General features: G+C 32.0%; 14 protein-coding genes, 1 long non-coding RNA gene, 1 other non-coding gene and 2 pseudogenes across 24 annotated transcripts; 10 read left to right on the top strand and 8 right to left on the bottom strand.

The window, feature by feature from the left end:
* Positions 1 to 5400: 5400 nt before the first annotated feature.
* LOC114377121 (4-hydroxy-3-methylbut-2-enyl diphosphate reductase, chloroplastic-like) lies at positions 5401 to 8756 on the top strand. The gene is made up of 10 exons (XM_028335521.1): positions 5401 to 5781; positions 6336 to 6532; positions 6713 to 6892; positions 7008 to 7139; positions 7234 to 7308; positions 7398 to 7503; positions 7613 to 7707; positions 7887 to 8072; positions 8167 to 8253; positions 8372 to 8756. The coding sequence occupies exons 1-10, from the start codon at positions 5517 to 5519 to the stop codon at positions 8435 to 8437; spliced, it is 1389 nt and encodes a 462-aa protein (XP_028191322.1). The 5' UTR covers positions 5401 to 5516; the 3' UTR covers positions 8438 to 8756.
* LOC114377119 (cytochrome c biogenesis protein CCS1, chloroplastic) lies at positions 8722 to 13676 on the bottom strand. 4 transcript variants are annotated; one of them, XM_028335519.1, is made up of 9 exons: positions 13163 to 13676; positions 11823 to 12042; positions 11616 to 11727; positions 10737 to 11009; positions 10336 to 10601; positions 10088 to 10244; positions 9928 to 10011; positions 9363 to 9545; positions 8722 to 9023 (listed from the first exon to the last, which is right to left on the bottom strand). In XM_028335519.1, exons 1-8 carry the CDS (start codon positions 13584 to 13586, stop codon positions 9390 to 9392), a joined length of 1692 nt encoding a protein of 563 aa, XP_028191320.1. In that variant the 5' UTR covers positions 13587 to 13676; the 3' UTR covers positions 8722 to 9023; positions 9363 to 9389. The 4 variants fall into 4 exon arrangements, with proteins under 4 accessions (XP_028191320.1, XP_028191319.1, XP_028191321.1 ...); XM_028335518.1 differs by having other exon boundaries at positions 8722 to 9013; XM_028335520.1 differs by having other exon boundaries at positions 8722 to 8990.
* A 1649-nt stretch (positions 13677 to 15325) lies between these two features.
* LOC114376401 (phospholipase A-2-activating protein-like) lies at positions 15326 to 26986 on the bottom strand. The gene is made up of 22 exons (XM_028334500.1): positions 26795 to 26986; positions 26377 to 26702; positions 25778 to 25881; positions 25510 to 25578; positions 24856 to 24916; positions 24612 to 24751; positions 23230 to 23419; positions 22857 to 22918; positions 22353 to 22441; positions 22115 to 22184; positions 21968 to 22027; positions 21017 to 21163; positions 20868 to 20906; positions 20717 to 20754; positions 19885 to 19971; positions 19233 to 19398; positions 18999 to 19076; positions 18521 to 18657; positions 18068 to 18144; positions 17295 to 17364; positions 16507 to 16572; positions 15326 to 15937 (listed from the first exon to the last, which is right to left on the bottom strand). Exons 1-22 carry the CDS (start codon positions 26852 to 26854, stop codon positions 15803 to 15805), a joined length of 2271 nt encoding a protein of 756 aa, XP_028190301.1. The 5' UTR covers positions 26855 to 26986; the 3' UTR covers positions 15326 to 15802.
* A 508-nt stretch (positions 26987 to 27494) lies between these two features.
* LOC114375340 lies at positions 27495 to 30890 on the bottom strand. Its single transcript, XR_003658752.1, has 2 exons — positions 29066 to 30890; positions 27495 to 28821 (listed from the first exon to the last, which is right to left on the bottom strand). It is a non-coding gene; the product is annotated as an uncharacterized LOC114375340 (long non-coding RNA).
* A 1136-nt stretch (positions 30891 to 32026) lies between these two features.
* Positions 32027 to 36160, top strand: LOC114375184 (probable 1-acyl-sn-glycerol-3-phosphate acyltransferase 5). Of its 3 annotated transcripts, none has more exons than XM_028332952.1 (5): positions 32027 to 32344; positions 33498 to 33642; positions 33769 to 34321; positions 35037 to 35167; positions 35566 to 36160. In XM_028332952.1, the coding sequence occupies exons 3-5, from the start codon at positions 33867 to 33869 to the stop codon at positions 35988 to 35990; spliced, it is 1011 nt and encodes a 336-aa protein (XP_028188753.1). In that variant the 5' UTR covers positions 32027 to 32344; positions 33498 to 33642; positions 33769 to 33866; the 3' UTR covers positions 35991 to 36160. The 3 variants fall into 3 exon arrangements, with proteins under 3 accessions (XP_028188753.1, XP_028188752.1, XP_028188751.1); XM_028332951.1 differs by having other exon boundaries at positions 33724 to 34321; XM_028332950.1 differs by having other exon boundaries at positions 33498 to 34321.
* Positions 36161 to 38543: 2383 nt separating this feature from the next.
* On the bottom strand, positions 38544 to 40539 carry LOC114375455 (UPF0496 protein At4g34320-like). The gene is made up of 2 exons (XM_028333236.1): positions 40183 to 40539; positions 38544 to 39918 (listed from the first exon to the last, which is right to left on the bottom strand). Exon 2 carries the CDS (start codon positions 39896 to 39898, stop codon positions 38774 to 38776), a length of 1125 nt encoding a protein of 374 aa, XP_028189037.1. The 5' UTR covers positions 39899 to 39918; positions 40183 to 40539; the 3' UTR covers positions 38544 to 38773.
* Positions 40540 to 49162: 8623 nt separating this feature from the next.
* LOC114374403 (putative lipid-transfer protein DIR1) lies at positions 49163 to 49881 on the top strand. Its single transcript, XM_028332047.1, has one exon. It carries the CDS (start codon positions 49210 to 49212, stop codon positions 49522 to 49524), a length of 315 nt encoding a protein of 104 aa, XP_028187848.1. The 5' UTR covers positions 49163 to 49209; the 3' UTR covers positions 49525 to 49881.
* Positions 49882 to 51339: 1458 nt separating this feature from the next.
* Positions 51340 to 51480, top strand: LOC114377744. The gene has a single exon (XR_003659181.1). It is a non-coding gene; the product is annotated as a small nucleolar RNA snoR83 (small nucleolar RNA).
* A 2310-nt stretch (positions 51481 to 53790) lies between these two features.
* LOC114377292 (dolichyl-diphosphooligosaccharide--protein glycosyltransferase 48 kDa subunit-like) lies at positions 53791 to 58095 on the bottom strand. Its single transcript, XM_028335738.1, has 13 exons — positions 57781 to 58095; positions 57451 to 57587; positions 57026 to 57151; positions 56736 to 56789; positions 56518 to 56631; positions 56061 to 56116; positions 55929 to 55970; positions 55668 to 55743; positions 55473 to 55544; positions 55249 to 55374; positions 55056 to 55160; positions 54503 to 54586; positions 53791 to 53978 (listed from the first exon to the last, which is right to left on the bottom strand). The coding sequence occupies exons 1-13, from the start codon at positions 58040 to 58042 to the stop codon at positions 53931 to 53933; spliced, it is 1302 nt and encodes a 433-aa protein (XP_028191539.1). The 5' UTR covers positions 58043 to 58095; the 3' UTR covers positions 53791 to 53930.
* A 2197-nt stretch (positions 58096 to 60292) lies between these two features.
* On the bottom strand, positions 60293 to 62523 carry LOC114374056 (probable NAD(P)H dehydrogenase (quinone) FQR1-like 2). The gene is made up of 2 exons (XM_028331650.1): positions 61685 to 62523; positions 60293 to 60763 (listed from the first exon to the last, which is right to left on the bottom strand). The coding sequence occupies exons 1-2, from the start codon at positions 62221 to 62223 to the stop codon at positions 60532 to 60534; spliced, it is 771 nt and encodes a 256-aa protein (XP_028187451.1). The 5' UTR covers positions 62224 to 62523; the 3' UTR covers positions 60293 to 60531.
* Positions 62524 to 70845: 8322 nt separating this feature from the next.
* LOC114377025 (G-box-binding factor 1-like) lies at positions 70846 to 76497 on the top strand. The gene is made up of 12 exons (XM_028335396.1): positions 70846 to 70919; positions 71006 to 71059; positions 71143 to 71226; positions 71317 to 71388; positions 71610 to 71719; positions 71792 to 71873; positions 72656 to 72736; positions 73555 to 73609; positions 73697 to 73842; positions 74807 to 74884; positions 75970 to 76095; positions 76396 to 76497. Exons 1-12 carry the CDS (start codon positions 70866 to 70868, stop codon positions 76495 to 76497), a joined length of 1044 nt encoding a protein of 347 aa, XP_028191197.1. The 5' UTR covers positions 70846 to 70865.
* Positions 76498 to 81266: 4769 nt separating this feature from the next.
* Positions 81267 to 82379, top strand: LOC114374360 (annotated as a pseudogene).
* Positions 82380 to 83828: 1449 nt separating this feature from the next.
* Positions 83829 to 87263, top strand: LOC114374904 (ice nucleation protein InaA-like). 3 transcript variants are annotated; one of them, XM_028332629.1, is made up of 3 exons: positions 83832 to 83922; positions 85481 to 85840; positions 86081 to 87263. In XM_028332629.1, exons 1-3 carry the CDS (start codon positions 83869 to 83871, stop codon positions 87038 to 87040), a joined length of 1374 nt encoding a protein of 457 aa, XP_028188430.1. In that variant the 5' UTR covers positions 83832 to 83868; the 3' UTR covers positions 87041 to 87263. The 3 variants fall into 3 exon arrangements, with proteins under 3 accessions (XP_028188428.1, XP_028188430.1, XP_028188429.1); XM_028332628.1 differs by having other exon boundaries at positions 85481 to 86080; positions 86129 to 87263; XM_028332627.1 differs by having other exon boundaries at positions 83829 to 83922; positions 85481 to 87263.
* A 7493-nt stretch (positions 87264 to 94756) lies between these two features.
* On the bottom strand, positions 94757 to 97816 carry LOC114376062 (arabinosyltransferase RRA2-like). The gene is made up of 2 exons (XM_028333978.1): positions 97381 to 97816; positions 94757 to 96214 (listed from the first exon to the last, which is right to left on the bottom strand). Exons 1-2 carry the CDS (start codon positions 97579 to 97581, stop codon positions 95102 to 95104), a joined length of 1314 nt encoding a protein of 437 aa, XP_028189779.1. The 5' UTR covers positions 97582 to 97816; the 3' UTR covers positions 94757 to 95101.
* A 940-nt stretch (positions 97817 to 98756) lies between these two features.
* LOC114375065 (HVA22-like protein k) lies at positions 98757 to 101784 on the bottom strand. 2 transcript variants are annotated; one of them, XM_028332816.1, is made up of 8 exons: positions 101704 to 101784; positions 101558 to 101616; positions 101353 to 101450; positions 100843 to 100894; positions 100509 to 100572; positions 100183 to 100278; positions 99749 to 99821; positions 98757 to 99315 (listed from the first exon to the last, which is right to left on the bottom strand). In XM_028332816.1, exons 1-8 carry the CDS (start codon positions 101716 to 101718, stop codon positions 99212 to 99214), a joined length of 561 nt encoding a protein of 186 aa, XP_028188617.1. In that variant the 5' UTR covers positions 101719 to 101784; the 3' UTR covers positions 98757 to 99211. The 2 variants fall into 2 exon arrangements, with proteins under 2 accessions (XP_028188617.1, XP_028188616.1); XM_028332815.1 differs by having other exon boundaries at positions 101701 to 101781.
* Positions 101785 to 106537: 4753 nt separating this feature from the next.
* Positions 106538 to 109197, top strand: LOC114375066 (annotated as a pseudogene).
* A 5676-nt stretch (positions 109198 to 114873) lies between these two features.
* LOC114375791 (serine/threonine-protein phosphatase 7 long form homolog) lies at positions 114874 to 117295 on the top strand. The gene is made up of 4 exons (XM_028333655.1): positions 114874 to 115719; positions 115797 to 115881; positions 115967 to 116371; positions 116453 to 117295. Exons 1-4 carry the CDS (start codon positions 114878 to 114880, stop codon positions 117131 to 117133), a joined length of 2013 nt encoding a protein of 670 aa, XP_028189456.1. The 5' UTR covers positions 114874 to 114877; the 3' UTR covers positions 117134 to 117295.
* A 1269-nt stretch (positions 117296 to 118564) lies between these two features.
* LOC114377016 lies at positions 118565 to 119269 on the top strand. Its single transcript, XM_028335380.1, has one exon. It carries the CDS (start codon positions 118565 to 118567, stop codon positions 119267 to 119269), a length of 705 nt encoding a protein of 234 aa, XP_028191181.1.
* Positions 119270 to 121893: the final 2624 nt, after the last annotated feature.

Below are 121893 nucleotides of genomic sequence, written 5' to 3'. Positions count from 1 at the left end.
TAAAATAAAATATATTTAGAGAAAAATACTTATTTTATATACATTCACAATCTCTAACAAAAAATTATTATTGTCTTTTGATAATAACAACTTCATATCATTATCTTATATCTACGGATTGAAATATCATCTACTTCTAAAAATTTATGTACAATAACAAAAAAAAAATCCTGCCCTAATTACAAACTTAAGATTGTCACAATCTTCGAATGTAGGGTTATTTACACTGAGAGCTTGAATTTGAGTTTTAATTATGTAACTTTTAATAGTACGATCTTAATTAAAACATAAACATAAGTTCAATTACTTGATTGAAAAGAAAATGTTTAAAGAGTTAATTAAAATTACTAAATAATTTAAGGACGTAGAAATTAACTTAACCTTTTTATTAAGATCAATTGTAGATATTTTTAAATTATAAAGTGCGTACTCAGATTTGAAGAAGCAATGTTTAGAAAATCCTGTGTATACAGATAATCAATAGTCAAAGCCGCCACCAATGGAAAAAAAACAAAAGTCAAAGCTACCGGTGCTTTTTTTTAAAATTTTAAATAAAGCCATCCGATCTTGAAAACTGCAAAATTTATAAAATAATTTTATAGAGTTGGTCAACAAAAAGTAAAAAAAAAAAAAAAAAACCAGCTAAATTTGACTCTATTTCTCGCTCTGAGAAATTTTCAGTAAATTTAACGATCTCAAAGTTTTATGGATGAAAATTATTAAATAAGGAATAAATAAATTAAGATTCTGATAAAATTTTAGTTCTGATAAATTAAATATATTGTCTTATCACTTGTCAGAATACTGGTGTCCCATTTACGTGGAGGCACATGCCTAACTATTTTTTTCCACTAATTGAACTCAATTTGGAGTTAATTTTGATACATTTGCCGTTTTAACTTGAAGAAATTAGATGCGATGTAGTTTAAGAATCTGTATGAATTATATTTTGAGTCATTTCAATTTGGAGTTAATTTCAATTTCATTATTATTAGTAGGGATGGTACAACGGGACGAGCTGGCCTAACTTGGCGGACAAGATGGAATTTTCGACACACAAGTTCATTATGATCCGTAATACCTAACACATCAGTCCACCAGACTAGAGCTAATAGACCCGTTAGTGGATTTTTTTTTCTTTCTAAATACACATTTTCTCTTATATGCTTTTTTTCAGTTTATATTATTTTGTAATTTAATTTTTAATATATATTACTTGAGATTATTTTTCATTTTTTTACTTTTCTTTAATTTAAAATATTATAAAATATAAATATTATATTATATAATTTTTTTAATTAATTTTAAAATTACTTATTTATTAAATTAAATTTATAATTTTATTTTTTATTTTCTTTTAAAAGAAAATAATATTATTAAATATAATTATTTTTGTTTTATTATTTAATTTATTTAACATATTTTTTAGGTGAATATTTTTATTTGAAATCTGAATTTTTTAATATAATTATTTTTAATATAATTATATTACTAAATATAATTAGTTTGATTATGTCATTAGATTTAATTAAAAATGAGAAGACTTTTTGTTTAACAACTTATCTATAGAAGAACATTATATTACATTATCAATAAAATACTTAAACAATTACACTTCGTTAAGGAAAACTTAAAGATGAAGATATGTTAGGACAATTGTTTCTATGTTGCCGGGAAATTCCACAATTTTTTCCACTTTCCCATTCATTTTCTTTTTCGTCAATCTCAATATGAAATGCGAGTTAAAACGGGACGATTATTTGTCATCCTCTTTCTCCTTGGATCACACTAATCTCATTCATAATCTTACTCGTTCATATTCTTGCTACATTAATTCGGGTGACAGCAAAAAATAACTAACTGCTAATTAAAAATCTTTAAAGATATTTTTAATATATTTTTATTATAAAAAATAACTCATGTTTAGTAGTTATTAGTATCTTTTGGATATTTTAATATTTTTTTTTCATATCTGCACGCCATAAATGATAAAAATACCAATTCTTATCACTTAAACAAAAAATAACTGCTAAATAAATATTTTTAAAAATATTTTCAATATAGCAGTTACTACTCTTTTTGAAATTTTATGTCTATTGTACAAGATAGATGTATCAATTATTTTTTTACTATATTTTTTAGTTTATTTTAATACTACTAACTAATTTTTTTATTTTTCTAATTAACGAACATAACAAAAAAATATCAACATCACATAAATTTAACTACAAAAGTACATACAAAGTAACTAAAAAATTGTACTATAATTTTATCCAATTTTTTTTATTTTTCTTTATCTGTATATTTTTTATTTAAAAAAATAAAAAAACAAAATTATAAAATTTAATTTAATAAATAAGTAATTGTTTTGTGTTTTTTAGTATCGTAAAATTAGTTATGACTTTGTGTTAACTCATTGGCAAGTACATCATTGTCTCAAGAGTAAAATACTTGGAAGTTGGAGTGTCAAATCCACCTGAACTTTGTTTGTACATTCAAACTCAGTTTATAAGTAAGAGATAAGGAATTTAAAATAGAAGATAAGAAGAGGTAGAAGATAAGATAAAGATTTTTAAAAAAAGATGATAGATTTAAAGATAAAAAAATAGAAGATAAAATAGATAAAAAAAATTTAAATATAAGAAAAGTAAAAGATAAAGATAATGATAAAAAGATAATTCAGAATGCAAATAAGTTGGGACATAGTATACCAAAACTACTCAAATAAACAAATTTATATTCTATACCTTCCTGGAGTAAATTCTAAATCCAATTTTGAATTGAGATTTGAATGAAATATTGATTGATGTTTTGTTTGAAAATTACGACAATTCAATTTGGGTTTTTATATTGTAAGAAAAAAGATAATAGGTAACAAAGAATCATTTTTTTTATTCAGCGTGGTTGTTTATTTTGATAGAGTTTTTGTAACGATAATTGGTATCTTTATTACACTAGCTAAAACTTATTTATTCTTATTCCTTTCTATCGCAACAAGATGGACTTTGCCTAGGCTAAGAATAGATCAATTATTAAATCTTGGGTGAAAATTTCTTTTACCCATTTCTCTCGCCAATCTATTATTAACAACTTTGTCTCAACTGTTTTCACTGTAAAAAAAAAAAGTGGACCTTATATAGCAATGAATTGTTTTTGAAATGTCCTTTCCCAGTTCTTTAGAAATTACCATTTTCCAGTGTATAACCCCTAGAAACAAATGCATGGATGGTTAAACCACACAATAAAGATGAAGAGCAAAAAAAATATAATAGAAATTGAAATTGCATTTAATAGATAAGAAGAGCACGTGACAACGTTCTTTTGCTGATATTATTACCTGATACTGGATTATTCATAGCATTACTATACCTTCCCTATTCATTGCAGGTTGGTTATTTGTCAGCATGGGTCTAGCTTACGATGTATTTGGAAGCCCCCACCCAAACGAATATTTTACGATGTATTTGGAAGCCCCCACCCAAACGAATATTTTATAGAGAGCCAACAAGGAATTCCATTAATAACGGGCGACTACTAGACTCCCAATAGAGAGGGTTAACTTATCATTATCATAAGAGGTTTTACACTTTAGGGACTAATGTGGGACAGAAGAAGAGGGATGGATAGAGAAAGAAAATGAGATAACGGACATAGAAAGAGGATTTCCCCTATTAGAGATACTCAGGCTTAGGATGTATTCATTAGAGAGCTCTAAGTATTTGGGGTCGTGTCTTTTCCTTCAACTTCTTACTCCTTTTATATGCCTAAGGTAGATTACTTTTCACGCTGACTTGGTATTGAGCGCGAGCTTTCGCGTTAAGCGCGCCTTTAGGCTTCCTCGTCAGCCTTCTTCGCGCAAAGCGTGAGCTGGCCCACTTAGCGAGAGTGCATGCTAAGCCTGAATTGTGCACTAAGCGAGCTGTCCAATTCTTCTAATTTTTCTTCAAGGTTTTTTCTTTCAATTTTTGCATCAAATTTCCTCCAAAGCACTTGAAAATTTTCTTCTTTTAATTTATGCTAATAAAAAACTGTAAAAATATTAATTTTTTTTATTTTATTAAAAACAATAGTAAAGTAAAGAAATTGCAATCATTCTTAATCAAAATTGACTATCAAATTAACTCAAATTTCACATTTATCACTTTGTATTGTGATTTGATTACTTGATAGACTTATTATTAAAGATTATTAGTATTTTTTGTGGTCTAAATATTTTTGTGTTGCCTTTTTCTTGTTGCAAAAAGGAAAATGAAACTTAGTTATTCACACTGAAAATTCCACATGTACACATGTTATTTTTTTCTTTTTTTAAACTTGGCTAGCCAACCCACTAGCCCACCTTCAGACAGGATGGGCCAGGATGTTCAATCCACCAAGCACAAGTGGGCCATCTCGCCTCGTCTTGTTTTTGGTGGGTCAATGGTAGAGCGGCCTAAACGGGTTGGTCAAACCGTTTTGTCATTCCTAATTATTAAGTTTAAATTAAAAACATGATTAATCCAAAAGAGTTGACATAGTAGTGTAACACATGAATAAGAGCGATTTATTTAACAAGAAAATTCCTATTTGATTCTCATCTTATGCAAATTTCCTTGAGTTAACGATAAACACACACTGTAAAGGAGATTAACCTCTAACTTAGAAAAAAAATTAAAAACAATTAAAAACATGACCTGATACTTTTTATGAGGTTAAATATAACTATATAAGATATCATTATATTATTTTTTTTTTACAAAAATGTCATCCTATTTAGTTAGGGTTGATAAGGTTATAAGGATATATCATTCTCGAGTTCAACTATTAGGTATGTAGTTGTACTAAATCTTTGGAGAAATTTTTTTATTTTTTATAATGATTATATCTGGTTGGAATAAAATTATCTTCAATAAAAAATATGTGTGGTGCAGGCCATAAAAAGAAAATTAAATTTACCTTTATTTTTATCTTAATGAAAAATTAATAATTGAAAATCTTGTCATTAAAAGGAAATCTTTATCTTTGGAAACAAAAAATAGAAAAAAAATAATTTTAATTGAAGAAAACGTTTGTCACGGGTACACAACATTCACGAACCGTGTTAGTATGTGGGCACCATCCTCATAAGCGCCAAAAAAACTGCAAGCACTCAACTCACTCACCTAACCAGAAAAACTAAATATTGTAAAAAACAATTTTTCAATAACTTGTGTAATAAAATTGCTTATATGCTATACCACACTGTGACAGTATGTAACTCTGACACCGTAAAAAATCAAATTTTCAATAACATGTGCCAGAAAATTTCCACGGATAAAAAATATTATTAGTCAAAACAAAAAAAAATGCTTATTTCATTGTAATTACATAATACTCGATAATAATAAAGAACGGCGGCGTTGAAGTGTTGAACAATAAATAAAAAAAATAAAAAAAATCTGAAAACAACAACAGAGAACACGAGTTTGCAGCCATAAAATAACCCACACATTCAGACTTTGTTGTGTTGTGTTGTGTTGTGTTTGACGCACTGTGTAATGCTATCTACGATGGCTCTCTCTGCGCATATTTGCCGTTTCCCCGCCACGCGCGCTGACACTGCTTTGCCGGAGACTCTCACCAGAATCCGGTGCCAGAAGCCTCTCTCTGTCCGATGCTCTGGCGATTCCCCTTCCGGCTCTGTGGGTTCGGAGTTCGATCCGAAGGTGTTTCGTAAGAACCTTACTCGGAGTAAGAATTATAACCGCAAAGGATTTGGGTACAAGGAAGAGACCCTCCAACTCATGAATCGCGAGTACACCAGTATGTTTCCTCTGAATTGGTGTTTGACTTCTTTTGCTGTGTTTTTTAATTGAATTGCATATAAAAGCTTGCTTCTTTCTTTCTGGGCATGTGATTATTTCGGCTTAGAGAGAAAGATAGAGATAGATAAATTGGATAAGTAAGGCCTTGTTTGTTTACTATTTTTTTTTATATATAAAAAAAACATCTCTAAGCTGTTTGTGTTTATTTGTTTTTTTAAGACACTTGTTTTGAAAACAATTTTTAAAGTTTAATAAATTTTGGATAAGAATTTTGATTGTTGAATCGTGTGCAATGCTTCATAAAACCGTTTTTAAACAAGAAAAACGAGATGAGAATCAACCATGCCCTTTTTGTGGTTCATTGTTCTGTTTAATTATTTGTTGAGATGATTTGCTTCCGTTCCATGGAAATTGAGCTCTAGGTTAGTTTTAAACTGTGTGCTTTTATTGTTGGGAGTTTACTTAAGATTTGTTGCTGTGTTAAATTGTATGTTATGTTTTGTTCAGTGTGTGTGTAATGATTTTGTGTGTACCATGTTTTTGTAATTTCAGGTGATATCATTAAGACTTTGAAGGACAACGGGTATGAGTATACATGGGGTACTGTCACAGTGAAGCTTGCTGAAGCCTATGGATTCTGTTGGGGAGTCGAGAGGGCTGTTCAAATTGCTTATGAGGCCAGAAAACAGTTTCCTACTGAGACAATTTGGATTACCAATGAAATCATCCACAACCCCACTGTTAATAAGGTTTCTTCATGTTTCCTATTACCATCAATGATCTTGTATTTCTTGAATTGGTACTTTGAAGTTATACCGTTCAGTTCAGGAAGTTGGTAAAAGTTTATTCATGTCCTGAACTCAATGGTTGATTGCTGCCCTTTTTCCTGTGCATGCCATTTTTTTAACATTGATAAATTATTAATGCAGCGGCTAGAGGAGATGAATGTTCAAAATATTCCTCTGGAAGAAAGTGGAAAACAATTTGATGTTGTCAACAAGGGTGATGTAGTCATATTGCCAGCTTTTGGAGCAGCAGTGGAAGAGATGTTGACTTTGAGCGAGAAAAATGTTCAGATTGTTGATACAACTTGCCCATGGGTTGCAAAGGTACTCTTTTGTATAGATGGCTTGATATTGTGCTGATTTGCATAACTTCAATTCATATATATTTTGCCATGCATCACCAAATACTGAGATTTTTTCTTCAATAAATTGTCTTAAGGTATGGAATTCTGTTGAAAAACACAAGCAAGGAGATTATACCTCTGTAATTCATGGTAAATATGCCCATGAGGAAACTGTAGCAACTGCTTCTTTTGCTGGCAAGTATATAATTGTGAAGAATATGAAGGAGGTCAGTCCTAAGTTGCTGTTATTCTCATTTTTCGTGTAATGAATGCCTTGAAGAAATTTGTTTTAATTTTTTGCATATTGTTAACCTTATCCAGGCTGAATATGTTTGCGACTACATTCTTGGTGGTGAATTGAATGGATCCAGTTCAACCAAGGAAGCCTTTTTAGAGGTATGGTTTTTTCATCATGTAATTAGTCTTGCTTTCTAAACCCTGTGGTCTTCACTGTCATGATTATGTATTTATTTATTTTTGTGCAGAAATTTAAATTTGCAGTTTCTGAGGGCTTTGATCCAGACAGAGACCTGATAAAAGCTGGCATTGCAAATCAGACAACAATGCTCAAGGGAGAGACAGAAGACATTGGTTTGTATTTTTTTTTTGGAGTTGAGTTGGGGGGTGGGGGGGGGGGGTTGACTCACTCGTCTCTAAAGTATGAGTACTTGTGGTATTTATTTTATTGATAATTTCTTAGGGAAACTATTGGAGAGGACTATGATGCACAAATATGGTGTGGAGAACATCAATGAGCACTTCATGAGCTTCAATACAATTTGTGATGCTACTCAGGTAGTTTCACTTCCGTTGCCTTTGATGTTCTTGCTTATTTTAGATTAGTTAAAATGTGATTGCTACACTTTTTAAGCCAAGCTGGTTATAAGTTAGCAGCATACATAATATATTTATAGTTACTGGTCAGTTTTGTATGCTTTCAGTCTAATCAACAGCTAGATTGAATTTTCTTTTAGGAGAGACAAGATGCTATGTATAAATTGGTGGAGGAAGATTTGGATCTAATGTTAGTAGTTGGTGGATGGAACTCCAGCAATACTTCACACCTGCAAGAGATAGCGGAGGAACGTGGAATCCCTTCTTATTGGATTGACAGTGAGCAAAGAATTGGTCCAGGAAACAAAATAGCATACAAGTTGAACGTAAGCATGGATAAAGAGATTTATACCTTGTCAAAGTTATTAGCTCTTTCTAGCCTTCACTATTAATAATAATGTTAATTTTTTGGTCTATCAGCATGGAGAGCTGGTGGAGAAAGAAAACTGGCTGCCAGAGGGTCCAATAACAATTGGTGTAACATCTGGTGCATCCACACCAGACAAGGTAAATTTCTCTTGACTGTCATTTTTTTAAATTTCTAATGGTGTGCTGTACTTTCACTTTTTGCTAATATTCAATTCAATTCGTTTAATACTATTTTGCATCATTGGATTTCAAACAGGTTGTTGAAGATGCACTCATCAGGGTTTTTGACTTGAAACGGGAAGAAGCGATGCAACTTGCGTAGAGTCAGTCATACATACATTGTCAATGTCTAAATGAAACGAGGGACTTAATCATAGAATCTATTACAGCCCTATGTATTGTAAAATATATCAATAACAAAAGTTCAAGAGCTCTTATTATAAATTTTAGCCTGTTGCGGTACCATAAACCAACCTTCTAGCACTTATTGACCGTCCACATTACCTTTATAAATTTTGGCTACAAAAGAGTATAATACATCTCTGATGATGCCCTTTGTCTCTCAAATGGACACGGAATAGCTTAATAAATTGTAAAGGCAAGTGGTTCATCTTAATGCAGTTGCAATAGCAACCTGTACATTATGGACGCATCAAATTCATATTCGACCTGATACACTTTCCAATTATTTAAACGAGGGGCCAAAATAACACAAGGCATACGAGTTTTGATTAATTTGGCCCCATTACTAAAAAAATACAGGAAATATACATGTATGTTGAACTCAGTGTATCTAGATAATGTCAAATAATATGAGCTGCAAAAGTTTTCTTGATATACTTCTTGTAGGCATCCTTCGAGCATTTGTAAATTCCCTGATGATCAACCAGCAAGACAACTGCTGGACACTTCAATGATGAAGTTCAATTTGTATTTGTATGCCAAAGTACTTTATCACATAAGTTGAATAAACTTTTCAATAAGCACTTATAAAGAAGAAATAAGGAGATAAAAATTCAAATTTATCCTTTAAGTTAAAACCAAGTTATACATCTCAGCTTTTGCAAAAGTTAAATGAAAAAACTTCCAAAGAATTTGAGATGCATAAGGTGATTTTAATTTATTTGAGAAGTTTGATTCATTTAATTTTTTTTTTATCTCTTCTATAGGTGCTAATGGATAAGTGTATCCAAATTGAATCATAATCCATATAAGTTGCTATCATCCAATTGAAGTGTCTTCTTTACCTATCTTGATTTGTCAAAAGCCATAAGCTAACCACTAATGCTATCAGCATGCTTAGGTAGATTTGATTCAACTATTTCAGGGACCTTATCAAGTAAGCGGCTCATCTCCTCTGGAAATTCCATCTTTGCCCTGTTAGTCTTCCCTCCAACGAAGACTGTTGTCCCATCTTGTAAAGCCCATATCTGTCAGTTGACCAAGAAATAAATTACTAACAGGTCAAAAATATACAATTGAATATGAATAATAGAACTTTCAAGCTACAAGAAAGCAACATTATATGCCAATTTTCATTCCTAGTCCAGTCAAGCATTAAATGTCATGGATTTGTTTTCTTTTAGTAATATAAATCATGCTATTCGTTCAAAATGAATGTGCCACAGTAAACATTTCTTTGAAAGGGAGTTTTCAGATGATATATCAATATTATTTAGCCAAACAAAGTCATTATCACTTGTTTTCTTGGTCAAACAAAGAAGTAACTATCACTTGTGAAAAAGAGGAACATATAAGCAACAGCAACATGGAAAAAAAATGGTCAAAGTCAAACAATGACAGAAAATTCACCTGTGAATGAGACAAATAGCTGATGCAAGTAGTGATCATTAGAGCACCAAATCCAGCATATACAACTGGCACACCTGGATCAGTCTGTATAAATAAAAGAACCAGTTAATGACAAAGTTAAAATAACTAACCGCAAAATGTATTAAGTTTAAGGTGGTACCTTCAATTCCAAGCCACTACTTCCTATTGCATCAACAATGACAATTTCTGAGCCATCAATATTGATTGGGAGCTTTGAATTAGGCCGTCTAACTCCTGCAAATTTTCCTTCCTTGTCATAAAGGACAATTGACTGCAGATCACGAGCAAGCATAGATCTAAAATTCAACACAAGAAAGTTAAAAAGGATGAGATAAGCTGAAAATTGTGCTTTGGTATCAGTATCACACCAAAATTTCAAAAACTTACATTCCCTTAACGTCAGGAGAGTTAATATCTCCAACCGGTAGAAAAGTACCAAAAAGTTTCTTATCTCCATTTATCTGTAGAGGTGCCATAGCTAAGTTATAAGGTCCTTCATTATCCTTAAGAATTTGCAGAGCGGAAATACTCCAATCTGTCTGATATATGGTGATACCACCGTATCTTAAAGGATCATTTACACTGATTGTCTTCCTCATTACTTCTTTCCCATCCATGTTACGAAGGGAAAGATCGGTGTGGAACTGTGAAACCTGTTAACGTAAACCAAGAATCAAAATTTTTAATGACCTTTTCAGGCTGAAATTTTGTGAATACATGGCGGAATTCAATTACAATTTGCAAGGACTATTATTACAATTTCATAGAAAACAAAAATCAACATTTACCTCTCCACTCTCATAATAATCCATGGAGAATTTGTTGACATGAATCTCTGTATTAAAAGCATCGGTTGGAGAGGACAGAAAGCCAAAAGGAGCCAGAACATCACCTACAACAAAATTCAGCCCCTGGGGCACAGTGACTGAACCTCTGAAGCTCCCAGTAGCACTAAGAGTTCCTCCAGCCATTATCAGTAGCAATGCTATATGGACTCCAACAGGGGCCAGCCGACCCGCAAGCCCTTGAAAAGCATATAAAGATGGTCCTTTCAAGAATACCTATCATAAAAAGTTACACTTTGTCACTACAAAATATTCAAGTTCATTGTTGGCCATTAACTATAAGAATGCAACTAAACTCTCTGATAGTGAATGTTAGGGTTTAAAGGGACAATAACAAAAAAAAGGGAATAGTAAAAATGAGAACATTAAGATAGATGTGTAATCAATCATAAAAGAAAAGACAAGATAAAAAATAACTGTGTACAAAGAGATATTTGTGCACCGATGGAGGAAAAAATGACAAAAAATCAGTTAAGTGGTTTGGATATATGCAAAGTAGGTCACTAGAAGCATAAGTAAATAGAGTAGATTGCATGGTATTTAAGCCTATGAAACGAGAGAGAGGGAGACCTAGAGGGACATTGGAAAAAAAATATTAAGAGAGATCTCATGGAAACTAATATCCCTAAGAAGTTGGTCTTAAATTGAGGCCTATGATGTCGTGTAATCCACGTAGCAGACCTCACTTGATATAAAACTTCCTTCTTTTTGGTGTTGGTTAATAGCAAATCATTTCTCATGTGTCCCATGGAATCATAGATTCTAAACATATAAAGAAAAATAAATAAATAAATAGTTGAGGATGAGCCGGGGCACTACAACCTCGTATCCAGCTCCCATCAATATAGTACCAACATCTTGGATTGATGCTCTTGGCAATGATTCTGAAAATTCTTGCTTACGTATGGCCTCAGCAGAGTGCAAAAATGACCATCTATGAAACAACTTAGGCCTTCAGTGATAAAAAATAAAAAGAAAAAAAAACTTTCCAAGTGAGGCATTATGAATACAGAAAAGTGACAAACAAACCTTCTTGAAACCTTGATGAGGGGGAGTTGAGTTGTGTAAGTGCAGGCCATGAGGGATGCACCAAGGAGAGCCAACACTCCAAGAAATATAGGGGATGTAAACATGTGATCAAAACCAAGGGTGAGAACCCATCTCCAAGTAAAAAATCCAAACACGGGATGATCTTCAGGGTATTTCTGGAAATAAAAGTCAGGGGCTTCACCTTGATCAATAAATGTGCCTGGCATAGAAGTCCAAGTTTAAGTCACTGTGATCATACTAAATCACATTTGCAGCACAGAAATTTCAATGTTAGTGTAGGAAATAAAAAAATAGCATCCCTTTTGCCATACTATGATCAACAACAAACTTCAGGAGCTTTCGCAACAAAATCATTCCTCTAAATAATAGTAACTAGGATGCAAAGCATGATCAACGTGAGAAATATTTACGTAGTGCAGGTTTTGATTTCCCCAGGATTTCACAACTAATAAAATAGTTAGGCATGAGGCAATATCCATTAACAAATTTCATTTACTGAATTGATGTCACCCATTACCAAGAAAAAGTTAATGAATTGATATTATCAGAAGCGCAAAGTTTTGTCATGTAATAATAGAACAAAAATATTTTGCGTCTAAAGGGACTCTATTGTCAATTGTGGTTGAGAAATGCTAATAGCATACTCTTTTGAATGAACTCTTTAATATTGGCTGAAATTTATTAAAAATAAAAAAAATTGTGGCCCTTAATATTCAATGAGCTCCCTTTCAAAAAAAAATATTCAATGAGCTTCATTCATGATTTCATAGTTTTAAAAAAAAAAAATTAACCAATGGTAGAGAGTGTATTAGAAAGAATGCCTTACTAGCAGTTTTCATTACAAAGTACTTGCAATTTAATTATCTAAACACAGTCAATTGAATCAAAGAAAAGCATATAGGAACTAGGAAGGATTAAAGAGAGAATTGAGAAAACCAATAATCAAATGGATGAAGATGAAAATCAATAGTAACTTCTATGAATTAGTTTCGCCAAAATTAAGCATCGAGAAATCCATATAGACTATATCCCTTACCAAACGGTATTGTTTGACACAAAAAACTTTCATTTCTGTTTTCACTTTTAATTACAAAATGTTATCTTATTTTCACAGGTTTGCATAAGAATTGATCAAAAAAAAAAAACTTTCCCTATATCTTATGCTAAAATAAAATAGGTTTCTAAATAGTTGAGAAATTAAAAATGCCAACCCACCACCATCCTCCTTAGACCATAATTTTTTTTTAAAACTACAAAGAGATAGAACATGTGGCTAGTCCATATTAATAGGGAGAAAAGAAGAAAACTTGAGCATATACCTAAAGCCATTAAAGAAGCAACAGCAAACATTTCCCCAATAGCCAATGGCAAATTAGAGAGAATCTGCAAAGTCTTCCTTCTCAACATATTGGCCACCCCAGAAAGCCCTCCCTTCTTCTTTGAGCTCTCTGGAACATCCTTGCTATCACCATTGTTCTTATCATCCTCTGTGAGTGGTGGAGGGGAAGCCTCTGATAACACAATCTTCTGTGACACACTCTTCCCTTTGTTTTTCATTTCTTGAGAGTTTTTCAGCTTGCAGCTGATGGTGAGTGGAAGAGTGTGAGCTCTCTTTGCACCATGGCTTGAATTTGAGAATGGCTTGAATCTGAAGAAGGGGTGAAAGATAGGGACTTTGAGGAAATGGGTTTGGGGAAGACATGGATTTGAGGTGTTTATGGCACTCAAACTCAAAGCCTTCATCGATCAACACTTTTGGAAACAAGCACTGTTTCAGGGTCTGTCAGCTCTTGGCTTATCAGCCATAACGACCACAGCGGTCACTTTATCCAAATACTAGATATTTTAATACGGAGGAGGATCAATTTATTTAGAGGAAGTCATTTTTAACTTATTTCACATAATTGCCTAAAAAAAACTTACTTCACATAATAATCTTTTTAGACTTAAATACTTTTTTATCTTTAATAAATACTCATTTTTATATTTTTTTCATAAATAAATTTTTGTTTTATGTCCGGTCTCTTATAAAATAATAATTTTATTTTTAGTTATTGATTGTTTTATTCTTAGATAAATGAGTGAATTTTTTGATAAATTAGTGAATTTTGATTTAGTTTCGACTAATAATAATTTTTTTTTATAAAAGATCAAATATAAAATTCGTTAATTTATCAGAACTATAAAAGTATCAAAGATTAAATATAAAATTATTATTTTATTAGAAACTCATACAAAATAAAAATTTATTTGATAGCAAACTCAAAAATCAAATATTTATTAGGAATAAAAAATCATATTTAATTTTTTTATAGATATTAAATTTTGTTAATCTAATTCTTGAGTTGAAAGCTTACATTGGAGTATATTCAATTTATATAATTTAAAAGTTATTTATATTTTACTAATCAACTTTATTTTGAGGAACAATTCTTCCTCTAATATAATTTTTTTGTAAAAAATAAATTTTCAAATATAAGTACATATTAATTATAAGATTATATAACTACAGATATTGAAATTATCTAAAATTTTGCATTCATGATTATCAAGATAATATCATGATTCAATGGTTAAATTCGTAAAATTCGCATTTTTTAAAAAACAATAGAGTGAGTGTTGGAATAATAAGCTAATCCCTCCCATTTAATATATTTATATGATGTATACATGTATTTATTATAAGTAAAAGTTTGATTTATATGAATTATGAATATTTTTTTTATGAGAATTCACTTTATTATCACATCATCTAATGAATAGAATGATGCAATAAAACAAATAAATTCTATTGACTATATGTATAAAACTATTTTACAATAATAGTGCATATAAATTAAATTTTAAAAAATAAAAGGAAAACTTTCATTATTAGAATTGTAAGTATCAATCACTTTAATTGCCAATTTTTTAAAATTCTTATTTAATCTTTGATTTTAGAAACACATTTTCACTTTAATCCTTAAAGTAAAAAAAAAAAAAATCATAAGCAACTAAAATAGATAACTTCTTGTAAAGTCAGTAAATGATCAACACAACAACAGTCCTAAAGACTAATATGAAAAATAAAAAATAAAAAAAATTAATACAACCTTACATAATAAAACGAAGTCAAGATTACTCCAATAGAATAACTTCACTTCTTGGTTTTAAAGGGCTAAATTCAGAAGGAAATGTGTGTTTATAAACATGTTATAAATATATCATGTGAAAACATTAGATACTTTAAATTATTTAACAAAAAGCACATTTTATTTATTTTCTATATGTAATAAAACCTTGCCTTTCTATCAAAATCTTTGAATTTTTTTTACTTATATATGATTTTGTTTACAATATACGTTAAAAAACCCTTGCTATATCACTTTAGATTACCATTACAAACATACCTTGGATTAAGCATCTATCGTAAACTTGATTCTCGCCCCCAAATAAAGCATTAAATGAAACGATTTGAATAAAACTTAAATATTAAAAAAAATGAGAGAGGAAGACTACTACAGTTGCTGTAATTTGCTCAATTGGCTTAAACAATCTAATCTTTTAACATCTCATGGGTTTCCAACTATAATTGTCTCAAAGTAAAGGAAGCACGGTACCTTCACATTTTCCTACCTACTTCCATGTTCTAGTACTTCTATGATGGATGTTGTAAAAGACAGGAGGGCAGACACATAGAGAATGAAAATTATTCATAAAACTGAAAATTCAATATATATGCGACATAATTTGGAAAAAGATCTGAAAATGCTGTACACTGCATAATTTCCATTTCCAAAGAACCCTGCACAAGATGCTTCGAGCCTTCGACCCTTACCCCCAAAGACAGCCAAAAACAGTATAGAAAGGAACCCTGCGTGCATGTGTCTGATTAAGGGTCACTAACATGAACGTGATCATTCCTCTTTACCTTCATTTTTTTTTGGAGGAACGGGATAGATTAATCACCCAAAAGGTATTCAGCCCCGCTTTGTTAACAGCTCAATGTCAGATCCGATTTCAGCAATCTTGCCTTCCTTAGAACCCTTGGCTGCTTTTGCAATGTTCACAACATCAAAATCCAGTGCTGTTTTTCTGACAAGACCTTCAAGCATCTGTTTGAAGAGGATTAGACAAATGAAAATTTAAGTGAAGCAACTTAGAGATAGATAATAGATAAGCTTCAAATTTCAAAGCACATGAATTTAGAATGAAAAGAGAAATTTTGTCTAATGTCACATTTTTTCAAACAATTAATTTTCATTATTAGTTCTCCTACAGTATGAATAGTTTGCGTATATTAATATTTCCACAGAAAGAAAAGGATGTAATTTGATTTAATTGTTTTTTTATGCTTTCCAAATAAACAAAGAAACTAAATAACAGAATGGATTCCACAGTCATACATTAACAACAACAAAAGCCTTATCCCACTACCCAAACTTCCATAGTCCATACAAAAATAAAATAAATTTAAATAAAATAGAATTATGTTTATCAAATACAAGATGAGTACAGTAGACAAGGGAGATAAAGGATTGGATAATCATCAAGCTTCACAAAAGCAGATTGTAACAATGATGTAAAACTGTGTAGTTAAATGAAGATGAGATGAAACATGCAGAACACCTTGACTTATATAGACACAAAAAACACGAGACTAGAGATAGAAACTTAAAAATACCAGTGATCCAACAGCAACTAAAGCACGAAATTTGGGGTCGACTTCAACATTTTCATCCTCACCAATCTGCACAAAAACAAAATACATATCAGTATAGTCTAGAAATAATAATATCTAAAAGTAGGAAATTTGATTTTAAATAATCTAGACACGTACAAATGTAAAGCAAATGCAGCTTTAGTATGACAAAAGCTAGCATTATTTAGGAGTGAAAATTTGCACTGTTTAGATAACATATTGACAGGGATGTCACACATAGGATTCAAGCTCAGTGGATGACATGAACAAATGTTTTAGGTGTAATTGTAGTTGTAAAGTGTCTCTCTAATATCAGTGGAAAAGTCTACTAGACAATGATAAGACCAACAATGTTCTTATGCTAATTATAGTTCAGCAAGAGAGGAAAAAAGTGTATAAAGATGAAAACATTGAGGTAGATGAATATTGAATAGACATACAAGATTCAAAAAGAATGTTTAGGATAAAGTTAGAGTAGCACTAGCATCTACTGAGGAGACAGATTCTCCTAAGGTGGTTTGATCATGTGGGAGGAACAATAGAGGCAACAGTGAGAGGAGGGAGGGGATCAAATATCTAATTACAAGGGGTAGAAGGAACACTAAAGAAAAAAGAGGAACAATTTAAAAGACCTTGTCCTAAATGATTTATTGAAATTTTGCTTCTGATAGATACTAATGGAATTGATCAAGTCAACCTCACCTAGTAAAATAAGGTTTGGGTGTGCCATGGTGGTTGTCATAGCTAGGTGAAAACAGCATAAGACATACCTCAAGAGCTGCCGATAGAACTTGAGATTGACCTTCTTGATCCTTTGTTTCAATCAATAGCACAGCATAGCTAAACAGATCACACAAGTAAAGATTATTGCATACTTACATTATGGGCCGTAAATATTGCACTTCTAAAGCTAAACCACTGCAATGATGAACATAATGAACTATAAACTGAGATCTAAATAAGTAAAAGCCACCACCACTGTTTTAGTGTCTATATAATTTTGCTTTTACAGCAGGGTGGTGAAGTTAAGTAGAGTGACACACCAAGCACGGAAGAAAAATCCGGATGCTCTTAGAACTGCCCACCCTTCTTCAACTTTTTCATCCAAGAAAAAAAAAAGGAATTCATTTAGTAGAGGGGGGAAGGAGAGAAATAGAGAAGAAATGGGATGGATCCCACACCTTCTACACTCTACTTTAATTCAAATATCTCTCTATTTCCATCATCTCAATCAAACACACTCTTAGTCTTCCTTTTACTTTCTAGGGTGGGGGAGAGGGGGGCGGGGGTAATAAAAAACCAGAAAGCACTGGAGCACTAATGCACCTAAACAAGGAGACTGTATCTTCTATTTGGAATTTGGAATTAACACAACCAAGAGAGAGAGAGAGAGAGAGATGTTAGCCAAATATAAACACAAGAACTACAAGTGAGATTATGTTAGCCAAATACCAATAATTAATCAAGTATTTTTTTTCCCCAAAACAATGTGCACTTACAGTCATGAAAATACTAGAATATTTGTACCAGAAAAAGGACTTACTTTAGTAACAAGGTAGAGTATGACAACTGCAAATTCTTGTTTGGAGATGAACTACAACTTGAGAAAGCATCAAGAATCTGCCCAAATAAAAGGACAGTCATTTAATCATTCAAAATTGAATTTTTTTAACAAAAAAGATAATATAAAATGGCCCAAGTCAGTGAATTAATGAATTGATAACTGTTAGTGATGTAAAGATAGTCAAATTGTGAAAAATTATTAAAAGGCATAGTGAAAAGTCAATGTATATCTTGAAATTAATGAATATCACTAATACTTGAAAGCAGAGGGTCAATAAAAAGCACTATATTAATCACGGAATGCATTTATGCACCTTTTTTCTTAACAACAATGTTACACTAGACAATTTCTACATTAATGTTAGTCTTCCAAGAAATTCTTCAAGTCCTTCAAAAATTCTAAGTTAAAAAATTGCAATAAAGAGATGCTAACCTCACTTCGATGTTTTTGCAACCAGTTGTAGTAGCACAAATTCCTGAAGAGATTAGTTACAGCACGAATGCTGGTCAACAAATTTGCAGGAATTGTTGGATTTACAGTGACTTTCTTAATCACTTCCATTAGTATGTCTGATATAACACAGGAGAAAACCAATGAAAGATTATACATCAACAGAAAGGTATAGGAAGAAAAATAAGTTCCAAAATTCAAGGAATATCATTAATTGTACATATTTCATATAGAAGTCCAAAGATAACTAAAGTGCATGTGACAAGGGGTGGAAAGGGGCACAATGTAGAGAGACATAACTAAGGGAGAGAAAACACAACTAACTACTGCGGTGGTGGGTGGGAAATGTGAGAGAATGGTGTACATGATCTGTTAGTGGAGTGATGTGAGGGTAGGCTAGATTAAATTGATTATTCTCATAATTTAATGTCAGAAAACAAAAAGATGGCAATGTTGATACCATTTTCTGCTTCAAAATGCTTCTGAAGTAAAATAGCCCCATCAGGATGAAGAACTAGCATCCTTACAATATCAATGACTGCATAGAGAAAGCACAATATGAAGTAAGGAAAATCAGAATAGAAAAGTTCACTGATTAAAATGAAAAAAATTTCTTCCCATGGTTTTTCCAAATTAACAATGAAATTTTCTTTAAGTATAATAAAAAGGAGGAATGCAAGAGACAATAACTAACCAGGAAATATCATTGCCATAGGCCATGATCGAAGCAGATTCAGTAACAAGGCTATATCAGAGTCTGCAAATTTACTAGAATGATAATGTGAAGTATCTTTCAGAATTTTAACAATGGCACCCAGTCTGGAAACATTGAGCTCAGTCAAAGACAAGTTCTGCTTTTCCTACACGAGATTGACAGTAGAACCAAATTACTCAGAAAATTCATTATATGAATTGATGTAGCATCACAACAGTGAGTAACAACACCGAACATTGAAGCATGCTTGCCAAAAACATGCAAATTTATTTTATTAATTCTTATGCATAGCAAATCTTGGCAACATGGTTTGCTGATGCAGGGTTTTTCTTTAGGAGGGTAGTAAGTCAAGGGCATCATAACATGTAGATCCCAAGTCAAATCAAAAGGCAATTAAAAGTCTTCATAGTCAACCTTAGCCAATGTGAAGTTAGAATCATCAACAAGTATATTGGTGTTTGAAATGATCATAGATGAAGTAGATATAAAAGATTATAAAATTTCTAGAATCCTGACCATTGCAAGTGAGTTCATGACCATAAATTAAAGTTATTTTTACCAAATGAGTATGATTTTAACATATTACAAAATAATAACTAAGGAAGAAAAAAATCCCAACCACGTAGTTTACCTGGTCAGACTGTAAAGCACAATTGAACTCAGAAATCTTTTTAAGGATCCCGTCAAACTGAGCTGCATCGAAAACAAGCATCCCTTTCTGACAACAGATGTAAGAACTGGGCATGAGCTATCAAATTACATGATTAACTTGAAGAGGGAAAGTATGAAGTCACACAGAGGAGGTTTGACATTGGACTTAGTCTATTACACTAGCTTTATCACTAGCCACTTCCAAGTGGGATCAAATTACTTGTACATTGAGCAACATTCTATAAAGATGAAATACTGGCCTGTCTGACTGTTTGTCTTGTTATAGTAATAATAACAACAAAAACAACAACATTAAGGTCAGATTACAAAGAAAAAGTTGATGCAGTTACTCGTCAAGCAATTTCCTGAAGAGAAAACCCATTTGCAACTCAAATAAACAAGGGCATCACCAAGAAACATTTATCAGTCATTTCTTCCTATTGAGCTCCATCTAGAACCATATTGGCCAAGTACTGAATCAAGGAATCCTTATCTTTAATACATGGATACATAGACCACAATTAGATACAGCAAAATAAAAAATTTACAAATTCCTTTTCTGAATGTCAATATACATAGCAGATGCTAATATTATAAATTTACACTCAGGACACAAAATATAGCATGCTACATAGCCTGGGTTTAACTACCCAGATGCAACCCAAGTTACCAAATAACAATGCTTTTAATTTTAATAAAAAAAAAATAACTACAAGTAAAAGGAATAACAGATTATCTACATTGTCCAGACTTGAGAACTCCCAAGACAAAAGATGTTAGCAACATCCAAAACAAAGTGTATGGAAGAATACCTTAGGAATATGCTTGAAAGTAGGTTTCGCAGAAATATCTGTCATTAAAAAATTCGGCAAATTTAATCGGGACTGAGTCGCACAAGTACACGATACAAGATGAACATGATACAACTCATGCAGGACAAGATACGGTGAGTTTTTTTATTACCAGACATACGTGAAGGTTGTCCTGGTACATAAGCATGGGCTAAAACAGAAAATAAGCGAAAAACAATCAAGTAAACAACGAGGACTACAAAATAATGAATGTCATTGATCACCATCATTTTTTATTTATTTAACAGACATTATACTTACAGCCAGTGAAGGGATCGCGAAATGAAGCATCAAAAGTAGTATTGTTTTGTCCAGTATTTTGAAGAATAAACTGTACAATTTGCTCACGAAAAGAAAGAGGAAGATTCTCCTTGAGTAGCCATTTATCAGCAACATCATATGGATTATCTGGAGACATCATATTAGTTAGCAGATTATCATTCACATGCATAAAGTAGGACAAGGTTTGATTCTTAGCATCTAACGTAGGTCATACAAGGCAAACAACACTTAAAGCAGAAAAGGGACAATAAAGTAGCTGATAAAACTTAATGGATAAGTCGTACATCAAGAAGTCTTAGAAACCTCATGCATCTTCATAAGCCCTAACAATTAAACCACTCATAAGAGAGGGTGGTATATTCACAACACAAACAAATAAGGGATTTGAGAAGATTGACACAATCTTCTTCACAAATCTCTCTCTACTATCTTAAAAGTACTGTCACTTCAGACTTCAGAGCATAAGCAAAAATCAAATGCAAGGAAAACAAAAACATTTGAGTGGTACTTTACCACTCCATACCTCCTCCTTTTATACAGGATAGGGCAAAACAACAACTCTTTCTTAGTACATTGACCAAGCATGCACACGCACACATGAAACGTGCCTTCTGGAAACTGATGCAATCTACCATACTAGTTTTCATTGACTTTTCATGCTGCAAAATCCTTTTTATCTAATGGAATATGAACAAATCCATCTACTACTCTAAGTTTTCATAATTAAATTATACAATACATTTAAGAAACTAATGAAATAATAATTAATAATATGTTTCCAATGACTCTAATAGGCCAGACAAATTCTTCTATACCAAAATATTCATCGAACACACAGATAATAACATCTCTTGATGTTGGTACAAGAGAATGAATCTGTTCATTATTAAGTTAGGATTAAACATGCAGCCTGATGGTAAAAATTTGTACCTGATCGATTGTATGGCAACTTACGGGTAGGCATACCATCTCCAATATCCACATCAAACACTGAGCAGCCACAGGTAAAAATTATAAGAAATGAATGTTAAGAAGGCAAACCTAATCAAGTGTTCGAGGGAAACAAAGGAAACTGACCATAATCATACTGAATACCATCAAAAAATTGGCGATTTGATTCCTCTGGTCCATCAACAACTTCACCAATCTTTAAGTAAACATAAATTGTTAATAAAGAATAATCTTGTAATATCTTCTAAATTTGGCACTGAAAGTGCCCACTTGAATTTTGTCTTAGGCAAAAGAAATAGACAGGTTAATGGAAACAGAAAAAATAGAAACCAAAAGTTCATATAGTGCAAAGTAAGGGAATTACTTTATCCCACTTTTGTTCTTTCATGTTCCACCCATATGCCACCCCATTATCCCCCTCTCTGACTACTTTTGTCTGGCCATCAGTAGTTCCTGCTCAGAACCAGAAGATGGTTAAAACAGAAACCAAGGCAAACACTGGGATGCTAGATTATGCAAAAAATTAATAACACGACAAGGGGGTGGGGGGGTGATAATTGCAACCACATTGTATTATGCACAAATATAAATTACAGAAGTCATCAATCATCTGCAGAACTGTTGAATATTTATAACTATTTAATGCTACAGTTTCATGCAATCAAGCTTGTTTATCCTATCGGAAAAGACATTCAATATAGCATTTGAATTACAAAAGTGGGCAATCTCCGGCCCAACATGATGCCCATCACTAGCAAATTCCACTTGCCTCCAACCCCAACACTCCAAAAGAAGAAAAAAAATTATGGGTATATTGGGAAAAGCTTATGCCAAATGACTTTTGAAAAGGAAAACCTTAAAATCAGACCTGGGATCTTCAGTGCCTCCAAGTCTGGTAACTCTTCCAGTTTCAATCCTCCAACCCTCTTTCTAGCAAAAATTAACAGATCAACCTTAGGTCATGAATAATAGCAAGACATAGTTAATCCTAACACAACATGATCTATAAATTAAAATTTTAAAAATAAAAACAAAAACCAGGAATATATTTGAATTTACAGGGTGTAAAATGTTCCCAAGAAAAAGAAATCATTTATTCTCAACGAACAAATGAACCATATATTTTCAGAGTGGAAATCTTAGTTAAGAATTCACAATGTAGAGACAGACAAGAAAAGGAGAAACTGATGTGATGAGGGAGTAGCAGAGCACATTATGACAGCTAAATAAACAAAACATACCTACTAGCTTTGTATTGAGAAAGTTGCGAAGTGTATAAATCAAGCTCTAACTGGTCAGCAACATTATCCTGATCTACGGTCCAAATGCGTACTACTCCATCTGAGCATGCTGTCACAATATCACCATTTTCCATAAATTTTGCATCCCAAACACAACCAGGATGTTCTATGCTCTGAACACAAACTCCATCTGAAAAAGTTTTAGGAGAAAAAAGTCTGTAATTTGAAACCAAAGTTGCATAAGTTGAGGCAAAAAACCAAAACTAAAGCCAAGTGATGCACAAATACGATATATGTGTATCAGATGCAATACGTATTAGATAATTGATACAGCTACTATAGGATACAATAAATTTAAAGAGAAAATCGTATATGTACTGACAGTGTTAATTACGCTGTCATTCAATCACAAATTATCATATATGGTAAGTTTGTTGACTTTGATAATAGCTACCTTAAAAGTCATACAAAAAATTATTTATAATTGGCTGACAGTATAAAAATTTACAGCGACAGTGCATATCTATTAAATTCTATGTTTAGATACATATCTAAATATGTATAAAAATTAATAAAACATTCCTAGTTAGTGTTGTCAGCATCAATACTTCTTGGACTTTATTAAAAAAAATTATAAATCATTGTCAGCATAAATTACTTCCTATTGTCTACAAATAGGAATAATACTATTAATCTCATTCCTTTCTTGAAACCGTCCATAAAGAGGACAATTTACATTTTTAGTTCATCAAGGGACAATGCTTCTATGTTTCTATATCTCATATATCTCTATTGGATTTTCAAAACTTTTTTAAAAGCATGGATACCTCATCTATGCGCATCGGTTAAGTATCCAAGAGTATTAGTATTGAATATGGATACGTGAAGGAAATTAATGTATTGGTGTTTCATAGAGAAAAACTGATGCCTTTGAGCAGCTTACAACCTTGGAAGCTTCATGTACATAATGGAAGAGAAAATTCTCTTTAAATGACAGTCAAAAATAAAACTTGTACTCCTTATATATATAATTTAAAAAACAAACGTTGCAAAAATGATGGATAAGACATAAATCAAAACATTAACGCTGAACCTATGAATTGTAAAAGTTGTGGCTAACCAAAGATAACAGAATATCAAGCAGTTTCCTAAAAAGGAACAGGATGAGACCCCCTTCCCCAAAAAAAGAACCCTCCCCTATAAACTTACGTAAGACCAACCACCATCATTAATTCTGTAGCTCACTTATCACACTCAAAAACAAACAAGGGCCATTAAACTCATAAATTTTGTTTATTGTCACTGGAGTAATATTTGATGATAATGATAATGTTCCAATGTCACACGATCTCCATCACAAGAAGCTAGAAAGAGGTAATCACCTTTCCAAACTTTGGCAAAATGGTCTTCGCTACCACTGACAATAAGTCCTGATGCATGTGAATCAACTGAATAAACAATAGCAGTATGACCAACCATCTCCATTAGCACTTCACCACTTACTGCCCATAATCTGAGAGAACTGTAGCAAGCAACAGAAACAAGTCAAGCAGGGCATATATATTTTCTGAACTACCAGGGATTCATTAATTAGATCTAGAGGAGTGTGTGCAGAAATGAACCCACCCATCATGGGATGCAGATAGGATTCCAAGACCAGACATAACAGACAAGCATCGAACTGTATCTGTACAATCCTCAAAGGTCATCAGCATTAGCACAGTGACATTAATAACAACGGGGTGAGGGGGGGAATGTAGCCCATAACAGCATAAAAGGATATAATATGACTGCTAAGAGAAATGCTAACAACACACTCCACACTATATTATTAACTGAAATTTATTGAAAATTACAATTTTTGTGGGTCCCACCACTTATTTGATGAGTCTATCTCTTGATTTTGTAGTTCTCAATAAATTTTAACCAATAGTAGAGTGTGTGTTAAAAAGGATGCATTAGAGAGTGTGTTGCTAGCACTCCTCTAACTGCTAAAACATGTTTCCAAGGCAACACAATTGCTACAAGCAGACAACCTCTCTGGCCTTCTTTAAATTGGAAAAAACAAATCAAGTTGGCAAAAACAATCAAAATGATATGTTGAAAAATAAAATGAATTCACGAATCACAAATATGCGAAGCAATATATTGAACCTCGACAAAATTACACAATTCTGTACCACCCAAGGAAATGTATGAGGAAAATTCACAAATTACAACACATGCATACCAAAACAAATATAAAACACATCATGCAAGTCTAAAGACAGTAAAGCAAACCTGAATGTCCTTGAAAGGTATGCAAGCAAGTTTTTCCTCTCCAAAGCTTTAAAGTAGAGTCACTTGAACCTAAAACCGTCAGAAGATAAGTTAACAAACTTATTTCAATCCAATATCATTCCCAAGCATAAAAGCATTATAGGTAACAAGATCTCACGCACATAGCCAGCATCCCAACTATAAATCCTTACTTAGAAACATGACTATAAACTAGTAAGACATAATAAAAAGTTTTTACAAAAATGCATCAACAAGTAACAATACCTACCAGTAACAAGCTCCCCTGAAGGCAGCTTTATAACTGCTTGAACTGGTGCCTTATGAGCCTCCCACCACTCTACAGATTGCCCATTCCTCCACCGTTTTAAGGTACTACACAACAGTAAAGAGTGCAAGAATCACATCAAAATTGAAACAAAATCAGTATCAAGAGACTTTAAACAAGGGAGATGTAAGGTTGGATAAGTGATCGGGGAAGGGTGAAAGAAGAAGAGAGGGGGGAGGTCGTGGATTCGAATTCCCCAACTGACATTTCTAACAAAACTAAAACTAACATTTGCTGATAAAAAAAAGACTTTAAACAAGGAATCCAAGCAAACTGAAGCATACTTTTATTTTTTATTTTGAAACCATGTTATTGGTACGGAGTACCCACCGACTTTACCAATGACTAATCTCCGTCGGGGAACATAGCTGGCCACCTTTAGTGGGGTTCTCCACTCTTAATCATGTTTTTTTCCATCTACAAGACTCAAATCCGAGACCTTGCTTAACAGAAACGGTTCAATACCACTCGGAACAACAACTAAAGCATAATTAAAATCAAAAGAATGGTTGATGCTAAAATAAAAAATTGAAAAACCCTACCAATCAACAGAAGAGGACACAACATCCCCATCATCAAAGGCAATGCCAGTGACCTGCAGCTGATGGCCCTTGAGAGTGTGAACCTTCTCACCGGTCTTCAAGTCCCAGACACACACGAGTGTGTCCATGCCGCCAGACACGACCCCACCATGCGGGAACTCCGAATTCGGAGGAATCCATGCCAAGGGTCCCACGAAGCTGGTGTGGCCCAACAGAATCTTGGAACTCACGAACTTGCGGCTGTCGTCCAGAGACCACAACCTGACGGTTCGGTCCCTCGACGACGTCGCTATGCCCTCGCTGCCGCACACGCATATTCCGCGAACCTGAGTGACCGACCAAACAATCAAATGCAAATTGAAAATTAAGATAAAAATGACGATGTTTGAGGTTGGAAAGAATTTAAAGGGAATTTTACGTCGTCTTCGTGTCCGCGAAGCTCGCAGCGCAATTGGTATTCTTTGAAATCAATGTCCATTTGATTGAGTGAGTGAGAGAGAGAAAGGTTTAAGGATCGCAGCTCACAGCAGAAACAAACCAAGCTAGCAGGCTTCCTTGCTTGCTTCTTTAAAGGTGTTTTCTTTTTAGTTTTTCCTCTTTCGCAAGACACCACTTCTAGTCCATCTCACCTTACTGTAATTATTGGAGAGGTAAAAATAGGTTTACGGGAAGTTGTTTTAAAATTAAGAATAAATTGTAACTTTTTCCTTTAAATTTTAATTTGTGATTTTCATTTTTAGAATTTTTGTAAATTAAATTTTAAATTTTTTTAAAAATCTCAATTTTGATTTAATCTTTAAAATTCATAATTTTGATCTAAACTTTAAGAAAACTATAAGTAGTTTTAACAAAATAATAATTTTACTATTTGAATATAATTTATATTATATCTTATTATATTTAATTTGTTGTCTACTTATTTATTATGTACTAAATATTGGATAAAATTAAAGGTTATCCCGCTCTTATCTATATTATGTTCTTCTCATACTCTTGTGTTTGATTATATCTAGCCCACTAAAACTAGTTCTAAAATACTAGTTTACAAGTAATATAAAAAAGATAGATTAAGAGAGATAAATGATTGTTGTAAAAAAAAAAGAAAGGAGAGAGATAAATGATTTAAAAAGGAGAGACTTATATTAACAAACTGAATTGCTAAGGAATGACTATGATCAAAAGCATGTTGACAAACATAGAATCTAGATGTTCTTGCTAAGGAATGAATAACTTGATTGGTTTGCCTACTAACAAACTAAATTGAACAGTTTTCAAAACTTGAACATTTAGAAACACAGAGCTTTAGGATATCTCCAACTTCATTTTTTTGGAAATAGCTCGTGTTGATGGTGTCCACTAGCTGCTGACAGTCAATTTCCAGGATGACTTTGGTGAAGTTGTTGTTCAGTAACCAAGTTATAACTTGAGATAGAGCTCGATCTTCAGCTTCCATGGGTGGAAGAAGGCCCTTGAACCAGCAAGATAAATCAGCAACAAAAGTTCCCTGTGAGTTTCTGTTGCATGCCCCAAGTCCATGAAGAAGATAATTGCGAAAGAGTGAGGCATCCAGATTACATTTGATGAACTCTAGCGATGGTCTGGACCATTTTGGCGTTGAACTATTAGCAGCAGAGGGTAGTGAAGGTCTGCGGTAACAGAGTTACTTCCAATCATGAGTATACTGGAAGGAGAGTTCAATGATATGTTGAGGGGCTTCTGTATATTTTCCTAAAGTTTCTCGTTACGTCGCTTCCAAAGAAACCAAAGGTATCTGTTTGAACAGTGGTGAATGCTTTTAATGATGTGAATATAAGTGATTTCATGTCATCCCCAGTTACAGCAACTTCCTGTATTTTGTTCCAGAGCGATACCTCCTCCCAAGCCTTCTTCGCATGCTCACAACCAACAAAAATGTGCCAATCGTTTTCAATATAATGTGAGCACAAAGAGCAAGTGGGTGGGCAATCAACACCCTTTGTTAGAAGCCTGTCATGCGTAGGGAGACAGTTTCGTGCTATTCTCCATAATTATCAACACCCTTTGTGGAATCTTCAGTTGCCATATATCCATCTACCGTCCTTCTTCACGCAGACTTGAGTTGTCTACCATACTCTGTGTAGCATGAAAGTATGCGGATTTGACTGTGTAAAATCCATCTCTACTAAACATCCATGTAAGCTTGTCTAGTTCATCCCTGAAATAGGTTGGCATTGAAAGAATTCTAGTGACATCCTCTGCTGTGAAAAGGTCATTTAGAATAATTTTGTTCCAGGACTTTGTTGAAAAGGGTCTACCAAAGCCTCAACTGATAAGTCCTCCAGACCATCAATAATGGGGTTGGTGACGAATGAACCATCAGTAGATCGTGGCGATGGGTCCTTCCAAACTTTGGCAGTTTTCCCATCTCCCAATGTCCATCAGAAGCTAGCTTCAATCCTTGCTTACCTAGCATAGACAAATTAAAAGCATATAAATGTCTAAATCTCATACATTCATCCTTCTTCCTGATTGTTAGACGCTCCCAACTTAGCCAATTTATGCCTTTCCCATAGTTTCTATTACTACCCCACCAGAATGAGTTCATCATCTTTTGGATCTCATCTTGAAGGGTAGAAGGGAGGAGAAAAACACTCATGCAGTAAGCAAGAATAGCTTGAGATACTGATTTGATGAGCACTTCTCTACCAACCTTTGAAAGGTGTTAACCACTGTTGGATCTTCCTCCAAATTTTATCCCTCAGATAGGAGAAGATGGATTTTTTCTTCCTACCATTCATAGAGGGCATCCCAAGGTATTTCCCTGTTCCCAGACAATCTGTAACTTGCAGTTGTCCAGAGATTTGTTGCTTGATGCTGGGTGGTGTGTTTCTGCTAAAAAAATTCAGATTTCTGGAAGATGATGGAAAGACCTGAGGCTTTCTCAAAAGCACCGAGAATACTGTGAAGGATATCAACTTAATTAACATTAGCCCTGCAAAATAGGAAGAGATGGTCAGCAAAAAAGTGTGTGAGAAGAGGGGCTCCTCTACACACTTTGAGGCCGTGAAGATCTCCCTTTCTCTCATGAACCCTCATTAACTAAGTAAGTTCCTCCATACATATAATAAAAAGATAAGGGGACACTGGGTTCCCCTGTCCTCTCCCTGGTGAAATGGGTCCCACTGCCTCTCCATTGACCAACACATTAAAGTTCACAGATTCAACACACATCCTCATCCAAGTTACCCACTTTGGATCAAAGCCCATTTTTAGAAGCATGACATTCAAATATCTCTAATCCACCTTATCAAAAGCTTTACGGATGCCCATCTTTAGAGCAAATTCCCCTTCCTTACCTCTCACCTTACATTTCAAGTGATGGATGGTCTCAATGGCAACCAAGACATTATCAAGGATGGATTTGCCCTCCACAAATGTAGATTACTCCTTAGAGATACACAGAGGTAGCACAACTCATAATCTGTTAGCAAGCACTTTTGAGACAATCTTATAAAGGACATTGCATAAAGAAATAGGTCACAAATCTTTCATAGAGGCAGGTGTGTCAATTTTTGGGATCAATACAATATCAGTGCTACTTAGTTTAGGAGGGAAAAAACATTGTCCATCTAGGCAACACCATTGTTAAAGATATAATCACCAAGTAGGTCCCAAAATCATTTGTAGAAAGTAGGATTAAAGCCATCTGGTCCAGGGGATTTATTAGAGTGCATCTGAAAAGCAGCTTCCTTGAATTCCCATTTTTCAAAAGGAGTTACGAGGGAGACATTATCAAACATAGTCAATTTTGGCTCAACATGATCAACAGTGACTGCAACATCAACATCATTGTAGCTATATAGGGATTCAAAATAGTTTCGAGCAAGGTTACAAAGATCACTATGATTAGAAATAATATCCTCGCCGTCATTAGAAAGCTTTGAAATGAAACTCTTCTTCTTTCTAGCATTTGCAATAGCATGAATTTTTTTTGTATTAGCATCCCCATCCCTTATCAGTGAACTTTGGGTCTCTGTCTCCAAAATAATTCTTCTTAGGAAAGAAGCAGATTTAAATCCTCCCTGGTATTTTTAAAATCACGCATACAGCTAAGGGCATCAGAGTACCTTAAAATCTCCAATCTGTCCTTACATTTCTTGATATCATTTTTGAAGCGAGTGTGGATGCGGTGGCCCCAAGCTAAAAGCTCATAAAAACATGTATAGACTTTTGAGAGAAAATTAAGGGACACATTTGAGGACCAACCATTCCTTCCAACTGTGTCAAGGTCATCTTCTTCAACGTTTCTTGACGAAAAAGGGCCATAATAATAGGGGAATGATCAGAGACTCCTGCAATAGTATTCATGAGCTTGCAGTCAGGGAATGTGTCTAACCAAGATTGTCTGGCCATGGCTTTGTCCAAACGCTCTTCAAGGTATAAAGGGCATCCATGTAATGGAATGTCCTACAAGGTTTGCCTCTATAACAACATCTCCAAAGCCTCAACAACCTGGAAGGATGGTCCACACGCCCTTTTTTAGCATCTGAGGATAGAAGATTGTTGAAATCCCCCATAATATATGTTAGATTGTTAGTCACACATTTTTTTAGTATATTTCATCCTACATTGAGATTCTTATTTCTACATAAATATTAGTATATTCCAGTAAAAAAAAATCAAATGTTTTTTTATTGCAAAAAAAAATCAAATGTTGAGTACTACTATATGATATTAAAATAAGATATGTGGTTCAATGAGACTGATAATAACTCTTTAAAACACTCTTATTTAAAAAATAATTCTTAAAAATATATATATTTCAAAATATTTCCTAAAAGAATTTTCATTTCATAACTTATCCTGACTATATACATTTTAATAACTTTCAATTAAGTAATTTTATATCAAAAGTCACACTTGAATTGAAAATTTATTTTTTGTAGATCATATAAACTAAATTTTACATTAATAAACAAAATTGATGCTTCATTCATAGGAATCAAGATCCATGTAATACATATTTTTTAAAATATACAAAAACATCAATAATTTTAATTACTTTTTTTATTGATGTTCAATTTTCATAAATTTTGAGATAAATAATCAAAATATTATATAATTATAATTCAATAATTAGATCTATGAGACAGTCATTCAATTTTACATGGTATATAAAATTATTAAATGATATAATTATTGACTTAAGTTACATGATATCATTTTCCTTAACAACTAAATATCTTATCAAATGATTTTTTTATATTCTTTCTTTCTTTTCTTTTTTCATTTTAGTTTTTTTTTCTAAAGCAAATTAAATAGCTTAAATTATCATCGATAACAATTTTCTATTAATATTATGGTTAAAAAAACATTAATGTTTACATTTCATTGGAGGACCTATTTACAATATTCACAACTACAAACATCATGGCTTCTATCAGTCACTAATCCATCTATACCATTGATTAAAAAACGAATATCCCCAAAATAAAGAAACGTATATCCCACTTTTTATGCTAAAGCGATTCATCACATCATTCAGGGGCCACTTTTGCTCTTTTCCACGTTAAATGCATTGCCAGTTTAATTAACCAAAAAAAAAAGAACTCTTTTGTATTATTAAAAGTTTAAAACCGTACCGAGTTTAATTAAAAGCGTCTTGGAAAAAAGGAAACTTCTTTGAAATTCAAAAAACCGTACGGTAAAAGCAGGTGGCAACCTTCGTAGTTTCACACATTTTGAAGCTTTTTTCATTCACAAACATGTGCTTTATTTTTGTTCAGCTTGAAACATCACCAGTTGAGAGTAGAAGAGGGTACTATTATTGCAGAACACTGCCCACAATCTATTCTAGACCTTACGTATAACTCCTACCTATCTAATCTAACTGTTCAACCAAACAAGGTACAACCACCGACTCCATTGTGTTTTTCTACATCTCAATGTCTCTCTGGGGCTGACAAAAATGCCACAAGCTTGAACAAAGGTGAGGATGCTCAACCTCATTGCATCACTCTCGCATGGCTAAACGTGCTTTTGTTGTTTTCCAACGTTGCAACAGATTAGTGCTCTTTTCTAAAACTATATAAACCTTTTCGTGCTAAAGATCCGAGCTTGCATAACTATGGGTTGCCCCTTTATCTGGGGCTTCACCCTTTTGTCCCTTGTTTTCTAAATGGCAAAAAAGAAGAAGAAAAGACCCTTTTTTTGCATAATGTGGTTTTGTTTTGTGCACAAAGGTTGTCAACAGTGTTCCAAGTGATCATGTTTTTTTTTTTTTGTGATCACACTTGGTATCACAATGTTATGTGTTGCTAGGATGTTGAATGCATAACTTTTTATCTGTTTTAAGCATGTTTATGATTTTGTTCCCTATCTGATGTTACCTTTATGTTGAGATTGAGAGTAGATTGTGTCTTTATTTGGTTGGAATTTGACTTGACTTACATAGGGACTTTCACGATCCCTTGTGGTAAGGATCAAAAGAAATAAATGACAAGGAAAGATACCGTCTAGTCATAAATTTTGGATAGGAGTTTTGTGTCTTAGTTGGTGGTGATATCCCGATTTTAGTGCATCATGTCTTCAGGATATTAGAACAAATGTTCCTCTCATGCTCTCACACTCCCCCTCCTTTGACCTATCTAAACAGTGGTGTTATTATTGTGATAGAAAAGCTGTTTGGTTCTTCTCCACACAGCAAATCCCCTTTTGCATCATAAGGAACTTATCTCGTTGCTACTCTTCAACATCACACATGCTGGATGCTTTGATTTTCTTTCCTATAGTATTGTCAAACAATTGAATTATTTTAACCCAGCTGGAAAAGTTTACTTTGGCGTCCTTCCTATTCATTGCATAGCCTTCCCTCATACGTTGTATTAGTGGAAAGGTTGATTTTTCTTAAGATTACTATTTATTTACTCGTTGATCCTTTCGTTGTCAAGTTATCGAGGTGTAGCCTTATAAGCAATGATACCCTGTCATTTATAATGTACTGATAAATCCTCCTATTATACATGCCTAGTCTTTTTATTTTTCTTTTTTCTTTAAACTTCTTTTATTCTCCACGTTTATGTTTCATGATACTTGATATCCTTCGAGGTAAAGATATGATATCCTCCTCAACTTTCTCCCAGGTACGTTCATTTTGTGCCAAAACTGTCAAAAATCATTCTCTTATTGGGTCATCAACTACAAGGACAAAACAGCTGGCAGAGTCCTGCTGTTTTTTGTCTGCATCACTACAAGAAACCTGGTGGCCAGAGTAATTCTTTTATGAAGGTATCCAGTTTTGCTAATCCAGGCTTATTGAGGAGGCAATTCATTGAAGAGGCAGTGCACTTATTCTTTTTTCTTTTGTAGCCTGCGATTGTTTTTGATAGTTGCTTATGGCTGTTCTTAAACCAGTAAGTTCTTGCTTTGGAGCAAAGTATCAAGCTCTAGCACCATGGAGAATTTTAAGGGGTCTGGTGTGTCTACTAGTGCTTCTTTCAACAGCATTTATAATGTTAGTGTTCTTTGGTTTTATCAGTGCTGTTATAATGCGACTTTTTAGCGTCATTTACAGCAGGAGAGCAACTTCCTTTTTCTTTGGTGCTTGGCTAGCCTTGTGGCCTTTTCTATTTGAAAAGATCAACAAGACTAAAGTTGTGTTTTCTGGAGATATTGTTCCTTCTAGAGAACGGATCTTATTGATCGCAAATCATAGAACTGAGGTTGATTGGATGTATTTATGGGACCTTGCCTTGCGGAAGGGATGCCTTGGATACATAAAATATATACTTAAGAGTAGCTTGATGAGACTTCCAGTTTTTGGTTGGGCATTTCACATACTAGAGTTCATCCCAGTGGAAAGAAAGTGGGAGGCTGATGAGTCAATCATGCGCTATATGCTTTCAACATTCAAGGATCCACAAGATCCTCTCTGGCTTGCACTTTTCCCAGAAGGCACTGATTTCACGTAAGCCACTTGATACCTTTTCTGTTTACTACCATTAAGGTATTCATCAAATAAAACTTCAATGCATTATTACATATTTTTGCTTATGATCATCATGATGCTGGAAGAAAAACTTAGGTTCTTCTATTTGTGAATCATGCGATTTTCTCTTGAAACATCCATAAAAAAATTATTGGCTTTAATATGTTTTTAGTTCTTGTAATATACTGCTTTTTTGGTTTTGGTCCTTATAAAATATTTTTTTCAAAATGGTCCTTGTAAAATTATTTTTTGTTTTGATCTTTGTTACTTTGTTTTAGTCCTTGTAATATATCAATTTGTTCGTTTTTGTCCTTGTAATATATAATTTGTTTTTGGTCCTATCAAATATTTTCTAAGGAACTAATTCAAAGTGAACAAAATATTATAGGGACTAAACTTAAAAATTAGATATATTACAAGGACTAACAAGGACCAAAACTAAAAAAGAATTTTACAAGGACCATTTTGAAAAAAAATAATTTCATAAGAACAAAAAAGTGTTATATTATGAAGAACAAAAACATATTTAAGCCAAAATTATTAGTAGGAAAAATATGTTGTCACCAACCTTCAAATGGTGACTTTGAAACTGAATGGTCTTCATCCCATGTTTGAGTTGATGTAGCATATGTAATTCTGTTTGTATGTGTATTCTGTTAAAAATTTATTGCCACCTATCTTTTTCTTCTTGCAGTGAGCAAAAGTGCCTTCGGAGTAAAAAATATGCCGCCGAACATGGGTTACCAGTTCTGAAAAATGTTTTACTTCCAAAGACAAAGGGCTTCTGTGCCTGCTTGCAAGAATTGAGGAGCTCTCTCGCTGCAGGTTGTCCTATTTGTCTGTATTTTATCTGCTTGTATTATATAATCATTGGTAAAGTATGTGACATTAGAGTTATTCATAGTTAGTCCTTATACTCATCCAATAATTGTGAATCATCCACTTAGTCCTTTTCTTTTGATATGATTGATGGGAAAATCTGCAGCATTTTCATCTATCTAATATCATTTAGCATTTGTCAAGGAAAAATACTTGTGTACAGGCTACCTGAAGATCTTGAATTGCCTTGTAGGGAGTTTTTTTTTTTTTTTTTCCTTTTGGATAAGATGACATATAGTTTGTTATTTGCAATGATATCAAATTAATCGAAGGTTGGAAGTTTAACGATCATAAATAAATCATATTATTCTGCCACTAAGATTCATTCAACTTTTCATTGTCAGTTTATGATGTGACCATTGGCTACAAATACCGCTGCCCATCTTTTTTAGATAATGTCTTTGGGGTGGATCCTTCTGAAGTTCATATTCATATCTGCCGCTTTCCCCTTGATAGTATCCCGGTATCTGAAGAGGAAATGTCCATGTGGTTGATAAATAGATTCCAGACGAAGGATCAGTTACTTTCCAATTTTCAAACTCAAGGTCAGTTTCCGGATCAAGCAGCAGAAAGGGACCTCTCTGCTGTTAAGAGCATTTTAAATTGTATGACAATTGTTACAGTGACAGGTACAACGATGTACTACTGTTTTTCCTCATTCTGGTTTAAACTTTATGTGTCTCTAGTCTGTGCTTATTTGGTTCCGGCCACATATTTCAATACTCGGCCGCAGCCCATTCTTAGCTTTTTGAAGGTGATAGCAAGGTAGAAGGCACTGTCAGTTGTCTGACTGTTAAAGTATATAAGTATTGGACTTGATAAAAGGGTTGTCCCGACTGTTGTAGTATACATGCAATTATATCTCGTTTAAAGGGTGTCCCGATTTATTTGATAAAATGGTGGACAACCACATTTTGGCTCATTGCTTTTTTGCTCATTGCTGCAATATTATTTGCAACTTTGCAGTTCTATTTATGTTTTCGGATACTAACTCTTTTTTTTTTTATCTGATTCCTAATATATTAGTAAACTCGTCACAATTTTGGCACCATTCGGTGAGCTCTTTTGCGTACCAAAGCAATAATAATATAAATATAGCTGGTTGTGTGATTGAAAATATGCGAAGTAGTAACTAAATAGTAAGCAATCAATGGTGCATCTACGAGCATGCTAAATTTTGTAGATGGTATAATAGATTTATGTTTCTTCTCATTCTGTGGGTACACGTGTGTGCTCCTTGCAAAGGAATGACCTGAGTGAAAAGATCATGATCCCAAAGAAGGGTCATCAAACTCTCGGCCTAGTAATTCAATTTGAAAACTCCTTCCCTGAGCCTGGTGTTGGAGAGTGCTTTATCGGATGTTATGATTTGTGAATCATGCCAATCCTGAGTTTGAGGTTAAGATTACACATATAGTCTCCCCCCTGCAAAGGCGGTTAATTATCATATCATATTCCAAATGAAATTAAGCAGAACAGTCAGCACTCTCTCTACATCTGCTCAACACAAACTATTTTTTTTTATCATGTTATAAATGTAAAGTATTCACCAATTCCATTGATAATTAATCTTCACTTGAAAATATGATTGGTTACCTTTAATGGATATTTCTTAATCATGTGTTTTTCATCTATTAGATTTTAACTTGAAACCTTATTGGAGGGATAAGAATAAAGTTATATTCAGACTGATGTAATATCGGTGACATGAACTAATTTAAACACATGATAGATCGTCAGTTTATTTTCTGAAAAAAAAATTGTTTAGGTCGGTGGGTAATGTAGTACATCACTACACTGTGACTACGTTGCATGGTATAAGTTTTCTAATCCCATCCAATAGCCCATTCTTATAACTAATAGTCCTATGGATGGATTCAGCACGCATTGACTTGATCATCGATATCATAGTCCTCACGAGTATCCACACCCCATTCAAAGCACAAAGAGCTAGGAGGATCATGCTGCGATCAACTTAGTTATACAAAGGATCCATCTCTTAAGCTGATATTGAACATTTCTAACGTTGTCGGCGTAACATTGACAGTTTTTGATTGAACAATTGTAATATCTTCGTAAATGCACGCTCAAATTTATTTTCTGTGGACGAATATATGTATGTATGTATTGAAGGGAATTCTGGATAGTGAATGGAAATGATCATTAATAATAATAATAAAGGACCAGAGTGAAACGTGACATTATCTTTTTCGTGATTAAAACGATGCACACCAAATTTGTCTTCCATTTTCAATTTTTATAATCCTAATGCTCCACCGACTTACGTGTTACTTCCAACTTGTTATGTTTTTCGCACGGGAAGGGAAGGAAGTCATAACTTATAAGATACCGCCTCTAATTCTAGATTTGTTGGCCCTTTCACGTTTCAAGAGTTCCTTAGGGTCAAAGTTTACCCACTTTGCCAATAATCAATTCATTTTAGGAAAAATTAATAAATGATTCCGAAAATGTGGTTCCAAACAATTTTTTCATGCTATGTTTTTTTTAGATAGATATGTTATTAACTATTCTTTTTAAATTACCACCAATGGTTATCATAAGTAAATGATAATGATAACGATTTATGTTTCTTAATCAAATAATTAAAGATTTAAATACTGATTTGGATATGAATTGTTACTTATAAAGAAAATGTGATTATATATCACGACAAGATTGATCACTTAGCCTTGAATCATATAATAATCTCAACTATTTAAAAAGATAATTTGTATATTCTTTTGTATATCTCTCAATAAATATTTTTGGATTTAACTTTGAGAGAATTCATTTTTTAAATGTAAAAAAAAGAATTTAAAGTAAAAGAAAGTTAAAGAATAAATTTATAAAAAAAATTGATATTGCACACACACATATATATATATATATATATATATATATATATATATATATATATCAATTTTTTTTAAAAAAAAAAGATTAAATGAATAATGGGCCATAATTTTCTTTTCACTCTAAAGTGAAAGCAAATTTTAAAAGAATTAAATTCAGATATTTTATATTAACTTAACTATATATTGCATGTACCGAGTATATCATGCAGATAATTAATGAAGTGATAACCTCGGTGAACAAGCTCTTTGAGAAAAAAAAATTGATTCGATAAAGTACAGGTTTGGTGCAGCTCACATCAATGATCAAACTTTAGGATGCAAGTACTTTGTTCGTTTACAACTCAACGTTGGTTGGAGTACTATCAACCTCTAAAGTAACGTAGATATTATCTCGGTTTTCTAATTGATTTCTCACTGTATTTCAAGATATATAAATTAAAGACTCACAAATTAGTCTCACCTCAACGAACTAAAAACCAAATGAGATCATAAAAAGAAGAAAAAAGAAACATATACATTAATACACTATTGTATGAAAAGAATAAAAAAATTTGCTGCCAGTGTCAAGACATATCAAATATGCCCGGTTATTATCTTCAACACATGTACCTATGAATCAAGAAATTCCATTAGATACACAAGGAAAATATGTATTCTCCTTCAAACAGTTACTGGCAGATTAGACATGAGATTGCTTTCAATTGTGGGGATGCTTTATGATTCTCTGCAGGACCACAGTCCTTGCCCTCCTAATGTCACGGCTACACATATCAGCTTGAACTGCCAAATCTTCAACATTCTTCATAAACACTCCAAGCTTCTTCTTGATCTCCTCTATTGCAACTTTCACAGCTTCTTCCTCAATGGCAAAATCCACATTATGCAATAGAGACTCAATCTCAATTTCAAGCCTATCAATGAGAACCCTAATGTTGTCTAAGTCCTTTATGGCAACATATGTTCCAGCCTGCATTGAGCTAATCACTTCCTTTTGCCCCTTCAATGCATTTTCATAGTTCCTCCAGAGGGAGTCAATCCATTTTCCCATGGATCCAATTGGGATCGACGTAGCAGCAGCTATCGCAGCAGCAACAGGTGGGGCTGCGATAGCAGCTGCTACAACTGAGCAGATTAAGACTGCAGCAAAAGTCGCCACAAAGATCATACTCGAAACCTTCCTCCAGGAATGGATGTATTTGAGCTTCTTATCAAGCTTGTTCTTCCTAAGCTGCAACTTTTCAAGCATGAATATCTGGTGCTTGTAAACAGACTGAAATATCTGGAAGAATTCCTCAGTGAAAGGATCACCAGCGGCCTTGAAGTTCTTAAATTCTTGCAATGTCCTCGGGTAGCGGTTGTCTCCTCCTGATCCTGATGATTCTTCCTCAAACTGTTGAAGAGCCACATGAATAAGCAACTGACTGTCGCGAGCGCGTTTTAGGCACTTCTCCAATGCAGTGCAGAAGTCCAAAGTTTTCAGACTATTCTCAAAGTATTCCTCAACCAGTTCAAACAGTTCCTGGCTCTTCCATATGTCTTTCTTGCAGTCCAAGATTACCTTGACAACTTCCTGGTTCATCTCCAAAAGGCATTCTGTGATTTGCTTCAGAGAATCAAATGAAAGGGCTCGAACTTCAACACCAACAGCAAGAGTGTTGATAACCTGATTTGTTCTAGCTTGAAGCGTGGTGTCAAAGGACTGCAAATCAGAATCAAGCTTGCAAGCAGCCTCATAGGAACTCAACTCAGTTTTGTAGTGCAATTCGGTGCTGAGGCCAATAGAAGAAGTTTCAGGGATCTTCTTGCTCATATGACTCCCCATTTTGCTTCAATTCAAATGATCTAATAATAATAACCAAAAACAGTCAGAACTCTGATTTATTCCTTACCCATGAAATCAAGTGAATGATATTATGATAACCCAATTGACTATTTTCGGTGCAATTTTAACATAATAAGAGAACTATGATTTTAAAGAACTGCTATCTCTAAAGAATTGCACACAACAGAAACATAAATATCATTCCAGTCACCCCAAAAAGACTATAAGACGAGTATAAGCGAAATGAAACAGACCCAGATGGAGATTTTTGGAAAAGTTCAAACCTTTGAAAGCGATTGAAGACAAGAAAGCCGGGATAAGGACAACGAAAAGCGATGGAGCTAAAGGATGGTTTTTGATTTAGTGTTTAGCTTTGGGAGAGAAGGAAAGGGAGATAGATAGATAGATGATGATGATGAAGACAAATAAGTTGAGGTGGGAGAGGGAATGCAGAATCTTAAAGGCAATTAAAGCGGTTAAGAACCAAGAAATGTGGGTGGGTTTTGAGATTTGAGAATGGCTTGCACGCATGAGAAAAATGAGGTGTGTTAAAAGATGGAAAACGCCACAAGCAATGAAAATGAAATGATGCAATTCTCTCTTTCTCTCTCTTGAAACTACTCTCTTATGTATTTTGTGTCTCCCTCTTCCCGTTTACACTACACAGTAATTTTAACGCGCAAAGCAACAAGGATTGGCCACGAGAGAAGGAGCTAGAAGCAACCTAACTAAGCTCGAGAATAAGAAGCACAAGCTTCAGCTTAATGGGAGTCGTTAACGACACACTACACATATACATGTTTACTGAACAACAAACTAAGGTGGGAATGTGGGTTATTTGTTGAACAAGTTTCCAAAGGGCACCTGAAAACACGGTGTGCTGCCATAATTGTTGGCCAAAATCACCGAAAGTGAACCCTTTTCGCTTCATATTTCGCTTGAAATAGAGAAGTGACACGTCAAGATCCTTCATTTCAAACATTTTATTAACATATATTATCATTACTTCTTTTTTTTCTATATATTTTGTTATATTATTTATTATAGTTATATTTAATTTTTTTCCCACTTTATTTATTATAGTTATATTTTTTCCCACTTTAACCTTTACTTAATAAAGAGAGGAGAATAACTTAGATAAGAAAATGATTCTAAGACATTTTTTTAGATCTTGAGAGAGAAAAAATAAAAGAAATATAAATAATTGATGTGGTTGATAATGTGACATAACAAGAAAAGAGCAATAAAAAAAATATTAAAGAAGTGTTTGAAGTTTGTAATAAGAGAAGAGAGAGAATAAAAAGTGTTGGATGTTAATGAAACATTTATTGATCTTTAACTGTTGATTAGAATAAAAATGTTATCAAATTTTATAGTACAAAATAAATTGTTCTTGTCATACTACTTTATTTATAATGATTTTTTATTTATTTTATTTTTATCTTTAATTTTTCTTAGCTTAGGAGAAATTTAGGTGAAAACATGGTTGCTTTTCATTTATTATGTCCGAATAGGAAAAAAATGACAAAATTAGATGCAATATTTTAAATTTTAATTGAGAATCAGTATTGAAAATATTTAATTTTTATACTCGCTTAGCTCAAATTTCAATCAACATGCACCCTCCTAGGTCGGATTTCGATCTCTAGGTCAAATGATAAATTAAAGTCTTTAGTTTCTTCTTTAAGTGTTAACTTAAGACTGAGGGGTGTGACACCCTAGAGACTTCGACATACATATTTATATAATATTTTATATGAAAATATGAAATTAATTAAAATGACTTTATTCGATAAATATAAAGGAGCTCACATGGGTAAAAGGTTCACATTCGCGTTGACCACCAAATTAAAAACCTATTAAATAAGGGTATGAAAACATTTTTGACCTAAAACAAGGCAATCCAATTTTTTTATAAAAGGAAACAAGTTAAGCAATGGAATAACATAAAATAACATGTTCATAATATTAAACAAATAATACAAAAACCCATGTTCAAATGTCATATCCTATCAGAGCATTATATTCCAGCATTTTCTAATATGAGGTTTTCCATAGTCATCCACCTAATCATCTACTCGCATGAACACAAAGTTTGATATCATCATAGGATCTAAATACAAACAACACACAAAGAATGAGTTATTACATTCCTAACTAATAGAGAGAAACATGACAACATAGATATACATATCATATAAATGAAATACAACTTACTTTAACATAGCTCATGTCAATCCACCACTTATGCATAACATCACATCTCAACACTACACGTCTCACACATTTTCACATCACTCATGCTCTCAAGGATCAAAACACAATATCACTCAACCAATCAATATCGATAAATACACAAGCGTTATGTAACAAATATACTAAGACTCAATTCTATATGCAATATGGTACCATGTTAGTGAAAAACCTCGTCAGGCACCTAAGAGTACACGACAAGACAAACCACACAATGGTAAGTCAAGTCACTCTCACTAGGTAAAATCATAGGGAGACCAACCAGGGTCACTCTGTTTTGCGAGAACGCTCCAACCATATGGGATCAGCATAGACTTCAAGGAACATTCAAACCGAGTGTATTTACCCCTTAGGTCTACACTCTGAAGAGTCCGTTAGAGCCTCTCCCTCTTGATTCAGTCCAACTTATAAAACATTTTAGCACGCAGATTCTATCTATGAATTGTACAAAATACACGGACCCTTCAATTGTTCTCAAAATAATTTTAACTCGTCGCGTCTCAAAGTGATTAAACTCGTTGGATTCTCACAATGGTTCCCATCACAATATTTGTCGCGTATTAACTTGTCGTCCTTAAAGGGTCTTATAGTCGTGTGATTGTACTGTTCATAACTCACAACTCAATGCACACAACATCTCAATATAAACATATGATCTCACAATTTAACACATACTCAACTTGTCACTTACACATAGTTCATCACACTTCCATTATATACATGTCATACATTATATACATGTCACATAATAATAATATTAATATGTTATGTTCATATAATTAAATCCCTAAAACAATTTCACATAATTATGTCAAAATCAAAGGAATCAAGATCATAGGTTAAAAACATAAAAATACCAAAAGCATTCAATTTTATCAGCCAATTTGCATTAGGGCATCAATTGGCCTGTCAAACACAACAATCTCGTAATTTTAATCATAAAGTAAGAATCACAATATAGTAAACGTTCCAAAATAAATTACAATTTGATCTTTTATGGATTCCTACACATGTTCATTCTAATCCCAATTATAAAAAAATCATCATTTACCTTTAAGTGGGCTCACGTGTGTAGTTCGACAATGATAGCTGGATCTATGGCAGTTCTATAAGATTCCTTAAGCTTTTCCTCTTGTTGTTTTGTTAGGATTTCCAAGCATTAAAGAGAAGGAGAAGAGATTGAAACATTCATTTCACTCTCTTTGTGCTAGGGATATTTCTCTTGCCACAGATATTATTTCACAAATCTCAACGACGGCTATGTGCAAAGATGAGTTTCAAAATATGTTTTCAAATTTCACGATGATGCAAGGATTAACAAGTCCAAGATCATATTTTTTATTGGGACAAGTTTCGGTATATGCGAGAAAAATAGAGCTCCGTGTGAGGGACATTTATATTAATGCGGACATTATTTCGCAAATCTCAATGATAAAGATGTGCAAAAATGAGTTCCGAACTGGGTGTTCAAATGTCACGATGATCCAACAGTTAACGAGTCTGAGATTATAATTTTACTGGACATGTTTGAATGTATGCAAGAGAGGATTTTGGAAAATGAAAAAGAGAAAACAAATTTGAGAGAAGGCAGAGCGCAAAGACTTATAGTAAATGTAAGAACTGATTTAATATGTCTCTATTTTTAATTGGGGTACTCTCAGCTTATTATTTATTCTATTTTTCTTTATTTTATTATTTTATAAAAAAGAATTTTATTTTACTTTCTATCAAATGAATAAATAAAATATTATTTTCATTTTCTAAGAACATATATTTATTTTATTTATCTTAAAATCATTATTTTAATTAATAAATTATTTCTCCTTATTTATTTAATTACAAAAATTTTATTATTTTTCTAAAACTTTATTTATTTATAAATAAAATTATTTTTAATTTATTTTACGAAAAATAAGATGTTGTAAGGGACTTGTGCACTCTCCTAATTCGATGAATCGATTTAGTTCAACCAAGCTTTCTAGACAAATCGATCAAGTTATGTATTTTGAGATCGATGATTGAATTGATTGCTTGAAAATAATACAAATTATCTCCCTTAACAACCTTATCTATCAGCCTAAGGATAACGAAGAATACATATCGGCCAAGAATTGAGACAGTTAAATTTTACTAAAATAGTTTCATTAGCACCCGAGAGATTATAAAATGAAACTGTGCTATAGATACATTATTTTTTTGTGAAATAGATTAACTAATCTATTTTATCTAACATATATCCCTTTTGTAGTAATTATTAAAATACCATTCCGTGACGATTTGCATAAAACTCTAGGGTTAGACAGGACATATACACTTGAATGTTCTGACAGGCAACCTCTAACCTTGTGGAAGAAGTTGATGCTTGGAACAATTTTATTTTTTTGTTAGAATTGAGTTGACTTATACTTGTAAGTCTCCCGTAAGAATATTCTCATTTCAAAATTTCATTGCGAAGTTTCTAAACAAGCTTTCCTAGGGCTTGCGGGAGAAACCTGAATAATTTTGAATTAACTAGAAACAAAATTATTATAATTAAGAAGAACATAGCTTTAAAGTTCTGCATGTAGAAGAGTATACACATATATAAACCTACCTGTTTGTTGCTCCCGAAACGTTATAACTTGAAGCAGCGCCGCCTGTTACATATGTGTTGCCACCATTTTGGCATACGTGTTTATATAAATAAACTTCTAATTCTAATAATGTGTTTGGTTTTTTTTTTTTTTTTGCAGGAATTTCTTGCCAATTAAACGCAAAAGTAATAATGAGTTGTTTTCCGATAACCGTACCTTAGATTCTTCCTAATGAAAAACCAAATACAAATTAAGTTGTAACTTACAATACGATACATAAATAATCATTAAAGTAATTTCTAAAATTAGAAAACTGCATCAGCTTTAGGGTCCCTTTGGTTGCGAGAACAAAACTAAATAGATAAGAAAAATGATCATATATTTAATGTTTAGTTAATTCATAATGCTACTAGATAAGCTTATCCTTCACAAAGTTACTCAAAGAAAGAGTAAATTTATAAAACTACTAGTTAACTCAAAGAAAGAGTAAATTTAAGAACGATTGAGATAAGATGGAGAATTTTTTTCCCTTTCATCCTTACCTTACATTGTAGATCTTCTTTATTTCACTATTATCATTGCCACAAAGTTGTTGTCTGATCTGGTTACCACTACTATTGTTACAACTATTTTTGCTACTATTATTATCACTATTATAATTAGGAGTGGTTTAATTTAATTTTTGGACAAAAATTAAGTCATTCCAATCAAATAAAAATAATATGCGGTTTGATTTTATTCATTCTAAATGCAATAAGAGTAATTGAATTATGCTTAAGAAGGGTAGGAGATTAAGATTAGTGTGCTCGTGTATGGGTCGTGGAAAAATAAGAGATCGAAGTTTTATCAAAACAAAATGGGCAAGCCATGTTTGTATGTAAACAGGTCATCATGTCCGCATGCACCCACCTACTTGTGCATTTTATTTTAATAAAAAAAATCTGTGATCTCTCTTCCTGCTGACACGTAACCACTGAGTGACACATGTTGGCAACTTAGTGGTTTCCACTTATTTTTTTAAAAGCAAGGTATTCTCTAATAAAAAGTCATGAAATCAGGGAAGTGTGTTTTATCTCTCCTAAAAAAATCTTTTTCATATCTATAATTAGCAAATTGAATTTCTGTGTAACTGTACTTAAGAAATTCAATTATTTATTAAATGTGATATATCTTATTTGTTGGTGTGGTTTTCACTTTTACCACCCACGATTTGAACTTTGAAAATATAAAATAGATTCCATGCACGCTACTGAACTGGCTCTTCTTTCACGTGATTTATTGCTCCCGCCACATCACATACATAGTGATTGGATTGGATGGTTTTCTTGGTCACCTTGGCTAATTCTGTTGGCTTATGACCTAAAGTTTTGAAATATGTCAACCAAGCAAGGTGCTTTGTATCTAAGCTTAGAAGATAGAAAAATATGTGTAATAAGGCTAAAGACTTTGAAGCCATGCATAATATTATTCCCCCGTTCACAACTTGTGATTCTTCTCTTTATATCGATCTCCCATGACACGCTCTCATATATAATTAACTTCACTTTCCTAACCTTATTTTGATCATATCCGATGAAGTAGATGAAGATGCCATCGACAAATTGACCCAATTTATCTAATCGAATACTCTTGATTCTTTTCGTTTTGGACTTCTTCCCTTTTTGTTTTAACTAATTTCTGCTCCATTTTTAATTGTCACGTAAGTGAAATCTATATATGTCTATTATTATACCAAGCTGTCAATTCTTGGACATCATATCTATCAAGCCTTTCCATTTTGCCTGTTCCACATTTAAATCGTTGGTGATTGCACTTGCATAGGAGTGACGGATTTGTATAGTTTATAGATATTATAAATTTTAATTTTATTGCCACTATTCTTTTAATCAATCAAAGAAGTTATGAAGCTTATCTGATACGTAGTATATTTTAGAGATAAAATTAAAATATATCCTTATTTTATTTTTTTTAAATTATGTTCGAAGATTTGAAATCAGTGTCACTAATATCATAAACTCATAAATAGGCTTGATCTTGTCAATATGGATGTTGATGGTTGAGAATTGAGATTGAATTGTATGTGGCCACGTCAACATAAGCTCGTGACGTTTTACTTTGGTAGTGTAACGTAACGTGGGTGGTCCATTCATAATACAAAAACAATTATCATTCTAACTACGGCTACGAAAGCAGAATAAATTCATTGGCTTAGTTTGCTTACCTATATGTAAGTTAGGCTCCCATTCATAACATGAATAAACAATTGTAAGGTTGGTGGGTCAATTTAAATTACATGACGTCTGTTCTTTTTTCTTTTTTTCTCAGCAAAAGGTATTTATATTAAGCACAAGAAGTGCAGAGAAATAACAAATAAGACCGCAACTAGGATTTTAATATATACACATGTCAGTACATGTCATCTGTTCTTTTTTATTTTATTAATGCAATTTTGATATTGTCTGATTACTTGATATTGTTGATTTCTCGATAATTTTAAATCATGGTTAATTATATATTCTTTTCATTATTTTTGATGTTTAGAGGAAAATTCATTAAAAACCTTATAAGTAAGAGTGGATAACATAATGTGAAAGGTAGAGTTCATTACGGAAATTAAATTAAATTTATACGCTCACAATTTATGTTCTGTATATAACATTACCAATTAAGTCTGACTATTTCTATATTATTTGTACAAGTTGAGTATGTACTTTATTATTTGACTACTTTGATGAATGATAATTGGTATTGAGTTTTAACGCTTTTTAAATGTATAGGACTCTTATGCAGTAAAAAAATGAATAGGACACTAGGTAAAACAAACTTGTGACTTCTCGCAAGCAGCCTTTAAACAGTACAGCCTAAACCCTGCTAGAGATTTTTTTTTTGAGTTAAATGTATATATATGGACAGTACGGTTATATGGGAGCATATAAAGTGAAAGGACTTTTATTATGAGAGTGAGATAATCATGATTAAGTATTAGATAAATAATGAAATATTAAGATTAAAAAATAAAGCCACGTTATAATTTTTTTAAGTGGTTATGTAATTATTTTTTCATCATCATGTAATCATTAAATAAATTTAAGTCATAATTATTCATGATTATATAATCTAAATTATTAAAAAAATCTAATTCAGTTGATTGAACAAAATATATATAAGTATTATAATTCTCTTAATATTGTGTTTAATTTCTTCATATAATATATATATATATATATATATATATATATATATATATATATATATATATTAAATTTATTTCTCTTTCCTCTAATACAAATGCTCTTCAATTCTCACTTTACACATCCGCTTGTGTGTAAAATATTTTTACACAAATATATAAGAAATTCATTATCTCACTATATCATATTTATAAATGAATAGATTTGTTGTGAGAAAATGATACAACCTTACTATTAGATCATTTAGATGTATGCGGAAAAATATTTTACACCAACTATGTATATTTTATACAGTAGAATATTTTTAAAAATATTATAAACATGTTTTAATAATACATAACACAACATACACTGAAATAACAAAACATAAGCTGGAATAATACATAACACAAATAATATCCCATTCACTAAAGAATTAATAACTTTCAGTGTTTTTTTAATGACAAGCATGCTCATAATGGGTTCTGCTATACAGTATATTAAAATTATTGATCAGGGTCTAGAGATGAAGGTTGAGTCTCCATCCTTTCCCAGTCTTGTAGCTAGCTAGCTTCTTATGGTACAGAATAAATAGTATTGTAAAAAAAGTAATATCAAAGTTTAATTTATGTGCAACGTTATCTTACTCTTTCTTTTCTTGTTTCGTCTCGAGCATAGGCGTCTTCCAAATTTTCAGTAACCTCACTCTTTCATTACTGTTCCCCCTCTAGTGATAATATAGTTTGTAGTATTACATGTACAGTTTCACTCACCATGTCCTCTCGTTTCCACTTGAAGCTTCCCTCCGTGGGAATCTAATTCCATCCACACTTCACATGCAACCATTGCACATATTATTATACATTAAAACAAGCAAAACCTCCTAGAGACCAGAGCACTACAAACATCCAATTATTCCCCTTAAATCACCAAACACTTGCCCGTGATATATTGGTCCCATTGTATTGCCAACCAGCCAGCACACACAATGTCACGGGATCTCTATAACCCACCTTTCTTTGTTTGAATCAACGTTAATTGGTTAAAATTGATTTTGAAATAATATAATTTATGTTTGAATAATTTTGATTATAATTGATTTTAAAGTGATAAAAAATTACTTAAAATTATTTTAGCTCAAAAATAATAATTATGATATTTTCTTCAATATAAAATTCAAAACGTGTGAAAAATTATCTAAAATTAATTATGAAGTGCGACCTAAAACCAAAGACTAACTAAGTCTATATATAAGCCTATAGTCCCACTCTCATTGCAATCTAGTGGAAGAGTGAATAAGAGATATCAATATATTATGATAATGGAGGGATACAATAAGAAGGTTATGATTGTGGGGATGGTGTTGGGCATGGCCATGATTGGGATGGCCAATGGCCAATACTCGTTTTGTCGCATGCCCAGCGATGGGTTGGCGGCATGCAAGCCGAGTGTGAGTGGGGACTATCCTGCTGATCCCTCCACTGCTTGTTGCTCAGCCATTGCCAAGGCTGATCTTAAATGCTTCTGCCGCTTCAAGGATTCGGGCCTTCTCTCTATGTATGGTGTTGATCCCAACAAGTGCATGGAACTCCCTGTTAAGTGCAAGGTTGTCGACTCTTTCCACTGCTAGATTCATTAGAGGGGGCACTAATCAATATAAACTACACAAGGGCACTTAATTAACTATGTACTCTCGTTGATTGCCATTGTTAATTTTCTAGCTTGTGCCCCTGCTGTTTATGTTTCTTATTTTCCAACGTGCTTGTTGCTAATGTAATGGATCGTGGCGTGCTTGTTTTTGTTTGTTGTTGTTGTTGTAACTTGTAATAGTGTGATTTGTTTGTTTCTCTACTTTAGTTTTGGCTAATATTCCTGTTACGTACGTACATCTTTAATTTTGGTTTGTTGTGAATCAATGTTCTTGTCAATTTCTTTTCTTGGAAAGCTCCTTTCATTTTAATGGAAAGCAACTTTAACCAGATCCTTATATCAGCTTGTGAGTGTCTAAGTTCTTATGCATTATTAATTGCTATTTTTTAAAATATAATGGATCAAAATTCAAAACATGGGTTGAAGCTTGAAGTAAGATGCTTTGGAATCTGAGGCAAAAATAAAAAATAAAAAATTCTACTAGCCATATTATGGGTGTTATAACTCCAAACAAAAAAAATAAAAGAATATATTTAGTGGATTTGTCCAAAGTGACCAATAAAGGAAAAGACATAAATAGTGTCAAGTTTAATTAATTATTGGACAACCTAACAATGTTAACACTTCATTTATCAATATCTTTTAAAAAAATTATCTTTTACTTATGTCACTTTGTATCATCAATCATTTATTTTCTTTTCTTTTTCTCTTTGGATGCTTACACTCGAGCGTCTAAGGATAATTTTCAGACGAGAAAAAAACATAAAAAAGTAAATTCATACTTATATTTATTTTAACTAAAGAGGCAGGAGTTGTGAACTAAAATATTAAGATAATTTTTAGATAAATAAAGTTATTCAATAGAAAAGTTTATTTTCTCATACTTTTATCTAAGAAAATAAATGAAGTGTACAAATTGATTTAATGAATGAAAGCAAGATCTCTGATGAAGTACTTTTCTCGGCTTAATGACTCGTCTAATTTTAAAAACTTTGTTTTGAAACCTAAACTTAATTAAAGCGTAATTTCAAGTAAAATACTGAAGATAAATCATAATTGGACTTGAGAAGAAATGTTGGAGAATAAATTTCACATTAATTTTCAAACTAATTATAATAAGTATATTTTGTACAAAAATACTATACATATATAAAAACAATATTCAATTGAAAATAATTCTAAAAATTATGTAATTAATAAATAAATAAAAAATAGTCTTTTTATTTGAAGCCGTTAGGTGACAAACATCAATATTTTAACTAACATCACCAGCCTTGGAGTTCCAATTAAAAATGTAATAAGTTGGGTGAAAACGTGAGAATACTAGAAAGTTCAAGGACCAAATAATAGTCAAATACAATAGTAAGTATTGAAATGAATAAAAAATGAAGCAAAACAGAAAAAAAAAATAAAGAAAAAGAATAAAATATTTTAAATTTTATTTTTAAAAATTAATTTTCTCTCTCTTTGTCTTTATATTTTAAATAAACAAAAATAAATATATTATTAGTCATGCTTTATTTTTAACCAAACTTAATATTTTAGGGTTGGGCTTCCTCTTCATGTTTGACTTTCTTGGGCCCAATATTTATGGGTTCGGCAGGACGATGTTATATATACCTATCGGGAGATGCCGTAGTCGCAGCTAAACCCTAATCTTGTTCTCATTTGTAACTCGCTGAATTGCTGTTTTGCACTAGGTAGCGGCTACAGAGAGTGTCTTTTTCAATTGTTTTTACATGTTTTTTCTTTTCCAAATTGTTATTAACTTTTGATTTTTGTATCGGCCTTCATAATCCCAGATTAGCTTGAACGTAATGTTAAGTGCTTATGCTGATTCATGGGAGGCCGAAATTGAATGCTGGAAGTTTCGCTGATAAATGCCTATTTCTGATTGTTATATCAAGGCGTTTACTAGTAACTTTACCACACATTTTCGACTAAAGTATTTCACATACAAAAATTTCATTTCATTTCATTTCATCTCATTATGTCGCCTATTTCTTTCTATTTTTCATTATCTTAATCCTAAGGTTGGTAAAATATTTTAACACAACCACCTCAACATCAAAGGTCTAAGCCTATCGGTTATTAAATACCATGAGGCTTGAGGTTCAAATAAGGTTTGCGAAATCGCATTTTTTGTTGAATCGTATGTGTCTTACAAATAAGTAACGTTTTACCCAGTTACATAAGAGGATCAGAGGCTCGATCACGATTCTTTTTACAAAAAAAAAACTAGCTTTCGAGTTTAATGGGGTTTTATTAGAGATGGTTCATTTTTCATCGTCTATCGTTGTGCTTTCGAACAAAACTTTTCAATAAAAATCCCTATGTCCTGTTGTACTTGCATGAACTCTTTGTTATATTTTCTTTTTAACAACCTTTTCCTTATATCTTTAATTTATTTGAATGTCAGTTTAAAAATGTTGTAACAAAAAGTTTAAAATTGATATTTTATCAAAAGGAGAATAGGAGTACAAGACCAAGATATTCAGTAGCAGTCAAATTTCACCTAATATAAAAGTGACTAAAATGAAGAACGAGACATTTAGTAGGACCCAAATTTCACCTAATAGAAAAAAGTAAAAAATTGTCTGAATTGAGTGCTAGAAAGTATGGTTGTAGCATTTATTGAAATGTGCATTGATTTTTTTTAGAGAAATGTTTATTTATTTAACCAGTGCATCTTTTGGCTAATTGAACTTAAGTGGCAAACGAAAACTAGCAAAAAGAAGTGAGACACTAAACCCTACTATTGGACATTGCTCCTGTTCAATCAGCCCAAGGCAGTTTTTAAACTGTTTAAAAAAATATATTACCTCCGCTTCTTTTTATGTATAATACATCTAAATTGAGTTCAAATGATATGCATGTTTACTTTAGATTAAAGTTCAAATGAATTTTACCTTGAAAAACAACTTTTTTTCCCTTCTTCAAACTTAATTTAAGAAAAAAATTGAGACAATTCAGTTTACAATTGAAAACCAAATTAGAGAGACTTATACGATTTTATTTTGGTTCAATTGCATATTTTATGACCCAATTTCCATCGTTTTGTGAATTTTACATTCAAGTTTTAATTTGAGTATTTTACCGATGATAACATATCACTAAATAAAGTTAAAGAAAAATAAAATGGTGTATTTTGTTTTTAAAATAATGGTAAAATGAGGGGAAAAAAACTTGAATGGTAAAATATATTAAAATACGAATCAATTTCCTATTTTATTTTATTCTCTTGATTTTCTCAAAATACTAATATAGAGATATAATTCAATTTTTTTATACATAAAATACATTACATTACTATAATAGAAATATAATAGAACCCTGAAATGCATATCTATTTTGTATTTTTTTTTTATATTTGAACTCAATTAACTAGTGAAATATTTTACTTCTCAATAGTTCAGAAATTTAAAAACCCAATAGAAAACAAAATGGGTACTTTGATAAAAACAAAAAAACTTGAGTTGTAAAATTGGGAGAAAACCTTGGGTTGTAAAAATAACCAAATAATGACAATTAGGTGATAAAATACATAAGTAAGCATTTTATTTTTTAACTTGTATTTGGGCTTCTCTCAGCTGAACCTAACATGCTACCCTCAATCTTAGGTCATATTTATCAGGTTTTGCAAAAAGGAGATATTCATTTTGCTCAACCCAACTTTACTTTCACCTTTGCCATAATTTATAAATTAGGGTAAAAATTTATTGAGTTGGTGATTAAAAAAAACCTTGAAAACATTGCACTTGTGAATACTTTTAATCTAATTTATAAACAATAAACTACATTGATAAAATCAATCCAACATCTAATAAATCATACAGTATTTACTCAAGTCTAGACTCATATATACAATGGCAAGTATGATTAATCCTTAATAAAAGAATATATACACAAACATCTAATTACAATAGTATAAGTTTGGTTCGATAATTGTTTTCCCTAAATATGAGAAAACCAGCTATACACCTTGGCTTTAAAAATGTTTAATAAAAAAAACTTCAATAAAAGTTAAATGGATAAGTTAATTTTAATTTATGAGAAATTCAATTAATTTTTCTTTCTTATTTTTTAATAAACACTTGTAAAAACATTTATCCAATATTTCTTAAATTTGAGAAAAAATACCGTTAGACAAATAGGCCAATCTTGTAGTTAAATATCACCAGCACCATGAAATGCTAAGCTATGATGCTTACCGTAAAACAATAGTACTTTAAATCGTAAGGCCAACTGACGCGGGGAGAAAAGTAATGCATCTATAATAAATTAGAAACATCAGTTAATATCATTGCCTAATCAAAATTTTTTATCTCAAAATAAGTCCAAAACCCCGTACTACAGACTACAGTATTTTAAAGCAAAGGTTTACATCTACTTGCTGTATAGATGAACTGCGGTGAAGATGAAGAAGCCTGCCATCTGCATCACAATCAAAAGGTTATATTACCAAAAAGCCAATGAGAACTCTTAAGAAGATCCATTCAGTGACAGAACAGAACATACATGGATCTAATTACAACTTCACAGCCAAAAAACTACAAGACACAATAGCCTAATAACATTAACTTCCATTCCATGCAAGGAAAAAGGGACTTTAAAAGAAGAAAGGGCTACCCGTATGTTTTGCATCTCAACAGTTAAAAGCAGATCGGTTATTAGCAGAAAAAAGTGCACTCCCTTTTCTCTCTTTTGAGAATTTTCGAATACATGACCTTTAGATTGGTCAGAAATTTATTAGGTGAATTAGAACAGCAAGCCACCTCAAAGTTAGCACACAAAATTGAATTTAGCTGCTTGGTGAACTAGTTTTCCAAAATGTGGTACAGTCATAGGTAAACAAAAACATTTGGAATGCACAAACAGGTTTATCCAGAGACAAAAATCAAGATCATACTCAAATTTGTGGATTAACTCAACCAAATGAGAATGGGAGAGATCCTTACCATTGAAAATGCTGCTCCATAATAGGGATAAGCTGCTGGTATAAATCTTTCATATTCATTGTGTCTAAAGGGACGAACAGGAATCTACATGGAAAGTTCAACACTATTCATGAATACTGTTTACAATATTTTGCTTATTATTATAACGTATTAACAAAGTGAGAAGCTTCACAACTACAGGTAACCAAATATTGGCTTTTAAGTTTGAAATATGACTGCTTTAACAGTATGCTAGGATAAGTTAGGTACCATAAAACATTTAAATAGATAATCATTGCAAAGAGGAAATTCTAAACCCATAAAGATGCAGGTCTTAGTGTGTGTGTAAACTGTAAAGCCGTTATATTATATATGGATGCATGCAGAAAAGTTTCAGTGTGACCCAGCTAAGACATGAAGGTAAATCTAATGAAGAAAAGGGTGTTTGGGTAGAATGACTCTTAAATATATACATACATACACATACATATACATATACATATACATATATATATATATATATATATATATATATAGAGAGAGAGAGAGAGAGAGAGAGAGGACCAGCAATTACCTGCTTTGATAAAGATAAGCTTGTATATCCAAGTTTTTCGTACTCAACTTTGAATTGGAAAACCCCATAGACATCTGGAACCTTAAATGATGTGAAATAATGGCCCTGAGAGAAAATATAATCCAGTGAATTTTGGGGAAGTGTTTATTAGAGAAGAAATAAATAGTATGGCCAATAGGAAATTCAAAAGCACCTTGCCGTCAGTTGATAAAGTCTTCAAGACATAGGGGCTCATCATGTAAAATTGCACTTGAACATCATCAGCTACATAAGGTTCCCATGTTGTCCCAGACCACTCATAAACTTCAACAGAGTATTCCTTTATAACAAGATTGGACAAGTGAGCCACAACCAAAAGTAATGTATCAATTAAAGCAAACATGACAAATATCAGCATTTGAACAATATTTGAATTACCAAATTATCATTGATCCTATAGATGGCTGGTTCATTAGCTTCCCCAACTTTGTGGTGTTGCACATGCACCGCCTTAATATCAAAACATGAAGCGAAAAGATCTATTAATTAACAGTAATGATGCTAAATGACGATGTCAAATATCAAATAAATGAACAATGACAGTAAAATTGACTGAAGAATTTTTTTTCCTACCTTGAGGTGACCTCTTTCATGGAAAATCCATTTGCTAAGTTCATTCAAGAACTGCTCATTACCAGACTTCTCGTGTCTGTTATTTCAAAAAAATAAATTACCAAACATTTCTTTGCAGAAACTATTTCACTAGAATTCAAATTCTAGGGGGGAAAGACATATGACCACTAAGTTGAACATAATGAAAGTATTTATGCAACATAGCTGATAGAAAGTGTATAATTGCAATATTAAGAGAGAAAGGCTTAATGCTTTACTCACTTAGTTGGACTCCCAGCCTTCTGCACACCTGACGTGAAAAATCTGCAGAAAAATCCAAATTTGTGGAAAAATGAGCTTCAGAGCTTACATATTAGTAAGTACCACAAAACCCTACATGTGAGCCTTTCATACCGGTTGCTGAACAAACTCAAGGAGCCAGAGATCAATATCCGGGCATTATTTCTTGCCTGCCAAGAAGAAAAAGGATATAATAAGTGATGAATTACTACATAGGTTCATAGTTAAACTCTACAAAAATCATAAAAGCATGCAATGAACAGTAAAACGTATTTAACAAATGTTTTATGAAACAGGTGATTGTATTCATTATACTTAACACTAACACCAGATATTCTGAAACAAATACATACATATTGTGTACAACTGCTATAAATTATACTATTCCATAAAGGTAACACCATAACAGATAACTTCAAAAGGAATAAGAAAAAGGTTGAGAATCAAGCCTGGCTTGCATATTTCAAAAGCATAAGAACTAGGGCATGCTCAAAGACAACCAGAAATGAACAGATGAGAACAGCAAAAAATATACACACATACAAAATTGGACGATGAAATAATGTCATACCTGTATAACTGAAACTAATGAGATCGAAGTTCCAGTGAGTGATGGAGGACTTGTCAATTTAGATTTTGGGTTAGCAGAAAAGGCTGAAGGAGATGCAGAGAGAACTTTCAACACCTGGATTGAAGCATACAAAAGAAAAAAGTGTAACCAAACCAACAAAAACTTATAAATACAATAAGGCCAATGACAAAATGTGAACTTCGATAAAGAAATATTACCAGGCTATTGGTAGGATTTAGTGAATGCCCAATCCCCTGGAAAAGTACAGGAGCCTGTCCCAGGTAACAAGAAAAATCAGAAAATAATACTACAGTGTAGAAGAAGCATTTGCCAGTAACATACAAGTCTTCCACGTTGAAAACAAAAGACAAAAATGGAAAAGGAAAAAACACAAACAACTTCATGGACTCAAACATTAGTACAAAGTATGACATGGTAAGAATAATGTTAACGCCTCGAACACTCATTGTGGATACTGCAGTTATTAACAAATTAACAATGCACTCGCCTCAATTTTTTTGCTTCCCAATATCACGTCAGACTTGATAAAATCATCACTAGCAATCAATGTATGATCTCCTTCAGTAGCCGAGACTGCATATCCTGAATGATCCACAACCACAGCAGCAGGATCCTAAAACATTAAAAACACAAAAGCAAAGGTTGACTTGAAATTGCCAAAAAAAATTGGTTTAACTAGAGGTATCTGGGGCTTCTTATTTGGCACCCAACTAATCCTCTCCCACCGGGTTGGCCATTTTGGGGTAAAGTGGTACTTGAAATTGCCAAATAACATACAAATAACAACAACTAACCAAATTAAAGCACCATAGTATAGACACATAACTGAGAAATGTCAATTCTCAACCTCACTAGAAGAAAAACATGCACAAAAAACAATTCAGTTAATAAAATCAAATAGATTGTAAGCACCTCATCAAAGTCCACTCCACACTCGGTGGCGATTTCCCTGATTAAATCAGATGCATTGCTATCAGCAGCAACGATCAAATCATGACCCGAATCAACAAAATCCAAAATTGCAGCCGCGTCAATGGATCCTCCAAAACCTGCACCTCTCGCAACATCATCTTAGCTAGCTAAAAATAACAACTTTGAAACACAGACAGAACAGAAATCGCAAATCCTCGAGACCCATTTGTGAAACACTTAACACAAATCAAGATCTCCATAGTTTTCAGGAAAAAAAAAGAAAAAGAAAAAACATATCAATGGGGGGGGGGTGAGAAGTGGAAAACTCACGTTCAATGGTGGGGGAAAAGAGAATTAGGGCGTCGTAGAGGTACTGGCCGTATCTCTGGAGCGCAATTTTGGGGTCGTCTGCGAGGTGGAATTGGAGATCGAAGCCGCGAGATTTGAGGGAGTTGAAGAAGAGAGAATGAGAGGATTTGATGGCGAAGTCATCGAGCAAAACGAGGACGCGTCGATCTGAGGGTCTCTCTGGGGAGAAGGAGGTGCAGAGAAGAGGAATGAGCGAAAGGAACACGAAGATCAGCTTCGACATTTTTCGTACCAACACTCTCTCTACTGTGAGTCAATACAAGAGTTTCGCCAAGTCTTCTTCTAGCTCCAACTTTCATAAATTGCCATTTTGAACCCTTAATTGTCAAAATTCTCAAATTTTTCCCATTTCTGTTATGGACATGGGCTGCTACGCCCCAATTCAGAGTCCAGTCAGCGTGGGCTGCTATTCTCAATCTTTCACTTGTTATTTTCACCTCTTAAAAAACATTGGGTATTATGATGTTGGTGGGAGATTCAACTTAGAATAATTAATAACAATTATTAAATCAGAATTAAAAATAATAGATAATAGAAATTAAAACACAATTATAAATATATCTTATGAAACTATTAATATTATTATCGCTATCACCCTCGTAATCACCATCATTGAATTTTGATTTTTTTTAGTACAATCTTAATTTAGCCTAGTTAAATAAATCTCATAAAAAATCTTGGCCCTGTGAATTTAGGTGTGATAAAATGGGTTAGACGTACCAACTTGATTAATCCTTTTTTTTTTCGAAATAGGTTGATTATTTAAACCTACCAACCCAGTTTTCCCCCCTGCCTAACTCATCAAGAGAATGGGTTGAGTGATCAATTGCCAACCTTTTATTTTTTTTTAAAAAAAATAATTAGTTTTATTTATATTAATATTTTTCAATTTTTTATTTTGTCTTAATTTTATAAATGTTTCACATGATAAATAATGCTTGTATGGATGTTTAGATTTTTTTAATGTTTTTAAATTATTATTTAGTAAACATGATCCCCCAACTCACTTTCTATCTTCTTTTTTGGCAAGGTATCAACAAATTTCAAATCAAGGTATGTAAAAATTTTCAACCCACCTTGCTAGAAAGCGAGTCAACCCCCAGTTTTTGGCGGGTGAACCATGGGATGGGTGTGGCAATATTGACCCATTTTGCCATTTTTATGTAAGTTGGTTGCAATGGATTGACCTAATAATTTATTTACTTATTTTTTAAAATTATTTCAATCCTTATATATTTTGATTAAATTATTCGTACATATTTTAAAAAAAAGCTAAAGTTTTAAAGTAAAAAACATTTTTATGTTAAACTTCGTCAAAAAGAATTTAATTTCCTTGTATTATCAACAAATAAGAAACCACCTGATATATAACTTTTAAAGAAATTTGATTATTAAAAAAGTTAACTAATAATAATTTGTGAGTAGATGATAATGAAAAAATATTTACCTATACTTTAATTAAAGTTTGGTAAAAAAAATATTTTAATTAAATTTAATCTACTCCCTGTATCATAAATTTGAATGCTCAATTAACTCTCTCTCTCTCTCTCTCTCTCTCTCTCTCTATATATATATATATATATATATATATATATATATTATTTTTTTTAGTGCTCAATTTAATCTACTCCTATATTATAAGACTCTTACTCTCACCACTCTCTCAATTAACTCACTATTTATATCTTTATATAGTCTCATTACATAGTGATGCTCACACACAACTTATGAGGGTAGAATTGATTTTTTTATAAAAGATTTATATTTTTAAATTTTAAATTATTATTATGAGTATGTTGTTTAAGAGTATTATGAGTATGTCATTACCTTCAGATTTAAATTAAATCATATTTAATTTAAAATAATAATAATAATAATATTTAAATCAAATTAAATGTTATTTTGTATTGATTTAAGTCATATAATAAAGTAATTTTTATTTTATATGATTAGATGATTATATATAAAAAAAATATTTACTTGGTATATTTGCATGAATTAAAATACTAGTTATAAATATATTAAATATCAAATATTGATACATAATTTTGGTTTAAACTACATATATTATTTACAAGAAATAATGTTGGTTTAGTCTTGTAAGATCATTATAGATTACAAAATAATATGCATGCATGGATTATAAATAAATTTGAAGAAAAGGAAAGAAAAAAAAAAGTCATGTGCAGAGTTCAGACTATTACTTTTGCTAGAAGATTATCTGCTTCTGTTTAATTGACATACGTCCTTACCCATGAAACGAACCAATCACGGAGCCTCTCAAGTCTCAATCATGAGCCAGTTGCACACTTGAGTGTTGTTTGAATCCAATAAGCCTAAGCCAGCAATTCCTATATAGTACCAATCACAGCATAGATTTTGGATGTCACATCCTATTCCTTCATTTTTCAAGGAATTAATTGGAGCACTTTCTGTAATTCGTTAAAATATGTATCCCCTATTTTACTTGATATGGCTTGAAAGACTTTGATAATTTGTGAATTCCCACCTCACTCATAAATGTATCAAACAGCACCGAATAAAGAACATGAAGTTTACAATGTGTACGTTTTTTTTTGAAAGGGAGAAGAAAAAAGGTTCATGAATATGACCATGCTAAATAATCTTATACAAATAATAAACACAACATTTGAAAATCATATCTTAACATTGAATGATAATTTTGAGAGGTTTTTGATCACAGAGAAGCTACTAGCTTTTCTGGCCTAACTTCTTGACTATTGTGGCCATGTACTTTCCTTGATACTCAGCAAGGGCCAGTTCTGTTTCACTAGCCTGCCTTGATCCATCGCCAGCAAAAACTCCAGCACCATATGGAGATCCACCTCTGACCGAGTCCATTTCGAACATTCCAGCACCGAAGGTATAACCAATAGGAACATAGAGCATACCATGGTGGACTAACTGTGTGATTGCTGTCCAACTACAATAATAGTCATAAAAAGTCATGTTACTCATTGCTGGTCTGTCTCCCAATCATGATTCTCACCACTATAGGATTATGTTACAATCAAAATAACAACAATACTACTTCATTAGCATGTGGAGATTCTCCACCAAACTAGTATCTCTTTTTGTTGGTTTTCCACGTGTATTCTTTTTCTCAGACAATCTTATTCGAACTAGGATTAGACATTAAATGTGGACAACGAAAATTCGAACCTTGGCTCATCAAGATGTGAGGGACTAACTCCTTTAACTAGACCCAACCACATCGGCAAAATCTTCTAATTCAAAGTGTCTTTAATTTTCAACCATACTCCTCACCCCCTGACCCCACCCCTCAATTTGTTTATCTATCTAAAACGTGACCACCAATCCACCCTCCCCCTCCCAGATCAAACAATCCATACGCTGAAATTGTTCACTGAGATAACTACAATTTTTTTAAGTTCCACTGATTGGCACTAATCAACAACGCATATGGTATTATACACAACTAACTCTCCCGGTTTTGATGTACTACAATTGTTTCTAACAGAACACCCGCATCTTGAAACAAGTTTTACTAAATTCAAGTAGAAAAACTTCTGCTATAGGCACTTTAGAACCCGTTTTCTACCACACTATTTATAAGTTCAAAGCAGATAAAACTCTAACAATGAAACAGAGTTTAACTGTTACAAATCACTTTAAACATGACTTTTAAAGTAATTATTGTTAAAGTCAATTCGATAGCGTAAAAAACCGATCTTTGTACCCTCATTTCTTTCTAATTAAATTCTATCAATTGATTTATATACATAGATAAAATTCTGAAGTTCCATTAAAGAAAATAAAATGAAGAGCAAGGCTCTTATTTATGCATGCATCAATGAAGGCAGAAAATAAAAGGCCTTCTTACGCTGTGGTTTCTTGGCCTCCACCCTGAGTGCCAGTGCTGACAAAGAAGCCAGCAGGCACCCCTGCCAGCTTCTGCTCTCTCCACAACTGACCGGTCGAATCGAAAAACACCTTCATCTGCGCCGCCATGCTGCCATACCTTGTTGGAAAACCAAACAGCAAGCCATCAGCCTCCACCAACTTGTCTTCAGATATGAGTGGCACTGTCTCATCCTTCTCAGGTGCCTTCATGAGTTCCAGAACCTCCTTTGGCAGCGTCTCCAGCACGCGGTACAACACCCCTTCAACGCCTTCAATTGAATCAACCCCTTTCTTCAAGGACCTTGCCAATGACTCCACATGGCCATAAGTTGAGTAGAACACAATGAAAATTTTCAGCTTTTTCACTGCTGCTGGTGCTGGTGCTGGTGCTTCCACCTCTTGGCTTGTGCTACTTCGATCATTTGTTGGAATTAGACTTTCAACAATAATTGGATCCTTTTCTGCTCCAGAAATTGGTGCCTTTGTTTTGCTTGGAAAGCAACCACCTCCTTTCCCCATTGAAATTCAACTATGGGTGAATATACTGTCAAATAATGAAGTTTCTAAAATATATACAAATAAGGTTGTTCTAGTTTTACTTGCAAAACAAGATACAAAGATATTTGAAGAAGGAAACAGAAAGAATGGAATCAAATGTTGGTTAACTTTGCATTATAGGCCAGGCAAAATTGCAATAACAGAACTAAAAGAAAGGAAGAGAAAAAGGAAGAAGAGAGATGGAAAACGTGTAACGTGAACAAGATTGGATTTGACTTCACTTATGAGCTGCTTTAACTAATAAAATAAGATGAATTAGATATTGGCTATTGGCTGGCATGCTAGTTCTTGAGTTATGTAGACAAATATCACTTTAAGATATATAGATATTATAAAAGCCGATAAATTTATTAAACATGATAATTTACGATATGATTAAAAGAATGTCAACACATATTATTCATTCTTATTTATTTGCTGGTGAAAGAGAGGGCAATGTGGCAGACGCGTCGTTCATAAGAAAACTAAAGCAGCCTAATTAAGTAAGACAAAATGGCAAAGAATCAAGTGATATCGAGTGTGGACTGACTTAGTTAACGCCTTTAACAAATAATATTAGTTAATGAAAAATTCCTTTTCATTGACAGTTTCAAACTAGTATTTCCGAAAGGATAATATTATTATTTTTTTGACAGATTGCAATATCTTTTTATGAAAAGAATATATTAGTTTTATCCAATGATGTGTTGCAAGCCATTATTATTGAACAATTATTGGTAAGTTCTACCTAACTAATTCAGGGTTGGGATCATTCCTTGTACAAATGCTAGTGCACACCCTTCCAAATTTTAAGTCAACAAAGGCTTCATTTTTCAAACCCATCAATGACGTTTATTCAGAGTAATTTACCCAAAATTTTCACGCGTATATATATTCAAACAAACATGTCTTCCATGAACAGTACGTGTAAATTATCGTAAATTATTTGATATTGTCTTCAATTCTCATGCATAAAAAAAATACTCAAATAAGCATGGCCTATCAAGTTCTGGAACCAGCTTTTAAAAGCAGTTTTGTTTCAATTGTTTACTATTTACTTACAGATTCAAGAAGAACTGAATTCTTACATTATACTTTTTGTGTGTTTAACAGCTCGTAATTGATGCAATTTATGCATGCATGAGTGGGGAGAGAATGCACCTGGTGTGTGAAAAATTAAGTTGATACGTAGCTATTCATGCAAAATTGCAAATCGATCGATCAACCCATTTTGGTATTAACTTCCCTCTATGCTTGGGATAAATGTTCTCACAAAAATGGTTATCTTCACAACCACGTGATAATTAAGTATCACTGTTGTTGCAGTTTGCAGACTGATGCTACATGAACTCTCTAACCGGAAGATGATCTAATTAAGCTTGTTGTTCCATGAATTAATGTTGAACTCCTGAAAATTCCACAATTAGATGTTCATAACCGGCCGGTTTTGCGCCCTTCTGTTAGGAGATGAAATTTAATTAGTAGCATAAAACGGAAATCAAATTGATCTGTGACCCACCTGATTAGTAAAGTATTGGGTCAACACAATTTGTTAAGTGTTGATCTCGAAGTCAATACTATTGCTTAGGCACATGATTTTTACAGTACACCTGGGAATAGTACATTCGTCTTTTGCTGTAGTAAAATAAGGTAATATTATCCTTCAGAAGCTTTGAAACCCATAACAAAAAATCCAACTCATCTTAGGCACACTTGTGTCCTATTGTTCTAGTAAAATTGTTACTAATTTGAATCTTAGAGTATCTTTCTATTAATGACGTGATCTCAATCATGTTAGAGAGAAAAATTGTTGGTTAGTACACCTAAGACTTTGGGTTAGAGAGAAAAATTATTGGTTGATACCTCAAACTTTGGGTTAGTCAGAAACACATATACAAGTTATTTATCCTATGTTTGGAAGAGAGAAAAGAAAATAGGAAGGAAAGAAAACTTTAAAATTTAAATTGGAGGAAAAGTTGAAAGAAAGAAAATTTTAAATTTTTTTTCTTGAATTCAATTTTCTTCTTATTTTCTTTCGATTTTTTTTCGACCAAATAAAAAATACATATTATATGTGTTTTCTTTCTTCTTAATTTTCTTTCTTTTCACTTTTATTCCTTCGAATGAACCATTAAAATTAAGTATCATATTAAAAAAAAGATAAGAATAAGTAACAACCAATATTATTCATCTCCCACAAGCAAATGCATAAGCATTCAGCTAAACACAACAAAATTGAAAAACAAAGTACACCAATTTAGCATTAGTTACAAAATGGAGTAAACCCTTCACCTCATTGACACAGGGTTATATGCATTACTATATTAGCTCTTAATTGTTGTGATTACTAATCTAGTTTCTCTTTTCTCTTTTTTTTTTTTTTACTGACTAATCTAATATAGTCTCTAAAAAATTTTAAGATTTATATTTTTAAATTAGTCTTTAAAAAAATCTTTTAGCTAGTAATTATTTTAATTATATAAGAAAATATATGATAACATTTTACTGTAGCTCTTGGCGAGGATATTTTGAGTTAAAAAAGAAAATATGGGAATATTTTAAAATACTAATTTGGTGATAAAGTTTTTAGAAAATTAAGACAATTTTTTTTAGATCGTTCTTAAGTGAGTTTCATTTAGACACATTACTTAATTTTTACTTTTTTGTTTTAACTTAAGCACCTCATAAAAACATAAGTCCTGCAACTCCAAAATACTAAATGGGCCCACTAATTATCTCACATTCTTGCATTTATCAATAATTTATTTAATGATATAACTATTTTAAGAAACAATTAAATTATAAAAATTAAGAGAATTATTTCCACTGTTTTTTTTAGAATTTTTTACTAAAATGAAATATTTTTTTAAAAATAAAACATAAACCAATTTTTATGAATTAGATTTTATTTAAAAAGATTACATAATTAATATTCTAACGGCTTCAACATTGTGTGATGATAATAATAAATATTGTGTCAAAGTAGAAACACAGTTTCTAACCTTTGTAAAATGTTCAAAGATAATTTTTATTATAATTTTTTATTTTATTTTAATCTATATTTGGATGAGTCTCGATAAAATTAATTTTGAAGTAAAGTAATTTAATGTTGGGATGTTTTTATAAAAGCAAGTTGGTAGTAAATTAAAAATGAGCATAAGTTTTTTTTATTAAATACAAAAATTATCTAAAATTATTTTAACTTACAATAATTTTGTAATGTAAAATCAAAATAGTGTTGGACCAGTAGGTTGGGAAACTCCGTGTTTTATGGCCAGAACAAAAACAAATCAAATATATAAAAATCCACCTAAAATCACACGTTAACATAAATTTTAACGCAATTATAGAAAATTTAATGTAAATCTAAATATGCTCTTAAATAGTTAAACTATACGCAATAGTGCTTCAATGTCTTGAAAAAAGAAGCAATCGATGCATATTAGCTTCTAATTAATAGAATGTTGTTTTTTTAAAGTGTAATGTTGATGCTGCAACTGCCAAAGAACAAAATCCTTTTGGCATATGCATTCGTAACAGTACAGGGAATTTATTTCAGCAAAAACTGTTTGGAAACGTGGCTATCCTCTCCAGTATTTGTGGCAGAAGCAACAGCACTTCTTGAAGCTATTTCATGGATTGATGATCTGAATTTGCATCACGTCTTCATAGAGCTTGATTGCAATTATTGTGGACAGTAGTGTAGCAAATTAAAGCAGTAACCTCAATCTTTCTGCATGTGGTTCCATTATTCTCTAAGTGCAGAGATTTGCTCAATCAATCATCAAACATTTTGGTTCATTTCATTATCGACGAGTTAATGAAGTTGTTCACATTTAGACATGACAAACAAATCTAGATACCGTTTCGCTCATGAGTTTTATGGGGAACGGTACCGGTAGGAGTAACAATTTTTAAAACTAGATAGGGAAATGGGTATGTATATATTATCTGTATAGTAATAATTAAATTATCTTTATTTCATGTGATATATATATATATATATATATATATATATATATATATATATATATATATATATATATATATATATATTAGCATTTTTTATTATTTTTTGGATATATATGGTAATATCATTTTATAAAAAATTAAATGTAGTTATTTTATTTTTTCTTAAAATGAATTTTTATGTTTTTAATTTTATTTTTAAAAATTATAGGACAGGTATGGGTATACTCAATATTTGTCAGGTACAAGGATGAAAAATAAAAAATCATACCCGCGGGGATGAGGATGAGTTTTACGCAACGAGAAATCACATATTGATTTCCATTACGTACTGTTATCATGTCTATTCACACTTTTATTTAGAATATCTCAATTTTATACTAGTCACCATGTATTTTTTTAGCTTTAAATATTTTTTTCGTCTTTGCAATTTAGTGTCTTTTCCATTTTGGTCATTGGAATGTTTTTCTTAGTTATTATAAAATATGTTTGTTTTATTTTGGTCCATTAAATTTACATTTTAGTTTTGCTTTGGTACATTATGTTTAAAAATTTTCATTATGATATATTATGTTTTCAAATTAGCATATTTTGGTCTTTTTCATGATTTAACATTAACGAACGTTAGTAATTGTCTATGTGTCTATTGAGTTGTCTCATTGGTCTCTATACCATCTAAACATGTATTGTTGATGTGGAATTTAATTTAATTAATTTTTATTTTTCTTATTTGAATTTGAACATTGTATTTTGACTATTGTAGTTGTCAGTGTTGGGTTTCATCTTCTATAAAATGGGTTCTTCTTCTTTCTCAAATTAGTTTTTGCTTTTCATCTTCTTCAAAAGAGCCTTTTCTTGTGCCCTAAATTTGAGTTTATGTTTAGTGTATCAATTGGGGGAAGTAATTTGATCTTTTTCTCCACATATTCTTTGATTTAGGATTTTGTATTTAGGGGTGCGTATCTAAATTTAGAGTGAAATTGGTGTTATTTTGTAGTCATCAACAATAATTCGGTGTTGGATTTAGGGTTTTAGTCATCCAATAAGGTTTGTATTGGATTGTTTTGTGAACTCTGAATTTAATTTGGAAATACATTAAGGTGGATTTGGTTGGATTTAGAATGTATTGGTTTCATTAAAGTTAGCATACATAATTTGTGATTGAATAAAAATTCAAAAACATTTTATACTCTTAGTGTATATTTTTGAAGATAAGAATAACCAATTTTTACCTTCTGCAATAAATAAGACAAATATTTATTTATATAACTATAATTTATAATAATAAATATTTTTAATAAAGAAATATATTATAATTAAAAAATATTAATAATAAATATTTTAATATATAAATTATATTTTAGACTTATTATCATTTATGTTGTTATGTTAAATGTTTTTTCATTTTTCATTAAATACTTGTTGTTTTGTGTAATTAAAAATATTATTAAATGCTTTGGTAGTAATTGCTGAATAAATATTTGATTGATAATGGACTGACTTTTTTTATTATTTTAAAAAATTCAATTCATTATCAATAAAATATTTATTGAGCATTTACTACTAAGATATTTTTTAATTACACAAAAAAAACATGTATTTAATGAAAAACAAAAAATCTTTAACATAACAACAGAAATCTAAGATATAATTTATAAGTTAAAAATATTTATTATTATTTTTTAATTATATATGTTTATGTATTAAAAGTATTTATCATTATAAATTTTAGTTATATGAATAAACATTTATCTTATGCATTGCAAAAGGTAAATATTCTTATCTTAAAAAAGATTATTCTTTAAATATTTTAATTTTAGAATACATTAGAAGTATAAAATATATTTATATTTTCATTTAAGCACAAATCTTAATATATAATAACTAGTTTAAAAATTTTACTAAATCACAAATCGAATACTAAAGTATACTATTTTTAATTTACTGATATCTTTTACATTGACACTGATACTCTAAAGATAAATATTCATTAAATTCCATTGTCTTTTATACTTATTCTTTTTAGTTTTTTTTTAAAAATACTAATAAAAGTTATTTAATACTTTTTAAAATAATAAAAAATGATTAAAATGTAATTTTTGCTATTCTATTTTCTCAAATATGTGATTTTAGTTCCTCTATTCTTTAAATAAGAAATCTTGTTCTTCATTTTTTAAAATTTTTTTATTTTAGTCTTCTTATTTTTTTAACTAAGATATTTTGTTTCTCACTTTTAAAAAAATATAATTTTAGTTTCCTTGGTTAATTTTAAACTTGTTGACTGTGTAATTTTTTAATTCTTCTTTTACAAATTAACTTTGTTAACAATTAAATAATGTTAAAAACATTTGTTATGTGCATAATAAATAAACAGTTGTCGATAAATTTTATAGAGTAAATCAATGTTTGAAATTGACTATAAGGACTAAAATTATTAATTTTTTGAAGGTAGGAAACAAAACGTCTCAATTAAAAAAATAAGGAATTAGAATGATAAACTACTTAAAAGCAATGAATGAAGTGTCTTAATTAAAAAATTAGAAAATTGAAAACACAAATTTGAGAAAATAAGAGGACGAAAATTAAATTTTAGCCTAAAAAATTCAATTCATTATTAATCAAATATTTATTGAACATTTACTACTGACTCGATGAGATTGGATGAGGGTATAAAATTATTTTACAAGCATAAACATTAAATTATTTTTTAATTACACAAAACAACAATCATTTAATAAAAAACGAAAGATATTTAATATAATAATGATTTAAAATTATTTAATACTTTTTTAAATGATAAATAAAGTCAATTCATTATGGGAAATAAATTACTCTATATAAAATATTAAATAAAATTAGAGATGTTAATGAAATATATTTATATAATGTATAAGTAACTTCCATATATTAAATGTTTAACGTTTTTCATTTAATACTTATTGTTTTTTGTTATTAAAAAAATATGGTCAAATACTTTATTATGTAATGCTCAATAAGTGATGTTTATTAAATACTTAGTAATTAATTTTTTCAAAAAAATATTTAATGTTTATTTAATAGTATTTGGAAAAAAAATATTATGGAGATATTTTTTACATTAATGAATTTGAATTTTAGAAGTTATAAAATTATTATTGTTTGAACAATTTTTTTTACTGATTATTCTCTTTTTAATTTATTTTTTTCTCAAATGCAATATTTGTTTTATTTATAGGAACTGAACACGAAATTTAGATCACCCATGCACTTTGCTCAACCAACCGAAAAACGAATATCAAATTTCAAATTCAACAAAGGTTTTCAAATTTCTTTATGTTCATATCATTCAAAAATTTCATATAGGGAAGTAAAAAATTTCTTTCCTTAAATATGAAAGGTCATTCCCTTGGTGGAAACCAAAACTGGATACGCATAGACTCTTTACAAACATAGAAAGTGTTTTTGATAAAATACAGACAAGTTAAGTAATAAATGTTATTTCCGTTTTTGTCGTGGTATTTGTTTAAATATAAATTTAAATATATAATATAATGCTTATATATTGTGTATATAAGAACACGCATGCATATTCATTTGACAACAACTTCATAAGTTTCATAAGCACTTTGTTTTAGCGCCACACACACACACAGGTTTCTCTTCTTCTCTGATTTTTGATGCCGACACATGACGTGCATGTTTATTCATGTTGGTCTTGTTTCACAAACTACATGGACTCGGCTTTGTGTTTTATGCTCTTCAGTATTCTTTCAGTTGTGTGTTTATATTCTGGATGTTAGTTTTGGTGTAATCATTTGTGTTTCAACTCCTCATAGCAGATGGTGTAAACTGAGTTTTTGTTTTTGGTGAAAATTCTGATTGTATAAGATCCATTCTTGTGGCTTCTAATGGGGTTGCCTTAGGATGCGTTGGAAGATCTTTTCCTTTTCTTCTTGAAATGTGTAAACTCAGTTTTTGTTTTTGGTAAAATTTCTGATTGTATAAGATTCATTCTTCTGGCCTTACTTCCTAAGGATGTTGAAAGATCTTTTCCCTTTTCTTCTTAAATGTGTGTGTGCCTTGCTAATCCAGCATTTTCCTCTTGATTAATTGGTTTCAGAATCGATATTATATCAGTGAAAAGAGGGTATGTTGGAATTTTTTTAGTGGCTGGTTTTGTGAGAAATTTGGCTTGAATTTACATGGTTCACTTTGAAATTTATGGATCTTAAGCCTTAAGAAAAAATTAAAAACACACAAAAGTTTGGATCGTTAACCACAAACTAGTCACTTTTAATTTTTTATCATGTCTATTTAACTTTGTTTTAGAAATGGGATCCATCAAAAGTAATATACTTATACCATTATTAGCAGTCTCAATGTGGGTGAAAATGATCATGTGATTGATGAACCGTATATGCAACTTTTAAACGAGTATCCTAAATTCTAATTTTTGTCCCAAGAGAAACAAACGTCAAAGAAAGTCAATGATTTATGTTCAAATAATATTCGTATTTAATTTATTTGTTGCAAAAACAATCCATAGTTTCAAATAAGCATTCACTTTTTTTTTCCTTGGCATTGGTTTCTTTGTTATTTATCTCTCATTCTGGGGAGTATTTGATCTAAAAGTAGTTTGTTCATAAAAAAAGGTACTTAGTTCAATCCTAAGCAAGATGGACAAAAGAGGTGCCAAGGTTGATGGCAAAAAGTCTGCACCGCCCAAAAATGTAAGCAAACATGATATTTCTATCTGCAATCTATTTAGACCGGATAAATATTCTCTAATTTTCATCAAATTTTCTTTTTCTAACAGGAGACACAAAACTTGTCAAGATCCTTGCCATCTCCATGGTCTACTTCTACGCAGGTCTCAGATTTTATTTTTTGGAATCATTTTATACTTATTTATAGGGAAACAAACAACTGATACTCTCCATCACTTTTAATTAGGCTTATCATAATGTTGAGCATGCTGCAACTTCCAATGTAAATCCAGCTACTTCTCTTTTTTATCCCTCCTGGTCGGGAAGTCAGGTAGTGATATACATATTCATACATATGATAGTTGATTGTGTGCTTTGATTATGATGAAAAGACTACTTACATGCCTTGTTTTAATGGCAGATGCCAACAGCATATGATGCAATGTATCAAAGTTGGTCATTCTCCAACATTTATCCAATGGCAGCAGCAGAGGTAACTCTAATTCCTTATTCATTTAATAAGTTTATTTAGTTTCTTATTTTATTTTATTTTCATGATTTCTATTAAACTGAAGTTTCCAGTTGCTTCATATTTTATGAAATTTGCATATTCTTTTATGGAGTGTGGAGTTGGGATGCAGTTAGGAATTGTTAATGGATTTAATATATGATTCTTCTTCCTGAGAAACTTCAATGACACAACTGCTTTAGCAGGTTGGACAATGTTGTCTATTAGATTCTGGAGATGAAATGCAAAGGATTTCTTGTGACAAGAGCTTACAACCTTCAATCCCAAAAACCAATGGGGAAGGACTACCAAGGAGGTACGTTTGTTCTGCTGGTGAACATCTTCATCACATTTTTCCAACCGTAATTTTCAAATTGTTTGTGCACAGTGTGACTAGCGAAAGCAAGGAAACAACAGTTGTAGGCCATGATGTTAAGAATGCCGGTGCAGCAACAACATTTAAAATAAAGGTGCATATACAGCTTTGCAATGTAATATCGGCCTATTGAATTAAAATGCAGAATATATATATATATATATATATATATATATATATATATATATATATATATATATATATATATATATATATAAAAGCTCTTTTTAATATTCTCCCACCAAGAAGAAAAATCTTCCACATATATAGAACTTTTATAATATTACCTTGGAAGGAAATATGTACTTACCAATTTAACTGCACTGAATCAAAACGGAGAATCTAATTATGATATTAAACTATCAATGGTTTACAATTGCATGCATATGATGGTCCAAAGATCTATATTGCTGAGATTCACCTCATTGGTTTCTTCCATCTTTAAATTTGTAAAATTCCCTTATAGCTAGCTACACACCATCTATATGATCTTGTTTAAGTATCATCAAATGTTCATGGTCATGCCACCCTGTGTGGCTTGTTCGAGGGTAATCTGCAGTGGTAATTCTCCTATTATGATTTTCTGCTTGCATTGCAAGTGATCTTGGACATTGACTTTCTAAAATTGTGTTCAATTTTGCATTGACTTGGTTCTTCCCACACCTCGTTCCTTGTCACTTAGGCCATTTTGCATGAAAGGCTACCACCATCATAACTATTGTTCTATGTGTAGCCTATGGAGATGTACTACAGTGAAAATGAATTTCTTTGACAAATACTCTTCAGAAAGTAAAGGCCATATATTATGGTTTGCTTTATTTAATTCTTAATTAGTGATGCCTACTATTTCCTGCTGAGCTGAATTTACGTTGACAGGAAAGTGATGAAACAAAAGAAAGAAGAAAAAGGCAGAAAAATATGATATCAGACAAGAGAAAAAAGAGAAAGATCATGAAGGTATACAATATTTATCATATACTAGATATATACTGGCATGTTAAGTGGGTGTCTCGAAATTCTAAATTGATTATATAACAAAATAATGATATCAAGAATTACAAAGAGTACATGAGATGGCAATGATAAATGTACTTGAATTTTCTGACATGAATTTGCACATTACACCTTTCCATCATGTTGCATTAATTTGAAGTTTGAAGTCAAAAGATGTAGCCGTTGAGTGTCTTCCACAGTTAGTTTATAATCGACATGAATCACACGATTTAACAATTCATTATTTTTTTCCTTTTATTTTTCTTTCACCAATTCTCATGATGAAAGAAATTAATCAATTTAGGAACACTATTGAAATTATCCTATTTGACTATAGTCCACTAGTTTATTTGTCACTCAATGCATGCACTTCATTTGGTTGTTTCATTACTTGTTTCCATTCTTCCAAAATAGAGGCTTCGTGAACTCATATACTACTAATAATATTGCTTTATGAGACTTATGTTTAAGTGCTTTATCTATTTTTAGTTTAAAATTATTACATTGAACACTGTATATCATCTATATTATATATTTGAAGTTATTTTTCATTCACTTAGAATCTTACCATTTTATATAAATTATGATTCACCATTCAAAATTAGCTTGGCGATTCACGATTTGAAAATTGATCTGATAACATTGTATTAGCAATATAATATCTATTTTGTCATCATTTATATTTGGAACTCTTAAACACCGGTAATTTAATCAGGCACTAAAACATGCTAATGTTTTTCATCTGTACGGTTCAGAATGCTTATAATCTTTGGTCCTTTCAGCTGCAGGATATCCCTTCAACTAGGCAGGGGCAGTCCAGTATGATGCAAGGAAATGGTATGTTTGAAGTTGATAAAATTGTGATTTGATATATAAAAAATGGAAAATTCATGTTTTATGATCTATGAGATTTGATTTGATCAGGGCCAGCTTCACAGAATGTGAGTAGTAATGAAACTTGCAATGTTATTGCATCTGATCATTTTGAAGCAAATCCAACTGAGCTGCAGAATCAGAAGTTGGGTACAGAACCCGATGCATGTGGCAGTAAGCCTCAACTGAAAAGAAAGGTACTAAAATTTTCTGGGTGATATTATTTCATATATCGTATTTGATTAGCTTTTTCAGTTACCTTTCTATATATTAGGAAAGGGGAGCTCATCATGTTCTGATATAACACCTAAGATAAAGGGAAATCATTTTAATAAACCAGCTAGCTAACTGCACTTTAAAATTCCTATTGGACTAATGTACTTAACATATATGTATATATATCTAAGGTTTATTTGCTCATGCATATAAATAAGAGTTTGTTACAAACGTGGAATGATAATGATTAAACAACCGAAAGGGTAAAATAAAGGATGACACTGACTAGCTCCTTTTTCCAAGCATAGATATAGCTTATAAATTCCTTAAAATCTAAAAAAATAATCTTTCACATAGATATAGCTTATAAATCTTTCATAATATTACCTTGGAAGGAAATCTGTACTTACTAATTAAACTGTACTGAATCAAATTATGATATTAAACTATCACTGGTTTACAATTGAATGCTATGATGGTTCAAAGATACATTGCGGAGATTCACCTCATTGATTTCTTCCATCTTTAAATTTGTTAAATACCCTTATAGCTACACCATCTATATGGTCTGGTTTATTTAAGTATCATCAAATCTACATGCCACCTTGTGTAACTTGTTGGAGGGGCACGTGCTGTGTTAATGCTCCTATTATGATTTTCTGCTTGCATTGCATGTGATCTTGGACATTGACTCTCTAAACTTGTGTTCAATTTTGCATTGCCTTTGTTCTTCCTACACCTTATTCCTTGTCACTTAAGGCCATTTTGGATGAAAGGCTACCACCATTATTGTTCTATCTACACTTTACTGTCTATGGAGATGTGTACTACAATGAAAATGAATATTTCTTTGATAATACTTGCCATATTATGGTTTCTCCATTTAATTCTTAGTGATGCCTACTATTAATATAATTTCCTGCTGAGCTGCATTTACTTTGACAGGAAACTGCTGAAGAAAAAGAACAAAGAAGAAAGCATCAAAAGAAGATAGCATCTAAGAGATCAAGGATGAAGATAAAGGTACACAATGCATAATTATCATATACTAGATATATACTGGCATGCTATGAGGGTGTTTCGAACTTCTAAATTGAGTATATATAAATAAAATAAAGATATCAAGAATTACAAAAGGGTGCATGAGAGGTGACAATGATAAATGTACTTGAATTTTGTGGCATAAATTTGCACATTATGTTGAATTAAATTTGAAGTTTTTTAAGTAAAAAGATCAGATATAGTTATTGAATCTAAGAGAATATACGTAAGTAGCTGCTGTAATTTAGAAATTTAAACTTGAACATGGATATTAATAAGGAAAAGCACAAAATAGAAATACATTGAAATTGATTATGAAGTTGCAGACAATACCCATGCTTTAATGTCAGCTCCACGACTCACGCTTTAGATTTTGTACGTATATTATAATAGATTCCGGATAGCGTAGTTATTTTATTTAATTTAATTTTCTTACACAAGAACATAAAATTCTAGTTTTTCAAGCTATTTTGTTATATTCTAGATCACACGTTAATCAAAAGAACACATTTATTCTGGAGTTGCCTTCATTGATCATTCTTATTGTGCATGCTTGAACTTTTAACTGGAGCAATGAAAAATTCTCAACATCATATAAAGGATGTAGGGGATAATTTTACAGAAGAGAGAGCTATTAAATTCATCAAGAGTAATGCAATGATACATGCTTAAGCCTAAATAATTTCTGTTAAGGTAAGAAACTAAAAACTGAACATGAGTGAAGTGGGAGAAGAATGCATAAAAGAAAGATCACAACTAGCAGAAAATGGTGGAAGTTAGAATTGTATTTTCGTTCTGGTTTTTCCAGCATACATAAGTGACTTGTAGTTGGTGAAAATACAAAGTTACAAGCAAAACAACACACCCCATAGTGACTTATAGCTTAACCACTCCCTTAAAACAAGGTCTTTCATTCAATTTCACCTACTACATGTTGACTAATACTAACTTGTATCAGGAACATATTTTAATACCAAAATAACAAAAACATTCTCAATTCTAACAATTTCCTTAAAGTTGATCTGTCATATAATGTTTTCCATTATTTTTGTGTTTCACCTTTGCAGATAGAACGTGAAAAGATAATTGATTCCTTGGAGAGTCTTGATGATGAAAATGCTGTTCTCAGGGAAGAGCTTCATGCCCGTACTATTGAGTGTGAGAGGATCGAAAAAGAAAACAATGCCTTACTGGTATGCCATTTAAATCCCTATTTGTTCAGTTATTTACCTGTTACTATAGGTTAATTTTTAAGTGACAGGCTTAAGTACTTAGATAAATATAAAAAATGATTTTTCCCCATGTTACATTTTTTCTTTGAAGCAATTTGAATAAGTCCAACTAATTATATACTGAGAACTAAAACATGAACAGATTTTATCCAACTAATTAATTATATACTTTCCTTGCTTTGTTGTGTTTTAGTTTTTTCAAGATAGCTGCTACTATATAAGTACTAACTTAGCATCTGATTTGGTATGTTGTGGGAACAGGCAGAACTCATTGAGCAGTATGGGGAAGAAACAGTAATGAATCTTTTGAAGGCACAGTCTACTGACTCAGTTGCTGGGGGTGGTCAAGGCTCAAACAGTTGAAGATTCACATTACAAGTCTGAGAGGCTTTTTTTACATATAGAAATCTCTGAAGTCTAAAAAGAAGTGACGGGGCATCATAATGTTTATATTCGATAGCCTTCAAAACATTTACATTATAATTTTATGGTACTGCCCAATTTGTTGGGTCGACATTGAGGTTCTTTTTGATTTTTTGAGGATGACATTGAAAACTTTTGTTATGAAGCTCTGTGAAACTTGCTTTATACTTTTGTGTATTGATTTTGCTTTTCTCTTCCCCTTTTTCTGCTTTATTTTTATATGGTGAATTTTATATATATATATATATATATATAAAGTTAGTTGTTAGTTTTTGTTAAGGGGAGAAGTATGAAACCCATTAGATTTCTCTCTTTTTATTTTTTATAACCATCTAACCAGAAACGGATGGAAGAGGGGGCATGCAAGGGCTTTATCCCCTCCTCAAGCAGTCGGTTTGAGTGTTCTGGATACACTTTATTTTTTGCTAATATTATCATACATAATTAGTGAAGAAATATACATATTATAGATGCATAGGCTTAGTATTGATTTGTTGGAAATATTCTCGGGATGTTTTTAGAGTTAGAGGATAATTTATGTAGGTGGGTTCCTTTGATTTTATAAGTAGTTGTTGGCGGCCTTATCTGGATCTATCTAGGTAAGGGTTGGATATTTCTTGTACCCTTATCATCTTTTTCAACAAAATGTCTTTTTTGCTGATAATAAAAATTAACCATATATATACTACTTCTAAGAACTTAGATAGCGACGATAATATTCGATTTTGATGCTCCAAGAAATCATTTGTACTGGCAAACTGCAGCAAGTTATTTCTTCGATCTGCATAAAAAAAAAGAAAAAACTGCAGCAAGTTATTGACAATCAGCTACAACTAGCATTCAATAGAAACTTAACCGTTAAAAATTAGTCACTGACTAAAAACAAAATAGAACAATTTAAGAGAGACTAAAATCTGTAATAAAAAATATGAAAGATTAAAAACATAATACATGTTATCCTATACTTTTTTTTTCAATAACAAGAATTATCACGCTAATTAGTTATTTTATTTTATTTAGCAATACACCTCAATCTAGGATAAGGATAGCTTAATCCAAAAAAATAGGATTAGTATAAGAAATGCCTAGTTGGAGATAGGCGTTACCTAGTAAATAATTTTAGTTGAGTACAGTAGAGAGTAGACCCTTGATCCAATGATGGGGGGAGTATTCATCTCATCCAATGGCGTGACGAGTTTCAGCAGGCGTAGTGGCGTACGTTGCGGAAGCAAGTCAATGCTTTATCGAGGCAATACACGAATTACCATAATATATTTAAAATGGATTGATTGATTAAAGGAGAAGAAAATGATAGAAAGATTAACAAGTATAAGCTAATCAAACTAGCTTATAAAGGGGCGGATCCAGGATTAAAAAATAGGGGGCAGTAATAAAAAAATTTAAAATAATTATTTTTATTTGTCACTAACAATAGTTCATAACAGAAATTAAACTAAAATAATTTTCAGTAAAAATACAGAAATTAAAATAATTAAATTATGATACAAATATTTAAGATACAGTACAAAGTAACACATGAAAATAAATAAATAGTTTTTTTATGAGATAAGAAATAAATAAAACTATCAAAACATATTTGTTAATACTACAATATGAAAAAAAAGGAATATGTACTAAAATTATAAAATAATTTTATATATTCATCTAATCATAAATTCAATAATGGACTGGGGCAAAAAAAAAAATCCCACAGGACATATATAATATTTTTTAAAAAAAACCTTCAAAATAGAGTAAAATATTATCTAATAATTAAAATTAACAAAATAAAAAAATAATCAAAATATTGATATTAATTACGAAACTTTAAAAACAATGAGGGAGGCCATGGCCCCCTTGACCAAAACACACTTGTTGCATTTTAACTAGAATCCCATGTCCATGCTTACAATGCACAAAGTACAAAGTTCAGTCCACAAACATACTCTTTCCTAACTTAATTATAAACTGAATTAATTAGCATTCAAAATAAAATTATAATAAAATTAAATACACACTTATATGTTTAAAAATATGTATTTATTATTTATTTTAATTATAACATAATTTATATATTTTGAAGTATTTATCATAATGTTTTTTAGTTATATAAAAAAATAGCTAAAAAATACTAGTATTTATAAGATAAATAAATAAAACCAAATACACAATATATAAGAATAGGATTTTTTTATCAACAAATAAAAATAATATTAATATATTAATAATAGACACAAAGAGTACCCAAAACTCATATACGTACATAGCATCCAACACAAACGTATAAAGCCTCCCTTGGTTATTCCCTATTTATACGTAGACTACAATAAATAGCCAATAACCAAGGATACTAGATATCCATAAACCCACTCAACAGACAAACTTGACCCCAAAAACTAATCCCGAATCCGCTACATCCATATAGTGTAGTAAGGAAATGACAGCACCTATGATGTACGTGACCTCAAGCAAGAAAACTAAGATAAAAAAATGACTACTACCAATGACGAAGTGTGAAAATACCTAATGTATCTCAGAACCAAATAATTACTGAAAATACCTAATTAATATGTGATCACTTGCATTATTAAATATTACATTTAGCCTACATATATAATTCTACCAATTTTACGTTTGAGAAATTGTATCATTTGCATTATTAATGACAGCACCTATGATGTACGCTACATCCATATAAGATTGTATATTTTTTTGTAATAGTGAAAACGTGTAAAATAAAATATATAATTAATGTGATAAATAAAAACACAAATGTAACTCTTAGGTTTTTTTCTTGTTATTGAGAAATATGCAACTCATTACGTTACTCTTCATATATTATCAGTTTACGTACATATCAAGCAATTGCAACACTCCATTAACTATTTGCTGATTTTTCTTGTCTCTTAAGCAATTACTTACTACGACGTTGTATTATACTATTAATATGTTCGAATTTCCAAGTTTTTGTGTGCTCAATCGAGTAATATTATTCTATAACCAAGTTTTTGCATGCTCTTCTTTAATTGTAAGATTGCATTTAGAAGTTTGAAAAACCAATTAAGCAAAATTTATTATTGAGGTGGGGTCTAATATGATCTAATTATTATATTATTCTTTTAACTTTCTAATTTGCAAAAAATATTTTTTTGAGAGAACTTAAGAGTTTTTTTGGTAAAAAAAATGATGAGGAGAATAGATTTACTTTTAAGAATATAAGAACTTTGTTGAAGAACTTTGTTGACTTAAAAAAAAAAACTTGAGAGATATACTCTCAATGCACGTGTCTATATTTTTGTTTAAAATCCTTATAATCAAAACCTCAGGATATATATACATGTACATAATAATTTCAAAAGTTGACACTCATTTCCTGCCACCGACTAATTGACTTTCATTGGAGAATGGTGAGTTGATAAATTATATAGGAATTTGTAATTTTTTTCGTTTAATTTTTTCTTTTTGAGCAAATACTTATTAAATTAATATCATTTAAATTTTTGTGCCAAGAAAATTAAAAATGGTGAATTTATAATGCTTAGTAAGTAAAATAAAATCCAAGAAACAAGATAATTAAGAAAAGTAGAATAATTAAGAAAAAAATTAATTAAGAAAATAAGATTAATTAACAAAAATAGACTAATTAAGAAAATGAGACTAACTAAAAAAAGGAGGACTAATTAAGGAAATCATACTAATTATGAAATCACTAATATGCATCTATAAAAGAAGAAGAGAGAAAAAAAAGAATACACTCAAAAATTCCAAGAGAATATAATTTCTTAAAGAAGACATAAGCTAGAAGAAAGAGAAATAAGTATCGAAGTTATTCCTTCCTTTTATTCCCTTTCTTATTTTTATCCCTTTTACTAAATATTTTTTTCTTGCAATTATAAAATCTCCATGACAATGATGGACTAAACTCCATTTGTTGGGAACTTTTAATATAATTTATCTTCCTATCTATTTATGAATATTATATTTGCATTATCTTTTCCTGTACTTAATATTATTGTTTGTAGCTTGATCACCCATTTGCATGATAAGTTTCAGAGATAGCGTTGAAATACTTTCTAATAGAATTGAGAAAGAGTATATCTAAATAAAGTCATCACCAGGGATCATTGATATTTGTTTAGTTTGTTATCCATATATATTCTTAATATAATTTACTATTTTAGTTCTGCAAAGGAATTGTGAGAGAAAATAGATAAATTAGGTTATTTCATGCGAGGATCAAAGTTAGAGTATATTAGTAGATACAAGTGATATAAATTAGAATAATTATAAATAGGAAAAAATCATTAACATTACATCAAAAAATAACTCTGATAGACTAAGTTTCCAACATTTCATTTTTTGAATTTCCTTTTATAATAATTAGATTTTCTCATCTTGTGTGTCTTTAATTAATTAATTTAAATTCTTGTTTAATTTCTCTTCTTATTTGATTTAATTTTCTACTAATTTAAATTATTATTTTTTTCATAACATTTTTAAGTCAATTTTTTTTAACTTTTTTTATTAATAAAATATTTATCTATTTAAATACAAATAAAGTTCGTATAAATTCGACACTCAAATTTTTATTTTAATTTTAATACTTGAGATATATTGGTACACTTGTGAATTCATACCAGCACATTGGAGCCAGAGATACTGGAGCCAGAGATACGAAGGTAGAAGCCGTAGAACTCCAAGATAAAAAAAGAAGTGGAATGGTTCGAAGCCACTAATCTTGAATACGTAGCTTCATACACTGCTCATATACACAACCATCACGATGAAAAGCTTCATCAACCTAATTACATAACCCAATATGGTGGAACCGTTCCAAAAGATAGTTCCAGCATTATGGACCATACAGGGGGGCTTTCAAGACAGGATATTTCGCTTTGGATGATCTTCATGTTGGGAACGTGATGACCCTCCAATATCCCATCCAAGAGGTTCCTTAAATCTTACCAACAAAAGAGACCGAATCCATTCCTTTCTCAATCTCACAACTCCCAAGTGTTCTTCAACTCTTCTCATTCCCTCAAAATTCTCCCCATGCCAATGCCATGAGACGCACACTTGAACAATGTGAAGCAAAACCCACCAAAGGGGAGACCAAGACTTGTGCTACCTCTTTAGAGTCCATGCTCCAATTTGTTGCCGCAATCATTGGTTCGGAGGCCAAGTATAACATTCTCACAAGTCACAACTAGCTACCCCACAACCTCAAGTTCTAATTCTCTACAAAAGTTCACCATTTTGGAAGTATCAGAAGATATCAATGCTCCTAATTAAATGGGTAGCTTGCCTTCCACAACCTTATCCCTATGCGGTTTACTATTGCCACTTCATAGAGACAGCAATTAAAGTGTTCAAAGTATCACTAGGTGCTGAGAATGGTGATAACAAAATTGAAACTCTTGGTGTTTGCCATTTAGACACATCTGATTGGAACCCGAATCATATTATATTTACTAGGCTTGGAATTAAACCTGGGAAGGCTCCAGTATGCCACTTCTTCCCTGTAAAACATCTTATGTGGGTTCCTCAACCTTCACAAGCCACCAAGTGAATGCAATGAGTTCCCTGGGGTGTGTGTAATAAATTAAGGTCAATCTTAGCAGTGATGACTATGTACCCTTTGTGGAGCTCTCTTTCTATGTATGTCTTGCATGTGCCTTGTTTTATCCACAAGTAAATAATGTATTAGGGGAAAAAGCATCCTTGTTAATGTTTATGTACCTAGAAAAGGATGCACATGCAACTCAACCAGAATGGAAACATGGACTTGTTGCAACGTTAATTAAATTCATAATGAGAACTAAAACATGAACAGATTTTATCCAACTAATTAATTATATACTTCCCTTGCTTTGTTGTGTTTTAGTTTTTTCAAGATAGCTGCTACTATATAAGTACTAACTTAGCATCTGATTTGGTATGTTGTGGGAACAGACAGAACTCATTGAGCAATATCGGGAAGAAACAGTAATGAATCTTCTGAAGGCACAGTCTACTGTCTCAGTTGCTGGTGGTGGTCAAGGCTCAAACAACAGTTGAAGATTCACATTACAAGTCTGAGAGGCTATTTTTACATGTAGAAATCTCTGAAGTCTAAAGAAATGACGGGGCATCATAATGCTTTTTTTTTTTTTTTATACTCATTGAGCAAGTTATGTTATCATTAACTAATTTTTATCTTGATTATTCATGTGTTTTGATATGGAATATTTTTTCATAATAACAAGAATTCTCACACTAACCAATTATTTTATTTTATTTATCAATGCACCTTAATCTAGGATAAGGTCCATAAGGATAGCTTAACCCACAAAAGTAGGATTAGATGAGCATAACCTAGTTAATTATTTTAGTTGATTACAGTAGATCTTGATCCAATGCCAGCGTAGTATTCATCCCCAATATGGTGTGACGAGTTTCAGCTGGCGTAGAGGCGTACATTGCGGTACCACACAACTCAATGCTTTATCGAGGCTATACACGTACAAAATTAACTTTAAGATAATAATTATTTTTTATTTATATAATTTATCTTAATATTATTTTTAGTCAATATAAGATTTTAATATATTTCATTTCTTCTACGACTATTCATTATGTGTAATTTTTAATATATTTTTTCTATCTAGGGATAATCACAATTTAAATATCTTTTTTCAACATGTGATAAAGAAATACGTGAGAATATTTTTTCTAAAAAATATGTGAATCTAACACCTCTATCACATTATTTTAATTTAAATATACTTTTTTTTTCTTAATTCTCTCTTTTATTCTTTTTCATTCTATCAATTCCAGACTTAAGAATCATGTTATAAAGGTATGACGCCATGCACCACGCTCGCTGGTTTGGTTGGAAGAAAAGGAAAAATATGTAAAAAAACGAGATTGGAGAAAATAAAGAAGATGAATAAAAATATATATTAGAAATAGATCCGAGTTTAATAATGATGCTCTGAGTGTGATCAAAACCATAAAAATAATCTCTTTTATTTCTTATATGAAAGAACAAAAGTACTATTATTAGTTTATGTACATATCAAGCAATTGCAACACTCCGTTATTTACTGATTTTTCTTGTCTGTTAAGCAATTAGGTACAGCGTTGTAATATATTAATATGTTCGAATTTCCAAGTTTTTGCGTGATCGTTTTGGTAATATTAATTATTCTATAACCACATATTAAATGAATGAAACCTCTCTCGCTAGCACCTATAAAAAGGTGGCTTTGTACTTCTAAATCCCAGTGGCACTCTCCAATAGCAGAGGCTTTCGTTCTACGTAGCAGAAAGATGGCTTCTACTCTTGGGCTTCAGTTTCTTCCTCTTTTCCTTTTGTTCCTTATGGTAATTCAATTATGCAATATGGATATGCTCTTAAGCTTGCTTGCAAGGAAACAAAATTTGGTTCAATTTTCTTATTTCGCTGTAGAAATTTACCAACTACTTCAGTTAATTGAAACCCTAATAAATATCTTCTACTTGTCACAATATTTTACAGTAAATTTAACACCCTAATAATTTTTATATTTGTTTTACATATTTTTCTATTTTCTACACTTGTTTCTCATTAGATTACTCATCTTATCTATCTCTTTATCTTCTATTCAAGGTTGTATTAAGAAGTTTTAAAACTTTAATTATGCTGAAATTGTTATTGATCGACGGATCGGGTCTAATATGATCTATTAATTATTTTTTTTACTCTTTAATTTTTCTAATTTGCAAAAAGAATTTATCAAAGTTCTATATTTAAGTATTTTTAACATTTTATAATAGATTAAGTGAATAGTTTATTAAATTTATTTTAGCATATATTTCATGATCTTAAGCAGGATATATTTAAGTATTTTTCATTTATTTTTAAACAGGAACTTATTTCTTTCTTATTATATCTCTTTTTAAACAGGAACTTATTTCTTTCTTATTATATCTCTTTTTCCTTCTATGTGTACGTATATTCAAGCTATTTCCCTGTTGCACCATGTATGCATTAGTAGGAGATAATTCAAATTGATGTGTATACATTTCAAAGATTGTGAGAAAATTATTTTCTATTGTAAAATCATTAGCCATATTTTTCAAGTTTTCAGGCGACTAATTATTTTTCTATTTTCTATTTGTTTGAAAAGGGATTTTTTTTATATTTTTATTCATGAATTCTGAGTACAAGATAATTTAACCAATTAAATTTATAATTTATTTTAGTAAAATATGAGAATTTAAGAGTTTTAGGTAAAAAAAATGACAAGATTACCTTTAAAATTATAAGAACTTGGTTGACGTAAAAAAATTCCTACACCCTTTGTGTCATTAGCAGCATGACACTCTACTAAGTTATAAGTTAATTATGTTAAACTTTTAATAATATCAAAATTCTTAATGTATTACATAATAAATTTTATAATATTTAATTTTAATTTAATAATATTTTTTTATATATACATTTTTATTAAATTTATGATTTTTATTTAATAATTTATAAAAAAAATAAATCATTAAATAAAAATCACAAATTTATTAAAAATTTATATATAAAAAATACATTATTAGATCAAAATTAAATATACATTAATCATTTTAGTATTATATATAATAATATTAATAATTTTTTAACATAATTAATTTATTAATTTAATTAGTTAAAATAATATCTTAATAACATGAAATTTACACTTACATGATCATTAATTTTAAATTATTTTGTAAAATAATCCATAATTCCTTTTTCTCTCTCACTCGGTGTATTGAAATCCCTGAGTTCAATCTACCCAAAAAGGGTTGAAGATTTAGTGACAGTGACATGCACTCTCCATATAATCGAAACCTCAAGATATACTCATGTACATATTAATCTCAAAAGTCGTTACTTATTTTCTTGTCATTGACTTGACTTTCATTGTAGAGTGGCCACGTCATTGGTGCTAGAGATATGAAGGTAGAACTGCGAGATGAGAAACAAGATGAATGGTACAAAGCCACATCAGTGTCTAATGACGAGTCATATGGCCAAGGGTACATAACCACTTCAGAATCCGCTGAACCTAATTACCTAGCTTCATATACTGCTACTAAGCGCAACCATAACCATGAAAAGTTCCATCAACCTTACATAGCTGGGTACACAACAAGCAATGCTGCAAACAAAGCCAATCAACACATAGCAGGGTATAGAACCAAAACCTATGATTCCAATACACCATACATAGCTGGTTACAGAACAACTAGTGCTTCCCATAAAGCCCAAGAATCCAATACACCTTACATTGCAGGGTATAGGACCAACACTTATGATTCTAATGCACCTTACATAGCTGGGTACACAACTAGTGCACATATGGCTAACAATCAACCAAATTACATTGCAGGGTATAGAACTAGGACAACCCGTGATTCCAATACACCTTACATTGCAGGGTATAGGACTAGAACCACACATGATTCCAATACACCTTACATTGCAGGGTATAGGACTAGAACCACCCATGATCCCAATGCACCTTACATTGCAGGGTATAGGACTAGAACCACCCATGATCCCAATGCACCTTACATAGCTGGGTACACAACAACTACTGCCAAGAAAGCTCCAAAAGAGCCATTCCATGATGATACCACTGAACCTTATATAGCCCAATATGGAGAAACCAAACCCAAAAAGGACCTAAAAGAGTCATCCCATGATGATACCACTAAACCTTACATAACCCAATATGGTGGAACCGGTACCAAAAATGACCCAAAAGAATCTTCCAATATTGTGGACCACACAGAGGCTTTCAAGACAGGATTTTTCGCCTTAGATGATCTTCATGTTGGGAATGTGATGACTCTCCAATTTCCCATCCAAGAGGTTTCTCACTTCCTACCAAAAAAAGAGGCTGAGTCCATTCCTTTCTCAATCTCACAACTCCCCAGTGTTCTTCAACTCTTCTCAATCTCTGAAGATTCTCCCCAAGCCAATGCCATGAGAGACACACTTGACCAATGTGAAGCAGAACCCATCACAGGGGAGACCAAGATTTGTGCTACCTCTTTAGAGTCCATGCTTGAATTTGTTGGCAAAATCATTGGTTTAGAGACCAAGCATAATATTATCACAACCACACTTCCCACGGCCTCAGGTGTCCCTCTACAAAAGTTCACCATTTTGGAAGTATCAGAAGATATCAATGCTTCTAAATGGGTAGCTTGCCATCCCTTACCATACCCTTATGCCATTTACTATTGCCACTTCATAGCAACAGGGAGCAAGGTGTTCAAGGTCTCACTAGGTAGTGAGAATAATGGAGATGACGACAAAATTGAAGCTCTTGGCATTTGTCATTTGGACACATCTGATTGGAGCCCAAATCACATCATATTTAGGCAACTTGGAATCAAGCCTGGGAAGGATTCAGTGTGTCACTTTTTCACTATAAAACATCTTATGTGGGTTCCCCAGCCTTTACAGGCCACCATGTGAATGGAGTCAGTTCCCTGGGTTTGTGTAATAAAGGTCAATCTCAACAGTGATGACCATGTACCCTTTGTGGACTTCCTCTCTTTGTCTGTATTTCTTGTGCCTTGAAAAGACTTCCTTGGTAGTGTTTATATGTTCCTGGAAAAGCTGCACAAATCTACAGGAATGGAAACATGGACTTATGTAACGTTAAATTTATAATGAACATTTGATCTGGTTGAAGCTAGCTGGTGTTTAATTACTTTGTGTGCTTATTCATGTTCCAGTAATTATTTTTGTGTTTATTTAAGACTGGGCTAATTGATTTAGTTGAAGCAAGCCAGCTAGTGTTAAATTCACAACACGGTAGCGCTGCTATATATTCAGCTGCATATTATTTCCACTTTTGACTCATGATTACTTGGAAGACTTAAAAATATTGTTTTTATAAAACCATTGGAATGGGATGGTCGTATTTCTGCTAATTTTTTTTTTTTTTAATTCTACAGTTTTAATGCATGCAATGTGGTCACGTGGAGTGCTTTAGATAGAGCACGTAATTGATGCTAAAGTCCATTTTTTTTATATATTTCAATTGTTAAGGCTTGTAATTCACTAATTCATTATATCATTAAAAAAACAATGTAACTAAATAATAATAATAATATAAGGAATTTAGAACCCAATACATAGTATATAATAATAAGACGATGTTTTAATATAGATAGAAATAGCTAATAGAATGACTATAAAAGTGATAAAATAATCCACACAAAAAAAAAAAAAACAGTGAGACAAAATATGATGAACCTGACAAAACACGCAATAAATCAACAATATAAATTAACTGTTTGATTATTAGTTTTATTAATTATAATAATAAAACTAGTGCCCTGTCTCTACATTTTTTTTTTAATTAGTAATCTGTAATGAATGGATAAACAACTTACTACTTAGTGATATTATTCCTGTTTACTTGTAGTTATGGTGCAATTGAAGGCAAGAAGGGATATCCACCAATAACACCAACAGTGATGACTCCTGGAGGACCTCTTGATCTCTCATCTGTTTTCTTCTGGAATCATATAATCAAGGGTCGCACTGAGGATGTCAGACGCCAATAGTGAATGAAGCTGTTCAATCTCATGATCATGTTAGTATTTATCCCTTTGAGTTGCACAATTCTAATGATTTTTGGAATATTTTAATGCTCCTATGAACTTGATCATGCTGATGAAAACAGGTTTTTTTCTTAAGTCATAACTGTGCCACTTATATTTGTGACATTCATAGAAGGGTATAACTTCTCCATCTGACCTTCATATGGACTAGTTGGGTCAAGTTCCTAAGAACTTTCACCGTCCAATCATCTGGTTGCCATCATACACACCATATGCCTCTTGAATGACTTGTAGCATCTTGGATAAAGGAGCCGCGAAGCCCAAACTTACAAATGACACTTGTAGCTCAATCACCACTCGTGTGAGTTTCCAACAAAATGAGAAAAAATGAATTATGATACTTCATCAAGTCCCTAATCAAAACACCAAATCCACTCGCAATTGTGCCACGACAATTTCCAAGTTATAATATTCATAAGGAATTAAGGGTTGATTTGGCGACTGACTGTCACTTTCTCCATTTGAATCTTCATTCTCCATCAAGACCGTACTACTAATGTCCATGTGAAACTTAGCCATGGATAATTTTGAATCCTCTTCAAACTGACGTCTACGTGCTACAAATTCCACGACCTCCTGGTCCACATGCACGTGAACAAAATGTTCTTCATACCCCTTGTTTTCTAACGTAGGGATGTTCATGTTAAGCAGAAGCAAGCTTTCATTCTTCTTCGAGACTTCATGCACTTCATTTTTTGAGATCTTCAGCTTCGCACTCGCCACTATATCAACACCTGTTTTCTCCTAATACTTAATTTTAGGAGTTTGCCTTCTTGAAGTTTGTTTTTCCCCCTTGAGGATTTTTCTCACCCTAAGTGTTTCGGATTTTAACATGAGAAACCTTGTCATCTTTGCTAATATTCGCCTTCACCATCCGAGCAGTCAAGTTTTGGATAAGTGCACCCTTTTTCTGTTTAGTATAAACTACATTATTTCGTGATTTAGGCTCTCCTGCTACCTTTGACGATGAACCTCCAATAGTTCCTGCAGCAATGGCTCCACTTTTTGAATTATTAACAGTCGCAATCTTATTATTTATAGGTGGAATCTCATTAATTGACATAGCATCAAATTTGGACCTCGCCTCTCCCTCATTTCCTGAAATAACAACAGTTTTCTCATACTTTATTCTAGTAAGCCTCTCCTTAAGATTCTTGTAACACCTTGTTTTTTTAAGATCCATAAAAAGAATTTTATTTAAAAATTAATAAAAAATTTAGAAACTAAATAAATGAGAGAAAAAAGATTTTTTTAATTAAAAAAAGAATGTCATAGTATTTAAAAATAAATAGAGTAAAATGATGTTTTAAAAAATAAATGAATATTTTAATTAGTTATTTATTTAATGAAAGAGTAAAACAAAGTTTTTTTTCTATAAAAAATAAAATAAATAATAGACTTAGAGTATCTTAACTATAAATAGAAATATATTGAGTCAATTTTTACATTTACTATATGTTCTATGCTTTTTCTTTCTGTTAAATTCGTTCTCCCTTCTTCCTTTTCCAAAATTCTCTTTTTCTTGCATACACTCAAATTTATCCCAATAAAATTATGATCTCATACTCATTAACCATTGAATCATCTAAAAATTTGGAAGCCACTTTTGAAACTCATTTTCGCACATTTCTATCGTTGGGATTTGCGAAATAATATCTATATAGAGAAAAATGTCTCTCGCAGAAAAATAGTAAAATTAAGGGTTCAATCTCTTCTCCTTCTCTCTAACGCTTGGAAATCCTAATATAGCAGTCAGAGGAAAAACTTGAGGAATCTTAGGGAATCACTAGAGACACCATTATCACTATCGAACTACACACGTGAGCCCACCTAGAGGTAAGGGATGAGTTTATCGGAATTGGGGTTAGAGTGAACATGTGTAGAAATTCTTAGAGGATCAAAATAAGGTTAATTTTAGGGGTGTTTTATGCATTTTAATTTTGTCTGTATAATGATAACTATGAATTGTCCATGTTTGATGGGTCAATTGATGCCCTAATGCGAATTGGATGGTTTAATTAAGTGTTTGGCTATGAATGTTAGAAACCTTAAAATTTGAGAATTCTTGATTCTTGCAGACATGTTTTCTTGAAATTGATTAAGAGATTTTGTTCCCCATATTGTGATCACATGTTTTGTGCTATTTGTTTTGAATTTGGGTGTGTTTTGAGATCTGAATTGTGCCTATTTTTCTTCACAAAATGGAGGTTTTTCGTGAAGCACGGTTGTGCTTGATGAGAGCACACTCATGCTTAGTGAAAATCAATTGTTTTAAGCCTGTGCTATTTTCCTGACAATGTGAATTAACTTGTAGCCTAAAAATTACTATGAAACTAATTGAATTAGGTTTTACGATACTCATGAAAGTTGTATCCTTGGATGTTAGCTAACAGATGTCGTTGGTTTCACCCAATTCGAAGTTGTATAGCCCCCTAGAGAGTCAAATTATGAAGCAAAGGTCGAGCTATCAGGATTAAGCAATGATTCAATGTTTACCTTAGGTTTAGACATAGTTAATGGTCAAATCGATTTCTGTGATCAACACGAGTTGTAGATAATTGTCTTAGCTTTCAAACAAGATAAGTATGAATTTAATAGGATTAATGCATCCCCTCTAATAGTAATTTTATTCTACAAAGGTCACAATAACTTAGGAGGAAATGTAAGGATATACTTGTTTACTTTACAAGTATGTGTGGTTGCTATTAACCGAATGAATAAGTGAATGGTTATATGCCTTAAATGTTGGAAGAATGTTATTGTATAATGTGTGTTTTCTGCCATGAAAATGTTACTACTGTGTGATGTGTATATGTTTCTTAAGACATAATGACATGTCGCTTTGGGATTATGAAATTGTTATTGAGATTGAGTATAAGTGGAAAGTTGAGCTTGTGTTAATTCCTGAGATGCACGTGAACATGTGATGGTGGATTGTGACGTTGTGAGATGTTTAATACTTGATTTGATATTTCTTGTGTTGTGAATTATGAATTATACAATAATCCGACTCATGTTTACCTTGAGATAAATGTTTATGCGCGAGGTGTTAAAAGGAAGGTGTAGGATTCCAAGTTAGAAACCTTAAGTGTTAAATTGTGACGTAATATGTTAAACGTGTTTGAACCTAAATTAGGAAGGTGAGATCCTAACGAATTCTTCGGAGTCTAGGCCTTGGGGGTAAATACATTCAGTTTGAGTGCTCCTTTAAGCCTATGTTAATCCCATATGGTTGGAGCATTCTCGCAAAACAGTGACCCCGACTAGTCACCTTATGATTTCACTTAGTGAGAGTGATCTAACATACCCATTGTGTGACGTGTCTTGTTATGTACTCCTAAGTGTCTTGGTGTTGTTTTTCACTGACATGGTACCACATTGCATATATGATTCAGTCTTAGTGTATCTGTTGCATAACGCTTGGGTAATGATCATTGTGACTTGTTATGTGATAGTGTATAATGAATTATGTAAGTGTGAGATGCAGTATTGTATTTGAGATGTATTGTCTTAAATATGTGATTAATCATGAAGGCGTGGAATGTGATTTCTGATTAAATTCTAGGACAAGTGATGTTACGTGTTGAGTGTTGAAATGATGCAAACTGTATCAAAGTTGAGCCTTGTTATACCTATATTGTTATAATTATATTATTTTTATATTTATATCATACTTGTATGCTTTTGTTTATCTCTATTCATTGAGGAATGTGATGACTCACTCCTCGTGTGTTGATTGTGTTTGAATTTTGTGTTGATCTCGAACCTTGTGTTTGTGGGAGTAGATAATTAAGTGAATTGCTTTAAAGAATCTCATCCTAGAGGATGCTAAGACATAACGCTCTGATAGGATATGACATTGAAGCATAGGTTTCTATATTATTTGCATAATGTTCTGAACATGTTGTTTTATTGCTTAACTTGTTTTCTTTTTGTAAAAAAAGAAAATTGGATGACCTTGTTTTGGGTCGAAGATGATTTCAAACCCTTATTTAATAAGTTTTTAATTTTATGATTAACGTGAATGTAAACCTTTTACCCACGTGAACTCTATGTAATTCCGCATTTCCATGTATTTTATTATATAAATATGTATATTGGGATAGAAGGTGTCACAATTCTCATCCTTTTTAACGTTAACATTCTCTTTTATTTCTCCGGCAATTCTATTGGGCAATCATCCAAACACCAAAACGGCTCTCATCATTATTTCCATCATTTGCATTAATTTCACCAGATATTGCTTTGTTAGGGCTTATGTATGACCTTGGGATTCGTTGGCTAGGTCGACTTGCATCTTTGTTGTCATTGATAGGTTCCTTTCATGTAGGGTTTTGATCCTTCGTTGTCATCATCTGTAATTCAGCACAATGGTCCCTCTTGTGCCCAACACGTCCACACTATTGGATGTAGACCATCATATTCGAGCAACAATTTATGTCCTCTAACATAGATGTGAGTCTCTAGAGGTTTCTCTAAATCCAACTCCACGCTAATGCGAGAAAATTTTCCTTTTGACTGGATTGACGTCAGTTTATCGATCTAGAGGAATTTTCCCAAACTAGAACCAATACGTTTAAGGAAAATATCATTATAGAGCTCGATCGGAAGTCTCTAAATTCTTATCCAAATGAAAATATTTTTGGCTTGCTCTGCATTCATCAAGAAAAAATGTCTCCATCTTTGCACTATAAGGTAGTGATCTGCCACCATCCAAGGTTCTTCAAAGAGCGCAAAATTATACTTGTCTTAACTGTTGAATACTACTTGAAACTACCTATAATGGAGGTTGATAATTTGGATCTTCCCTGTGCATGCCACGGCTCTTTGGATTTTCGATTCAATAATTCAAAAATTAACATGTTTGCCTAGAACATTCACCACTAGCTTGTTTAACCATGGGATGACCATCTCAAGAGTTTCACATCAAATAGAGGGATCCCTGACCCTTCTATCTTCTAATCCTCATCTCTTTCCTTTGGTACTTCCTCCATCACCTCCTTACTAACGTGATAATTGCAATGTATTTGTAAATTTTGTAATTAAATCACACATAAATTATCTAATTTTCCCTTCTTTTTATTGCTTCTTTTTGTCTTTAACATTAGGATTTTGGCATCTTCTAAGTTTTTATCCGGTAGGTCTCAAACTGGTAAATTTATAGTGTTTTTGGTGGTATATTTTTTTTGTAGAGACACATTAGAAGGCATAAAAGGGATTTGAAGAACTAGAGAGTCTCACTTAGCGCTTCACACTCGCTTAGTGCGCCACCCTCGCTCAACGCGAGAAGCCACTTGGGAAGCCAGATGGCACGTGCATGCGCGCTTAGCACATGGTGCACGAATAGCGCGTGGTCACTTATTCCTCGCTTAGCGTGCAGCCTCGCTCACATTCTTTTAGCATTCCATAGAGCACAAGAAGTTAGGGCACGTCCATTGGAGGGAGACCCATTCATTTGGAACTTTTCCTTTCCTTCCTCTCCATTTTCCTCCATTCTCTTCCATTACCTTCACCCCTGTTTGTGTTTGTAAGTCTCTCATGACAATGAGAGACTAAACCACCCATTGTTGGGAGCTTAGCAATCAAACACTCTTGATGTAATGATTCTAACTATCTATTTAATGTTATTTCAGTATCATTGTCTCTTTTCTGTACTTATTATCATGTTTGTGGCTTGATCACCCATGTTCATGTGATGTTATAAGGTTTAGACATTGGAAAATGTTTATCTCTTAAGAATTGAAAAAAGAATATCTAAATAATCCATTTATAGGGATAAAATGGTGTTATATAACCTAGTTTATACATCTCTGTTCATAATGCAATTTATCTTTTAAGGGATTATGTGAGAAATTAGGTAGGTTAGACTCTTTCATGTGAGGAATCATGGCTAGAATATACAAGCATATATGGGTGATAACTGAAATAATATTGAATAGAGAAAAATTATTAACGTTGCATTTAGAGGAGCTTTGGTAGGCTAAGCCTGAAACATGCCCGTAATTCTCCATCACTTCACTACTCCGAGTATTTGTTTTTCTCGTCCTTGCACATACTAGCTTTATAGTTTAATTTTATGTCAAATTTACATTTAATGCCACATATTGCAAATATTTAAATCAATTCGTTAATTGCTTGAAAATTAAATATATACATAAACTCTGAATACAGTCAAAGTTTCTGTAAATTCGACACTCGATCTTACAATTTTTAAAGTACTACTTGAACGAATTGATAGACTTGCCAAAGAGTGAACATCACGTTTTCTTCCAACTCCATTGGCTTTTCTCCTTCTCCGACAGGTTCCAATAACTTATCCACAAAAGATATGGAAGATCCTTCAACATAGCCTTTAGAAGTTCCTCAATCTTTTTCGTACTCCTATGGAGGAGATCCTCCTCTTTAGGTGTTGAGATAGTGTCGGCTTTTTCATAAACCCTGGCAGAGCTAACCATTTTTTTTGTTTCCCTCTTAAGTGTCACCTTTATGCTTCACCTATGAGTATTTCCCTTGACCATGAAATCATATACATGACACCAATTGAGACACCAAGACAATATACCCGCAGCCCCTAACATATAGGTCTCCAGGGCCTAAATATATATTTATTTTCCAATCTGTACGTGGGGTTGAGATAAAAACAGCAAAAACTTCAAATTAGCATACAACAAATGTTACAGAAGAAATCTTATGTAAACCCCACCTAAAGCAAGCGTGAAAAACGAATAGAAGAAAAGGCCGAACCATCTCAAAAAGGTGCCTAAAAACATAAATAAATGTGCTCGTAAAATGATATCTGTTTTTTTACCTGCACATATGTTTTGTAACTAATAAAATCTACTGTAAAACTGTTCTAAACAATTGACACCAAGAAAATATACCCTCAGCTGCAGATACAAGGTTACTAATCTGAGCCATCAGGGAAAGGTTTGAGAGCCTCTTGCTTCCCATTAACGTAGTATTCGACAATTGCTTTCATTCGGGGAAGCTTATCAGGGTGGTAATTCACGTGAATAATTACTGGCTTCAATTTGCTGAGGCTAGCATCGTTCCTCACTGTCTTGAACAGGACCTTGCTGTTCATGAATTGATACCTATCCATAGTTCTTCTGGCAGCATGAAGCCCATCATAACCAGGATGTGAGGGGTAAAACAGTTCCTCGTTGAAAACAGCCTGGTCCCATGCTTGCTCCTTTGAAAGTCGTGTTGCCACACGATCCAAAAGCTCAATTGAAGGGATTGTTGGTCTGATATAGAAGAAACCAGAGTTGTAAACCCATATCCTCATAGTATGAGCATATCGAGCCCAACCCATTGTAGGCTCATCAAACACATCATTATAGCCATAAGCTGTCATGTTATCATGACCATCACTCATGGACTCCACGTCTGAATCACGGTATAGATGATCAAAAGGATTCTGCAAATATACAATGTCAACATCTGATAGAAGAACGCTATATCCCAACTGCAAAAATTCTCTTAGAATACGAAATTTAAGACCAGAGACAGCATGGTTGCTCCCTGTTCTTCCAATGGTATCAACACCATCATCTGGATCTCTTTTATACACTGGGACTTGATTTGATTCACAAAACTTTGCAGTCTCATCGTCTAAAGCAGCAACTAGATAATTGGTTATGCCAACTCTCTTGATATTGGTGAACCAGACCTCCAGCATCTCCTTCACATTGGTGTTTGCAAGACAAACTATAAGCTCTTGTTTAACTGCAACTTTCTCTAATATCTTTGCCAATCTTGGATTCACAGATTGATCAGGAACAACAGTAGGGTTGGTTCTTAATCCCTTTACAGTACCAAAAGGTCCAGCTTTAGGCTGTTTTCCTAATGTAAGGAACTGCTTTTGAGCCTGGTCTTTCCCTTGCTCCGCAAGCTGAAGCCTTTCAGTCAATTCTCTCACCTGTTTTTTCAGCTCAGCATTTTTCTCTGATACCGCCACAAACTCCGATTTCAACATGTTGACCCGATCCGAGGATTCACATCCAGCTGAATTTTTCTGTCAGAACAATATCCATCACAAAAATGATGTTGTCATGCCACAGGACTCTTTTTTCATATAGGAGAAATACTAGCAACACACTCTTTCAAACACATTCTCAACTATTGTTTGAAATTTACTGGAAATCACAAAATTTTGTAGACCACCCCACTTCTCGTTTAATGAGTCTCACTTATAATTTTGTGGTTTTTGATAAATTTTAACCAATGGTAAAGATTGTGTTAGAGAGTATGTTGCTAGCAGCTTAACACTCCCCTTCATATAGAAAGATACTAATGCAAGATAAAATTCAATCAAAAATAAAATTAGCTTGTGCATAAACTAAAATTCAATCCTATAAACCATGAGAAACCATGTGTAAACCAACCAAAGAAAGATAACATTCTATCTATACTCTATACAAACCAAGGCAAAAGGATTGGTAGGTAGACTTATGCATTACGCCCAGATTGACTTTTAAGCATGTGTGAAAAAACTTAACAATATTAGCCAAATCCCCAATCATCTTACAAACAGAATTACGGTCTTAGATATAAACCAGGATAGTGCTTTATCCCTACGTAGAGAAATCAACCAGACTTGGGCAGTTTTATCTTCAGGATCAACTAATCCAGGAAAAAAGGTCATTTTGATCCACACGTTGAAAACTAACATTACTATTAGCGCAAAACTTAACTGTTCCTTGTATGCTTTTTGGTGCTATTCTCTAATCACTAATCAGAATTGGAGTATCATCTTGGTAACCTATATTGATCCTTAATGCAAACTTCTATTATGCAGATTACTGAGGAAATACTTCAATTCTAATTAGAGAGCAATATCAAAAGCAATCAAGAAACTGCATACAAGTTCTATCCTTGCTATTATCCCTATTCAACACAAGCCAGGCAAAAATGACAACAGAAATGTTAACAGATCTTAAAAGATGAAAGAAGTTTGTATTGTTTCTCCGTGGATAATATAATGAGGGAAGATAGATCCAAAACTAGCAGAATCAGCAAGATCAAACACAATTCAAAAAACAAAACAAGAGAAACAGTTGGTCAGAACATTGGGAATTCCCAGTCAACGATAATCACAGAAGTGATGAAGATTGTGATGAGACCCAAAAGCCGAAACAGTAAGAAAAAACAGAAAGGTGGAGTCTTTGACGAAAATAAAACCTGGGTCTTGGATCCAGCGAGAGGAATATGGCGATTAGGGGCAACAGAGTCGGAAACGAAGAAGCCATTGGGGAACAAGAAAGCGAAGCCGCATCCAATAAGGACACCAATTGCAACTGAGGTTAGGACCCGTGATTTGCGAAGAGAGTTAGTGCTGTTGTTCCTCATCAAGGGTCCCTCTCTGTCTCTGCGCCCAATCATTGTATCCCCGAAACGAGATTCTTGTTGTGTTTTATATCTATTTGGGGTTAAGGGGAAACAGTAATGAAACGATCAAGGTTGTTGTTGTGAGAAAAAGCATTCATTCCCCTTTGAACTTTGAGAGTGATGCTGATTGCGTAACAAGTTTCTCAGATTCTTCTTTCACCCTCACCTAACAAGGATATGTTATTATTGAGGAGAAGGAATCAGATCGCGAGTTCAGACAGAAATGCACAGTTGACTGGTATTTTTCAAATTAAATTAATACAAAAGTAAATCTGCAGTACTTCATTTTAGAAAAAAGAAAAAAAAAATCACATGTGTAAATACAGTGCGGAATTTTACATTACTGTATCATCCCAATGGGTTGATACGCAGTTTTTATGATTGTGTAATTTTAATTTCTCGATAAATTTTATTGTATATATAGTTATTTATTTTTAAAATTTAGTAATTTTAGTCCATTATGCCATTATTTTTTTAACGTAAATTGCTCACATAACAAGTTAATAATGACAAACGGCTTGTTTATTTTCATTGTATTTGATAAAACTTGTGAATAACTGAAAGTCAAAAGGTTAGGTAAAAGTTTAAAGCTTGAAATTGAAAATTAAAAACCGACAAACTAACTAATTAAATTGATATTTGATAAATTTAGTTTTAAAAGTAATTGATCAATATAAAATAACTTTAAAATTAGTACAATCTTTTTTCCAATTTTATTCTCATTTTAAAAAAAAATATATTAAATAAAATAAGAGAATATTAATGAATTTATATTATAATTTTTATGATTTTATATTATAAAGAAATGATATTCGATAAAAGTAAAAAAGAGGTGAAAGTGAACAAAAGTCTGAAGACTTTCTTAACATAAGAACAAAGGAGAAATTCTAATAAGATAATAAAAATAAAAAAGTAAGTTAAGAGCTTATAAGCTGATAAACTTAAACACTACACGAAGTAACATTTCAAAAACAAAATCCTACAAACCAATAAAATAAGCTATTTTACTAAACAAATCTGTTTTGGTCAAATAAGCTTTCAAGTTACTCAACACTGTTAGACAATTTTTTTTTCCTGTAAATTGAGTGTAATTACATGCCTAAATTAGTCTTTACCATATACTGTATATTAAATCGTATGTCATAGTAAGAGGGAATTAATTCTGTATATCTGTCAAAAAAAGAACAATAATATATGAATGATGAATCCTCAAACATTCACAATACTGTTTGTCGAAAATCACCAGCATAAAATACATAAAGTATAATCATATGGTTGTTCGATGCTTACAGGTCAGCAAGCATAAACGTGGTCCTAACTATGTACTTCTATAATACTATAAGTCTATAATACTCCCAAGACAACTGCTACGAAAATCAGTATTTACATCAAATATGTATAGCGAGTGAAAATCAAGAAAATAAATAAAACTAAAAAAATTATCAGAACTAATAATCAAAACTCAGAACCACATGCAAATCATTACATTCGTTCATTAAAAACTAGCCGGCCTAATTTTTTCCTTTAACTAATCGTGCCCAATGACTTCATGTGATCCATATAATCAACCTCACTTAGGGGAATAAGGTTTTATTGTTATAATGAGAAGAGAAGAAAACATGTATTACTCTTCTTCTGATTCTGAATCCTGAACCTGCCTCTTTTGGGGTTCAATGTCATTTAACTCCCTCCCAACTGGATGAATGAAATTCCTAATCATCTGAGTTGCTGATACAGAAAATAACCAAATGACTATACAGATTTCTTAGCTGAAAAATCAATAACAAACCAAAATGTATTTCATAACTAAGGAAAACCAATCCATGTGATGACATAAGAGACCATAATCCCACATACTACAGCCACAATAAATAAAAGCTAATGTGCACAGAATTAAAAAAAGTCATACTGAAATTACATATCCACACAACTATGTCTAGTTATACCCAAATAGCATTAAGTTCCCATGATTCTAATGACAACATATTACATACCTACTACTAAATATAATGTTTCCAGAACGAAGAATAGGGAAGCTAAATGGTTTAAACTAGCACTGATTTTCCATTGACTCGTGTTGTTTTCTTTTAGAATAACAGATTGGAATTGAAATGGAGAGTTTAATGTCAGCATAATAGAGCTACGGAGTTCACACGCATACCTGTCATTAAAAACTTCACTGCAAGAGTTCTTGCAAGCTCCAATTCTGGTTTGTATGCACTAATAATTTTACTCTGTAAGGTCAGAAATCAATTAATAAAATTCTTTTTTAAGAATTTATATTTTTTACAGTACATAAGAAATTTATGCATGAAATGATATATGCAATATGCAACAATATGAACAATGGGGAAGATTGCCAAGTCAGTCCTGTGCAATTCATAAAACAAATTTGATAAGAAGCACCTTCTTAAATCACAATCCCTGGCACACAAACAGTACCTAGCCAAACTCCTATGGACAATAATAATAAATTAAACAGCATAATAAGAACACCCTCTGTCCTAACAGACAAATAATAACCCACAATTGGAAAATCAAACCAGATGAAAAATGCATTTTCAACAATAATGAAATCTATGAGCAACTTCTTACCATTGCACCATACACAAATTCAACAATCAGATCCATTCTAGCTTGATGCTTCAACAGGAATGGCTGCAAGTGACTAGAATACATTTGTCTTGCACCCTGTTCAACAAGTATCACGTGGTTTTGTTTATTTATTTATTGTGTTTGAAAAAGAACATATTTTATTAGAGAACAAGTGTGAAAGGAGTAAAAGAACCGAACAGAAGACATCTCCCTTAAGAATTAAAAAAAACAATACAAGAACAAAACTACCAAGATAAGGTATTAACTAAGAAAATTCAGAAAGCATAGCAGGAAGTGAATAAGTGCAGCAATTTGGTTAAGCTTACATCAAGAGTGGGCAGCTGTAGCCAAACAAGAAATGCAAACTTCATGTGATGATAGAGTGGAATCCTAATTAAATATGGTGAACAAACCTTGTTAGATCATAATGCCTCAAGTAAAATCTGAAAGCAAACAAACATATCAGAACTGAAATCTTTAAATGTCATTCAGAAGAACATAAATACAGACAACTAGGATCACAAGATAAATGAGAAAATAAAAATAACTTGTTTAGCAATGAATATCAGAAACAGATACCAAGGTAAGCTTCCATGAAAAGAAAAATGAAAAACCTGAATTACTTAAAAATAATAAAACACATGGAGAAGTTGTCCATACCAGGAAAATAATTTTTCAGCAAACATTTCTGCAGCACTAAAAGAACCATAAGCTGAAAACCACAAGAGAGATCGGTGTTGATACACATGCAGACAAATCCATCAACTGAATGAACTCATCAAAGTAAATCGTTATAATAGCACAGATTATAAAAGAGCACAATTAGTAGCCTAAAGTTACACCCAATCCCACTAACTTGAGAATTCTTCAAACGAGTTCATTTCAAATTCATAAGCAATGACCCAAAACTTCCAAAGATATATACCCTCATACGATAAAAACTACCAAAATTGTATTTAAGTTGTACAAGGAAAAATCAAAATACACCAGAATAGTCCTCTTAAGTCTTAACCCGTGACCTCAATATATGTATTCTACTCATCATAAAGGTATTGGCAATTTAGCATGCATCACTAATACCAATCAAATTAATAGAAAATTAATGCTAACAAAAAAGAATCAATTTTATTATGTTTAACAAGGAAATGGAGGTTGAAGAAAAAATAGAACCTGCCCAATACAATAGGCACCTTTGTTGCTCATATGGGTCATTGTTCTCAATAGCTTTAAACGTGGAATACACGGGAAGCGCAAGCCCTATTGAACAGCTATAACAAGTAACCCAATATCACTGAAAAAGGTGTTGATGAGTATAAAAAAATGTTTTTTTTATGATTTAAATGAAAATGATTGAAGGGAAGCAAGCATATGATACCATGCTGTGCGGAGAAGAAGGTTGGAAGTAACGGGTGAAAGGAGCAGTCTCAACCCAACCTGCATATGATCAGTGTGAATCAGAACACAAACAGAAACAGCTTGTCGTGTGATAATGAAGACAAAGAGAATGTCGGAACGAACTACCTCTGGTAAAGCCATCAGGGAGGGGAATTTTAGGTTAGGGATTTCAGCATCATCCCTAAAGACACAATCCAAGTTTTGTTTCTTCTATTCCTTAAATTACCTTAAATTATTCGTTTTATCTTTTTAGTGTTTATAATTTGGATGTGATTTTGTTAGTCTCTTACATTTTAATTCTTCTTAATTTGAAAATTATTAGAGTAATTTAACCTCTCCTATTTTATTTTCTATAAAAAAAATAAAAAGTCATGATACAAAGGGAAAATATACATTAATAAAATAATTTTTTTTAAAAAAAAATAGCAAATAAAAAGAAAGAAACAATATTCATTGTAAAGTCTTGGATTTTAACTCCATGGATTAAAAAAAACATGGTTTAAAAAAAATCTACTAAAAGTTATTAAACATCCTATGTTTAAAAAACATATGAAGATGAAACATATTTGTTAGGAGATTATAAAAAATATTTTTAGATATCTTTTATTTTTAAAAATGTTATATTCTCATGTTTATATAATTTTTATTCACATTCTAATGGGATAGGAAAAGTTACATTCTTATTAGAATGTGAAAAACTATTTTCTAACTTACTGTGACTCTCATTTTTACATTTATTTTTTATTTTTTATTTTTAAACTTTAAAAATATTCCTACGATATTAAAAGTTAACTAAAGTATTTTTACATATGTCAAAGAATACCATTTTTTACAACAATATTTTTAATTTGCTGTAATATTGGGTGTCTTTTTTTTTTTTTTTTGAGAGAGAGAAAATATTAGGTTAGTTATGATATGATTGTCTACATTGGGTCGAATTCAAAATTGAAAATGGTCACATGTAGGGCTAGTAGTCTTTGGGCTTTTCAGAGCAGTGCAAATACCTACATTCAAAGCCTATATCTATGTTGGGGAATACTTATCAGACACCCCAAACGATTATTCAAACCCTAAAACTTTTAAAATGAGTTTTTTCTTTTTTGACAGCAATACTCCTAGCGTTTGACACTCCCCAATCCTCATAACATCATGAACACTAGTTTTCGTTGTGTTTCTGGTGGCATACACATTAACATTCTTGACGAATTACTACATTTTATCCATGATTGGAGAGTATTATCATGTACATGTTATCACCTAATTCCATTTCCATACTATATTAGGTGAATCTTGATTTGCATGTTCCACCTAATGTTGTTACCATTCCATATTAGGGTGAATACTGTTTGCATGCTTAGGTCGGTAGAGTATGAGCTTGTGATCATGCTACTCTGTTTCTAGAAAGATATTCTCCGTGGAGATATGGGTCATAGGGAGAAGGTCACAACATTTCACTATATGTGATGTGGTATAGGACACATTGCACATTAAAAATGCCATAAAGGGTTGTAAGGTATCTCTTATGATATACTTTTCGTCGTCTCTCTAGCTAGTTGGTTCATGTTTGTGTGTTGCATTGATTTGCTTGAAGGTTAATGTTGTGCATGTATTAATTTCTTCTGTTGATTGACTGTTATTTATGATATGATATGTATAAACTACTCGATTTGCTTATTTCTAGCATGATTATTTCATTTGATTAGTGTTTTTGTTTGATCTATCAGCAAATGATAACTTCCTTATCCGTGTGTGTTGTTTTAATTTCTTTTTCATTTTTCTTGATGTTTATTGTGTGTCTCCCTCATCTCATTAGATGGTGGCAATCTTCATTGGTGTGGCACGGTGGCAATATTTGTCACTTTATTTTTTACAAGCAATACTTAATTTTTAATTAAATTTTAATAAATGTGTAGTTCTTTTATAGAATTTTATGTATTTTATAGCTCACAATGTACAAAAAATTGCACACACTCTATCTTTGTTTTTTTGTCTTAGTAGGATTTAAAGATGGATCTTTTTAAAAGTTCCACATAAGCTATTTTTATATGCTATCTTGGAAAACTTAAAAAACAAAAATAAAAGGCTAAAATCACCTTATATTGACTAGTCATTAGATATTTTTATAAGTTTTATCAAAAACTCTTACTAGTATTTGTAATATAGTCTAAATAAGTTGTTTATAAACTCTTTGAAAATGTCATAATTAATAGGTAATATGATATAACAAAAATACAATAATGGAAAAAAAATGAAAAGTATATAATAACTGCATGTGTACTATCATATATAACTACTTTTTTAATACGTAAACTAAAAAATCGTATTAATATTGAACTTTGAATGTAGTCGAGCTCCAATTATTTTTTACGTTGATGCATTTTTGGGAAAACATTTAAGTCTCAATAGTCTTTGATATTTGATGGTATGTTAAATATAAGTAATTGATCGGAATTCATAGCAATTCATGTATAAAATCACGGATATTGACCAAAAAAATATAAATAAAAAACTTGAATTGTCTTCTTATGGTAATATGCAACGTATACACACACGAATCCGTGCTTCAGGGATTGAATCATATAATAATTCATGAACAAAAAGCCAAAGCTTTGGGAAGACGACAAGGAACTAGAGGTCTGACAGACCAGCCATTCTCCTAAAAAAAACTGATAAACGTTGCGTGACAACTTTATTTACTATTTAAGATTTTTATTTGGAGTCCTTCTTTTCATCTGTGAAGGCATATTATATAATGAGAAACATGGGTTACTATATAATGAGTGCGCATGCATGCTACGTAAACACATAGCATAACACTTACATAAATCATAACTAGTCTAAAGTAGTTTGATTTGTTTCATTGATAGAGTTTTTGTTTAACAAAAAATAATTTTTCAGCATAAATATTGTGCGTGCCTCTACTTTAATATAATTTTTTTTTAATCCATAAGAACTCAACACAATATTAAAAAAATTATAATATTTACATACTTTACTCAATGAGTTGAACCTATATTCCTATTAAAGTAATGAAGCCCTTATTAAAGATATGGGGACCCTACTGATTTGTCATTTTGTGGCTGCGAGCCGTCGCACGAGGCCAAATTTGCGTTTGGGATTTCTACATGGAAGAAAGAAAAAAATTAGTAAATAGCTATTTTAATCTCTACAATGTTGTTATATTTTTTTAAATAACTATTTTAAAGTATAATCCTTTAATCACATTAATTCAAAATTTAATAAAATGTGTGACTTAATTGATAGTATTAACATTTGTTTAAGTATCAAAATGACAATAAGTAGATAGATTTATACTAAAAAATTATAAGCTTATTTAGTATTTTCTTAATTTCATAAATTAATGAGACAAGAGAAATTTGTTAAAATTTATTAAAAACTATAAAATTAGAAAAACTAATAATTTTTTTTAAAAAATCATTAAATACAATGTAAAATCTACAAAAATTTGTCATTTTTAAAAAGTTTTGATAAATAAAAAAGTGTTCAAAGTGTTTTGCTCGCATTTCTCGTGAAATGTGTTCCACTTATGGAGACCTACATAATAGATTATTTAAACACCAATATACACAGGTAAGAATTCAATACTTCCATTGTGGTTTTTTTTCCATAGCCTTCTTGATTTTTCTCCTTTCCTTGTATTGTATTACATTGCATTACATATTTAGAGGTGTGAAAGTATGCCGACTTGGTTCACTCGGCTCGACCCACTATAGGTTGCTCAAAAGATGGGCCAACCAAACTCACTTTTTGATAACCCTGTAAAAAGTCATTCCATTTCTGCTGACCATGGATTAGTAGACAAAACAGATTGATTCGCCTAAAATAAAAAATAATTATTTTTTGAAAAAAAATGTTCCAATAACTTTAAATTTGTGTTAATTGTACAAGAATGCAAGACAAAGAGTGAGGAAAAAAATGCCAACTTAATTATGAACGTTGTGTTGTGATAACTGAGGAGTGAGTTATTTTTAATATTTTAGTAACATTAATATGTCTTTGGCCGGTTAGTCAATCTAACTCACTACCGCCGATTCAACTCAAATGAATTTGAATAATATTTTATATAAAAAAAAATTAGTCTATCTCAACTTAAATTTGTGGTGGACCAAATTGACCAGCAAGTTAAGTCCATTAGATGATTCTGTATATACATATCCCTATAGACTTACAGAGTGTATAACAATCATGTTAAAAATATATAAAAGATAAGTGTGGAATGAGCATTGCTCGGTGGTGAAACCACAAGGAGGATCCAGAGCTGATCATCTAGTCTTGTAGCATAATGTTGTTGATGGTGGGGAGAGAATTATGATGGTAATCACCTAAAAGGACTCTAACAATAAAGTAAGTAAACGAGAGAGGTGGTGAAAAAATGAGGGTTAATTAAGTTCGTACCTAGCCATTGAATATTTCTTAAATACTCTAGGTTACTTTTAAGATATTCATGGTAAAAGCTAATAACTTCATCATGCATAAGCATGACTATTGTTATTAGAATATATTATTAAATTGTTTTATACTGTTATTATATAACTTATTTTTCTTAATTATATATAAAAAAAAGTAGACTTAAAAAGATGCAACACTTATAATCTATATATTTACAAAAAACAATACAAACTTAAAAACCAATATAAAAAATAAATACAATATGTATTGAAGTTTTTAAATTTTTTGAGCCCGCTCATGGCCGGCCATGGTTTAGACGGGAGAGTTTTGTTTTCTACCATGTGAGAGTCTGTGAGACTCCTTAATTAGTCTTAGGTGACGAAAGCCTTTGGTCTATATAAGCCTCACTCACATGCACCACGCACCATGCACCATGCACCATGCACCATGCACCATGCATATGCCAGCTCTATTACTACTTTATCTCTTAACTAAACTTATCATCATACATGACACCCAAAAATTAAATATTAAATGCATGGTAGCAATTTGATACGCTTCTCTTTCTCTCTCTCTCTCACTGTGATATTTTCGCCTGTGCGGATATTCAGTTCAACTAAGTCAAGAAGATGAGTGAGGGAAAGGTAGTTGAAACTGAAGAAGCTCGTAAAACTATTCTTGATGAGGATTTCGATCCTCCAATAAAGAAGCCCAAACGGAACACGTACGCTTTTGCTTGTGCTATGTTGGCCACCACGACTTCCATCTTGCTTGGCTATGGTGAGTCTTATAATATATATTAATTAATATGTTCATTCATATTCCAGTATATATATTTGTCTTGCTCTCTGCTGCAAATCCTTGATTACATCGGAGAAACATAGTTTCTTCGGAGCTGTAGCATGTGCCGAAAATCGTAAAATTTTTCAGGAAGGAAAAAATAAAAACGACTTTTGCACACAAAACAAAACAAAATAAAAGGTAAAAGGAAAGAACAGTGTTTTCTGGGACAATATTTTGCATGATGCTCTGTACTATAAATGATTTCTAAGAGAACATAAACATTATTAAGTAAAGCATTCATTACACGTAGATGCATGAATCAATAATCAATTACTACTATATTCTAAAAAAATCATATGATGATGTAAAAACAATCTTATTCTCTATCTCTATAGTATACACTATTTTGTACCAAACAATATTATAGCTAAAATTTCAAAATTTTCACACATATTAAAAATATGTAATATGTATTGCTTAATGTATTAACCATTTCTATATGATTTTTTTTATCATTTCAATTTTTTTAAAAAAAATTTAAAACAACTAAAGACTTTTTCTATTTATTAAATCTTATGTCAGTTATTATCATCACAATGATTCTTTAATTTCTATCCAAAAAATATTTTCATTTTAAATTAATTATTTTTTATCATTTCAATCGTGACAACGTACAAAATAATAAATTTTAAAATATATATATATTGGTTTAAATTAAATTAAATTATAATCATATTAGTTTATGCACCCAAAACATCACACTCAAATAATAAATCTCATATGAATAAAGAAAAAGTTAATAATTACAAAAAAAATATTTTCAGATATTTCCAATTTTAATATCCCTTATTAAAAAAATTTATATATTTAAGTTAAAAAATACGAATATATTTATAAAGATAATATTTTTGAAACACACATTTAATTTTAAATTAAAGTGGTATAAGATATGTGTGAATGTAAAATTATTTTAATGTATATTATATTTGTAATTATATATACTTAATAAATATTTACAAACATATATACTAATAATTTTTTTTGTAAATTTAAAAATATAATTATAATTTTAACACCAAGACACATGTTACTACACTAATATAGTTAGATTAATTGCTAAGTGGTAACTTTTTTTTTTATGTAAGTCGTAACTAGTATACGCATGATGTTACAGATATTGGAGTGATGAGTGGAGCAGCCATATACATAAAAAAGGACCTGAAAGTCTCGGATGTGCAAATCGAGATCTTGATTGGAATCTTCAACCTCTATTCTCTGATAGGCTCATGCCTTGCCGGTAGAACTTCCGATTGGATAGGTCGTCGTTACACCATTGTTTTTGCCGGTGCCATCTTCTTCGCCGGAGCCATTCTCATGGGTTTCTCTCCAAACTATGCCTTTCTAATGTTCGGCCGTTTCGTCGCCGGCATTGGCATGGGCTATGGCCTCATGATTGCTCCTGTCTACACCTCTGAGGTCTCTCCGGCCTCCTCCCGTGGCTTCCTTACCTCCTTCACCGATGTTCGTCATTTTATTTCATTTATTTGGATATATATACTTTACTAGAAGATCGAGTATAAATTTGATAATACGATGATATGATTTTGAGGGTATTTATCAATGTAGGGATATTACTTGGATATATATCTAACTATGCATTTTCGAAGATGACACTGAAGTTGGGATGGCGAATGATGCTTGGAACCGGTGCAATTCCTTCGATACTCCTAACGGTGGGAGTGTTGGCGATGCCGGAGTCTCCACGATGGCTTGTGATGAGGGGTCGTTTGGGAGACGCAACAAAAGTGCTTAAGAAAACCTCAGACACTAAGGAAGAAGCTGAGCTAAGGCTAGCCGACATCAAACAAGCCGCAGGGATCCCCGAGAGTTGCAACGACGATGTCGTTCAGGTAAATAAACGAAGCACAGGTGAAGGTGTATGGAAAGAGCTTTTCCTCGTTCTCGATTGGGGCGGGACCCGTGACGTGGGTCTACAGCTCCGAAATATTTCCGTTGAGGTTGCGGGCGCAGGGTATGGCTGCGGGTGTTGATGTGAATAGAACCACGAGTGGGATTATCTCAATGACTTTTCTGTCCCTGTCTAAAGCTATCACCATTGGTGGGGCTTTCTTCCTTTATTGTGGCATAGCTACTTTTGGGTGGATATTCTTTTACACTGTGCTTCCTGAGACTCGGGGTAAAACGCTTGAGGAAATAGAAGGGTCTTTTGGTAAATTTTGGGTCAAATCTAACACCAACAAGGGAGAAGACAATGGGAATGGGCAAGTGCCCCAGCTTGAGCTAGGGAAAATTAATATTTAAACTTAGAGATATGTGTAGTAATTTGGGGCGTTTTTGAGCAGTTTTTCTTCAAATCAAAACAATAAGTTGCAGTAAACATTGTCGCCATTTAACGTTGATTTTCCTTGGAGGGGCAAGCTCGTGGCTTGCTTCACTATGGACGTGAGGCTTCTCGATCAGTCCCATGTTGTATTTAATGGTGGCGGGTGCGGGGGTTTTACCACACACGTCGTAGCCCTAAGCCATGCATAAAAAAGTTGTCCTTTTTCCCATGTAAGTTCAGCAACTTCATATAGTATAACATGGGAACACACCAATTCACACAAACCACATCATCACTTGTGAATTATTAGTGAGAGAGAGAGAGAGAGAGAGATCGAACACTAACATGGGGACATCAGGGTCAGTTGAATTGGAGTTATAATTTTAATAAAATTAAAATTCTATTGCAGGAGAGAGAGAAAAAAATACAGTTGTCTCCACGTTTTCACTAAAAAGTGTCAATCTTAACCATTTAAAGAAGAATCCTTTAATTGCATGGAAACAAAATGACAAAGTTTAATATACAAAATGATACAATCAGTTCAAACCGCATAAAAGTCAAATTTAATTTCTTTTTATAAAACTATAATAAATCTAAAATCTATTTTAAAAACGGTTAAATTAATCGATAGGATGCTATACTTTTTATAATTTTTTAATTAAATTCCTACAGGTAAAATTTACTTTTAAAAAAATTGTAACTAAATCCCTACACACTAACAAAGCTATAATCAAATGCAAAAATTAATTAAACATATAAGAATCACATGTTTGAAATCAAATTCAGGAGTGTTTCATGGGCCTCCTGCTTTTGAATTTTGAAGGTCCAAAATCCAAATCCTTAATAGTAAACCATTCATAGGGCTGGTCTGTGTGGGTACCCAGTCAACATTTGGACTAGAGACACATGGCTCTTAATGAAGCCTGCCTACCCAAATCAACTCACTTATAACCGTTGACAAATGAGAAAAGACAACCTCCCTCAAGCAAGCGGAGAGAAATAAGATGCTTGAAAATAAAATAGAGTAAATTTATGTGAAAAATAAAATAGATGATTGATGGAAAAGAAATAAAGAAGATATGAAGAAAGAAATAAAGAATTGAGTAAAAATAACTAAAAACTAATAGCATGAGTCTCGTTAATTTTAAAATTATTTTTACCTTAAACTTATTTATTTAAGCTCTAATTTTTAAATTTAACTTAAAAGTGACTTTTAAGTATAAAAAAATAAGTCGGGTCAAATATACCCTTAATGTTATCTCTTTTCTAATCATATATTTTTCACTAAATTTAAATCTTATAATCTTAATTCTGTTTTATGCTGACCAATATAATGTTAGTGAATAAAAGTATATTCAAAATATGTTATTAGCACTATCAAATAAAATAAACCCTACGGATTTAGCAGGGAAGAATATAACCCCACATTGTTCTTTAAAATATGTAGCTATACTTATCAGTTCAAAAGCAATGTTGTGTGACTTGTGTCTCCACGTGCATTATTTGCTGTTAATATATAATTATTGCCCAACAAACATGGGTAGAAAAAGTGTGCAATGTTTATCTAATTAATAATGGCTGTTCATTATCTCATAATAATTTAGAGAAACACTTTTAGCTTTTATTTAAAAATAATATTCAGGGCTAAAAGGTCAAATTGCAGTGATTTTGCTGATCTTTTAATGCTCCTTTTTCTTGGCCGGCTACTTTTCCCCCATGAATGTTGTTGGGGAGGGGGTCGAATCTGTATCTGAAATAGGTATGAGTGAGTGGGACGAATATTAGGAATGAATGAATGAAATAAGGCATGTACAAACAGAGCCTAATCTAATTAATATAAGGAAAATACAAATCAAGCAACACACCGAATTGACATCAATTATCATAAACAACTGGTTCACGTTCTTTGGAATAATGTGAGATAAATGTAGGAAAAAGAAAAGGAGAATAAAATAAATAAGAATGTGTTGGAAAGGAAAAATAAAATAGAAAATCAATGTAAAAATAATAAAATATTTAAGAAAAAAAATCAAACATGGGATATTTTGTTGGGTCGTTTTGTTATTAGTTTAGAATCTTCACTGATTTTTTTGGGTCGTTTTGCGATTAGTTGATCACTTTTAGTTTTTTTTCTCATTTGCCTGCTTCATAATGTGTGGTCAATTAATCTTATTTATGATAGTTTTGTTTTGCTTAAGTAATAGATCATATATGGTGGAAACGGACAAAACCAAATAACAAAGAAGCAAATTGAAAGTTAAAAATTGGCCGTTAATATAACCTTCATTATACTTATACATTTTTCTACGATTCTGAAAGCTTTGTTTTCTTCATTAGTGCGTTATTTATCAACTATTACGCCTGGTCTCTCAGACCGATAGTGGTTCTATTACCTCGACTAATTATAACAAGACGAAAATACAAAATCAATTGATATCCACAACTTTAAGATTGCTAAACATTGTACATCAAGCTAAAGGCACAAGCTTGATATGCTGCAGCATGATTATATTATTATTCATAGTATTTTTTGGCATATATACTAATATTGTCAAGCTAAAGGCATAATTTTTTTTTATGCTAATTGATAACAATGATTGAAATGATCTTAGATACACCAAGCTGGCTTGGATAAGATGTGTGGCTATGTGTTTACTTGATATAATTCTAAAAGTGTTTGTTGATTTTCATGCCAAGCTTGAATCCATTTTGCTCTTTTTTTAAATTCTGGTTTTATTTATCATTTTATCGAATAGAAAGGTTATATGAACTGCGTGATTGTCATCTGAGTATGATGCTTGTGTCATCAGGTGGAACATTCGCCCCCAAATTATCTCAATTGGTTTGTTATAAGGGCCAGAGATATGTTTATGCACAAGATTCTAAGCAAGATCCACCCAAACTAGTGCCTGGTCAGTACTCAGCTTTTCTTTGCTTTAATGGTTGGTTGGTGTAACTGAGTAATAGTATTGATGTTTTTAAGTGATGATACTAATATTAGTTTAGAATGTATAGATTTAAGTATGATTTTTACAAAATCATCTTAAAATCTTGATCTTTTTAACATTTTTTAAACAAAAAAAAAAAACAGTTTAAGATGGTTGCTAATAAAAATCAATGTAGAACCGATATTTTAAGATGATTTTGTATGACAGTGACTTTAAAATCGAATGCAGAATTATCTTAAAATGTATCAAAGAATCGACGTTAAAAAACTTTTATGTAATAATGATAGAGATTTGTCTTTAGTCCCTGACCTAAATCAAATTACTATTAGCAATTAAGGGGTCTAATTAAGTTTGGTTGAACATGAATTAATATTAGAATGGGGTCTAATTAAGTTTTGTTGAGCGGTATTTGGGAGTTGTTATATACAGACCTCTTAATACTTAAGTTTGATTCATGTGAATAAAAAATATAAAATTTTAATTTTGTATGAAACTAAAACTATCACTTTGAAATATACTGAGACAAAATATATTTTACCCATAAATTAACTTTCATAATACCATTCCACCCTTTGCATTCATGATTTTAAAAGTATTTTTTATTTTGATTTCCTGAATAATATTAATTTATTTAAATAAATATTTTGAAACTTAAATCAAATTAAATTAATTTTACAAATTCTGATCCAGAGGCCAAACACACCTGCCAAATGCAATCAACTAAGGCCAATCATTCCTTCTTTTCCACCGCCCTCACTATATATGTATATCCGGTGCCATATTCCCCAGAAGGATGGAAAAGCAAACATGAACATCGATTCTGAGGTTTTAATTAGCGTGCCAAGAAAGAAAGAAAGAAAAGGCCAAAGAAGTGAAAGAAGTCACACCACAAGATCGAGAGATTTTGGAGTCAAATGTTTTACTCACATGTACTGCTACACGTGTATTGGGCCTTTTGTCAATTGGTCCAAGGAAAGAGAGGATCGATCCTAGTGTTTGCTTTCTAACAACGGAGAATAGTAAACATTACAAGAAGGAGTACTACTACACTACTGTAATTAATGGGCAAATTTACCAAGGGGGTCTTATTTTACAAACTATTTACGTATAAGGGTTTGTTTTAAAACTAATGACGGAGGGGGTTGGTTTTTAGGCGGAAAACGCCATTGCCACTGGCGGCAAGGCTCAACCCGCCATTGCCAGTGGCGGCAAAGCAGGAGAGAGGGGTGTATCGCCCCTGCTAGTGGCGACATAGGCCACGTAGGAGTGAGAAGTGGGACTCGCCCATCGCAATGGCGAGATAGGGCTACAGGCTTGCCGCCAGAAGGGCTGGCGGGATTGGCAGTGCAGTGGGTCTCGCCCAGGGTGCTGGCGAGACAGCCATGTCAGTGCAGGACTCGCCCAAGGTGCTGGCGAGACAGCCATGTCACGTGAACTTTTCAGGCTTGCAGGGCTTGTTTCTGCTCTCCATTGTATAGGGATGCAGCATAGGGTTTAGGGATACAGAGAGCTTTTGACCATTGTATACGCTTTTTTCCTATAAAATAAGTTGAACGTAAACTTTGGATTCACATTTCTTTTCTTCTACTACCTTTCTTTTCTCCATTCTTGAGTGTTCTGCGTGCTTGCTGTTGGTGCTTGCTCTTGCTGAGTTTTTTTCTTCCATAGTTCATAATTTCTAATTGGCTGGTAAGTGATTTTCTTAAATAACAGGTTAGCTAGATAAGTGATTTATATATTCTGTTTGTTAATATTTTTAAAATAATAGGTTAGCTAGATAAGTATTGTAAGTTTAGGTTAATTAAGATTAATAGGTATTGTAAGGTTAGGTTAGTTAGTATTATTAATAAATTAATAAGTATGCTGTTATTTGTTATTAATTTTTATGTAGTAACAGATATTTGAAGAGTAGGTTAGGTTAGTTAGTATAAAAATATTATTTAGTTTGTAGTATATATTTTTAGATTTGTAATATATATTTGAAGATTAGTTTGTATAAAAATAAGTATGCTGTTATTAGTTTGTAGTATATATTTGAAGGTTAGTTTGTAGTATATATATGATATTTTAGTAAGCCACAGCCAAACGTTCCGACACACTTAATATTAGCCTTAGAAATATTAGGCACACACTTAATATTAGATAAGGTAGAAATATTATGTATAAATTAATATTAGCATACATATTTATAAATTTTAGGTAGACATAAATTTTTAGTTTTTATAATATTAAGCATGTTACACGTAAATAAATAATTCTAATATTAGAGATGCGTAAATTTGTTTTATTAGTGTTATATTTTTGTGTCTTATATATTTTTGTATGTTATATATAGATAGTATAGTTTTAAATAAATGAATTAATAAGTTAATATTGTTTGAGTTAATAATTTTTAGTTTTTAGATTTTAGTTATATATATATATATATGATCACTGTTAGTTTTAGTTTGTAGGTTAATATTAATTGTTTTAGAAAATTTATGTTATTAAATATATGATAGATTGTACATTATTATAATTTTTGTATATATATTTTTAAATAATTTTTTGCATTTCAATATTTGTTTGTATTATAAATAATTTGTTAGTCCATATTTTATTAAATTATTTTTTTTAATTGTAGAAAAAAAATTATTTATTTAAAGTTTTGTTCACATGTATTTTAATTTATGTATAGAATATATTAAAAATTGGCGAGTTTGATTTTTTTCAAATTTATTGTTAGATATTTAATAATGTTTTTATAAATGTGTGTAGTTTAATTTAATTTATATTATCTACAAATAATGTATTATATTTTTTTTTTGTAGTAGCAATGGCATCTTCATCATCATCTTCATCACATGTTAACATTAAGTCTGGTCCCATCGATGCTGATGTATTATGGATGCAACCTAAACATGTTTCAGAACATGTTTGGAATGGGGAAGAAGATAGGAAATTACATATCAGACGAGCTGTCCCCACGTATCAAGGGGAAGAACAAATTCCTGAGCAAATTTTTCCTTTTCTTCTACAATCTGGTTTCGCCTGGATTATCAAGATGGGGTACTTAAAAATAAATGCCTCATTAATTAGTGCTCTGATTGAAAGATGGAGGCCAGAAACACATACCTTTCACATGAGATGCGGAGAATGTACTATTACTCTCCAAGACGTCTCTGTATTGTTAGGTATAAGTGTGGATGGTTTACCATTAATCGGTCCAACAAATCTTGATTGGGCTGATTTATGTGAGGAATTATTGGGAGTCAGACCACAAGAAGATGAAATTAGAGGTAGTGTGGTTAAATTAAGTTGGCTGGCTCACCATTTTGCCCAAATAAATAATGACGACGACGAAGAACAAGTACGAAGGTTTGCCCGTGCATGGATATTGAGATTCATTGGAGGTGTCTTGTTCGTTGATAAAAGCAGTAACAAAGTTTCGCTAAGATACCTTCAATTTTTACGTGACTTTGAAGAATGTGGCAGATATGCATGGGGAGCTGCCGTACTTGGTTTTCTATACAGAGAGATGTGCAATGCCACCGATTATAAAACTAAATCAATCGGAGGTATGTGCATCTTACTACAAATGTGGGCATGGGAACGATGTCCAACCTTGGCTCCAAAGAGGACTCCTTCCCAAGTAGAAAATACACCACTGGGGCATAGGTTAGTAATTTTTAGCAGCGTCTTTCATTTCAATAGAATAAATGGTTTTAGCATATATTAAATTTTAATCTTTGTAGGTGGCTGCGACGTGGAAACCAACATATCGGCAATGATGATGTGAGAGTTTTTCGTCGCAAGTTAGATATTATGAAACGTCATGAGGTAAGAAGATGTTATTCTATTTGTAAAATAAAAAATTATATGTGTTATTTTACTAAAATGTTCATAACTATGTTGTTATATGCAGTTTGTGTGGGAGCCGTACCCATCAACCGTAATATCACTGTTGCCTCCCGTTTGTTTAGTCGGAAGTCTCGCGTGGTACGCGGTGGTGCCACTAATTTGTTTCCAAGTTATTGAGTGGCACCAACCGGACAGAGTATTGAGACAATTTGGGATGCAACAGCCAATTCCAGAGTCTCCTTCACAACCCTTAAACATTCATGGCATAACATTGAAAGGGAAACATGACGAAAATTGGGGGCAATTGTTCGCCCCAATGATTGATCAGTGGAATAATCGCCATGCATTTAGGGTCGACGCTTATCCCCGACAAGAAGGCCTATTGAGTTTTAACTCGGACTACATGGTCTGGTATAGGCGAAAGACAAAGATGTTTGTTGACCCAGCAAATGCAAAGACGGCTACATTGGTATTTTTAAATTTTTTTCAAATTTTAACTTGAACTTTTATTTAATGATGGCCATTAATTTTCTTACCCTTATAAATGCAGGGTGAAGTTGCGGAGGCATTACAATACATGGTGTCTCCTCAAGGGAGGAATACATGCACATTTGATGATCTCGTGCCTTATGTGGAAAAAATTACAATTTTATCCGAAGAGCAAGAGAGAGTCACTGAGCCAGTGTCACATGGTCCCGCATCAGAGCGTCAATTTCCTGCACAACAGTTTCACATGCTTCAGTCAAGTATTGAAACTCAGGGGATAGACAGAAGAAGGGACATTGTTGAAGCGGAAGAATATTCCCAACAAATGGCGGAGCGTGGCCATGGAATGTATTACACGCCACAAACATTTGCTGAGTATCCGACCCAGATGTATCAATATCCTTTTCAGGGTCATCACACTGATACTTCTGCAAGCCAGCAATCGTTCGGTGGTGTTGCGGAAACACAAGCTCATTTTTCATGGCCCACAATGACCCCTTCACAGCAATATCATGGCCCAATTCCAACACCTAATGCCCCGTTAGGAACACAATGGAATGTACCGGGACCAATACCTAATACGGGTGACTTATTCGGTGTTGATTTGCGGCACGCATTTTCTGCGGAGGCTGACGAAGAAGAAGCGGGGAGGCATCGGGGCAGAAGAAATCCTGATCGCCAAGCACGAAGATGGGATCGACCATGTGGCACATCCTCACGACATCACGGACACCAAAATGAATGATTTGCATGTCTTCGTTTATTAAGCCTTTGTTGTATATTTGTAATTTGACATTCATGGCGTAATGTATGATATTCAGTTTATTAAGGCTTACTTATGGATAATATTTATGTCGCGTATCAAACTATAATAATCAATGAACCGTAAACCAAATAAAACTCAAAAACTAACCCCTAAAATAAAAAAACCTAACCCTAACCCTAAAAAATAAGAACTAACCCTAACCCCTAAAGTAAAAAACTAACCCTAACCCCTAACATGTTCAGAACTAAACCCTAACCCTAAAATAACAAACCTAACCCTAACAGTAAAAAATAAGATCTAACCCTAACCCCTAAAATAAAAATATAACCCTAACCCCTAACATGTTCAAAACTAAACCCTAACCCTAAAATAAAAAACCTAACCCTAACCCTAAACCCTAAAATAAAAAACCTAACCCTAACCCTAAAAAATAAGATCTAACCCTAACCCCTAAAATAAAAATATAACCCTAACCCCTAACATGTTCAGAACTAAACCCTAACCCTAAAATAAAAAACATAGCCATATATCCCTAACAAATAAGAACTAACCCTAACCCGTGTATAATGGAAATTAATTACTCTATTAATGTATCATTTATAAATATTAACCGATTATTAATGGTTGAAAAACTTAAGATGTGATACTTAATTAAAAGATTAAAATATATTTTTCTTATATATATCCAAAGTTTGTTGTTTGTTCTTGTAAAAAATTTCATTTGTTTTGTTTTTGTATAAAATTATAACATTGCTCCTTTTTTTATCTGAAGTTAGATTTGTTGGACATTTAACCTGAAAATATATTTAAAGGGAAAAACAATTTATAATTCTTAATAAATACCTTAATTTTATGTTTTCTATAATTTATTTATTTTTATTTTTTTCTACAATAAAACAAAAATTTTATTGTGGTCCTATACACTTTTTTTTAGTTCCTTATAAACTAACAAATTTTATTTTTACTTTCTAGTAAAAGAAATTCATTTGTTATTATTTTTTTTTAAAAAAAAATTAATAATAAATGAAAAAATTATCAAAAAATAAACACAAAATTTAATAATTTATTACGAGTTAAAAAATGTCAAAGAAAAAAATATATTATTTGATTAAAGACACAACAAAAAAAATTATTATAAAACAAATAAAAAATTAAATATTCATTGAGATCGAAAATATATTTTAGTAATTTTTCTTTAATGCCAATACATTGTAATGGCGGAAGTATAATAGTATGAACGTTTCGAATTCTCTTCCTCGTACTTCGCGAATCCAGTTTTACCTCCTGTTTTCACATTTCAGTACTCCACTTTATCCTTCTCCTTTTCTCCAGACACTTCCTTTTGCATTTTCATGCACAGATTCCTCATTCAACCCTCTATCCTTCCCTTCCTTCAGCAACTACTCTACAATGGAGTCATCAGAGGACCCCATCATCCAAGTCAAAGATGAACAACTCATGGTTTCACCATTATCCGGTGAAAACCCAGTTCACAGAACTGCTTATTTCATCAAACCTTGCGTGGAAGACTCGGCAACTCTTCCTCATTCCATGTTCTCTTCTGGAAGAACAGCCACTGTCAATTCGGACCACGCGAAGTTGCTTGAAGTAAGATACAAAGGGTGGCATTACCCAAGTGCAGAATGGAATACATGGGTCCAACAAATGCAACACAAGTATGAATGTGTGTGGATGAAAGCTGGGATAGACCAGGCAATCAAAGCTTCAACTTTTCAAATCCGTAGGAATGATGAGTTGATCATTGAGCTTGCACAAAGATGGTGTTCTAAGACCAACACGTTTGTGTTTCCTTGGGGAGAAGCAACGATAACATTGGAGGATATGAAAGTTTGTTGGGGTTACTCTGTTATGGGAGCTCCTATTTCTAGCCCTCTTGTGAGTGGTGAGGAAAGGGAAATAGAACAAAAACTTATAGGAGTTTTTAGGATGTTTTTCAAATCTAAGGCCAGAAGGGCGGATCATACTCCATGGATGAAGCATTTCATGAGTAACGAGAGCCGAGTGGAGCATGAGGCGTTCTTGTCTTTGTGGTTGTCGAGGTTTGTTTTCCCTGGTAGATCATATACAACCATTTTGCAAGAGGGCTTAAACTAGCACTTGCTCCTGCTGTCTTGGCCAGCATCTACAGGGATTTCAGTACTCCACTTTATCCTTCTCCTTTTCTCCAGACACTTCCTTTTGCATTTTCATGCACAGATTCCTCATTCAACCCTCTATCCTTCCCTACCCCCTACCCCTCAAAAATAAGAACTAACCCCTAAAATAAAAAAAAATAACCATACACCCTAAAATAAAATGACTTAACCCTAACCCCTAAAATAAGAACTAAGCCTAACCCTAAAAAATAAGAACTAAACCCTTACCGTTTAAAAAAATAAATTTTATTTCAACTTCTAAATGTAATTTTATTTCATTAGAAGTACACATTAAAAAAAACAAATTTTATTTCAACTTCTAAATGTAATTTTATTTCATTAGAAGTACACATTAAAAAAACGAAATTTTATTTCAACTTCTAAATGTAATTTTATTTCATTAGAAGTACACATTAAAAAAAACAAATTTTATTTCAACTTCTAAATGTAATTTTATTTCATTAGAAGTACACATTAAAAAAACGAAATTTTATTTCAACTTCTAAATGTAATTTTATTTCATTAGAAGTACACATTAAAAAAAACAAATTTTATTTCAACTTCTAAATGTAATTTTATCTCATTACAAGTACACATTAAAAAAATAAACCCTAAACCCTAAAATAAGAAAACTTAGCCCTAACCCTATAATGTTCGGAAATACACCCTAACCCTAAATAAAAAAAATAAGCCTAACCCCTCCAAAATAAGAACTAACCCTAACCCTTCAAATAAAAAACTTAACCCTAACCCCTAAATCATAAAAAAACTTAGCCCTAACCCCTAAAAAATAAGAACTACACCCTAACCCTTCAAATAAAAAAATTAACCCTAACCACTAAAATAAAAAAATTCCCCCTAAACCCAAAAATAAACAACCTTAGCCCTAACCCCAACAAATAAAAAATAAGGCCTAACCCTACCCCATACAATTATAAAATTAACCCTAACCCTAAAATAAAAAACTTAGCCCTAACCATAAAATAAAAAGAACTTAGCCCTCACCCTTCAAATAAAAAACTAAGACAAAATACTTAGACACTAACGTTTCTAACTAACGATCAACACCAATGTCACTCAACCTCGATTGATCCACTCCATTTATTTCAACTTCTAAATGTAATTTTATTTCATTAGAAGCACACATTCAACAAAAAGTAACTGACGATTTCATTGAAGACCAACAAGTAAATACATTGAACAAAACCTAAAGCAATACAAGTCAGGCATGTAACATACATAAATCAATTAAATGAATTACTCCCACGGTCAGATTGCATTGGACATCGACGCCTATTGTGCCCTTCAGCTCCACATCTACTACATTTTTGTCGGTGGTCAGATGGTTCGACCCAATCCATCTCATTCCTTATCCTTGTTGATTTTGGCCGACCTTTCGCACGAATTGTAGTTGGGTCAGGGATTAGTGTCCATGCCTCATCAGAAGGAGGAATTGCCGCTTCATTCCCAAGAGGCCACCACTGTGCGGAGTATGCTTTTAAGATGTGCTCATTGGTGTAAACAACATCTATATATTGGTAGTAGTTCATGCTCACGTAACCACAAGCTGCAATAATGTGTGAACATGGATAGTGAAGCGCAGAATACCTTCCGCATTGACAGTAATGGCCATTCAAGTTAACTGCCCATTTTTGTCCGCCACGTTGCGTTATAGGATTGAAGGTCTCCTCTACTTCAAACCTTGTCGAGTGGATATCATACACGCGAACGATGTGCGAACAAGCTTGTTCTTGATTTTTCCTAAGTTCTGTAACAAGCTTAGAACAATAAACTTGGCCTTCTCTTAATTGTCTTTGGGCTTGGCGACCACGATCAATAAAGTACTTTCGGCACCTACTATATGTTGACTTCACCAACGCTGTTATTGGAATGCTGCGACAATCTTTCAACACCTTATTCACACATTCTGATAAGTTGGTTGTCATGTGACCATATCGTCGTCCAGATGTATCGTAAGCCATGCTCCATTTTTCCTTTGAGATTCGATCAATCCATCTTGCTATAGCTGGACTCAATTGACGAAATTTTTCTAAGTTTTGATCAAACACATGCTTGCAAGGAGTGTACGCTGCATCAAATTTGTTATCATCAACAGTTGTACGTAGACATGAAACTCAAATTAAATTAATGTATAAAATAAACCTTACCCAATTTCTTGAACATCTCTTTTTGTTTCGCGTTGTTGAATTTGCGATTGAAATTGCTGGCTATGTGTCGGACGCAGTACACATGATAGCCGTGGGGAGGTTGCCAACCAAGTGCTTCATTAGCGACAGCAGACTTTATACTCGCGTGACGATCAGATATTAGACAAATTCCATTCTTATCTGTGACGTGTTCACGCAAGTGGGCCAAAAACCATGACCATGCTGTTAGCGTCTCGCCTTCGACCACGGCGAATGCTAGAGGAAGAACACCACCATTTCCATCTTGCGATGTGGCCATTAATAGGGTCCCACGGTATTTTCCGTATAAATGTGTGCCGTCAACTTGTATGATTGGCTTACAGTACTTAAAAGCCTCCTTGCATTGACCAAATGTCCAAAATACTCTATGAAATTG

Source organism: Glycine soja, chromosome 11, assembly GCF_004193775.1.
Source record: "Glycine soja cultivar W05 chromosome 11, ASM419377v2, whole genome shotgun sequence".
In the NCBI taxonomy this organism is placed as follows: Eukaryota; Viridiplantae; Streptophyta; class Magnoliopsida; order Fabales; family Fabaceae; genus Glycine; species Glycine soja.
The sequence above is the reverse complement of the archived record's forward strand: the minus strand, read 5'-3'. Positions and strand labels throughout refer to the sequence as shown.

Bases quoted from the DNA above. Each gene is read 5' to 3' on its own strand.
- LOC114375184 (XM_028332951.1), top strand. From the start codon at position 33,750: ATGGCTGTTCTTAAACCAGTAAGTTCTTGCTTTGGAGCAAAGTATCAA. The intron at 34,322-35,036 runs GTAAGCCACTTG...TTCTTCTTGCAG, and splicing joins CCAGAAGGCACTGATTTCAC to TGAGCAAAAGTGCCTTCGGA. The intron at 35,168-35,565 runs GTTGTCCTATTT...TTTCATTGTCAG, and splicing joins GAGGAGCTCTCTCGCTGCAG to TTTATGATGTGACCATTGGC.
- LOC114376062 (XM_028333978.1), bottom strand. From the start codon at position 97,581: ATGATTGGGCGCAGAGACAGAGAGGGACCCTTGATGAGGAACAACAGC. The intron at 96,215-97,380 runs GTTTTATTTTCG...TTGTTCTGACAG, and splicing joins TCGCTGGATCCAAGACCCAG to AAAAATTCAGCTGGATGTGA.
- LOC114374403 (XM_028332047.1), top strand. From the start codon at position 49,210: ATGATAATGGAGGGATACAATAAGAAGGTTATGATTGTGGGGATGGTG.
- LOC114377292 (XM_028335738.1), bottom strand. From the start codon at position 58,042: ATGTCGAAGCTGATCTTCGTGTTCCTTTCGCTCATTCCTCTTCTCTGC. The intron at 57,152-57,450 runs GTGCTTACAATC...TTAATGTTTTAG, and splicing joins GTGGAGTGGACTTTGATGAG to GATCCTGCTGCTGTGGTTGT. The intron at 54,587-55,055 runs GTAATTGCTGGT...CTTTCCATGTAG, and splicing joins GCTTATCTTTATCAAAGCAG to ATTCCTGTTCGTCCCTTTAG.
- LOC114375455 (XM_028333236.1), bottom strand. From the start codon at position 39,898: ATGGGGAGTCATATGAGCAAGAAGATCCCTGAAACTTCTTCTATTGGC.
- LOC114375791 (XM_028333655.1), top strand. From the start codon at position 114,878: ATGGCATCTTCATCATCATCTTCATCACATGTTAACATTAAGTCTGGT. The intron at 115,720-115,796 runs GTTAGTAATTTT...TAATCTTTGTAG, and splicing joins AATACACCACTGGGGCATAG to GTGGCTGCGACGTGGAAACC. The intron at 116,372-116,452 runs GTATTTTTAAAT...TTATAAATGCAG, and splicing joins ATGCAAAGACGGCTACATTG to GGTGAAGTTGCGGAGGCATT.
- LOC114377121 (XM_028335521.1), top strand. From the start codon at position 5,517: ATGCTATCTACGATGGCTCTCTCTGCGCATATTTGCCGTTTCCCCGCC. The intron at 5,782-6,335 runs GTATGTTTCCTC...TTGTAATTTCAG, and splicing joins CATGAATCGCGAGTACACCA to GTGATATCATTAAGACTTTG. The intron at 6,893-7,007 runs GTACTCTTTTGT...AATTGTCTTAAG, and splicing joins CTTGCCCATGGGTTGCAAAG to GTATGGAATTCTGTTGAAAA.
- LOC114377016 (XM_028335380.1), top strand. From the start codon at position 118,565: ATGGAGTCATCAGAGGACCCCATCATCCAAGTCAAAGATGAACAACTC.
- LOC114375065 (XM_028332815.1), bottom strand. The intron at 100,573-100,842 runs GTATGGACAACT...ATATTTAATTAG, and splicing joins GCTGAAAAATTATTTTCCTG to GATTCCACTCTATCATCACA. The intron at 100,279-100,508 runs GTAAGCTTAACC...CTTGTTGAACAG, and splicing joins TACAGCTGCCCACTCTTGAT to GGTGCAAGACAAATGTATTC.
- LOC114376401 (XM_028334500.1), bottom strand. From the start codon at position 26,854: ATGGACATTGATTTCAAAGAATACCAATTGCGCTGCGAGCTTCGCGGA. The intron at 24,917-25,509 runs GTTTGCTTTACT...AGGATTGTACAG, and splicing joins TACCTTTCAAGGACATTCAG to ATACAGTTCGATGCTTGTCT. The intron at 20,907-21,016 runs GTAAGTATAATG...TTTCTGTTTTAG, and splicing joins TCGCGATCCCTTCACTGGCT to CCCATGCTTATGTACCAGGA.
- LOC114374056 (XM_028331650.1), bottom strand. From the start codon at position 62,223: ATGGGGAAAGGAGGTGGTTGCTTTCCAAGCAAAACAAAGGCACCAATT. The intron at 60,764-61,684 runs GTAAGAAGGCCT...CTATTATTGTAG, and splicing joins GGAGGCCAAGAAACCACAGC to TTGGACAGCAATCACACAGT.
- LOC114374904 (XM_028332627.1), top strand. From the start codon at position 83,869: ATGGCTTCTACTCTTGGGCTTCAGTTTCTTCCTCTTTTCCTTTTGTTC. The intron at 83,923-85,480 runs GTAATTCAATTA...CTTTCATTGTAG, and splicing joins TTTTCCTTTTGTTCCTTATG to AGTGGCCACGTCATTGGTGC.
- LOC114377025 (XM_028335396.1), top strand. From the start codon at position 70,866: ATGGACAAAAGAGGTGCCAAGGTTGATGGCAAAAAGTCTGCACCGCCC. The intron at 71,874-72,655 runs GTGCATATACAG...TTACGTTGACAG, and splicing joins CAACAACATTTAAAATAAAG to GAAAGTGATGAAACAAAAGA. The intron at 76,096-76,395 runs GTATGCCATTTA...TTGTGGGAACAG, and splicing joins AAGAAAACAATGCCTTACTG to GCAGAACTCATTGAGCAGTA.
- LOC114377119 (XM_028335517.1), bottom strand. From the start codon at position 13,586: ATGAAGGCTTTGAGTTTGAGTGCCATAAACACCTCAAATCCATGTCTT. The intron at 10,245-10,335 runs GTAAGTTTTTGA...GTTGAATTTTAG, and splicing joins TCTCCTGACGTTAAGGGAAT to ATCTATGCTTGCTCGTGATC. The intron at 10,012-10,087 runs GTACCACCTTAA...TTATTTATACAG, and splicing joins GTAGTGGCTTGGAATTGAAG to ACTGATCCAGGTGTGCCAGT.